The sequence below is a fragment of the Hyalella azteca genome, unplaced genomic scaffold (assembly GCF_000764305.2).
Source record: "Hyalella azteca isolate HAZT.00-mixed unplaced genomic scaffold, Hazt_2.0.2 contig5386, whole genome shotgun sequence".
Taxonomy (NCBI): Eukaryota; Metazoa; Arthropoda; class Malacostraca; order Amphipoda; family Hyalellidae; genus Hyalella; species Hyalella azteca.
The window spans coordinates 406550-550728 of record NW_025935579.1 but is presented as its reverse complement, the minus strand read 5'-3'; the positions used below and the strand labels follow the sequence as shown (position 1 = coordinate 550728).

General features: G+C 36.7%; 8 protein-coding genes and 1 long non-coding RNA gene across 12 annotated transcripts; 5 read left to right on the top strand and 4 right to left on the bottom strand.

Annotated features, from left to right (window-relative positions):
• Positions 1 to 106: 106 nt before the first annotated feature.
• LOC108668916 (cuticle protein AMP5) lies at positions 107 to 1734 on the bottom strand. The gene is made up of 3 exons (XM_018156174.2): positions 1654 to 1734; positions 965 to 1188; positions 107 to 755 (listed from the first exon to the last, which is right to left on the bottom strand). Exons 1-3 carry the CDS (start codon positions 1693 to 1695, stop codon positions 542 to 544), a joined length of 480 nt encoding a protein of 159 aa, XP_018011663.1. The 5' UTR covers positions 1696 to 1734; the 3' UTR covers positions 107 to 541.
• Positions 1735 to 22060: 20326 nt separating this feature from the next.
• Positions 22061 to 25064, top strand: LOC108668918 (pupal cuticle protein 36). Of its 2 annotated transcripts, none has more exons than XM_018156177.1 (3): positions 22061 to 22085; positions 22560 to 22798; positions 23807 to 25064. In XM_018156177.1, exons 1-3 carry the CDS (start codon positions 22077 to 22079, stop codon positions 24273 to 24275), a joined length of 717 nt encoding a protein of 238 aa, XP_018011666.1. In that variant the 5' UTR covers positions 22061 to 22076; the 3' UTR covers positions 24276 to 25064. The 2 variants fall into 2 exon arrangements, with proteins under 2 accessions (XP_018011666.1, XP_018011665.1); XM_018156176.1 differs by having other exon boundaries at positions 22063 to 22097.
• A 2468-nt stretch (positions 25065 to 27532) lies between these two features.
• LOC108668982 (cuticle protein AM1159) lies at positions 27533 to 29640 on the top strand. The gene is made up of 3 exons (XM_018156266.2): positions 27533 to 27607; positions 28344 to 28573; positions 28972 to 29640. The coding sequence occupies exons 1-3, from the start codon at positions 27599 to 27601 to the stop codon at positions 29219 to 29221; spliced, it is 489 nt and encodes a 162-aa protein (XP_018011755.1). The 5' UTR covers positions 27533 to 27598; the 3' UTR covers positions 29222 to 29640.
• A 4860-nt stretch (positions 29641 to 34500) lies between these two features.
• Positions 34501 to 36271, top strand: LOC108668983 (cuticle protein AMP1B-like). Its single transcript, XM_018156267.2, has 3 exons — positions 34501 to 34530; positions 35190 to 35413; positions 35622 to 36271. Exons 1-3 carry the CDS (start codon positions 34522 to 34524, stop codon positions 35851 to 35853), a joined length of 465 nt encoding a protein of 154 aa, XP_018011756.1. The 5' UTR covers positions 34501 to 34521; the 3' UTR covers positions 35854 to 36271.
• Positions 36272 to 40908: 4637 nt separating this feature from the next.
• Positions 40909 to 42595, bottom strand: LOC108668920 (cuticle protein AM1199). Its single transcript, XM_018156180.2, has 3 exons — positions 42435 to 42595; positions 41921 to 42237; positions 40909 to 41289 (listed from the first exon to the last, which is right to left on the bottom strand). The coding sequence occupies exons 1-3, from the start codon at positions 42441 to 42443 to the stop codon at positions 41070 to 41072; spliced, it is 546 nt and encodes a 181-aa protein (XP_018011669.1). The 5' UTR covers positions 42444 to 42595; the 3' UTR covers positions 40909 to 41069.
• Positions 42596 to 47360: 4765 nt separating this feature from the next.
• LOC125177873 lies at positions 47361 to 48928 on the bottom strand. The gene is made up of 3 exons (XR_007156695.1): positions 48900 to 48928; positions 48273 to 48374; positions 47361 to 47615 (listed from the first exon to the last, which is right to left on the bottom strand). It is a non-coding gene; the product is annotated as an uncharacterized LOC125177873 (long non-coding RNA).
• Positions 48929 to 60331: 11403 nt separating this feature from the next.
• LOC108668964 (probable chitinase 10) lies at positions 60332 to 80666 on the top strand. Of its 3 annotated transcripts, none has more exons than XM_018156241.2 (20): positions 60332 to 60459; positions 65908 to 65965; positions 68748 to 69052; positions 69718 to 69876; positions 70284 to 70521; positions 72064 to 72157; positions 72323 to 72408; positions 72682 to 72805; positions 73219 to 73359; positions 73951 to 74119; positions 74521 to 74759; positions 75241 to 75413; positions 75827 to 76071; positions 76474 to 76620; positions 77044 to 77192; positions 77941 to 78088; positions 78542 to 78727; positions 78980 to 79102; positions 79481 to 79688; positions 79963 to 80666. In XM_018156241.2, exons 1-20 carry the CDS (start codon positions 60457 to 60459, stop codon positions 80181 to 80183), a joined length of 3216 nt encoding a protein of 1071 aa, XP_018011730.1. In that variant the 5' UTR covers positions 60332 to 60456; the 3' UTR covers positions 80184 to 80666. The 3 variants fall into 3 exon arrangements, with proteins under 3 accessions (XP_018011730.1, XP_018011731.1, XP_018011729.1); XM_018156242.2 differs by having other exon boundaries at positions 68748 to 69058; positions 75836 to 76071; XM_018156240.2 differs by having other exon boundaries at positions 68748 to 69058.
• Positions 80667 to 81380: 714 nt separating this feature from the next.
• On the top strand, positions 81381 to 87304 carry LOC108668961. The gene is made up of 5 exons (XM_018156237.2): positions 81381 to 81805; positions 84033 to 84112; positions 84312 to 84515; positions 84759 to 85447; positions 85883 to 87304. The coding sequence occupies exons 1-5, from the start codon at positions 81748 to 81750 to the stop codon at positions 86196 to 86198; spliced, it is 1347 nt and encodes a 448-aa protein (XP_018011726.1). The 5' UTR covers positions 81381 to 81747; the 3' UTR covers positions 86199 to 87304.
• A 123-nt stretch (positions 87305 to 87427) lies between these two features.
• Positions 87428 to 121870, bottom strand: LOC108668899. Its single transcript, XM_018156157.2, has 4 exons — positions 121102 to 121870; positions 93933 to 94157; positions 92979 to 93180; positions 87428 to 92362 (listed from the first exon to the last, which is right to left on the bottom strand). The coding sequence occupies exons 1-4, from the start codon at positions 121868 to 121870 to the stop codon at positions 90130 to 90132; spliced, it is 3429 nt and encodes a 1142-aa protein (XP_018011646.1). The 3' UTR covers positions 87428 to 90129.
• Positions 121871 to 144179: the final 22309 nt, after the last annotated feature.

Sequence of the window (144179 nt, the reverse complement as noted above, 5' to 3'; positions counted from 1 at the left end):
TACGAGATAAATTAACCCACTGCAATAAGTGGAAGGTAGAAAAATATTTATTATCAATATAAGAATTATTTTACTATCGAAAAGTGATCGGAATAAAACGACGAAACATTATTTAATGCATTTATTCAAGTACAAATTCACGAAGAAGACATTATAATAGGAATGAAATGAAGATAAGAATGAATTAATATAAATATTGAAAGTTGCACGACACGTGCAAAATCAAAGGGCATATTTATTAGAAAGTATGTATTTTAAAGTTATTAAGTTTCGGGTTAAGAATAAGAATTAGCGTCAGAATGTCAAGAAAGTGAAATCATTTTTATTCACGCTCCTCATCTTCGATCGTTCGAGTCGATATGCTTGTTTCAATTTCATCGGTTGCGGTTCGGGTAGGCATAATGAAACTTTAAACGTCCGGCAGTAAAACGCTCCTTATTAATTATAAATCACAGAAAATAATCATTTGCGGCTTCTTAAAGACTTTTCAAAATCATCAGTCATTCTGAGCGGCAGTGATAACCTTTCGTAAAATCATTCCTCAATTATATGTGGGTCGGCTGCCACTGCCAGTTCTGAATCCCTGTTCATCGTAAAAGATTCCCGACGCTTCTTCTTGGCGAGCTTTCTCGATCTGCTCGATGGCGTGGCGAGGCAGGGGGTGAGGTTGGGGCAAGAGTGGAGACTCCACGCGGTAGCCTCCTTCGTCCGCCACGAAACTGAACTGAGCCGGAGTGCCGTCCGGGAACGTGAATCTGAACGAAAATTCGAACAATTTTATGCACCATAAAATATTTACCAATACATTTCGTTGGAGATAAGGTGGAACGCATAGCAAGAGAGCGCTTATAACGTCATCACTACACTAAATTTAAGGTGCTTTTATCTGAAAAGTAGGAATGCAAACTTCTAAAATGAATTCCGTGCGATTTAATTTCAATCAATTGGCACTAAGGAAACTTACGTCCATCCTCCCTGAGAAACAACAGCTCCATTAGGTCCCGACGGGCTGCCCTGTTCGTTGCGTCGGATGCCGTTGCCGGTTTCGAATTCGAAGTTGTAGGCGCCGTTGAGGGGGCCGCTGCTCCGCTCGCTGATTATTGGGATGATTTCGAAGGGGCCAGACAAGCGGTTGTAGTTCTGAGGCGCGCACATGGCGGCCGACACCAGCGAGAGGAGGATTACGTACTGCAAAATATTGTTAATTTAGCGTACCTTTCACCTGCCACTACCCAAGTTAATGCACATAAATTAAATTACTCTATGCACTATGCTACAGATCAGCCCCCTTCGCCACTCCTATCAGTAGAAACAGAATCAGTAGAAATTGAATACCAATTTCGATGTTTTGTGAAGTAACGGTCGCTTGCATCAGCGTGTTCCCAGGCTAAAAATGATTTTTAACAAATTTAAATGATATAACATTAATTTAATACCTAAAAGTTGACTTCAAAATAAAAAAAATCAGTTGTTAGCCCAGTACCAGAAAAATGATAACAAAAAATAATAGCAAATTTTACATAAAGTTGACATTGGTTGAAAGTATTAACTCGGGGCTACTTAGGTAATACATTAGTCTGTGCTTAAATGCTATGGTATAACTAAAATAATAAATATATAACGCATTCGCTTAGGATTACAATAGAAACTCACGGAGTTCATGCTGTCTGATGTGAAGGTCCGCGTGCACTGCATGATCCCTCTCGGCGGCAAGGCCTTTTTATCATGCCAGGGAGGAGCTGCCTGCCCAGACCCCGATTGGAAGCGCTTGCCTGCTTTCACTTGAGCCGCGACGCTGGCTTACCCCAACCGTGACCGAAGTGCCCGACTTGATTTTTATTATTTCTGATTGTCGAGGTCACGGAATTAAAACTTTTATGAATTGAGTTTCCCACGGAAAATTTTGGGTTCAAATGCAATTGGTTAGATTGTCGTTGTCACAGAATTATGAATTTTATTGTAGGTCTTTGAATTACCGAATAGTTTCGTGTAATTTATCTAAAAGCATTCGATTGTTCATTAAAAAGTTCATTCATTCGCTTTAAATCTATTTAAATATGTCTGGCATAAGAAAAGATGAGCTAGTGTCACTGTGCAACGTTTGATATTCTAGAAGCGTATATTTTCTAGAATATCGGATGTTCAAGCATTAGTAGATGTCAGAAATTCTTGAATACGTCGTGTCTGCAACGAATATAATATTTATGAGGTACTGTATTTTGAATGAGTCGAATATTCTTTTGTTAGAAAATTGAATGAATTTATTATTTAACTTCTTTATGCAGTGGATACAATATTTTTAAGTCACTGTAATATTTAATTTAATAATAAATCTTTGACTTGAAGAAGGGTAAATGTCTTCAAAATTAAAATATAACTAGACGAATATTCTGATTTCTGTCTGAGTCCGTGATCAACTTCAGGAATCTCTGAGCCATTAGAGATCAAGGTCGATGTTCTTCGCGCGTGAAAAAAGGATTTCCCTTTCTACCGTGTGGCTTAGGAAACACATTTATTATTCATAAATTTATTGAGAATTTGTTATGTGAAGCTTTTACACTAGCGTTTCGATTAATGGAATCAACACAGCTCCAATGAAATATAATAATTTGGTGCAGCTATCACGAGAATTTCTGATTTTGACTAACAAAGTTCAAGCTTTGGATATCGGAAGTACTTTTTTCTACTTGATTTACAGTTTAGATTCACGTAATGTTTAGTTGCATTCCCATTACATTATAATTTTTGTATGTCTGAACAGAGAATTATTTTAAGTAGATAATGTATAGCTAAATTCAAGCGTTAATTAGCATCGAGGACTGGATTATTATTATTCGATAAAATGAAGAGTCGCACATGAAAGAAAAATAAACCTGAAGGCGCATCAGCGCAGGAGCTAAAACTCCTTTAACTGCAATGACTCAGTAAAGATTTTCAAGGTCGAAGTAATGCCAATGACATCACGTTCCATGAATAACTTTTCGTAACTGTGACCTAACCATATGTGGGTGGTCGTTATGTCACCACCTGACACGGACTATCAGTTCCATAATTATCTATAGCTCATTAAATCAGACAAAAGCCATATCCTTTCTTGAGTCTAATTTATTTTTCTATTCTTCTGTGTCTGGCCAGACGACCTTCTTTTCTAAGGAATCGTAACGTCCATCAATGACCTGACCGACCTTCCCACGAATTCTTCTCCCACATATATAATATCCAGGGATGTTCGATGTCCCCTAGCGCATCTCGCTCGTGATGCTGGAAATTACTGTACGACGATTGCCCTTTGCATGAACGACAGAGAATGGGACATTGTGGAGCAGAGGCCGTGATCCTGTGTCAGGGCAGGTGAACAAAGCGGCGTTATAATCCAGTCTTGTAAGTGCGCTTATAGTTTCAGAAACAAATTGAGATACTGTGAATATATTTTTTAATTGTCATATGAAGAAACCGTTATGCATGGTAAAAACAATGTGAATTTGTTCAAAAAGTTCCAGTTACTAAAGTGAATTTCAATTTCGTTGAATTCCAAATGCCGATTTATATTGTCGAGAAGACAGATTGCGGTGTTGCATCAGTCGGTGACTAAAATCTTACGGAATTTTTTTAATTCTATGCATAACATATAGGAAGCCTAACTCAGTTTTACGAAGATGAAAAGCTAAAAGACTACACTACCATTTTAATAGTTATATTACAGCAATTTTTGTGGAAATAAAATTAAAGTTCAATAGATATAATTCAAAAACCAAATTTTGTTCAGTCATGAATGCGTTTCCGCAGTTGTTGCTCTCTCGGTCGCACAGTTGAGAATAAGATAGTGTGGGCTTTAATATCAAAGAAAATGAGCTGTGACGTAAGGTGTAAACGATATGCTTGTTTGAACAGACCCACGGCACTCCCATGTGCTTCAGAGGGTCATAAAAATTACATTAAAAGGTCATTCAAACTTGTCGGAGCGACCCCAGCCACGTACGCTGCAGCTCAAGTGGTAGGATTTGCCAAAGGATTTGACCAGAGCCTGAAATATATTCATTATTTGTAGCTTGAATAATCTTTACCGTTTCATCTTGAAAGCGTGGAGGCAATAACGTTTTAATAATTGCTCTTGAATTAAACAGTTTATCTTAAGATTCACTGAACAATTTAAATGATTTTGAAACAACGTTCGTTGACTTTTTGTTTCCAAGATGTTCAGACGGAGAGATTATTTATTACCTTTGAAACATAGGCGAAATATTTTGAGCCTTATATTGAACCATAAGTACCATATCATATTAAATTATTTCTTTGTATATTGCATGAAATGAGAAATCTGCCTTCGAATTAATTAGAATTGAATACATTTTGCATCATTCACGTCATACTATTCAAAAAACATTAAATCTAGGTCATGATTCGTACCCGTTTTCTTCCCCCACATCTGAGAGCGAGAGTTACCTGATCCCTGACACCAGATAATGACGTTTGCAAGGCGCATACCTGAGCTCATGACCTCCTCCCTAACTCCGTAGACCGCGCACTCGCACGGTCTCTCAACGTGTCAGCCCGTGTACAACCCGACCTGAGTGCGACACATCGAGTTGAATACAATTCCTTCATACGTTAGATGCAGAAGACCAAAAGTGCCTCACACATTATGTCGATTAGAACGCAAGTCCTTCATACGTTAGATAGAGTAGGACGCAAGTCATTCATACTTTAGACAGAGTAAATCACAACTTATGCAAACGTCAGACCGAGTAGAACACAAGCCTTTCATGCGCCAGACCGAGTAGACCGCATGGTCCAGCATGCGATGGACCGAGTAGAACGGGCATGCCGCATGGCGAGGTCATGAAATGATTGGGTACGGTAGAACCAGCGGAACACGACCGTTCTAGAAAATGCGGGCACTAGCGCATTACAGGATGCCTTAGGTGCAATCGTAGCATGCAGTCAAAGGCGTTTCCTCATAATGCATGAGTGAACAAGGTGAGTAATATGTCACCGGATCAATCTGAGTTAGTGGAGAGGTTTAAGTACTTGATATTTGGTTGAATTATAGGCTCCTTTCTGTGAATGGGATTATAGTTTATAAATCTAAACCGCATTGGGACCAATTGGGAAATTTTCAATTTACATTTCCCATGCATTGCACAAGCTATTGATGCAATGTGGCCTTAAAAATATTCTATTATGACGATCTTTTGATTTTTTATTTTCAAAAAGTGGCATCAATCAGTTATTAGCTAGAAAGTTTTTTGATTGTGAATAAAAATATTGATTTATTAAGTTTTCTTTTTCACCTCACAACTCGAAATATTATTAAACCTGATAGGAGCGCAAATGGGGCGGTTTAAAATTGAAATTACGAACTGTTATTTATGGAATAAATTTATTAAACATAATAAGAAAAGAATTATGTAGTATAAATAATTATGACGAATTATAGTTGACCTCGTTTACGGTAAACGAACTGGCTGTGAAATATATGGCCTGGCAGTTGTGCAGTAATTATAGGGATTACTGCATGAAACGTCAAAGTTGGCATCTAGCACAAAATAATAAGTCTGCGTAAATTATTGAAATTGAAGCGGAGCCTGAAAACGAATATTTTGCTAACGAAAAAATAGAGCTTAATGATAAGTTTTTATTATCAAGGAGATTTCGTCAAGCGCAATTACAACAAAATGAAACTAATTTTGGTTATGCGAACAAATTTTTTATGGTTGTTATTTGATTTCTTTTAATAGAAAAATGTTTCTGCAGAGAAGATACATTTTTCACGTTAGAGTGATTTATATTTAAAGTTTTAAATAATTTCGCAAGTATCAGTATATAAAACTGCGGTTTTGTTTGTAGATTTTTAATCGTTATTTTATGAAAGTCGCCTGGTAAAAAAGTATATGGAAGTCATGCATGTGTTACTCATGGAAACGCATGTGGTGCGATTACAAGATTTTCCTCCAAGAGTTCTTGCACTGAACAAATTCAAATATTATTACATTATGGTCTAATAAAAGGACAAACTAGAGTAAATAATATAATGTGAAGATAATGAAAAATAATTCAATTAGGTGATACAATTCAAATTGCAGTATTTCGATTTTCCCTATTATATGTGAATTATTAATAAAAAGTATTATAATTTGTAAGATGAATTATTAAATAGTGGGAACAACCGAATCATGATTTTAAAGTGCCTAGACCATCCATACTAATAGCATAAAAATGTGAAACTACGTTTCCAGTTTTGAGTAAGCTTCAGAATATTTTCTTGTCTGGTTAGCGTAAAAAAAACTTTCCCGGCAATGTTTTTGGTTGTCGAGTATGTAAGCCACTTGGGTGTGACCAGCTTTAGTCCCAAACCCTGCAGTAAACTCTAATTTTGACTGCAACCGCCCCTTTACGGATCAATGAACACGGGATTTACCTGCAAGCACCAATTTTATTTTAAAATATCCTATCAATTGATCGGTGAACGGGATGAATTAATATTTAGACGAATTTTAATGTTTATTTATATTTAGGTGAAATTTCTTACGGTAAGTGGAGTAAACATATATAATAACCCTCAGTTTAAATAATGGGACTCGAATTAAGGGGATTCAATAATAGGTTTAGTTTAATACCGCCCACCTTGTAATTGCTCCCTAAATGCACAATTACAGCTTCATGATGAGGTTTCATTGAGGTTAGTACCAATATACTATGTCAAACATATTAGTTCGAAGAGTTGGTTTTAAGCCCCAAACCTCCGTTCTTCACTTATTAATTCATTCTTCACTTCTTATTCCTTGAGTCCCGGTACGTCTTTCAACTGTATTCAGTCGGCATCGTGTCATTCAATCCATTGGATTGTTCTCTGTGGTGTCATTGCCAGGCATTGTTTAGCTATGCAAGTTTCACTCCAGGCATTGTTGTGGGTCATAAATTTTAATTCAGGCCCATTCGCAGGCACCGTTGGGTCATTCCTTTTAGTTGGTTGGGTAAGAGCATCGAGCTGTCGCCCTGAGCGGAATGGGAGCGTGAGGCTGGCGTTGCTCTAAATGGGCGCCAAAAATGCAAGGAGGAACTGATTTAACAGGGGAAATTTTCACGCACTGAACTCTGTAGATAAATCTTTTACTGGAAAGGTATCAGTTTTTGGTGAAAATTATTGGTGAGTGGTTGAGGTCGATTAACTACGTGAATTTGACCTAGAAAAGTATCCTTCCTATATGATAGCTGTCCATGGCAAGTCTCGACTGAAATTGTGTAAATATGAAGTATTATTAACAAAAAAGGAAATTTTTATTCATAAGAGCAATTTTAATATAAAGAAATATACTTAATATATTATAATTGTAATATACTTATTAAGTGATAGTGGCTGCATTTATACATGTAGAGTCTGCATGCATATATATTGAAGAAACAAGAACACATAGGCATCAAATGGCAACAAACAAGAGGAAACGAAGAACACATCCATCATCTACATTGTAAACGATGGATGTGTTCTTCGTTTCCTCAGGAATGTAAAATTAGTTGAACCCTGTAATGATTCAGAAAATATATAAGGAGTTGCATCCTCACCTCGAACATCATAGGTTAAGGGCGAGGACAGTGACGAGAGGCACCAAGGGTTCATCACCGATCTTAAGGGAGGTGAATATAAAATTTCAAGGGCCAACAAAAGAATGAGTCTGACCTCAGCCTCTAACATTGTTCCTGGGGTCATTCCTGACGCCCGTTTTTAACATTTAGCATTTTGAATCAGTTTCACTTTCACTTTAACAAGAGATTAGCGCGAGCCAAACTTGAATTTGGTGGACAATGAAAGGCTAAATTTGAGAAGAACAAAAATTTTAATAATAATTGAATTTAATTTTTTCACTCATTGATATATAAGTGCTAGAAGTTCAGTTTTTTTGTTCAAATTTAATATCCAAGTGACTTTAAATACTCGATTATTAGTCTGTTCAAGGTTAAAATGAGTCGCACAAGCGTTCAGTAATCAGGTAGAAGAAGCATTCGTCATGCGGTTGATGGTTCTTTGGGTACAGTTAGGATTGAATGGATGTCAGCCGACATCAACTTTGGCATTTGATTTTATTGATCATGAAGAGGATGGTTATACACAGGTTATTGGTTAACAGGTTATTTGGAAATTTGTATGTGCCTTTGTTGATCCTTGATTCATTCTTCAGAAAAAATGTATGCACTTGCAATAAAAATATTAATAGTGAGATTAAAAATCCAGAACAAAATAATGTTATTAGAAGAGCTCGTGTTTTAAGATCATCGTTACCTGGTCATATTGACTTTGATATTTTGCCATCAAAATACAAGAATATAAATCAGGCATCTTCTCATAAAATTAAATTTCAGTTCATAACAGTGAAATTAAATCTATCAAAAGCTTGCGAGCTATAAGACATATAAACAAGACATATAAGTTTAGCCAACAACCATCTATACAAGAACATAGTTGTGGCAGGTAAATTGATCGATAATTTCAACAACATTTTCAAACGAATAATTAATAGTTGGTAAGGCAAGTCATTTTTGCGCAAAAATTATCCCGATTATCAAGAAGCATTTTTGAGTTTGGAAATAGAGTTTGAAAGTCAGGAGTCAGGAAGCTAATAAAACATCAGTGACTTGAATCCTGATTAGAGTTTTTTGTCTAAAACTGAATTTTACAAGATTTCATTTTCGGCCGAAGCGTGCTTTATCGGTAAGTCTCCAATATACTTGAAGCAATCGAAGAGAAATTATTAACCCAGTAAAGCAAAGCGTTCCGCATGGCAAGACGAGATTAATTGAATCACCATTCGTGATGAGACCTTTTGATTTTCTGAGCCTTTTAGCTAGTTTGAAGATCATTATCTTGACGTGGCCGACCCTTACCGTCTTAGTTTGACCTCTGCGTTTCATCCTCAAGTTCAAATGTATTTCTATTTCACTCGGTGTCCATGAAACGCTTCGCTGCCTCGTAACACCATTTGCAAATTTCCGAAAAATAGCATACTTATTAATGAGGAAGGATAACAATTAACAAAAAGCGTGAGGCTAACGGTGACAGTTGCTGAAGGTGCATCCAAAGGAATGAAGAAAAATACAAAAAAAAAAACAAAAGAAAAACCAAATCTGAAAATAGTCATTGCCACGATAATAAACCACGATGTTTTTACAAGGTTTACTGAATTATGAATAAGAGAATTTAAAATTTTAGTCACTGATTTGGACCTTCAATGCTTTAAATTTAAAATTTATTTTTAAAACTGTGAAGTATTAAATTTTCAGCCATTGATTTAGAGCTTAAATGGTCTAACACCTGTGTTTGGATATTCAAAAGAAATTGCTAGGGAAGCGATCGCTGTTACCTGGTGCAAGTTACTGCAGATTTCGACCATGATCTTGCGCACATCCGAAGCTATAACTGTAGTTCTCGCGAGACCGAGGCTGTGGCTTACTCGCAGGCGTGATGACAGGATTACAATTTGTTGGCGTTGGTGGTACCCGTATTTGGTAATGAAACATCGCAACAATATTTTTAAAAATATCTTTTTGGAAACCGATTTACGCTTTAGTAACTCTTTGGAATCATTAAATCCTGAGTTTTGCATTGTTTTCATCTATAGGGAGCGGGCAGCACGGAGAAAATTGACATGCAAGGCCAAGCTGTTAAAAGCAATAGTCGAGCAACAAATGCCCTGCATGCCAGAAGTTTAATTTATTTAAAAAGGTAAATAATTTTTTCTTAATAATGCAATAGTCGACCAACTAATGCCCTGCATGTCAGAAGTTTAACATTTAAAAAGGTTAATAATTCATGCACTATATGGGGTATTTTTCTGTCCGAAGAAATAATATTGTACCTTTCAACACGGTAAAAATTTGTTAAATGTTATTTTGTTCTCATTTGTAATATACTTTGAATTTGACTGGGTAGCCCTTACATAATGAAAAAACAAACGATGAAGTTAGTTCCTGTATTCAGTAACAGCAACAAAACTGCAGGGCAAACTGGATTTGAAGAAGACTGCTTTGCGATTCAAGTTATCCTTGACATGAAGTCCATTAAAGGCTCAGAGATTAAAGTTAATATCTTAAATAGGGACCTGCTGCGCATACATGCTGCAAGAGATGATATATGGGAAATATTTTTCGCGTTCAAGTTGAAATCAACTAAAAAATACGTACACGAGCCAATTGAAAATACACGAGTCAATTAAAACGGTGATACCAAGATAAGCATTGTTAAGTGGAAACAGAGTTATTTCTCTTTTCCGTAGTAGGTTTGGTTGCACTTTGGAATTAATTTTTTCTGTGCCGAGAAAGGACAACTAAATTTAAAAAGTGTCGTGTTATCAAAAGTGTTATCAAAATTGCTTGCCTTCTTAAAGCAAGAAAGAACTGCACTTTAAAAAGTTTTCAAAATTCCGACTCAAATTGTTAATTTCTTTAAGATTAGGTAATGGAATTAGGTGTTTTTAAAAACTTTATGTCTGTATGACTTTCAGAGTTAAAAAAAGATTTGCACAATAAGTAATACCTGTATGGACATTTTCAAAAAGGTACTCAAGCCCATTTCCCCCGCAGATTATACTGCATTAAAATATCAGAGGTACAAGTACAACATAAACATCGTTGGGTTTACACATGGGCCGCCTGTCGCTGCTTGCGTGGGAGTCAAAGGGCAGCGAGACTCGTTGGGTTGAGGACAGCCAAGCCTGGCCTGGCTCGATGGCCCAGACGACGAACTTAGAAAAACTCGTACCTGGGCGGAGCGTAGAGCGTCTTCCTTGGAGATGCAATCTGCTTGTAAAACTTATTGTCTGCTTGGATAAAATTACAATTACCATTGCAAAATTGGTTATCATCCAATTGAGGTGAAGTTAGTTTCAGCTACCATGAAATTCAAATGTATCATCTAACTAGCATTGAAGATGTCGATATGTTTCAATGCAATATTTGAAGTGGCCAGAATTGTAAACGACTGGAAAATTTTCAATTTAAGACATTTGTTTCATCAAGCTAACACGTATATTTAATAAAGTTTAAATAAGTTAATAACGTTATAGTGGCGGGCGTGAAAGCATCGCATCCCAGAAGCAGAAATTAATAAGTGTAGAGAAGGGAGAGCAAATATGCTGCACTTTCGACTGTATTAAATGTTCAAGGTAATAGATAACGTCTAACTATTTTTGATACACAAGATTCACTAATTCACCCGAATAATTTTGGTTCTACCATGAATAATTTTCCTTTATCTAATTGTTATTAGATGTTGTAGAATTTTACATGTACGATTTCAGTGGACCGGTTGGATTTTTTTAGTTGGAAACACAAGCTTTAGTCTTGTACTTCACTGGACAAATTGATCCTAATTAATGATGCGCAAAAGAGATTCAATATACAAGATGCATGAATTGAATTTGGATAAATTGCTGAGAGAATTTTCTCACGTGCTTCAAAAGTACCGCGTGCCTTTAGATTGTTGTCGAATAATTGTTCTCGATTGATAATCCAATTACTAATTAGGTGCCTAATTTAACTTCAGTTCCGGGATGCCCTATGAGGTCATATATAAAAAATATATATAAAAAACTGTATGTAGATGAAAGATTTGATGAAAACTCGCGATAATCAAAGGTAACTGCTAGAAAGCTAGCTCGAAAATCTCTAGAAATGTTAAAAAAATAAACATGACTGTACGTAAATATGTACGTAATTGTAAATTTTACTATGTCAAAGATAAAAAACTAAAAGATCCGTTCGGCCTTCCACGAAAGGAAGGAAAAAGTAAAAAGTTATCTTTACGATGCTGTTTAATGCGACTTCGCTTGGTAGCCTGTCGGCTTAGGTTATCACTTATCAAGGTTACTCCGTGACCAGTCGTAGCTGAGTAACCCTTCACGGCAGATTAGCTGGTATCCCTGCGTTTCACGGCAAAGTATTTTTTGGGGTATTACTCGATTTAAATGAATTGGAGCATAGACACGATCCTGATGCGGGATACCAGATTGATTTACGTTTATATCTGCACCTTGGAGCATTAGCAAAATTATTATTGTGACACCCACACACTTAGAACCTTCTTAATAACAAAACCAAACACGCACACTAGGAACCTGACATTTTAAAATATATAATGGATTTTCTAAAAATTTTCTGATGAAACACACAATAAGGAGACTCGTATCAAGAAGGTCTAATAGCATATCACTATTCATTTTATAAGAGAAATTTGACTGTCGCAAATGAGATGCTTTATTACCTTAACCTTGTAGATGCTGTTTTATCTAATCATCAAGTCAGTATTTGAAAATAAGATGTATTGTATTGTAAATTCATCATAAAGTACGTATTTGACAACGAGAACATTGGGATTTATTGGTAAAGAATCACATGAAAACCTATTAATTGCTTAGGTCAAGGCTACACATTTCTATGAGAGAGTCTGCATGCTTTTATCTCAGTGTGTGAAGTTAGGTATTTTTTATTATTCAATAAATATTTACTTAGAAACAAGTCTAATATGCCCCCCCCCCTATACTCGGACCTTCATTCTGACGTTTAAGGTGACAACTTCAGTATAAATTAATTTCACTCATACTCACATAATTTCTTTAATTCCTTTGCGCAACCAGCACACAATATAATGATTGAATGGAATTGGAAAGAGAAGGACTACATTTTTGAGAAAGTCATTGATGGAGAACCATAGGGGCAGATATGCAGAATGAAATGTCTCAAATACCAGGAAAATGGATTCCTGACGAGAAAAAAACACTTAATTACCAATATATTTTACTTTTCATTTCTGAGAACTGACATTGAATACTGATCGACAACCGTCAAGAACTCTGAGAAACGCAAAAAATTAGATCAGTACTCAATGCAGTGAGTGACAGAGAACGCATTTTCTCGTGACGTGAAGTCACGGACAGACGGACGGACATGAGCACAATAGTGCCTTTTTTCCATAAATGAGAAAATGCACTACAAAGATTTGCGAAAATAATAACAAATTTTATCCAGACACCTGCACTATTATTATCACATGCCCAGAGACTAACGCTTAAAGATCTCAGTCAATGTCCTCGAGATTTTTGCCTAATTTCCTGTACAACTGCGTGATCCAAACAATACTAAGCTCTGTGCTTAATCTAGAGTCTGGATTAGAGGCTGCAATCGATTGACGAGAAGCTGTCGAAGTTAAGTAATACCAAGTCAAAAATTTATGAGAAAGGCTAAGTTCTTCATAATCGCTCACTTTCAATCGATTCAGGAGTCATGCAAATGAAATATCTTTTCTTTTAGTTTCAGGCATTCAACCCTGCCTGCTGTTTTCATCTCCATAAGAAAGCGTTCTGAGGAAATCTTTCCAGTCACCATGCAAGCGGGTTGATATAAAGAACCAACATTGTGCTGCCACCGACCAAAGCATAAAGTTATGAAGGAACGAAGCGGATCTCTAACCAATGGCAGAATATAATAAACGGCATATAATGAAACGCAGTATATTAATATTAAACCCAGCTAATTGTGACAAGAATAATCCAGTTCCTTTTCTTTCTATATTACATCCGGCACGAGAGATGATAGCTTTTATCCCAAAGAATACTTTCAAGTTAAATCGTTAAATTTTTTAAGGTAGTGGAATAAGTTCTTTGGCAACTTTAATAAATTCTTTGTCACCTTGACTGACTGTGGTGTGTGGGAGTGAATGACATTGGGGGCACAGGTCCGAGTGATTGCTGTCCAGGCGGTGTTTGTAGGAGTATAGTGAGGGATGGCGACCACAGCGGAGTCTGCTGAGGTGCACCATGTCTGTACGGGTTCTGTATAAAGGCTATGCCTGATGTTTGGCGGTATGCCATCTATGACATTGTTGATTGGTGGATTCGAGAGTGCGTTCCTAGTTAGATTTGTGTGGATACATATACGCTCACATCTCCTCCACACCGTCAGGTATCTTCTGCTTGAGTGCCCGGAGCTGGCAGCACCCAGGCTCCGGGCCGGTATAACATCCGTTGCACAGCTATGGTCCGAGCCGGCTCGGGTGGCGGCTTTCCTGCGCATCGCGGGTTTCCTGCTGTGACCAGGATTCAGAGAACATCAACACCAACAACAATGAGTGCATACTTATTATTAAGTAAAATAAGTACTGCGTACTTATTTTACTTTGTGCAAGCCTCGAGCCATTCGACGAATTTCCGTTGTCTCTCCTCACCATAAGACCGCAATCAAAATATCGTTATCACTTCATGGTAACACTAGAATCCTTCGAAAACATCTGTTTATTAAAGGTTATGTACTGTCTTATTTACATTGAAATAAATAACTTTGGTAATTTCCTTGTGACTTATAGCTGTCAAGTTAATTAAAGTAGAGAATCTGGAATTTTATTGTCAAGCAAAAACCAATCGCAAATGTTCGATAGTGGAAACTTATGCAAAAGGCCTGACCTGATGTCATAAAGAGACTTAAAAGCTATTGATTGTATATGATGGCAGCGGACAAGTTCGCTGACTTGGGAATCATGATTTATGGGATTGGCACAACCAGCTTATGAGATTACACAATGTTCGTAGAAGATATTCAAAGGAGCAAAATTTTATGGAGTCTGTTTAATGCGATTCAAAGACACGTTCATTTCTAAGCATGAAAGTGAGAAAGGCTGTTTCTGCTCATGTGGGGCGGTAAATGGCCATTCAGATAATTCTTTGGGTAGGGACGACTCCACTCTGAAATTTGAATAATCTCCAAATCAAGATTAACAAACACATTGACAAAAATGTGATTCCCGTTCAAGTCGAAGACGCAAGTCAGTCTGACACTTTCCCTACGCGACTTACCTTGAGTAGGTCAAGTACGACCTACTCCAGGAATTATCGAATGGACAAAAAGAGCCGAGAGACATACGAGAGTCAGGAAGTAATGACTTATTAAAAACCAACCACTTTCCAACACGCTTGTGAGAGTCATCCCAAACTCATTTCTCGATCCGCTGACTCATAATTTCCATTATAACTATCTGATCAAGAAATGTATGATATCATTTTATAATTTGACTTATTTTTAATTGCGACAATTATGATTTTTTATACCGAAATGATTGCATATAACCATGATAAGTTTTAGTCTTGTCATTCACTTCTGTAATCAACGACACTGGATTTTGTCCATACAAACTTGAATCAAAATTTTATTTAAAGCGATGAAGCGATGCAACATGAGAAGCATCCTGGTCTGCAAAGAGCAGCACGCCTCATAACACATTTAGGTGCCTCGGTATCTAATCCCTGCTAGGTTTAATGGCGACTTTCATTACCAGACCTAATATTCGAATTATATTTGCGCTCTAAACGTATCCAGAGAAAAAGGCCTGTGAGTGACACGGTGTCGAGTATAGCGAGTAGGAATGCCGGCCAAACGAAAGTTCGTTTGACGATCCATCTATGATAAATTTGGTGATATTTAATAATCGATCAATAGATGAGCAATGGAAATGAAAAAGAATGACTTTACTGTGATGTGCGATGAAAACTTCAGAGTTTTCATCGCACACTTCATCACAGTGTAAAATTTCTTTTCATTTCTGAGTAAAATTTAATAAATGAACCATAATAAATCTACAAGCCATTACTTCATGACAACAGTTTTGTTTGGAGTTTATGATGAAGCTCACCTTCCCTTGCTATAAACTGCAAATGAATATAATCCAGGGATTATTCTCAAGAAGTTTATCCATGAAACATTCTCCGTTACCATCCATGCTGCTGTCCTTGGAGCGTTTCCCTATTTTTAACATTGGAAAGCCATTCATCGCGGCAGGGCTTCCTCAAACATTTTCCTAGCGCGACCCTAATTCCCAGGTGCCGGGCAGGGCCGCTCGCCGTGAACTGTGATCGCTAAAACCAGTCCTGACGTGCGTGCTCGGCCGCACTTGCCGCCAGCTTGCGATTACCAACATCTTGGGATTTTTCAGGATTTCGTTCCCGCCAGGATCTCAAGATCCACCAGGATGTTGCGTGTGTCTAGATCATGGAATTCTGTGTGATCTCGGGCTCGCCGGGATCTGGAGATCCACCAGGATGTTGCGTGTGTCTAGATCATGGAATTCTGTGTGATCTCGGGCTCGTCATGATCTGGAGATTCACAAGGAGGTTGTGCATGTCTGGATCATGGAATTCTGTGTGATCTCGGGCTCGTCATGATCTGGAGATTCACCAGGAGGTTGTGCGTGTATGGATCATGGAATTCTGTGTGATCTCATGGTCTCCAGGATCCTGTAATTTGCTAAGGTGTCGTGCTCACCAGGATCAGGGTATTTGACTTGATCTCGTGCACCATATTATATTGTGCTGCCGATGATCTTTGATCGACCAAAAATACGTAGGATATTGTGAATATTTCCAGCCATAGGACAGAAAAGTAGCCAGGCTTTCATGGAGTTGAAATCCATGCAAGTATCCAGATTATGACGAGAAATTTATGTGTAGTAGCACGAAGCGAACAGGGAAAAATAAAAAATATTCCACTAGGTCAACCTTACACTCACCTAGTAATAATCATCGGAACTACGAGAGTATTTCTGTTGACCAATATTATATATGGGACTCAAATAAAAAGCATTATATACGAGTATTTGATGCTCATGACATTAAAGCACTTTCATCCCTTCTTAATTCACACGAATTTTTGAACCTAAATTACCTAAAATACAGTGAATATTGTGGAACGTCAATCATTTTACCCATTGGCGTCAACATTCGGCTGAAACTTTAAGCGTGAATTATTTAATTTTAGCTGATAATTGAATTAAAAATGCTATATCACTCAGTTTAAGTACGAAATGTTGTGCTTGAATTACTAGTAAATGTCATGTTGCACAACAACGAATTATTTAACACTGATCATAATTCGGTTTAGAGTAGGTCAGCGGACGTCCTCGAATTTGTATTTTCTTTCAACAGCTCAAATATCGCCCACGATACACACGAGACACAATGAAGCTATGAATAAAATAATAAGGTAGTAGTGACATAAAAGCTCACATAAATGTACCTTACATCACAATAGTATAATTTCATGGTGACTTCAACGCAGCGCCGGCAGCGATCCATGCGCTCTCTGATGCGCGACCACAAATTGGTGTGCACAAAGGCATTCCTAGTGCCGCCGACGCCACGTGATGACTGCTAAGTGCGCATGCTTCTTGATTCGGCACAGAACAAAGTCGCTCAATACTGTAGTTCTTCAAGACATTAAATTAAATTTTTTTAACATATTGATTGGGTGAAACTTTCGATAATGGTTGAAGCGAATCAACTCATACCATATAAAAAACCGTAATGTATATGCAATTACCTTTACATCTGACTGTATTTTGTTTCCCTTTGAACACGACGCAATTTCCTGAAGAACATGAGTCTGTCAACACATCTCACATGAAATTCATACAGCGTTGCTGGGTGTTGGCTACGTTGCTGATTGACAGTATAATAATACACTCGTCTCGGTCCTTAAGATATTAATCACATCGACCTCGAGGCGGGAGTTAGAGTGGCGTCACGGTTTGTTGCCCACGTAATACAATATTCAGCAGATGGGCCGGAAACTCGCACGAGGTTGGCATTACATTAATGTAATTTGGGCGAATTGAGGCTTGCTTAATCACCACGATATAAAAAACTGATATAATTAAGAAGGCTTGCGTTGTCAAGGTCAATATCACCATGAAACTGAATTCGGCTTTACCCAATTAAAGACTTCAAAATTGAAGAGGGTCATGTTTGCTCTGAACACAGAAATCATAATAAAATAAAGAGATAGAGAATGAATATGCATGCATTTGAGTGTTTTTTTGTGTGTATATGCCTGAAAATATCCTAAAACTTGAGCCAAATATTTTGTTCACATGAGTTTCACATGAGTTAGTGGTATAAGAAATATAGAAAGTTCACAATTTTTGTTCGTGCACCGAGTCAGCTTGGATTGAGTTAATTAAAACTGTATGAAACCCAATAAAATGAATCCTAACTTTTTAACTCTTAACAAGCGGATTTTTCAGAGATGTTAAGTCTTATTATTATAACTGAATGCAAAATTGTCTGCAGATCCCTATCCTCCAATTAGCGAGCATGAAACTTTGCGGCTAAACTAATGCCAGCTCCTCGTCTTCACTCAGCTGCTTCCTGTAATTCATTGGAGTGGTATTTTTAATTCCTATACTTGTTGGCTTCACACATTTTTCAGGACCAGAATTATTCACATAAACCAAATAAAAAATTTTAGGTGAATTTGGATTTATAAATTGACATTCTGTTTTCTATATTAAAAATTTGGAAACTTCAATATGAACATCTATTCTGATCTTGATCACTTGGTTGAAATAGATAAAGGATAAAGTCAAATTGGGATTCGACTATGTGTGCAAGAATGCCGAGGTAGGGAATTTATTTGCAATTTTTATCGTACTCAAATCTCACGACAATCTCATTTCTGATTAAGGTTGAGATTCGCTGACTGAATTATTTTGATCTCAATCATATATTAGATCAGATCCAGTCATTCGCGATATTCTGATCGCATCCGCATGCAAGAACACTAAAAATGATGATGGCTCATGAGAACATTTCACTAGAGAAATGCCTTTCCCATACACGACAAGTGACTAAATCGTCCTACAGGATCCTCTTTTGCGGGTGGCTCCTCCAAGTCGTAGGAATTGGCGAGACGTCTCGATCGCAAGTTCCTCACTCCTGTTATCGTTGGGAAAAATTCCTCGACAAAATCTAAAAGATTCATTATGGTCACAAAAACTGAGGAAGTGCGATTTTCTTCCTCCTTTGTCCCCAAAAGCTTTATGTACCTAAAGTTTGTCGCTTGAGTTTCCGCACGATATGCGCAAGATATTCTCTTCTTTATCTTGAGAAACATGAAATGCTTGTCGAAGGTCATAAATTACCAGGGACGATTTATTGATGCATTTTTGACCTCGTTATTACCGCGCATCAAAAGCGTCTGCGTGATGTTACAAGGAAATGTGTACGTGTTAGTTTAGTAGAGGTTATTTTATAAGAAACAAAGGAAGCAAGGCTTTGTCTTGTTGAAAGAGAGAACCAAGCGATCAATTTTATCGTTAAGAAGGATTGTACGTCAGTGAAGGGCGCGACAATAAAAGATATGAATCTGATAAAGGAAGATACACAAACAAGGAAGGGTAAATCCTTTTGGAAAAGCGTTAATTACTCACAAGAAATATTATCAGATGAAGGTCTTGTTATGCAAGGTTTCCCTACTTTCAAATTTGCTTGCGTAACAGAACAAGCATGAGAAAACGTGGCTTGTATGCTGAAAAACTTGAGAAATATTAACAGTCTATAGTCTTGTTCAGGAATATTATAATAGGAGACTTTATGGATCAAAAATTATACGTTTTGAATATACAAGATAAAGGTTACGGGAAGAAAAAAGGGGGTTTAACCATGAATATTTCAGTTAACTCCTCAAATTTTCGTGAGACTTTAAGTTCAGGAAACAAAGTCGTTTTCTCATGACTTGTATCCGCAAATGCAGCTCTGATTCACATCAGTGAAATTCCCCATTCAACGCTCAGTGAAACACAATTTTGGTCGGCGAAGTTAAAATCATTTTAATTTACCAGCAGTAAAATTTGATTGGTATAACAAGGATCCACATTTCTAGCAACAGACAAGGATATAGTCGATCGTGCATTCAATTTACGATGTTATGTTAGTGAGAATAAAGTTTATTTGATGATCACCGAAAATTCGCCTAATAAGCATTTTTTCATGAGGTAATGGAATAATGAAATAAATTTTTAACCCATATTTTGCTGAGCTCTGAAATGGAACCACAATAGAAATCAATGAAGGAAATTATGTTTCACAAACGCTGGATTAGAGTAATGTATTTTTGCAGGAATGAAAATTATCCGCAATAAATATGATAATATTTCCCCCGCAAATTTATCAAACACACTTTTTAAGATTTCTACGCATTTTAATAACGAAAAATTTTGAAACTACCATCTTTCGAAACTAACTGGATTTGTTGGAAGAGTTTGGATAGCAAAAATTAATACGAAACTTAATGAATGGCATAAACAATAAAATATAGCAAAGCATTGTATCTAAATTTATACGCTTCGATCATCATTCGATATTAAAATACATAAAATTTCTATATTTTTATCTTCAGCGTATCAGCGTCATGAGAAATCCGGGAGCAATACTTTAGAATTTTTAACTACACGCATTGCCTGTTTGCATTCCTATTTTCGCCCATAGGTTTTCATACCTGCAATGTTGTGCAACCGTCTCGTCTTCTTGCCAATTACTAGTAAAGACTTTGATCATTTGCCCACCCAACGTTCCTAGCGTGGCTAATTGCTTGGCAGGTCTTTGTTTCAGAGCACCGCAGCGCATCTCCGGGTCACGCAAGCGCCCTCAACTGTCGATCGTTTCTGGGTTCAAGAAATAACACAGTGACCGACGGATGCAATATTGGGACGAGAATATTAACTATAAATACCAAAAAAGTTACTTAAAGTATAGGAGAAGAAGAAAAATTAAAAAGTTGTGGAGCATCTTAATTAATATAGGGTACCTACGTATCGTGACCTTAATTGGAATCTTATTGCCAGTGTATGCTATTATATTATAATTAGGTTACGTTGAATGTGCGAAATTTAAATTAAATCATCATAAAGTTATCATTATTTCCATGAGGTATAAATAATATTGAAGGTAAATTTGAAAGGTTTATATCTCAATAAAATGATTTCACAAACTGTTGACAAATTTCGTAATAGCTGTTCTGAAAAACCTGATTCATATATTTACGTTGATGCAGTAACAGCCTCCATCCCACACAATGTTGATACAATAGTGAATTATGTATTTTTTGTGCCTCAATCGTGTTTCGCCGTTCGACACAATTAAAAATGGGTCTGGATTTACCTTGTTGAAAGTATGAAACCCCCTTTCCTATGCTTACATTTCCCATTTATTTCTTACAAACTCGAACATTTTTATTGGGAATATGCTTATACTCAAAGCGATGGTAGCAAAAGCTGGATGAAACATGTTTTTTTTTTTTGTACCCAGATATGTAGTTTTTTATTGTATTACCCACTATACAGCTCAAAGATAATTTTTGTTTAAAGTAACGATTGTTGAAAAGTATTGAAAGGGTAAGATTGATTGAGTGAAAAAGTAAGGTTTGACTTAAGCTAATGCCAAATTTTATATTTTGAATTAATGATTATCAGCAAATTCCATATTAGTCTAAACCGACGACTAGAAATAATTTAATATATTTTAAAAGTAATATTATTTATGAAATCTTTTTTATTTGAAGTGGCAAGTTGCAAGCATGGAAAGTTTTGAAACTCTACGCTTTAGGGAAGCCATACCAGCGAATGACAGCTGCAACAATCAATGAAAAAGATGTCCACAAAATTTATTTCAGCTATTAAAATAAAACTATTTAATTAGTATTTAGTGATAAAAAATTCATATGGGCGATTTTTGATCATTACAATTAAGCTGTTAGCGCGTTGATACTCGACATGGAAATTACTTTAGCAAAGATAAGATATTATAATAGGACACTGACATGGCTTACCTTAACTTGAGTGCAGAGAGTTAGAAAATCATGGTGTGTTAGTAGAGCAGATTCCAAAGTTTAAATGAGTTACAAATTTTCAATTTTGAAACTATTTGAAATTTGAGCAGATTCCAAAATTTGAAAGGGCCTTTCCTGTGCCTCGGCATCTCCTTGAGTAGTGATTTTTGTTATTGATGAATGCGGTACGAGTATATAAATTCACATTTATAATGAATGCATCATTTCAACAAAAACATAAAAAATCGTATGATAAATGATTATGGTGTTAGGTGAAAGTTTTAGGTTTGTGTCGAGAAGAAAAGAATAATTGGATTTGACCATAAATGTGATTGGCTGAATGTCTTTACGCATGTGAAACTGGCATTGCGTAATGGGTATATAAGGAGTTGGGTGGAGGTGCTGGTATGTAGTTCATCCCCCAACTTGCCACAGTAAACATGCAGGCGGTGAGTCACAAGGTCAGAGTGCAGATTAGACGCGAGCATGGCAACCAGAAAACGATACATGAACGATTTAATCAAAGTGTTAAGCTTCATATTAGCAGTGAAATCTATCCGAGTGAAGGAAGCGGCATTTGTTAGACTTTTGTCCGAAAATTTGAATGAAAACTGAAATAGGATATTTCAATTTAATTAAAATCTCGGGAAATCATGCGAAAAAATTTTTCTTCAAAGAATATTAAAAATGCATGTTGATGAAGACTGAGTGATTGTTAGTGCATTCATGATTTATTTCTTAAATATATAGATTTAGAAACATTTTCTGTCCGTTAGAAACAGGCTACAAAAAATGTCCATGCTGGAACGACTTCTGTATTCTGATCACGACTTACAACTTCCCATTAATCAAAATTATCGAAATGTTCTTTTTTGTAAAACTTCTCTCTTCAGTTAAATATTTCCCTTCCCAAATCTCATCAGGTTTTTCTTCTCGTGACCTTGGTCTCGGCCGTGATAAGTGTCCCCAGTAACTTCAACAATGCGAGGTTTTTCGGCAACCAGCGCAACCAGGGACCAGTTCCCATCTTGCGGGACAACCGCGATGGTCCCAGCAACGGCGTCTACAACTTCGACTTCGCATCCGCCGACGGAGTGCGGCGGTATGAGCAGGGAACTCCATCCGGTCCCAACGGAGCAGTCGTTCAGCAGGGCGGATGGAGGTGAATTTAACTTAATTGACAGGAAGTTATTTTATGAACCGAGATTATGAAATAAATGCATATTTCGAGTTAAGGGATAAATTAAATGGACAGATGATATGAATTTTGTTATACGAATATATGAATTTGACATGACATGAATTTTTTAGAATTTTCCATGCTGCAACATTAGAAGTAGTTGACAAGATGAAATTTATTGGTAGAACGTAATTCATTCATTTAGTCGAAAAAGTTTTATCGTCATCCGTTTTTTGAAAAAAAAATACATAGGAGATACCATTTTTTTTAATTTAATCTCACAATGGGGAACGAATGTTAAGTTTCATCGGTTTATATAAGTAATAATATACGTTTAAAAATTACTTTTCAAAGACAACACTTCTAAAGAATCCAGTGTTTCCAATGTTACAGATGTACAGTGAATTTCTAATTTTATTTTCGGATATCAAAAAAATTAACTTTCCAATTTTTTAATATATAATTTTTTTATTATTTATTCTGTCAATTGATTCATGCATTGCCTCCAACTTCACACAACTGTGCAAAATTTCATATTAATTGGACAGGTAAAAGTGTGTCAAATACCAATTATAAGGTTTGTAGCTGACAAAATTATTTTTTTCAGTTTTTTTTAATATTGAAAAAAAAAATTTATTCCTAAAATTATTTATTTTGTCATTTGATTCATGCATTGTCACCAGATCGGTAAGATAAGTAGAAGTGTATTGAATTTCGATTACAAGATTTGTGGCAGACAGACAAACAGACAAGAAGTGAAGTTAAAGAGAAGTGTTGTAAAAAGATATGGCGTTGTCTGTATCCAGAGTGTGAAGTCAATTTCAGCAGAATGGTTAATTAAAATATAAAGTTTTAATGATTTGAGGATTGCATCCTGATGTGAATAAGAGAATTTCAGCTTTTGTTAGAGCGGATTACTAAACATATTTATTCTTATCCTTCTTAACATGTTGCAGCATGGAAAATGTAACTTGCCCCTTCTTATCTCAGCGTGACCTACCCTGATGGCACGGTCGGAGACTTCAGGTTTGTTGCCGACGAGTTCGGGTTTCGCGTAGAGTCCCCCTTGGTGCCCACCCCTCCTCCCATGCCTCGCCACGCCATCGAGCAGATCGAGAGGGCAGCACGCGAGAGGGCGCAGGGCATCGTGCATGACGGCCAGTACGACCCTGTCAGGTACGGCGGCGGACAGTACGACCCTGTCAGGTACGGCGGCGGACAGTACGATCCAGCCAGGTACGGCGGTGGACAGTCCGGACATACACAATTCCAGCAGTTTGGTAGCCAGGCTGGACGTCGGCCGTTCAGTGGACAGCTCGGAAGCTCGCAATTCAGCGGCCAGCATACAAGGCCGACATTCGGAAGCCAGCTCGGGCGCCACCAATTCAGTGGCAAGCTCGGAGGCCAACAATTTGGTAACCAGCTCGGACGCCCGTTATTCGGTAGCCAAATTGGATGAAAAGAATTCGTACAGAAACACGATGATCAAGATCTCGGTGTGCAGATTGCGAGTCAAAAATCGGATGTCATCTTGGATTTCAACAGCTCAAGCACGGAAGAGGAGGGAGAATGCATCAGTGATTCATGTAGCATTTTTAAATAGCGTTCACTCGATTGAACACGTAACGTTTATATGACCCGTAAAGGGAAATAATTATAATTTCAAAGAATTAATAAGTTTGGATACAAATATTGATCGACTGTATTGCGTCTTATCTAGTTTCACATAAGTAGATGTTACAATTGCTGATGTTCTTAGTAACATTTCGTTATTCTGATAGCTGATACGCTTTTAATATACTTGTAGAATGAATTAACTGGAACGTTGAAATTTATTATTGTATTTGTTTCTGAAGTTCTTCGCTTGTCTGTTCACTAAACTCCGATAAAAATATATATGTGACATTATTTTGAGCAGCCTGTAATAAAGAAAAGAATATTTGTTAACCAGAACATAGAAGAACAAACTTGTCCTTACATATGATCAGTCCGCCCTTCTTATATGATACGAGTACTCGAACGAACTAAATCTAATTCCGAACGATATTGTTATTAAATAAAATTTCAATAAATTAAATCTTATGACTTAGTGTAAAATATTCCAAAGGAATAGTAGAAACGCTCTAGGTTAATTATTATGATGTGAGTATCGCATTTATCGTAATTTTCTACTAACGAATACAAATAGTGTTTTTCTAGAGCAAGCCGCTCCTGTACGGATGTCTCCCGAAGTAAAGCAATAACCAAGTTGATGATTTTCTTTAAATCCTTCAAAATTAACAAATCAATTTAGAAGTTTTTATTCCCATATATTTTTCGTCAAATGAAATGATAAAACCGCGGTTCTAAATTTAATAATTTGAAATGTATTTTAAGAAGCATTTCAGGTACTTATAAGAAGAAATTAAAAGAAAAACTCAGCAGCCCTCATCAGAATACAGAATATTTTAATGACTTGAACTACTGGGAGTAGCTGTTAAGCTCAATACAAAAACGGTAAGCAAATTGAACTTTTATTGTGGAACTTGATCGCAAAGACGACTGGTCCAAATCTTGAGGAAGCAGACACATTCACAGAAAATAAAGAAAAGTGAAAGAAAATTGAGAAAAGTCCCAAAAAATAACGCTTGGTAGAGGTTCCGACACAGGCTCATCGACGTTATACCGACGAATAAACCCGGCTCAACATAACTGTAGAAACAAGAAATAACTTGTTAATTTTACAATTGCGCATTACAGTAATAGTATTCCAATGTCGCAATAAGATTCCAGAAATTCACTCGCAGAAGCCAAATTTTACACACCATGAACAAACAGAAAGCTCGTTGAATTGTAAACTGGGTTGCTGAAAGTTACAAAAAATCGAACGATGTGTCCCACCGGATTTGCAGTTATTCTATCGAACAAAATAGAAAAAAATAGCTGTAGAATAAATGGTAATCAAAATTATAGGCACAACGAGCCTAAATGTAAGACGCACTATGTCACTATATTAACAGCCTCGTATCCACCTTAAAATCTTTAGCCACCAAGCTTATGAAATTTAATTTTAAGAGGCAAGTTAAGAGACCATGTAGAGGGAAATTATTCAAAGTGGTAGAAAGGGAGGGCAGACTCCAATAATTAACTAGCAAGTTGAGCTTAGGAAAGTACCAAGCTTTCGTAAAAGGTTAGGAACAAATATTAACGTTATTCGAGTATAAAGCCGAAGCTCAAACGTTAGGGTGATCGTGCCACAAGAAAAGGCTAACCCCCAAATTTAACACTGGAGTCGGCTCTTTCCTGATCAAAGAAAGCGCGAACATGCATTTTCAACAAAAATAAATAAAACGAAAAACAAAGAGTGATTACTCAAACTTAAATACAGGAATTAGGAAGGAATGGCTTCATACAATACACTCCTACGGAGCAAAATTAAACGGATGTTGTCATCACAAAGTCTTTCAGGCAACTTTTACTATTTACAAACCCATACCCAGCAATAGGTACGGAGAAAAAGAAATTTAGACCATAAGGAATGTGGAAATTTCTAACATAGCCATTACAAACATTAGTTCAATAATCTACGACGCCAAATTTGTAACGTTCACGGAAGCTGTTCACATATGCTAATGTTCGCATGTTTTTTTCATTTATTGGAAGCTGTTCACATAGTTTTACAATAAGGAGGGATTGAAAATTGGGAAAAATTTCATATTGGGTGAAATCAATTGATTGATTAGGAATTTTAAACTAAATTTAAAACATTGATTTAAATTTTGCAATTTTTGCTCATTTCATAGTATTTGTTGTAAATAATGAGCATTACTTAAGAAAAATCATAAACTTATCGCAAAAAAAACATGATGGAAGAACCTGCGTCCAAGGATGCCTCAGTAATCTTTCCATTCCCTTCAAGCTCGCTTGATGCCCTTACCGAACTCAAGGCCGGGCACAAATCGTACTAAAATTATATTCTAGCCAAGCACTAGCCAACGAGTTCCCAATAGACTCAGGATTAAAGTCATCTCCTTATTAATAAATGTTCCTCAGAGTGAACTTGTAATGACAGAATTTAGGTAGCATTAAATTATCAATTCAACATATTTTTATTACTGAATAATTTCTCTCAAATGAGATAACAGATGTTAGCGCAGATCTGTATTAATATTATTACTAATTTGAATCGTATAAACAATTCGTATTATTGTTAGAAAAAAATGTTATTTTAATATGAATATGAACCAGTTATTATTCATTATAGGCAAATAATTGATTTCCAAATGAACTTAAAAACTCGGTTAATTTTAACAAATTTTCAGCGTAAATTTGCACGAAGACAGTGAAAAAATACAATCCTTCAAAGCAGCTGGTAAGATTCTATAAAATTTTCTTTTTAAATTAAAGTAAAGATCCTTATTCAATTCTCCTTGCTATCAGAGAGAGATGGATAACACTAACGCAATTTATCGGTGGGTGGCTAAAAAATTCGTTGCTATCTTTGTTTTTAGTCCTTGCATAGGATGAGACCAAGGTTACGTTCCGTTATTTGCCATTCTTCTGCTCTATCCGTTATTTTTCATTCGTCTGCGTGCCTTGGGATATAAGTATCCACCTCTTTACAAGTTTCGGTTCCCAGGGACATCCATTTTCAGATGTTCGTATTTCAAGTCTGACGCCTAACTCGTGTCAGAACATCTCGCTCCTCCCACGAGGTCAAAGGTTGCATTTGGCTGCAGAGTATATAAGGCGCTGCAGGTCTTGGGATCCTCACAGTTGACCTGAGCTCTTCATCCTCGAAACATGTATTCGGTAAGTAAACAACAATCCCCAAGTTATGACTTGAGTTATGGCTGATGGGGTTGTCCGACGAAGCGAAAAGTGATGCTAAATGTCTTGCGTTGAGTTATTATGGGTAAACTTTTAGAGATTAATGAATGGAGTCTTTGTAAAGCTCTCAGTTACTCACGAAAAGTTGACAGATTTTGTAGATAAGTTGCCGTCTGGATGTTCCGATTATTTCAGAAATCAACGGCAGAGGCTTCAGTCAAGAGAGAATGTGAATTTTAAATTCTTGCAAGGGTTTATTTATTGGAACGATAAAGTTTGTTGTCGAACTATTAGCCTCTGAATAGGTTTCGAAGGAATTATAGTAGATTAAATATTTTATATGCTATCCTCATCTGTCAGTAATTATCAGTTTCCAAAATCGATGACTTGCGATGGAATATAATTCATCGCTTCACAGAAGATGATTTTTAAAGATGAGCATTTTCCAAAGAGTGAATCGACGATTTCAGACACAATTTCTGCTCCAACCCACTTCTGAAAACTTTGAATACCACATTGAGAGAAATTACAGGCACTAAATCTATGGCACTAGTATTTGGGCACTATATTAAACATAACCGAAAAGAGACATCAAACATTACACCGACTTATTTTCTCACCGGGCAAATTTGTATGGTTGATTAATATACAATGTAGGCGTAATGTTAGAAAAATCGTATACACATATGACACGTTAATATCGAGCAATATTTTGCAGTACGTAGTGCTTCTCTCGCTGGTGTCGGCCGCCGTGTGCGCGCCCCAGAGTTACAACCGCCAACGTCAGTCTGGCCCCTTCGAAATCATCCCAATAATCAGCGAGCGGAGCAGCGGCCCCCTCAACGGCGCCTACAACTTCGAGTTCCAAACCGGCAACGGCATCCGACGAAACGAACAGGGCAGCCCGTCGGGACCTAACGGAGCTGTTGTTTCTCAGGGAGGATGGGCGTAAGTTTTCAGTACTATTTACGATAGTAAGTTTTAAATTGACGTAGATTATGCGAAGAGTATTGCATGCCATTTTTTCGAATTTTCTTGTGTATTTATTTGATCAAGAATTCTCTGGGGCTGGAAAATATTTCTTTCATTTCAGGTGAAGAGAAGTATTATTTATAACAGAAGAATATATTATTCTTTCGTCATAAATATACATATTGTCTAATCTTTCTTCAGGAGCTATTTGTTGTATGCATTGTGTAGTTGATTATGGATTTTCGAAATCGAATATTTTTCCTATTTAACTCTGTAAAATTGAATCAAATTAGAGATATTAATGATATTTCAAATAACAAATTGAAATTAATTCATATTGACGAGCGATTTCAAAACAAGAAAATTCCTTCCAGCTTCACGTTCCCGGACGGCACTCCGGCTCAGTTCAGCTTCGTGGCGGACGAAGGAGGCTACCGCGTGGAGTCCCCACTGTTGCCCAAACCTCACCCCCTGCCTCGCCACGCCATCGAGCAGATCGAGAGGGCAGCGCGCGAGAGGGCGCAGGGCATCGTGCATGACGGCCAGTACGACCCCAGCAGATACGGCGGCGGACAGGTCCGGAGAGGCGGACAGACGCAGGGAGGCAGGCGTCGGTTCAATTAAAAGCTCTCATGAGGTCCAGTTTCACGGGTTGAATTCTATCGAAATACGCCAACCGTTACGAGGAAAATAGAAGCGGCTAAAAAATGTGATAACTAGAGTAAAAATTAAATATGAGTGATAATGTCAGATATTGAACTTTTGAATAATTTGAGTGCAACGTGAAACACATGTAAATAGCATTTGAAGCGACGAGCTTGACTTACTCACACGCTCAATGATCAGTACATATTCAGTCCAAATTTCGATCTAAGGAGGTTGTAATTAATCCAACTTACAAAAATCAAGTTTTAATAAATGAATGCGTCAATAATTTTTTGAAATTCAGTGCTATACAAACGATGCATGAGAAACACGTTGCCATTATTTAAAGGCTGCTTTCAGTTTATGCTGTCAACAATTTTATAAAAATAAGACGAAAACCAACGAACGATTAATACGAGATTTTTTACAACGAAATTGTATATTTTTCAGTAGATTTTTCATTGATTTGCAAAATAAATCCACAAAGGATGCGAATGGGCTTTATTTCTGACCTTTTTCTTGATTTCAGCACAAAAAAAAAACGATACTCATGCTCGGATGGAAAAAGAAATAATATCAATACCATGCAATATTTAATCTCGGAGAAAAAAGTAATGACGATGGTCGTCACAAAAAAATTTGAACAAGCTAAATTAGGACATTATTGAATTGTTATTTTTTGGACGATGTTCACCATAATAAAAACTTAGATAAGGTTCGGGTCTGTTACTTTTCTTGACCGGGAACAAGAATTTTCAAGGCAGCACCTGAATCAGGTAGAATTAATGAAAATATATATCACATTTATTTATTATCTGGAATTGGTTGTCAAAATCTGCATTTGATTATAGCTTTGATACAAATGACAAAGCATAGCATTTATCTATTGATGGACATGCAATCTCGTTATACCAGGCCTACGGATATGAATGACATGGACCATAGTCGTGCCCTAGACAAAGCGACTTTGAATGGAGAAGATAATTTTCTGAGCTTTTCTTTCGTTTTAGAATTGTGCCGACATTACCGTATAATGATAATTCTGAAGATGCTCTATTCAATGTGTTTTATGATTGTATCTAAAATACCTCAATACTGTACGCCAATAATGGCTTTGATGTTCACTTCCAAAACGCCTGGAAAAATTTGTTGAACTAAGTAAGGACCGCCAAGAATTTTTCAGCTTAATTTTTACATTAGTAATTCACTTAGAAGTACACGATCGCCAAACAATGCTAAAAAGTTAATAATATCAAGATCACTGCTGACAAAGGTTTATTATAGCGAATGCTTCTATATAGAGCATCATCTTTATAGGCGCAATCGGTCGTTAGTAAAGAATTAGACTTGCTAGAGTTTGAAGAACAACAAGCAGCCAGTAATAATAAGTAAATACTTCTATTGAATACGCTATAAATAAACTTATAAACAGATTGTCACCAAAATTTAACATAACAATAACCATAACATATGACACTTATTGAAAACTGGATAAAAACTAAAGGCAGAATGCCTTTAAGAAATGAAAAAAGGGACGATTAAAACCTCAGCATATCCTACTAAATTTAATACTGAGTCAGAATAAGTCATGGAATGTTGTCCATAAAACAAAATCGATGAAATCTATTTTGAGATTATCGGGTTACTCACTGAAATATATTACACAATTATTAAATCCACTGTTATCAATGAACTGGAGTTAAATTCATTAGCACGCCGCTCGTATTGTTAGAATGCTGAAGATCAAGAGGGCGAACGCAGATTCAAAATGACATTTAATTGACATGCTCATGAACATAAAACAGGATATGCGGTTTAGCTATATCAGATGCAGTTCAATCAAGAATTTCAGCAGCGCTTCGCAATTTTACAACCAAACATGATTATTCTCTCTATTTATATTTAGGTATACACAGAGATACACAACTGACGACCTGAGTTACTTTACTGCAAATATAACAGCTGAAATAACCTAACACGCAAGGCTCAGGCACATTAAATAACTTAATGTTATCTGAGCTATAAGATTCTAATATTTATTGATGTGATGAATAAATACCAAGCACGGAAACATAATTTCGCTTTTTATTAGCGTCCAGAGCCACAGATTCATCCCAAATTTAAATGGTTTTCTCTAATTATGTTAAACTTAAAAAAATTTAGCTTTCAGGGCATCCTAGCTATAGTGTTTATCTAATATGGAGTGATTTAAAACAAGCTCGTATGCAATGTTGATAAACAAAGTTCGTTTGGTATATCGGAATTGGGAAGGATAACTCGTGCAAAATCTTCTGCATGACCAGCACGTAAATCAACCTTTTGTGACACAAGCGGCTGCTCCAGTTTGGTGGTAAAAGAATAACTTTTCGGTGTATCATGCAGGTCGTTTGAGATCATGCGTTGCAAAAGCTTCAATGTTATTTAAAGAGTCATTGACTTACGTTATTTTAATTAAAAAAGCCACATTGATTATTAATAGAATTTGGAGTTTGAAGTTTATGTATGAAAATTCAGGACTGGAAAAATAAATGTTATAAAAATGGTTTTGATTTTGTTATGTGATCTTTATGCAGCTTTTTTGCACTGATTTCAAGAAATGATATTTTTTCCATCAGGTAAGATTTGCCGGCATAATAAGTTCGAAAAATTACGAAAACCTGTACAGTTTAGATTAGTTTTCTATTTTGACTTGAAATAAAGGCAGAACACACGTCAATATGTAGCTGAAATAAAGAGTGGTGATACATACTGTATGTGTTGCTAATTTATTATAAGACACTGAAAAATCAAATTATTTTTTATCAAAGTTTCTTTTTGTGCTCTTTCGGTTGTGATTTTTATTTTCATTTTTAAAATACATCATATAGTCTGCCAACGTATTAATATTCCATCAACCTTGGTATCTGCACTCCTTTTCGTTTAAATCTCGATGAAAATGTTCTCCTTGTTCCTCACTAAAAGCTCCTGTGTTCTCTGGAATGTAAACCACATGTAAGTGAAGGAAATTAACTATGTCACTCAACTTGCAGCTGACATTTTGTTGTTTTGTAACAATTTAGCAATCAAAGTTTTGTAGTTTGGGTCTTCTTTGTTAAAAAAAAATCTTGGCATTCTTTACTTTCACTTTCTTTTAATGAATCTTTTGAGATTTTTCTTATGTCAGTCCCAACAAAGACTTCCTCGTTCATCATTACACCGGATTGACCAGGAAACTTTTCACAAAGATACTTTATAAACACTCTACTTCTTTCTTAATATTTTATTTTACGCGTTAAATCGAATGATAAAATTATAATCCCTATTTTGTTGGGACTGAGTGAGATGGAGAATTTTTATTTGCTGAGAACTCGAGTGGAAGTGATGGAAGCTTCGGTTGCCTGTACTAATAAATTATTTAATATATATACAAGCAAACGGTCGAAACCTTCTCACGAACAACAAGCTTTTCATTAGTTTTTTTTGCCATCAATGATTGGAGATAATTTATATTTCCAAGAAAAAATATTAACAATGCATATTCAACATCATAAGCTAAATACCAAATTTGCTGTTATTAGCTGCGAGATCACTAACGTATATACCAAGCGTAACATTAAATCGATGACTTGATACCCACTCTTTTGCGTAAATAAGGCTATCCGAAAAATTGATTTCTTTTAACATATTCTGCAATCCTAGTAAGGCGTTTTTACTCTCGACGTCAGTCTGTAATGCTAGATTTAAGAAACCAAAATTATTGTGGTATTCAGTAGGACATTTGAAGTAGCATCGGAGAAAATTATGTATTTTTTTTGCCAATTATTGAATGAAATTTCTATCAATGTAAAAGGGACTAGTCTTAATAGTTGTTAACATTTTTGGTTGTTAACATTTTTAAACAATCACTTCATGGATTCAATATTATTAACTGAGGATTTGAATTCGACAGAACATTCTGGATATTTAATTTGAAACATGATTAACACGGAGTCAAACCTTGGCATGTCAATAATAATGGAGTTGATAATTCTCCCATATGAACTATCAGATGACCAATAGTCATCTACAAGCCACGAGAATTGAATCTCTGTATTAAAAAACTGTCCATTTTTCTATTCAATCAGAGTGGGTTTAAATGTTCTTTAAAGTGGAAGGATGACATCGCCGAGTTTCGTTTAACAGTATAGAAAATTTGTGGTGAGCGTCATGTCATTATGAAATTTGATGTTGTTGCATAAGAGTAAATCTGAACTTTGCGAAGGGACTCCTCTGATAGCGCCTATCGTCGAAATGTATTTACGTTGGTATCAATACTACCGCGAGGAATTAAAAAATAAATAGTCAAGGTTATGAAATTATATAATTTGTTAAAGTTTCCATTCACTATGTAGAGAATTAGTGTTTCTACCAATTATCAAATCAACGTTTGAATGGGTTTCGTGATTATTTGAAATTTTAGCGTGCCTTGTTTTTGTTACGTTAGAAAACCATCATGAAGCGGGAAAGACGACTTTTCTTCTCTCAGTTAAAATCCAAATTAGGCACAATTAATGGTTCTGTGCGCACCATAATTATTAATATACCTAATGGTTTGGCAAGTGCATATTTAGGATGATAATCTCTATAACCAAGATAACAGGGAACTTATACAAGAACTTATTATGGAGAACCTAATATAATAGAATACAAATATAATAGAGAACTCACATAGAACTTAGAACATTACATAGAACTTAGAAATGAAACATTGACGGAAATAATAACACCAAGTATGTTTCCCAGATACAGCACCGATATTATTAAAAAAATAGAAAAGTAGTTACAAAAAAACATTTACTATATTTCACGTCCTAATATTCCCCATCAGATACAGAAATGTGCTCACAATTTAAGATTAAAAGAAACTTAGATACTATTATACATAGTTGATTTCATTTTATGCATTTAAGATTTTAATTCCAAAAAAACGAGGCAAATTTGTTATTAATTAAATTTATCAACTAGTTTCTTGACAACTATAATTGCCATATTCGGGTTTATTTCCCTTTGTAATTGGATCAAGGTTAACCATTAGTTATTCTAGGTCAGTCTGCATGCCTGAATGCATGAGTCTCCCACCATTCCCATATCTCGGTTCCCAAGATCATCCATTTCCAGACGCTCGTATTTAAAGTCTGGGGCACTCGCCTGATGTTCTCACTGATCGCTCGGAGTCAAAGGTGACATTTGGCTGTCGAGTATATAAGGAGCTGCGAGTCACGGGATCCTCACAGTTGACCCGAGCTCGCCTACCTCATAACATGTCTTCGGTGAGCGAACAACAACTCCCCAAGTTATGACTTGAGGTTGTTGCAGTTACATGGCAGAGCTAAAAGAAGTAGATGTTTGACGCTGAATTATTAGGGATTAAATTTTGAGAATTTTTCATAATATAATACAGATGTTAGGTATATAATTATTTGCGTACTGAGTAGTTATCATAGAAAGTATCGGTGAAAGTTCTTATAAAATTTTGTTCTAATTTTAAGACCATCATCTGATAACGGCTGGCGTCAAAAAGCATTATTAGGTAGCGAGTTAAGGATAAACATCGTGAAACACATCAGATGTTTCGCAATTCATTGCAATGGTAGTTGAGAGGCCACCCCAGGACATAGGCATGCATTCGTGCAATTAACTCTATATAACATATAATACTCTCATTTATCTTGAGAGTATTATATGTTCTGAAAATATATATTTCATAAAGATTGGTCTGTTGAATAGCAATTAATATTTTTTTGCAAATTCACGGAATACTAGAAAGCGACGTGCGCATTGAAATTGAGGTGAAAATATCTCGAAATCTTCAAGGAAAGTCACCTTAAAATATTTCAAGCGACTATAATTAATGCATCATCCAATTTTTATATTTAGTCGTATTGTTATTCATCAATGATTCAAATGAAAAATTAACAATATTTTGCAGTACGCAATCCTCCTCTCGCTGGTGTCGGCGGCCATGTGCGCGCCTCAGAACTACAACCGCTTGTCTGGCCCCTTCGAAATCATCCCAATAATCAGCGAGCGGAGCAGCGGCCCCCTCAACGGCGCCTACAACTTCGAATTCGAAACCGGCAACGGCATCCGACGCAACGAACAGGGCAGTCCGTCGGGACCTAACGGAGCTGTTGTTTCTCAGGGAGGATGGACGTAAGTTTCCTTAGCGCCAATTGATTGAAATTAAATCGCACGGAATACATTTAGAAGTTTGCATTACTACTTTTCAGATAAAAGCACCTTAAATTTAGTGTAGTGATGACGTTATAAGCGCTCTCTTGCTATGCGTTGCACATTATCTTCAACGAAATGTATTGGTAAATATTTTGTGGTGCATATAATTGTTCGAATTTTTGTTCAGATTCACGTTCCCGGATGGCACTCCGGCTCAGTTCAGTTTCGTGGCGGACGAAGGAGGCTACCGCGTGGAGTCTCCTCTCTTGCCCAAACCTCACCCCCTGCCCCGCCACGCCATCGAGCAGATCGAGAAGGCAGCGCGCGAGAGGGCGCAGGGCATCGTGCATGACGGCCAGTACGACCCCAGCAGATACGGCGGCGGACAGTCGCAGGGCAGCAGACGTCGGTACAATTAAGCACTTAAGCTATGACGGTTCGCGATGCAATTTCGCGTTGAATAGGAAGCATTACACAATAAAAGGATCTATGGAAATTTCCTAAAAATTTGAAAATCGAGCTTTATTTTAATTCCGAATTTTTTCTGGCTGATGTATGTGGAATATTCTATGTCATAGACAGAATTCGATACATTCAAACTATATGTATCGACTTTATTAATCGCTGGATTGCGATTGAATTTAGTCCCATTAACTATCTAATTCTCTATTAGCTTGACTGACATATTGACACCAAACAGCGTCACAAATTTGAGGGGTACGAAAAGAGGCTCGTTTTTTGACGGGGTGTGTCAGTGTAAAGAAACCTGTAATGTACATGCGAAAAATACCGAACGAACAATAAAATAAGCATATATTTCGACAATGTTTTATTCAATTATGACATTTTTTTCCCCCAAAACAAATCCCTTGATATCATAAATAATCATGTTGACGCATCAAAACTTGATCACGGATTGGAACAGAGAGAACAAGAAATATTGATGAGACAAATAATTTTTATATGGAAAGAAAAGGAATGGAAGAGAAGCGTTGCTGTAATGTTTTAGAAGTTCGAATTAGAAAATATATATGTAGATGTTGAGCACGTTACATCAGGTTAGAAATTTCGTTGCATGCGAATTTCTATTCGCTTAGAAAAAGAAAGCTTTGCATAGAATTTCGATGACATTCGATTTTAAACTCTCAAACGTAATTGTCGGATTTCTAGTACTTGAAAAAAGTTTACAGTTTTGCCAATCATACTAGAAAACAACATTCATCAAATATTAATGAGAAATTCCATTACTGTACCGTCTTCAAATTTATCCTCGTATAGAAATTCAATACTCATCAACAAGCGCTGTTGAAAAAAAACATCTAAATTCTCCTCTGCAGACAAAATTGTACTGAAAAAACTGCATTGCCCCCAAACTCATACACTTCCAATATTTACTTGACTCTATGTAAAGGTGCACATGCGGGGAACGCAGTTCCTACATAGCTTAAATAAAGCATTTCGCGTTTCGTCATCTTGAGCTAGAATAGCGGAATCACCTGCTTAGTACCACACATAGTGGCTTCAAGGCCACAAATATTAGGTTATTTAATTAAGGTAATAATAAAAACGCAATCAAGTAATATATCCCTCATTTAGTTGAAAAATCTTAAATACTTTTAGTTAAAATGAAATAAAGATAAATAATGAAGAAGATGGAAAATGTAATTGTCTCTAAACTAATAATAATAATTCCATTGAAAATGTCAAATTCTTTTTAATTATCAAACTTAGGAGGAGATTTATATTTTCAGACAATTAGCAGTTTTTATTATTTTCAGGTCCTGAAATGAAGTCCATTTGACGTGTGGAATCGAAGTTCATTACTCGAGAATTTGCGGTGATGCCGTATCGAGGACACTCCTTTAAGAGTTATAGCTTTTCCCATCCTCTAGAATACAAAACTATAAAGTAACTTCAGATTTGAGACTGATTGAGCTTATCCTTTTCGTCGTATAATGTCCCAAAATGTGTCTAATGACATATGTCTGCGCATGAATGTTCGAATAATATTCAAGACAACAATAATAATAATTCAAGAATAATTCAAGACAATAATTATTGACCCTTCAACAACAAGCCTCCAGAAAAGTTGTTATTAAGCAAAATACAAATTTTTAAAAGTTTTTAATGTATTAACTCTTGGCGTTCAAAAAATATAATTATTCGAATTCATGTTTGCAATTGAGGTCTAATTTATTCATGATTTTCAACGCATTTTCTCATTTATGGAAAAAATGCACTATTGTGCTCGCCATGTCCGTCCGTCCGTCTGTCTGTCTGTCTGTCTGTCTGTCCGTCTGTCCGTCCGTCTGTCCGTGACCTCAAGTTTTCTTCGTCGACGAGAAAATGCGCTCTCTGTCACTCACTGCAGTGAGTACTGAGTTATATTTTTTAGCACTATATACGCAATTGTACTTCTTGCATTCCATAAAACCACCAACACTATCATAACTAATAAGAATGAACTTTTTTTACTATCGCTTCGTATTTACCGTTTCGATGCTTTTCCTGTAAAGAAAAACTTGCATGATTTAATTCGCGTTGCCAGAAAACTCCTAAAGACCATTTATCTTATGAAGCTCAACATAAAAGACAAGATTATCTAAATAAATTTCGTAGAAGGCAAAGCTAGGTTATAATTGAGTTAAGTAATCTCATTTAATCTGGATTGATTCTAAGGCGATTATTTCCTATGTTCTGGTAATATTTTTGAGTAATGTAAAATTATCCGGCATCAAGTACACAATGTCTCCTTTTTGAAATAGAACTTTAAAAATTGTAAATTTAATTCTGAAAATAACATGTCCGTAAATGAATGCAATTATTGAATACAGAACGAAGATATTCAACTGTGAGCAAGACCGCCAACAAACTAAGACTGAATGGAAGTAGAACAATAATTTAAAGTAGATGTTTAAAACGAGAAGATTAAAACAGCCGACTCAGCTTATAGCGTACTTCACTTCCTGGGAATGAGATGAGCCTCGTTGAAAGACAATAAGAACCTTATTTTTTTTGTCATGAAACTGTCGGTTAATGTCCTATATTAATAATAATTAATAATATTAATTAATATTAATATTATTATAATAATAATATTATTAATAATAATTATTAATAATAATAATAATTAATGTCGGTTAAAGTCCTATATTAATTCCTATTAAAATCAAAGTCGATTGCTCTCTCATATTATGGGCAGAAGGTTAACTTCAATGCTTGCAAGGCACGCTGATCAAAATTTGTAAAGGTTTTATCATAAATTGTTGTTCATACAAATTTTAACCGTTCTATGTTGAATTTTGTTTACCTATCATATAAAGAATAGAAAAGCTGAAATATGAAGGGTGCTTCAAAGAAGATCATTGCAACGACTGTATCAGTCTGAACGATTTTTTAACTAATGAGCTGACTGAAAAAGATTTTATTTATTATAAATTATAAATGAAATTTAGGAAATGGCATAATTAGTTGAAATTTGTGGTAATATTATTATGATAATATTTATTATTTATTATAATATTGATTATTATTGCTAATAATATTATTTTAACGATATTACTTCTAAAAAATCATCAATGTTGTATAGTAATGGGTATAATTTGTAGACATTCCTGGCAATAATATCGTGGATTTGTTGATGAATTTATCGCTTACCAACTTCCAATTTCTACCGATGTTTTGAACGCTACTAAAGCCTTCCTCTTGCTAGCCAAACAATTATTAATTATTTGAACCAAATAACAGTGAGGTTGGTAGCAATCAATAAAAAAATATTAATGCTTCATGCGTATCTGTAGACTAATAATTGGAGAATGGGTTTAATTTCAAGTTAAAACTTGAACCGCAAAAACGATTAAGTAGTATTTGAGCTTAGCCCAAAACTAAAACGGAAACTAACGTGACTGGATCGTGAAACTAATAGGGAATAACCCCAGAACATTCCGCCGGAATTGTAAATCTTCCAAGCCTCTGTTATCGACGTCTGCGTTGTGACATCATTGAAGTATACAAGTATACCCACGGTTTATACAAGGTTCCAAAAGGATTCATAGAATTTGAAACAAGAACCAACACCAGGGGCCACGGCTATAAACTAAAAAAACTGCGTTGTAACACATCCATGCGACAACATTTCTTCTCGCTTCGAGTCACCGACATATGGAACAGCCTCCCTGATAGCATCGTTGACGCTCCGAGTATGAACGCCTTCAAGAACAGACTAGACGAAGCTATGCAGGAGCATATGTTCAGTCTTAAAATGCCTATCACCTTACGGACCATGCAATAAGTCCAGTAGATATTTCAATTAATCGTCAGTTATGGAAAGATCAGGTTCAAAAGGCCGGATCACTTGTGGAATCAAGTCACGAAAAGTACAAGAATCGGCAACAGGCCATGGGCCTTTTTCTTCAGTGCCGGCACTTCTATTCCATTCTGTGTATAAAAATAGTTTTAGAATAACACTAGAACGTTGTGGCGGAACGTCAAAGTAATCTCATATGCATTATGAGCGTCAAGTATCCTTCGTCAAGTAATGCTCCTATCTTTCCTTGAAGGGAATTGTGTTCAGTTGGAGTGGTAAACAATGATATTATCCGGTAATTTTTTCTCGATGCAAATGCTAATTTTAAAGAGAAGATATCTTCATTCTCTTACCGCTATCACCTTACATTCGCACGCATCTCTAACTTTACGTCGAAGCGTCTTGATCTACGGAGTTTTCTTCAAAGTAGTGATTAATAAACTTATTTGAAATGGCTTCGCCGATTAGCAGTGGATGATGGCTCTCATACCGAAATTGTGAATCAACATAAAATATGCTGCATTAACACGCTATTGCTTCAGGGTATTACCCTGAAGCAATAGCGTTTGGCAGTTCATATTATTGATGCCCAATTTTGCACCTCTTACTGTATAGCAAGAGTATTATTGGTACTATATAGCAAGAATTTTATTGGTTATTTTCAAAACATGATTATTTTCCTATTGTAAAACGTCGTTTATTATTATATCGCAATTGGAAGCATTCGCGATTCATCACTAAACAAAATGTCGTATGGTGTCCTATTAGGGACATACTGAGATGTATTCCTCCGATAATTAAAAATTATTTTTTACTGCAATTTTTTATAGTGGTTTCGGAAGCAAAATAAATGGAATAAACAATTGACGCTGGCGTGTGAGACCTAATCCCACATGAATTGAACTTTTCTCATAATTTTGTGTTTCATACCATTCGACACATGAGGTGTTGGTCTATGATGTCGTGGTTTACGATCTCTGCACTCGAATTCATATACGGAGTAAAAATACCTCACATGTCGATCAATCAAACAATAAAGGACTGCTGCGCATTCCTCATATTATTGATCATTCAGATGCCACAGCATGGGTATGAGAAGATGGCTATACGCTCTTTTTGCGCATGCATTACTAGCATGAATAATTGTACGATAATAAAATACACTGTATATCAGGAATATGCATTTTAATAGAAAAATTTTAAGTACAGTTCTATCATGGAATCGTGAAGTTACGAAGAGATTATTGAGGTTCATCGGTGATCAACATATTTAATCGGATTGCCAAAAATATTTTTAATATTTCCATAAATTATGTTCATTGAACTTGATCAGTTATAGTATCGGCCTTGGCTATTAAAAGGCCGGCCGCCTGCAGCCTGTCCGCCACTGGATGGCCGTCCGCCGGACGACCTCCTGGCGAACTCGATCTGCTCGATGGCGTGGCGGGGGAGGGGGGGAGGCGTGGGGATCATCGAGGACTCGGGACGGTAGCCGTTCTCGTCCGCAACGAAGCTCAGCGACGCCGGAGTGCCGTCCGGGAAGGTAAAGCTGACGGGAAACATTTTGTTCACAATAAATTTGGTCGCACGGAGGTTCATAAAATTTGGACAAAATGATATGAACTATCAAATAATATGTTTTTTTTTGCCTAAAAAAATATCAACTTGCGCACTAGAAAATTTTGTCAAGTTTAATAAGGGATGGAAATTTTAAGATCATAACAACGTTTTGATTAAATGAATCTAGCATGGAATAAAATTTAAATAACAATTTAATAATGACTATGCAGATAAATAGGAACACATTTGTCCACAATTGCTGAAGTTAGTAGTTCTTAAGCTAAAATTATACGTAAATGATAATTTTTTAAAAATTGTAATTTGTCTCCACAATGCTTAAAATAAAAATGTTTTAACTGCGTATGTTCTGGCATAGAACAGAGTTTATTTATTTTCTATGATAATATAACGGACATTACAACCCACGCTGATTTTTCTGTTCAGTGCAATAAAAAAGAAGTGAAAGTTTCATCGATGATAGTTTTAAGGTATTGTTATCCGCTAAATGATTCTCAGAGAAGCTATGAGTAAACTGTCTTTTGATATAGTCCAAGGGATGAAAATAATTTTCAGCTTCGCCATGATCACACCGGCCACTGATCAGGCATAATCATGTTTACCTCCAAGAGCCGCTGGACTCAACAGCACCCCTGGGGCCAGTGGGCGCTCCCTGCTCCCTCCTCTCGATGCCGTTGCCCGTCCGGAACCAGAAGTCGTAGGCGCCGTTATTGGGACCGTTTCTATCATCCCTCAAAATCGGGACCACAGGGCCAGAACTTCTTCCGAAAGCACCGGCGTTAAAGTTGCTTCCGAATGCAGCAGAGCTGCTCCCGAAGGATCCAGAGTTGGAGCTGCTCCCGAACGTCCTACGCGGCGCTGAATAGCGTTGGGCAGATGCCGCTACGACCAGCAAGGCCAGGAGATATGTTTTCGGGATCTGGGGGGCGGGGGCCACGTTCAATAAATTAGAATAAAATTCAAATGAGATGAATTCGAGTCTTATTTTTTCACATTGTCTGTTTTTCTAGTCTCGCTGAACAAATTAATTATATTTCGAGCATACGACATTGTCACGAATTCAAGTATCTTTCGGTGAACGAATTTTGAAGTAGGATTCGACTAGAGGAACATTACCTTGTTCATTATTGCTTATTTTATTGGAAACGCTGTTCTGCAGTCAATATGTTGACAGCTCGGAGTAGGTTGCCAGAGTGAATTCAAAATTTGTCACCGGCTCTTATATACTGAGTCTGCGAAGGTTAACGATACATACATGCATTTCCTGCTTGAGAATGACCCATTGCAAACTCAAAAAAGCAAGTTAGAAATGACGCCCTCAGAATCCCAGGCGTGCGAAGCAATTACTTGAAATTTATAATTTTATTTTTGCAAGTTTGACGGACGTGAAGAACCCAAAAGAATATCCGCCCAAGTATAACTCACGCATGCGCAGACCTTGAAAAACTGTGTCATGTCGGTGGGAATTTCGCTGAAACCTGAGCGAGGGGTGCGGGTGTCATCTCCGTGAACATGGGGGATAATATGTGATCGTAATATGTATTCTCAACTGAAAAAAGGATACAATGAAATGAACTTATTAATATCATGGGATAAGAAGTGTGGTCTAGTTCACACAACTGGTACGCGTCGTTTTTAATTATAAATTCTCAAATGAAGTAAACACAGTGATTTACATCGGGTACATTTTTCTTGGTTGGCCTGTCAGATACTTCGTTCGAAGTTCTCATAAACAACTCGCGGTTAGTCAGTATGTTTGATATTATAAATACAAGGAAAAACTTTTTTCTTTATTTGTTCATGATTTCTAAAGATTTTTTAAAACATCGTTTGCACCATTTATTGACGTTGTACTACTTATTATACCAAAAATTGTTTATGGAATTAGAGGTAGAACTTGTACAGCCATTGCAATCAGGTGCCTTAATAACGAAATGCAGCGCAAGGATTTCTAAAAAAAATTGCAGGTTGTACGTTGGACAAAAATAATTCTGACTCGATGGCTGTCATGCCACCTTGAATTGAACGTCCATCACACGCACGGATTGACTAAAAATTTTTTTTAAGGATAGGGTTGAAGCATATTTAGAAGTCACATGAAGTCACATACCGAAATATCGTTGAGCCAGTGATTTTTTTTTTAATTTTTGAAGGTTAAAAATTGTTTTAATAATTAATAAATTGTTTTAATTTTGAAGGTTTTTATGGAAACAATTTATCTAAACAATTACGCCAGCAGAAAACTCGGAGTAGTGTCGCGACGCAGCAGTTAATTTTTATCCTATATTTCCCACTGTATTTCAGAACAGACATTTGCGTAGCTGTAGCCTACGTATGTCCAGACTTTGAGTTCGCGTTTCCCTCTCTCATGATTTGGTGAGCTGAGCAACAGGCCAAGAACTGGGAACGGGTGGAGAGAGAATGTGAAATAATTTGCATGTTAAAATTGTGAACAATAGAGGGGCGATGGAGAGAGCAGTGCATGGGTGAGGGTCAACTATAAGTGAGAAATGCAGTGTGTCAAATTTTGCGTGGTCCCATTGAGAACTTTCAATTTTGTTAGAGAAAAAATATTTATGTCATTTTATGACGTATTTTAACAAGGGTTATATTTTATGATTTTCATATATTCCTGTTTGTCTTTTTACATAGTTATAACACATGGATAATGGATTATTGCTGATGGCAAACTGAATTGTAAATGATTTACATTAATAATTCATCAGCTTAGAAGCGACAGGAGAATTTAAATAGAGATAAATACATTTTTGCATTTAATTCAAATTTCCAGAATCATTGTTGCTCGGGACATAATTTGTTAGAAATTTACAAGTGGTGAACTTCATCATAATGAAAAAAACTTTTTGCCTTCTTTGAAATCTTAATCCTTATTTAAATATTGGACGAAACTATGTATAATAATTTTTGTGAGTCTCCGATGAAATGATTTATACAGACTGAGACGAAGACTGTTTCATTTAAATAAATTCATCTTGCATGGTGTCCTCCTTCATTACATTGATAACTTTAGCAATTTGAGGCTTCAAATTATAACGTATTAGTTTAGGTAATTACCTATATATTTAGGTAATTTACGTAATATAGGTAATTCACGTATTAATTATTACCTATACTACCTTATATTAGTATTAATAGTAAGATCGCACTACATTAATGCTTCTCCATGGAAGATTAAGACAGTCTAACTTATTTCGGTCCTTCATATATAATATTAGATATTTACGCAGTTCTCTGAGTTTATTGAACTATAAAAATATCAGTTTTTAAAGAAAAAATAAACAACTAAATTAGTAACCTGACCAGGAGATATCAAAATTAATCGCTAAAAGCGCAGTGTTATTGAGACAGGAATGGTTAAGTTAACTATTAACGGAATTAATAATCACGCAGACAAGTGTATATCGCAAGGCCGCTACGGGAACGAAGCTGACTCATTGGATTGTAGGGTGAACTATAGCATGCTAAGGGTTAACCGTAGGGGTGAACTATAGCATGCTAAGGGTTAACCATTGGGGTGAACTATAGCATGCTAAGGGTTAACCGTAGGGGTGAACTATAGCATGCTAAGGGTTAACCATTGGGGTGAACTATAGCATGCTAAGGGTTAACCGTAAGGGTGAACTATAGCATGCTAAGGGCTAACCATTGGGGTGAACTATAGCATGCTAAGGGTTAACCGTAGGGGTGAACTATAGCATGCTTGCTAAGTAAGGGTTAACTGTAGTTGTGAACTATAGCATGCTAAGGGTTAACTCTTTATCGTGAAAGGTAGATACCGTAAGATACGGGAACGAGGTTGACCCATTAGAGCGTAGGGGTGAAGTATTTAATGCAGAGGGCAGCAAATCTGACAATAAAAAAGGCAGAATTTTTGGACTTTAGGAGTGAACCATTGCATGCAAAGACATTTTATCGAGCAAGCTACCAGTAGTATCTTCTGACAGCCATCATGCAAAATGCCCCTCATTAATGTCTTAGAAACTTCAAACTTGTTTTCTCCGTTACGACATTTCTGGGACAAAATCTAAGACAGGTGCTGGTCGAAATTTCACAGCGCTCAAATGCACCACCCTTTGCACCCAAAATTTTGTCAAATATAAACTGATCTTGAGCCATCTTGTAACAAAACTTTTTATTTGCAATGCGCTTTTGAGAGAGGCGAGCGATCGTTTTTGTCCTCCGTTTTGTTTTCGCGCATGGTGATAAACGTTAAGTTTGTGCTTCTTTGTCAAGCTTAACTGTGTCAAATCTTCGCTCGCGAAAGCATATTACAAGAAAAAAGTTTGTTGATGATTTTGGCAGGGCACAATGGTTATAAGGGTATTTTATAAGGACAGGGGGGCCCAGTGGTTCAGAGTACCGAGATTGGCGCAGATAGGCGCGGGTTCAATAATTGTCTGTGCGCCCGTTTATGATCAGAATAGGCGAGGAGGCCGGGCGGTCAACAGCAGAATTTGGAGCAGTGAGTTGTGAGTTCGAGACCGCAACAAGCTGTGAATGTTCTGCGATGTTAAAAATCGGCGACAAGCATATGCGGCCTAATAACACTGAAGCCGCTATATATATTATAATGTTATGGGTGCAGCATGATTGCGATATAAAATTTTGGTCTAAGCTCGTCCCAAAAATGGCAGAACGAGGAGAGCAGAAATGAAGTTCCGAAGACATTAATGACGAGAGAGCATTGTATTAAATGGGTGATCAATGATGTAGATATTTAATAACCATCATATTGTGTTATTGACATTGTTTGACGTAGCTAAAAAATTTTATTATAACGTACGGGAGGCGGATCTTCATTTATTGAATGTGTTCTCGCTTACCACTGAAATAATATATTTTCCATGTCATAAACGATTTTTCAACTGAAAACCACATTTACTATAGAATTTATATGAATGTACATCGATGACACACTACGCAATGCCATATCATTGAAAATTTTTGATTTGCTGGCGGCAATTGATGGTAAATGGGGACCTCATTGAAGTATACAAATATACTCATGGCTTATACAAGGTCCCAGAAGGATTACTAGAATTTGAAACAAGAACCAACACCAGGGGCCACGGCTATAAACTAAAAAAACAGCGTTGGAATACATCCATGCGACATTTCTTCTCGCTTCGAGTCACCGACATGTGGAACAGCCTCCCTGATAGCATCGTTGAAGCTCCGAGTATGAACATCTTCAAAAACAGACTAGACGAAGCTATGCAGGAGCATATGTTCAGTCTTAAAATGCCTAGCAAATTACGGAGCAGGCAATAAGTCCAGCAGCTATCTCAATCAATCGTCAGTTATGGAAAGATCGGGTTCCAAAGGCCGGATCCCTTGTGAATCAAGTCACGAAAAGTTCAAGAATCGGCAACAGGCCATGGGCCTATGTCTTCAACGCCGACACTTCTATTCTAAATGAATTAACTTTATTCTGTTCATACGGAACATCTGCTGGAAACTCGTCCTCAGTCATCGAAAGCATTTCGGTACGGTCCTATTGAGCTAGAAAATTATACACGCAAATTTGATTTAATTCACTTCAGCTTCTAACTTAAAAAAAAAAAAAATTAATCGAGCACTCAAAAACATGAAATAGCTTGTTAATGCTCACAATAGTTTTCTGCAATAAGGTACTCTGTCTGTAGAAAACTAGAAATATCATGGTAAACTGTAAAATTTTATCAAACGCATGTTGGACTAGATGATCTATTCAAAATTCTCTTCGGCTATTGCATAATAGAGTGAATAATAAAGGAGTTAAAAAAATAAACTGCAGGTAAAAACTAACTGAATTTAACAGATTGTTTTGTAGGGGAAATCAGAATATTTTGAAATTTCAGTTTGACAATCAGACGATACCTCGAAGTTCTCTTCGACTTAAGCCTCTCACCCTGTAGGCTGAATAAAGAGGGGTTTCTAACGGTGTTTGAGATTGTAGATAGATTGTTACAGCGGCTTTCCCTGTTTATTAATTAACAAGTTGAATATGTATTATGTAGGTTGGAGTAAAGACTGAAAATTCAGAGAGTTTATTGAGGGTTGAAGGATGATGGCTCCGACCAACACATGAGGTGTTGCCGTGTTGGAAGGTTGTTAGAACTTTGGAAGAGGCTGTGCTAAAAGGGTTGAGAATTGAGATTTAGAAGTGATAGCAACCGTTCCTCTTCCTATTAGGTTAATTGAACACGTCTTGTGGGCTGTGGGGTTGGAGTAAAGACTGTGAAGCTCAGTGATTTCATTGGAGTTTGAAGAACGTTGACGCCGACCGACCAACACCTGTATCGGTGATGGCCGTTAGGATCGACATGACATGAACACGATGGAATAAAAATATAAAAAGAATACAGAAAACACAATTAGTATTTAGTTATGACAGTTAGACTGAAATGTTTCATAATTTCACTGCATTATAGGAATTGAATTCTAGCGGAAACCTTGCATCTTACCCTTAGCTGATGTTCACCCTACGACGTCGTCTAGCAAATGACTAACAATCTAACACGCGATTGGCAAATGGTTCCACACTGGCGTTCTTAACAAAATTCACGATATTCGCTGGTACGATTTTAAAATAAAAATAATTCTTTCCTTCACTGAATTTTAATCATTCAGAAATTACACGAGTGTTACTATCCGTGCTCAAGAATTGACAATATTTGATGACCGAAGTTCAAAATATTAAGTTACATATATAGTTATAGAGGTTGATGTTTGAAGGTTTAAAATATTAACTACGATATTGACAAAAATTTATAGTGTGGGTTATGAATACGAGTCACTACAGAACAAAGACACGACATGATTAAATTGGAATAACAACAATATGAAAGAATATTGGAATACAAATGGGAATTTAGTTATTATGTTGGCAATAATAAATCATAATTATCTGAATTGAATTCCGAAACTTGACTAGGCATCTTACCCCCTTACCTCAGTGGTTCTCAAACTTTTTCAGGCTGGCGCCCCCTTTTGCTCCCTAGTGAGTTTTTAGCGCCCCCACAGACATGCGCCTCTTTCTTGAAATTTAGTACACTGCAATTTTAAAAGATAAAGGTTAAACACAAATGTGTATTTCACAAATAGAACCCCATTTAGTGAACCAATATGTTTTTCATCTGTTTTAACTGTTTCAGCACTAGAAACCTAGGGCGTCTCGGGCAAATTTACGGCCGGACTCGTGGCCACGAGCGAAACATTATCGTTAGGTCCTAATGGATTCGTGTACCAAGTTTCATCGAGTTGAGTTAATTAGTTTGAGAGATATTCCTTGATCATTGAATTTGGAAATTGGCCGCGAGACCGGCCGCGAGTCCGGCCGTTAAATTGTCCGAGACGTAAACCCAGGAGAGGTTAAAAACAGATCTGGGTGAAAAAACCATCGTTGGTAGTAATGATGTGCTGTACGTGTTGTGTACAAATCGTCAAACAAAAGTTCGAACTTCTGACTACCGCCCCCCTATCGCCACCCTTCCGCCCTCTACTTCCTTACACCCCCAAAATCTTTCCACCGCCCCTAGGGGGGCGATATCGCCCACGTTGGGAACCACGTTGCCTTACCTGTTAACGACGCTAGCCCGAAATTAAAATGAAGCTAAATCTAAAGCATGACTGGCTAATGTTGCCCGCAGGCACACTCTAAAAAGAATTCACAATTTTGAGTGACCCATTTATACCGTAAAAGTATTTTTGTCGTAACTGAATTTTATTATTCAGGAATTACGCGAGTGTTATTCGTGCTCGAAAAATTGACAAGATTTCCTGACTGAATAATTGCATAATTCTTTAATAGTGAAATTGATTAAATCCGAAATAAGTAGGCGACTTCAAGATAATTAAGTTACATATAGTTACAGAAGTTGATGATCAACAAGTTTGACGGTTTAATAAAATTAATTACGACATTCACAACGAGAGACAGTGAGAGATATAAATTCGAGTCACTACAAGACCAAGAAATGTGACTTTTATTTATTTGCTCTATAACAGTCAACGATATTACGTGAATTTTCTTAGCATTCCGTGGTTGTCTATGAATTTAGCCACATATTAATTTTTTAACAGAGGCATGTCAGCCCCGAATGTTTTTTTAGGTATTAGATTGCCAAGTTCAGCCAACCTGTAACCAAGCAAGTGAAAAAAATAAACTTAAACAAAATTTCAAACTTGGGAATTTTTGGCCCAAAATTTTAATTGAACAGAAAAATCATTCGCGTAAGTTAATAATGGCATCAAATTATGTATTAATTTTACAGTGTATTAATTTTTCTTATTTGTCTTATGTTAAAGTCATTTAGGGGAGCGTCTGCCTCAACAAATTTTTTTATTTACTAACGGATCATTTTGAAACTTGTTACACATTTGTAAAACAGAAATCTAAGGCCGTTTTGTTCGTGTGAATTTTTTTTATAAAAAAATGAAGATAACATGAAATTCATAGAAAACGGGGAAAAGGGTTCTTTTCAAATCTCCTCATTCAATTAACGTGCTACAACATCTAGATACATATCATTCGATTCGTAAAAACTATAGGTATATAGTGATTCATCAATTAATTTTCCAAAATTCGTATTTGTTTGGCTGTATGGAGGGGGGGTGTTGCTCGATTTTCGCCTCTCCCCCCTTTCCGCTAAAAATATATTCAAAACTATAACGAAATAATGAAATTAATTTGTGAATAGCTAGATCTTGAATTTACGAATAGAATGGTATATCTCTCAAAGCTGAAGCTTGAAAATCATAGGAAGATATAGATTCTTAAGATGGCGTTTTTCAGATCTTTTAATTGTTCGAAAGAGACAAATAAGTCAAATTTATTAAAAAGACTGAAGAATAGGCCAAAAAATTCTTGATATTGTAGCCCAAGCTTTCCCATTGCCAATTAGTTGCATTTAGGTACCAGTACGCGTCTTTAAACTTACTCTTGTCCAGTTTAACGTGAATAATAAGCTATCAGAACGGCCTAACGCAAAAAACATTGCATGTGCATCCGTGATATTTGCTCTCTTGAACGCTCATCGGTTGTAGCTTTCAAACGAGTGCAAACACTTTGCAATTGACGCAAATAATGATCTATAAATAACATTTTTTAAATGAAATTTTTTAAATATTGTTATAAAATGGTCATTTTATAGAAGTTCAAAACTGCCTGACGGAAAAATTATTGCAATCTTATCCATGGTGGCAGCTTTGTTGAACGCGTCTTGTTTATAGCTTTCAAACGAGTGCAAACACTTTGCAATTACCGAGAGTAATGATCTATTATACAGATTTAATTTAAATAAATCCTTTTACCTATTGTTAACAAATGTCCATTTTATGTATTTTTTAAATTGCTTTACGCAAAAACTAGAGCACGCACATACATGCGGTTTGCTGCGTTAGACTCGCCTTTTAGCAGCTACAAAATGAGCAAAAAAACTTAAAAGCCAAAATTTTCGATTTTTATTTTTTAGTAGTGGTAGTAGTAGTAGTAAAAACTTTAGTTTTTGAATATATCCAGTAGAGTGATATAATGTAGTATGTAGATAATATTGATGGCAGCAGAATTTCAGCGACAAACATTTTCTCTTGTATTTGCAAACAAGGGATTGGTAGTGTGGCTATCTCGTAAGCGTTTCTTTCTTTACGATACAACACCAGCAAGATCACTACATCTATTCTTACATAGAGGTCAAAAGTGAAGGCTGTCATTACGAAGCAATCTTAATGGATGCTTTAAGCGTTTGCCTCGTTTCTACATCAATCGCCCTTTGATTTCAGCTCCGCATTTTGCGATAAACTAGAGAACACACGCACCAACAGCGTTCTACATTCCAAGGCCATTCTGAGAATTTCTAGCACCAGTTCTACCGTGGACGCTATCGGATCTAAGAAATACGAGCAATTGTGTTAGGATTTGGGATCAAAGCAACAGTTAACGTTCATTACCAAAGTTAGTTTCCATAAATGAATATATGCGTTCAATAATATATTGGCACGAATAAACGGATTTCTTACAGGAAAATGACATAAATGCAAAGCTATAATAAGCTCGAAACGTAAACGCCTTGACCATTGCAAAGAGAGTTTGAATTATAACTGTTTCACGATCAATTCATTATTAATATATTGTATTCATTTTATCGGTCAGTATGAATGGAAAGAAAAAAGGATGATAAAGGAACATAAACTCGAGAGAGTCAAAGATTCATTAATATTCTAATTGTCATAATATGGAAGTTATTCCTGTATTGTTTCTATAAACTTTTGGTATGAAGGAATGATAGAACAAACTTCAGATTATTACACAGTTCAACTAGAAGTATAATAAATGCAAAAAATTATCTCCTATGACCAAAGTTTCTTCTGAAAGGTACACTGGCTTTGTAAGTTTAAAATGTTTATAGGATTTCGTTGCATGGACTCGATCCCTCGCCCTTAAATGGAAGTTATCAACGTACCGTTAACACAGCTCAAGCACACAGGCAAGTACGTTTATACAGTTAATCCTTTACAGGCCAACACATCTCATTACCTAATTCAACTTAAGAACATGACAACACAAAAATCAATACAGTACTATTTAAAAATTTCATTTGATGGATTTATTAAATTTATCTTAATGCATACGAAAATTTGATGGAAGGAAATACTGGCAAAATATGCGGGTGATCTTTATTTTTTTCTTAAATGGCGACTCTGTCTTTGATGTTTGATAGAACTTGAATATGTGCATTATGGTGAACTATTTCTTAATTCCGCTACCAGTGCTGAAGTCATGGCATTAAAATAATATTATCTTAATAAATGTCACGGCGGATTGGAGTCACTTGCCGGGACAAGTTAGTAAAAACTTGTAATTTGGCATTTTATGCACATTTTTTACAGAGATATAAGAGGATGACTGTTGAAGGAGTCATGTAGGAGACGCATCTTATCTGCCTTCTGACTCAGTGCAAGCATACAAGGTTGTTCGAAATATTGGTAAGTTTACTGAATAAAACCACATTCAAAAGCTCCAAACTAAACTAATTTCATAAATATTTATTCAAACGAGTTATGCATACGTAAAATTCGTAAAGAACTAAAAAAAACAATGTCAAGTGTATTAGTTATTTTCGCTACAACCGCACAATGGCCATCACTTGAACAATATTGGAGAATTTTTATGTATTTGGAATCATCCGTAGCCAGAGGCCATGTTTCATGGCTGAAGTCGCGCACTCTCTCCTGCGCTTGCTGCCAGAAGAGCCGTCTTCCATCGTAATTTCTTGGGTAGAAAATATTTTTCGGTGTAATAGATGTTTTAGCCCGATTTGATCGGCAAGTCCAGTAGCTGTATTCTATAATATGTTTATTTCTACTTTAAGGCTAGGTCCGCACCATACTACCGAGCACGTGCCAGTCACAGCTTAGTCCAATATGCTTTAATGCAATGTCTATAGAAAAATTCCCACCATAGGCATCGCAGGTGCCTTGCTGCCTTGCACGGCTGGTGTAAATGCTTCGAATTAAATGGTGTACCTTGCTGGTGTAAATGCTTCTAATTAAATTAATTAAATAACTTTGGACTGGACCGTGACTTGCATATGCCTGTCACGTGTCCGGCAGTATGGTGTGAACCTGCCCTAAGAGTGGCATCTGTTGATCGAATTTGTCATAGGTTGCTTTTGACGCGCATTTAGGCTTGGCAGAAAATATTAAATTTCACATTTGTAAACATCCGTTCTGCTCGTGAATTATTCACGGATAGTCTGAAAACAGTTAAAATTTTCAGTCCTATAGTTTCAGTGCCACAAAGCACTCTCGGTTGTAAAGATTTTGATCCGCTTGACACTCAGCCACATAACAGCGAAAAATATTTTCTTCAGTAGCAAAGTTTAGACACAACCAACCCCTATTGACCATGAGTTTCAAACGCTGTGGCCCACTTTCGGCAGCTAGAGTATGGAAACTGCAGATAATCTGCATTCCTAATCTTTAAACATTATAGACAAACATGCAGTCATGAAGTTTGAGCGTAGCAGGCTACCTTCAGCAGTAGAGTTGAAGAGTCCTACTACTTACTCTTTCGGTTGTAAAAGTTTAGCACGGCGTCCAACATTATATTGGCAAAATGAAAAGCTACGTTAAATTTCAGTCTTAAAAGTCATGTTCATCAACTGACCTTCATGTGGACTACGGGAGTTGAAGAGCCGCAGGACACTTTCATTTTGGAAGTTTGATTACAGCCCAACTTGAGTGTACAGGCAATAAGGCCGCTCTTAACGGTGGACTGCTTCGTCACCGCCCGACCTTCGCTGGCTCAGGAAGCTGGTCCCAAATGCGGTATTTGTACCACCGTCTCATTTCGGCCAGCAGACTTCACGACAAGTGTCCGAAATTTCAATCTGTTTCATATGGCTTATACATCCATAACACATCAAGTCGTTCATTTCGATGTAGGACGTAGTTGAACCATTTGCTCTTCACTGGATTTTAGCATCAACTTTGAAATTTTATATTTTCAAGTTACAAGCAGGTATGATTGGAACATAATAATCTTCAAGTCAAGTGTAGTCGCTATGATATGTTCTACTAAAGTATAATTAACAGAGAATGCTGAGGCCTTCGAATGGGCGTGGCCACTTCTGTTTCAATAGACCCGACGCTAAGGAAATGCTTGTTTGCAGCCTCCCTCTATCGTGGCTACGATATTGTTTTCAATAGAAAGTAACAACATTTGTATACACATCATAACAAATTATCATGCACAATTTTCGTTCTTATCACGATTCTAACACAGTTTTGTTCAATATTGTAAAACTGAGTACGAGTGATAATATTAAATTATGTATTGCTATGGAGAAAATGCATTCATGCATCATTTTACGTAGTTTTTGTGCAGTAGACTCATGTAGAAGGTAGTACGATTTGGTACGTTCCAAGCTCGCATTTCTAACCTCACGACTCAATGGACTCGAGCTCACGAGATCCTGCAACGCTTCCTGTGGCAGCAGCGGGGCGCTCCCTGGCCTTTACTTGCCCTTTGTTCGACTTCTTGCGCCCACTTTTTCGTGGTCCAGCAGTTGCTTTTTGCTCATTGATATTTTTTCTGGTCCATTTCCATGCGCTGCTTCATATCTGCGCCCTAATTAAATTTAGGCAATCTTACTACAGTTTGCAAGTCGATCAATTTGACCTGATTCGAGTTTTCCACTTGAATTTCATCGGAAGTTAGAAAAACTGCCACTCATATTAAATTAATATTACTTATTTACAAGAAGATCAACTGATGAACCATCTTGATTAAATACATCACTGCAATTATGAATGCATTTAGGTAAAAATTGATAAATAAATACTCTTTGCCAATTTATTAATTCTTGAGATTAGATCCTTTCAACTATGTGCTAAAGCTAAACTGACTGATAAAAACGTCCATTGACATCTCTGAATATCTAAATATATTTTTGTTGTTTGTATGCCGTGCCTCTCCCGTGCAGATCGTATTCATGAGCTTCGTTTTGCCTCCTCTAGATTTCATATTGTTTTCCTCAGTCGGAGCATGAATAATTAACCGCTAGAGCGGTTCTAGAATATCCTTAAGGTATTATATTCCTGTACTACCAAGGGCTGCGTGGGAGAGTATATATTCTGCCTTTCCATGTAAGATCCTATCTTTTAAAACATACGAGCAAGTCAAGCAGAACGCACATCCTCAGATAATCATCAAATCGAAGCGAAAAAGTAACTAAAGACGATTATAGGATTAAAGAAGGAAATCTAATAGCAACTTCCATAACATATTACGTATATAGGTTTGAAAGATCGAGTAACTCACAAGTATGTGCAAAATTTTGATGTGACAATTAGAACTAAAATAATTTAGTTTAATCCATAAAATAATTATTAGTAAAAATTTAAAGGGAAACTATTTATGAGAATCATTGCAGGGAAAGTTTTTGCAGCGAATGCGTGTCGAAGCAAAGAATCTATTGCGATGAAAGTCTCGTCGCAACGTCTTCGTGTTCATCCATTCTTGCAAAAACTGAAGCTCATACGGCAGCGAAACTGCTGAGTCAGCTTCGATTAATGGAATTTTCATCAGATACGCGGGGGAAAAGTTTCATGTCTCGTGTTTAATATTTGGTTTTGTTACCACCTGATCCCGCGATAATGTAACAGGTTGAAATCATGTGTGGTATGTTGTTGTTAAGAATGTTGCATCGTATCAGTTTAGTCTATGAAATTTTAACTCAATTTTGCATTCGGAGAAGAATCAGGTGAGCGCGTTTTGTATATTTTACTTGCATTAAATTCCGTTGCTGATGTATCGTAAATATTTTCCTATCTCTTCTAATTTCACTGAATCGAAAAGCAGATAAAATATTTTTCATTGTCGATGAATCAATAATTTTGTAGACTACTTTACGTGCAAATATTCATTACAAACGTTAAATGGGCAGTTCATCTTTCATCGATTTGAATGAAAGCCTGAGTCGTCTCAATCCATCCATTATATCACAGTTAGTTTTTTTCTCGCATCTTCTTCTCACTCCACCGGCAACATTTTGCACCACTGAATTGTTAATCGTAGCTTGTTTGTATTTATGTTTCAATTCGCACTGATGTCTGCGGGCTCATTGACTTTCCTTTTCCCGCTTTGCTGCAGCAAACTCTCAAGTTATTTAAAATTCTCTTTTTGAATTTTTATTCTTCACTATGACTCCTTGCCATATATTTCGGTTATTGAAAATTCTGATGACGCGTGTGCAGTTAACGTGACGGTAAAGTACCGTTGTCAATTTATTGTGATCAGAGATGATCTCGGCCTTCCGTTTATAACAGGACTCCGACTATAACATCTGTGCCGCCGTCCGTTGTTGGCGGTCGTCATTCATCATACGGGAAATTAACGCAATTGTGAGAAATGTAAGAAGGGAACGCGCAAGCTCAGGATGAAGTCAGCCAACCAAAAACATGGGAAATTATTTACAAATTTCTAGTTGTATAAAATACAAACCATGAATCTCATTAATTTTGATTAACAAAGACTGAAATAAAACTAAATGTAAATAGTGATTTAACTGATGAAGTCATGTAATACCAAAGTTTAAACTATATGTCTCCGGAAATTAAGATGGGGACACAGATCTCCACAACGAAGGAAAGAAATTCCTGTCTGAATTTACCCGCTTAAAGCTTAATAATAATATAGTGGCCATTGCAGGTTGAAGGTTAAGAACATGTGAACTCATTTGATCTCTTGCCCACCCCTGGAAAAAGCTTTCTATATGTTGAATGTCACTAGGAAGAGAAAAGTGTCTTCCTGAATATGTGAATGCTTCAGTAAGTAAAATGTTTCTAAAATGTAAGTAAAATGTTTCTAGGGATTTAACGTTTAAAATATAATAAACAGATCAGCAACGTACTAGTAATTTTGAATAGTCATTTCATCGGTACCGACGAGGGAAGGTTCGAAGGGTTCGTTCACTCTACGAACTTAATAATTTATTGACAATAGGCAATTGCCACTCATTCAACCATATTCATTATCATCATCGCGTACAGCACCAAATTTTACCAAATTTTGCCATCAAGATTAACAACAAATTTTAAACTCTGATCATCACCACTTCTTACACATTCAAAGAAATTTACTCGTACCTTCCTATATCTTCTTTTACAAAAACTTCAGTATCGTTTCCACGCATAACAGCCATCACCACCACTCCCCACTACCATCATCACGATCGCCACTCCTCACCAGCATCCAGACGACCACCACTGATCGTCACTACCACCATCACAAGGTTAACCGTTCACCAGGGTCCAGTTGAGAGCCACTGGGAGGGTTTCAACTTGACGTGCATATCAACTGCGCCGAAATTCCTTCTTAAAGATGCCTATAATTTTAGAACCATGTTAATTTTTAAAGCAACGATTTGAAATTGTATGATAACAAATGGTTATTACCTTCAAACTGCAATTTACATTTTACATATAAGTTTAAAGTTCTATTGCAAATAATAAAATTGAATCAAATTTACATTAATTATACGCTTCCCAGCTTAAATTAAAAAAATAAATATCTATTCTATTACTTCAAGCTCTATGTCATCACCGAAAAAAAAAATTTTCTTGTACAATTTTACGTTTTTTACTATTGCAAATAATAAAATTGAATCAAATTTACATTCATTATACGCTTTCGAGCTTAAATTAAAATAAAAATAAAATCTATTCTATTACTTCAATCTCTATGTCATCACCGAAAAATTTTTTTTCCTTGTACAATTTTCCGTTGCCGGCGCAGTGTCTGCCGTGATCTATAACAGACAGCGCCGCACGGAAGTCCACGTGCTGATAGCCTCCACTTTTTGTCGCCTGGGGCAGGATTTTCTGGATTGAATGAAATGGCTTGCTGGAATTTCGCTTGATATATTTTAGGACGCTGCTTTCATACTTCCTTAGCGTGGCAAGAATAAATTTGGAAAATAAGACAATTTTAACAAATTGGGAAATTCGTAGCATATAATTTTCTGACCTGATGATCGGACTAATTTTGTTCATCAAAGCTGTTAACAAATTTATCATTTTCCTTTATCATCTGCGAATTGCGCGCGGGAATTGACGAACATGCAGGTTTTGATGCAAATATTGGAATTGAGTAATAAGTGAGCAGGTTCATATCAAGAGAAAGATCATTGCTTGCATCGGCGATGAGAATATAGAATAAATTTAAGCTAATTGAATACAATTAAGCCAAAGACAATGCAAATTGATTTTGATATGCAGTTTTGTCACGTAGCGATTAATTAATGCAAGTAAAGTGCATACCAAAGCAGCACAAAGCTAACTGCTTCATATTGGCACAAGTATTTTTCTGGTATAATGTAAAATGATAATGATAGATGGTAAGATAAATACAGTTAGGTAATATAACGATGACAAATGTTTGAGCATAATCATTCGGAAAATCATGCATGGTAATAATGAATTGATCCATATATATACTCATAATTCGAAATTTATAAAGCAACATGATAACGTTTACACGCCACAAAATAGAATAATTATTTTCACCCAGACATTTTAGCTATAGTTGATTTCACTCGTAGTTCTAAAAGTGCCGTTCGTCACTTATTAAGCGGGCATAACAGATATTAAACGTTTGAAGTTAGCCTGAAAAACGGGTAGACCTCCCAGGACCTAGCGAATGGATGACCACGTACTGGTCACATTGTCTGCAATGAACGCTTGCGAAACTTATTCAACAATTTCACGGTGAGTAGCAATGAAATAGTTAATAACACCCAACCGCTAGCAGCTTCTCGTACCTTAGATGATAGAAAACTGAATTTTGAGGACGTAATTTTTTCGGGTTTTCTCTATCAAATTTATTTTAGTTCTCGCTCAGTTTTTTGCTCGGCAGGATTTGTTTGTTTAATTTCCAATGAATTGGAATCTATTGTGAATTTGTCTTTAATATGCGCATTATTGCCTAAATATTTTATTTATACATCATATTATCCTAATTAACATATCAGATTGTTGTAAGTAATAAAGTGCAAGCTGTTAGCGTATTACCCGTTTCTCATGATGTGAAGACCTATGCAAATCACTTTTTATGTAATAAAAATAATGCATTTGGTTTACGTTTATGCCAAAACAGTAATACTGATTTTCAAATTTCAGAAGACAAAAAATACGAATCTAAAAGTAATCTTTTCATGATAGCTCAAAGGAAGTGAACGAAATACCGTAACTGATGTGTGGTAACATGACTACCTTTGCATCACTGCAATTATCTAGAGAAACTGGAGCGCCAGGACTGGGGTATGGAGGGCACTTGGAAATGTCGTAAAAACTAGCGACGTAAAATGGTTACACAACTTAACGGACATCAATGCTTGAAATGCAAGGTCAATATTAATGAAATGTCTTCTTACTTCCTGATTAATATTGACAAATTCAGAGGTACTCGAGAGTGTTACGTATGGAAAGTATAGCGAAGTCATCACAGTATAAAATATTTACAGTAATAATGTGCAATAGTGAAAAGAGTTAAAAGGCCGCAATGCTAATTGATTTTTAGGAATAATTGGTCATGAGAACATGATTTTTAAGAGTTGGTTGCGTTGTGTTTATATTTTATATTCAAGGATATTAATTCACTCATAGATGCCTGTTATATCCATTTCGCAATAGTTAGTAGGGAACTGAAGGGGAAACATTGTTCACTAATAATAGAAATTACCCGCCACAATTTGTACGAAGCTGTTTCATGCTGGAAACTTCAACGCACAACGTAAGTAGTTATCCTATAGCAATGGATGAATATATCTGAAAATTTGAATAGAAGTAGTATATATGAGGAATTTTTACTTTTCGAATTTCGTATATTATACGAAAAAATGAAGGATTTTCATCACGAGAGATAAAGATGAAGCCTTATAAAGAAAGATATATAGATAAAGTGACTTGCTTTAATAAGTTTCGTGTGTAGACGCACTGTACTATTTCTAAAACTTTCAACACTTTCTGCAAAAATAATTTTCGCATCTCCTAGGTGCGGTTACGATTGCAGAAATCCGCACCAAAAGTGCCGTCAAAGCTATAGTTAATTACTCCTGATAATTTTTTTATATAACGCTTTTAAAAAATTAGTTGCATGCATGTAAACTTCTAATAAAAAATTCCGATAATTACAGAACTTGAATGCTGTAAGTTACACACACATAATTCTAGAGAACACCGAGCGGTGTTACCCTCGTACGCTGCGCGCGCAGCGGCAACGTGCTCGGTGTCTGGCTTGCGCTGGCGATGTCGAAAGCTGCGCAGAGTGCGTTGAGCAAGCGGCCGTAGCACGTCTCTGGTGCACGTGGTCTCGTGACTGTGTTTTAATAGCAGTGACGTGCGTGATATTTCTGAGCTGTGTATTGTCCCCTCAGTAACTGGTGTCTCTGATGTGATGCCAGCTTTGGCTACCTATATTTTATAAGTTTTATTTGGTGATGTTTTAAAATTTTGACATTTTTTCGCAGGCACTTTCACTATATTTCGGAAGAAGTTAGCTTTAGTTTGCACGGTAGCAGTGGAAAGACTTTAAAAAGTGTTTCTTTAGATAGGTCGTCTTTAAGCACCCACAGTCATGGTGAGTAGAAATTTTAACTATTAACATTTCTCAGTAATCTTCGTTTCAGCTTAAGTTAGGTTAGGTCGAGATTTTTTCAGTGTCTAAAACCATCTCTACGATAAAGGGTTCGAGACCATTGCAAGTTACTTATCGTTTGTAAGTTTGTTATGAGTGCTATGTCGCGTATGAGACACGCACACAATAACTATAAAATTTTTATATCGACTGAATATGAAATGATGTCGCGCGACACGTAGAAGGTCGTGACAAAATGGCTTGCCGAGCAAGGCGTTTTGTGGTGAGAAAGTGGACTCCGCTACACTATGTGCGGTCTGTGCGTGTGACTAGGCATTTCCTCGCAAAGCGATTTTCATGCTAATGTTGACGTGCGAATGCACAAATTGCATTTCATGAGCGCATTGGTAGCCTTTTCTGATCGATCATTGAACGTTTTCTGAGGAATCCTGTTGCATTGAGGCAGCTTTGATGATTGACATGTTACTACAGCAGGTATTTAGTCAGTTTCGGATATAGGACATTCATCGCAGTAGTAAAGGTGCATGCATCTTATGATTTAGTCGACGAAGGAAGCATGAGGCCGTGGTGACAGGTACTCAAGGTTTACCATATGTATGACGTAAATAATTGATCGTCTTATTACTGCCACATCATGCGCCGTGTCTATATTACCATTCAAGGCTTATGGAGGTGTGGGCGTAATGTATGGTCAAGTGAAGTTGAACATAACTTTGCTAGGAATTGCTTTACTATCTGAACTGTAGTCACTGCAGAGGACGGTTACTTACATGTTATTCTGCTACATGCGCCTTTGCTCGCGCGACTAGTTTATCTTTTGCACTGGGTCACATGAATATTGAAACCGTTCATGAAGTCAAGTTTGTCCGAGACATCCTCTTTGTAATGCGTGCAGCTCGTGCAATAGCAGATAGTAAAAACGATTTAGACTAAATTCATCGCGCGAATGTTAACGCTTGAAAATAATTCCAATTTCAACTGCACTTGAGGTGGGCAGTAAATATTGAACAACAATGTAGCCTTGTACAGTTTCTAACACCTTTCAAGGTGCATGCCTTGTCACCGCGTAAATTCCTAATCCTTAAGCAACATATTCATCGTTGCGTGTTTATGCGAAAGGTTCTTTCGAAGAATTCATGTACTCGAACCCTGAAATACACTATTCATTCCCGTAGTTTCGTGCAGGATATTTGTCTGCAAACGTAACTTTTGCTGGCAAGCGTAGTTCAATGTCAACATGTTTTTTATACTATCATTCACGGTACATCCTTGAAACTAAACTTGACAGCTTCTAACACAACTGAGAAACGAACAAATAAATTTACATGGCTTACGATTGCTAATTTGAACGGCTCGCTTGTGATGCAAGTATTGGTAGGATTAATTTTGCGTAGATTTGATCCTTGCTATCATTCGTAGAATAGTACCATAAAATATATTAGCGTAAGCAAACGTCTCGTATCAAATATCTGTACGATTTTTGTTCCCGGTTGCAAATGGTCTCGCGAGGCAATTAACCAGCAGGTAAATCCTCTCGGGCTTATTTTAAGGAAGGTTATCAAGTTGGAGGCGAGCTGTGGCTAAAGGACAACTGGTCTGATGATCTTGTACACGCCTCGATTGGTTGTCATCTCACCGGTGGCTTCAAGCTTCTTGCTTTTATATCCAGGCAAAAATAAACTTCAGTAATCTATTGTACGCACAAATGTGTTTCTAACGACGTGGTATGATTTTATCATCCTTTAATAAATGTGTACGTTTCGTATGGATTCTGCTTCTAGTTGTTGGAAAATTTGTAATGTAAAGACTTCGTGTTGAAATGTGAGAGATAAAATCACTCGAGTTGGTGTGAAAATTTTTGAGAAACTAGAAAAATGTTCGGATAGAGATAAAAATTCCCCTCATTGCTAGATTGCTCGATTCCTCCTCTTACATAATCAAGCTATCTCTTTATTAGTGCAGAACAATAACGGTGCGAAGTGCGAAGATACAAACAAATAGCTAATTAGTAGTCTTATTAGAAGAGCGGTCAATCGCATAGAGTTGCGGAATCGGGAGCAGGAGTTGCGGGTTTGAGCCTCAGCTTGCTGTAAAAATTTTGCTATGGCGCTTAGTCCGTGCTTGAGTGGCCGCGGGCGCAGTGCCTATCCCTAATTTCAAGGTATAAAGAAAAGCGTCAAAGACTCGTAGCGATATTGACTGTAGAGTATTCGGCGCAATGGTTGCGGTTACTGAATTGCGAATAATAAATAAATCACATTCGTGAAATGATGTTCGCTTCTTGAATTACTTGAGTTGTCTAGAACTCAATCTGATATTATTCTTACTAAGAGGTATAACTAGAGTTTATCCCATGCTGATCATTTATTGCTAGAGAGTAAACTTCATGACTATCCAAAGCTACACAGATTAACGAAGAATAATTTTTGTTTAGGTTGTTGAGATGTTGCAGCTATGAAAGAAGTACCGAACTAAATTTAAAATTGATTGTTGAAGTACGAGTAGTTAAAGATGGAGTCCTAAACAAACTGAACATAGTCACTGTGAATTAAATGTCTACGAGGCTCTAAGCAATTCGCCTTAAATTTGTTGATACAGAATATAACAGTTTATGCTCGTGTAAATGAAAAATTTTTTAACAATATATTCTTCTGCCAAGTATATAGATGACAGATTAGAAAACGAACTTATTCCTTAGTATCACTCTTGTTCCATTGGCCAGCCTGTTTCTTATTTGAATATTGGATTATGTGAGCTCTCCTATAAACAAATTCACAGATTTTTTGTGTGATCTGTAAAAGACTAAGAATGAAAATAGTAAATGAGAAACATAAGGTACGTAATAAGGTAACATACAGGCCCTCTGCCTCACCTGCAGCTTATAGGAAACTGACGAACATCCGTACATTGTTGAGCGAAGGTCGCGCGTCTCGTTCGGCTGTTCAAACCTTGAATGTAATCACGGAACTTCGTAGCTTGTTAACGGCAGATGAAAAATCGTTTAACATCGTTGCTATACTCTCTATTCAATAAGTATCAGACAATATGTCTGATTTACATTAAATTCTTCATAATTTATGTGGATGTACTTAAATAGGCAATACGATGAGAACGAAAAAATTGATTTTATAATTTCACTGAAGCTAAATTCTTGCACTCTGATGTATTTATGTATTCATTTGTTATAATAATTGGGAAAATTGCATGGTCACGCTGGCATGGTCGGTCAAGCAGAACTAAATGAAATTCCACGCTGGTTCATAATGAAACTTTGCGAAATCTTTTATCGCAGTGTAACGGGGTAGCTTATATTCGGCCTAATACAGTGTAGGGTTTGTCATTTAATTAATTCAAGGCAGAGACTCTCACTTTAACTTGGATTCTGGTGTGGTAGCGAAGATGATAGATTTTTAGGAATTTCATCTCATTTCGCTGGACATTCACAATGTGCTCTTTCTGCCATGCGTTTACATTGTCCAGACACGCGTGAAATAAAATGTTGCTAATGCAGAAATATTCTTACTGGAATAATTTTTCGTCGCAATATCTGTGCTTTTCATTTTAGTAAAAGTGAGCGCAGTTGTTCAAACCAGTCTAAAAGGAGGGCATGGAGGCACAGACACGGCTACCCCGAGGCACAATCCTGGGGCTCCTTCCTGGTGAGCCAAGTTTTTGTGTGGATTTTTTTTTACGAATTTATCCTCAGCCATGAAGGGTGCAATGTAGACACGAATGCCATTGCTGGCTCTTCCGTGCGCGTGACGACTGCTGACCACACTAACAGGATTTAAGTTACAGTTAAGATTTCTCTTGTTAAGTATCGTCGTTCCCAGTCAATGAGACCCGATTAGCATCTCTTAAATGGTTTGGTATTTCTTCTATGCTCCAAAATCAGCTAAACAAGTATTTGTACCCCTGATACAGCCGGAAAATCAGTTCAGATTTTCACATTAGCTCGCTACTTCTTGCTGTTTTATTGCTCTTATAAGGAATGATGGGATATGGGGAACGATATCAAGAATGCCTGGATAACGATATAGTGCCGCCATGTTACTAAACGATTTAGTTTAGTCAGGATGAACATGAGACGAGGCTTATTCTGTTAGCATCCTTCTCTTTCTCGGGCTCGTTTGTAGGTACGGCGGTTTCTCTTGCTCCGGGCTGTGCACAGACGACAAGTTTCTCCAGTCTTAGCACTGGCAGATGCTCGAACATTAACTTAAGAAAGGAACTTGAGTGCACGAACATGTACAGTTCTTGATAACGTTGGAGAACGAGAGCAGCTATGCGCGGAGAAAGCTGGACTTGTGTTGTTCAGTCACGTCAGTCCAAGCAGAGGTCAATACAATGCCCTTGTAAATGTTTGTATTCAGAATTTTATTCAGAATGCTACATCATGGAAAGTTCCTCCTATATACTAGGGCATTCATCGAGTACATCAGAGTGCAGAGACCACGCAGAACGGAAAGAAGCGAAGGAATGGAATATTCAAATAAAACTATTCATTTCTACTCCGCCCAGTGTGGTCTTTGAAATGGCTAGCTGATTTAATTGCAAAGCTTGCTGCAAGATTTCCGGTCTGTTGCTTAGAAGTGAAAGTCGCCTGAAGGGACTCTGCAACTGCGCGGCGCTAACGAGGATCGAATATCGTGACTGCTTCAAGCAAGCAGGAGACTGCGTACGCAAGCCTCGAACCAAATAAAAATTAATTTTTTTAATCTGGTTGAATGATTGTAAGGAAGGTGGGGTTCAGTGTGGAATGGAGATCTTTAATTGGATCCGTAAATTTTTTCATACATTGACTAAAATATTTAAAAGAGTGTTAAAGGTAGTAATGACACAAGTTACCTAGTGCATTGATTGATGTGGCAAAACGAGGATATAGTCTCTGTAAATACATAAAATAAGTGACGTGTCACTCTTGTCCCACTTTCCCCTACTAGACTCCGTTTTGAACGTGCTTTTTAATGTGAAAATTATTGCATTTAATTAGCGTTTGCATGCTATTATTTATGATTTTATTTCGTGTATTAATTTTAGTGAACGTGTATTAATATTAGTGAATTTTTTTATTTAATAGTTAGCGATGTATTTATTGACCAGGACTCGATCACGTCTTTGTATTAAGACATTTACTTGCTTTATTAAATTCAGCTGCTCTGATGCAGGGCGAAATTTCTGCTCAATTCTGTTACCGTCCTACTTCTGTTCCTAAATTCCGTTACCGTCCTACTTCTGTTGCTAAATTCTGTTACCGTCGTAAAATGTCCTGAAATTCGGATTATTCATGTAACTTGGATTGCTTTTAAACAGGGATTTACATGTAACATTGTAACAGACTTGGTGCTGTGTTGTCTCCTTGGAAAAATAAGAAAAGGAAATTTGAGTGTAAATTAGAAATAAATGTTTATCCGATTTCTTTTGTTTCAGAGATTACTGGTGCTGCCTCTAGCAGCTCTGTTCCTTGCGTTGCTCTCCCAAGCAGTTGGTAAGTGTTCCTTACATTAAACTCGACGTTCGTAAAGAAGTATACATTAGATCTAATGTATCAGAGTTCTAGATCTAATAATGATAATAGATAATATCTAATATCTTTGAGTTGTCTGAGGAATGAAAAATTTTCTCGGACATTTTCATTATTTAAATTTGTTGTTATTGCTTGTGACATAGTAGATCCAAATTAAACCCTTTGAAGGTACAAAAAAAATTAGTTACGGTTATTTTCATTGTATTTTTCTTTTTATAGCCTGCTATTGAGTTTTCAATCTCAAGCGCATGTGTAATCAGAGTGAATCTTGTTATAAAAAACTCTTCGTAAGACCAGACATTTCTCCTGTGGTTTTAGTTGTCTACAAAATCTTGCTGTTGGTTCTCACGAACAGGGTTTTTACTACTTGAGCAGCGTTTACAATAGGAGTCTCCTTCATTGAAACGAAAAAGTTTGCCGTGAAGCCACGTCCAAGATTGTGTAGAGTCGAGTGTAGATTCAATTGTTATTGGTTTCGTATTTTACATTATAATTGTATGCTAAATCGCAAACGGCTAATAACACCGTAAAGAATATAGTCCACGGGTTGGCGGGTTCATTATTAGAGCTGACAGTCCAGCAAGGGGTGGTCAGTTAAAGCAGTCCGTCAGACCGAAGTGTTGTTATAAGAATGAAGTGAAAGTAACGAGGTTGCTGCTGCCGCCGCACCAACGTTCAGCAACTGCGGCCGAACGCAGCCCCTCTTCTGTGGTTGCATGCCAGCGCAGGTTTGTCGTGTTTGAATGGAAGTTGTCAAACACGCCGCGTCTACTAGAAATTGACTGTACTTTCGTTATCGTAGTATGACTATAATCAGTTGATCAAATTGAAATGGCCTTATAGGTCTACTTGGAATGGTTAGTTGCAGTGAATTGGGGTTCAATTAACGAAGAAAAATCGGCAAATATAACTGGTTTAATAGGAAATGGTGAATATATGCGGCCATTTTATGCTGCTGGGTTAGCGCCAGTTCAATGTGCTGCATGGACATGAAAAATAACTAGCGTGTTAAACGATTCAGATTCTTTATGTTCGAAATTTGGAAAGAATATAATTAGTACGTTTTGAATTGAGAATTTTGTTTAGATGAATTTTTTTAATAACGTGCTTCATTCTACGAAAGAATTTTTACTAATTCAGGTTTTTCATTCCGGATGTGCGATTACAAAGTGCTAATTAAAAAATAAGGACGCACGGAAGCTACTGGAAGGCGGCAAGTAATTTTAAAACTGTAAACTGCTTTTACCGCTTCATTCAGAGAAAGCAATGCATATAAAATCCCCGCAACGACGCTTGATCGTTCCGGCAAGTATTCTTTCCTTCATGCATGGAAGATTAAGGAGCACTGACTGCACTTTGCTGTTAAGAAATGTGACGTCAATAAATTAATTTACGCTCGTTGATCGAAACGTCACCTCCAATAAGTAAAGTCTCACAAGTAAACTTTGGGGAAAATGTTGGCATAATTAAAAGATTTCACTGCAATATAATGTTCTGTTTATTTGCAACGCCGGCGCTTCAACAAATAACGGCATCTTACTAAAATTTTAAACTTAAAGTTTACCCTTAGCTTTGCAGCAGAACCCTTCAACTTTAAAGCATTATGAATATATTAATTACCAAAGTCAAATTAATGATCAGTATGATTATATTCATTAGAACTGGAGTCCTATAGGTACTGAGTAGCATGGTTCGCGTTTGACTGTGATGAAGCGAGTAAACTTCTTGCTCTATTGCCCTTGACTCTGACTGACGCTTGCATTTACACACCTTGGCAAGCTGCCAAGCCTATATCTTTGAATCTCGCGTTCATTGTTGGTCATTGATATTGGTGGCGCACATGACCCCTCACTTGAACACTTGCTTGACCGCATGACCGTGATTGTACGACTTCGTAGACCGTCTGGTGGGCAACACACGGAATAAGATTCTTCTCGCGACCGCATTCGGCGGAATCTTTTAAGATAAATGTTTTTTTCGAGCATCCAGCGTTTGTCTTTAAGGTTGATGCCGCCCGTGGCGTATTTACATACATGACAAACCTCTTAACCGGGATTCTGCAACTTAATTGACTGGATAAGAGGCCAGTGGACGTTTCTTATCCCAGCGGCGAGCATAAAACAATTGCGTGTCTTGCGTGTTCGAACAACTTATTTCCAGTAAATGGAGATATGACCGTGGATGTTGAAGGCCTTACAACTCCACCACTGATGGGGACTTATATTTTTTCAATTTATCCTTTAAGCAGGGAATTGTTCGAAAATTTGTTGTGAAAAAGCAGTAGCTAAAATGTCTGTTAAATTCTTTATTATGTTGATAGGATTCTGAAAAACTGGAGCATCGAGACCGTTAAATTGTTTGCGTATTAACTCTGTGGATTAATTTTTTGAAGTTTGTTTCAACTTTAGTCTTACATCAATCTGTTCATTAATGATGTTTTTTGTTCATGATTGTCTTCTTCAAAATCAACTAAGAGGAAAAATTTCAACTTTTCTCTAATTTGGTGGCGCAGAAGATTCGGTTCAGCATTTGCGCAATAAAAAGGATAAGCCTCAACTGGGTTGTACAAATTAACAGATTGATTCAGCATTGACTCGTGAATTTCAATCGAATAGTAAAGTGACATCTGAATAGGCTTGATCTGTACGATCAAATTTTATTCTGTTTGATTACTGTATATTAAAGATTAAAAGTTGCACTGATGGCTGGCGCTTCTATAAAATTTTTCCTATTCGCGATCCAGGTAATCCACAAGAAGAAACTACAACAAATAGATCACTACGACGATCTCGGTTCAAATTGAAGACTAGACCAAATGCGTTTAACTTGGCACAACCAAGACTACGACTCCAGCCGGCAGCTGCGACGATGGGTGCCAGGGATGATGAAGCAGCTGCTGTAGATGCTGTTGACGAAACTCCTGCTCGTCCTGTGGCGGCACGACAGCGACTTACCCGAAGAAGAGGCCAAGCTACTGAAGGAGCTGCAACTACTGAAGGAAGTGCAGCTTCTGAAGGAACTGCAGCTTCTGTTAGATCCGGGACCAAAGTGAGGGTATGGGCTGAGATTATAAAATTATTTATCAGCAATCGGGACAAAGAATTTTGAGCATTTGATGGTTGTTTATAGTTTATATTTTGGTGCATAGGGTGTATTAGTAACATGAGTATCTCTATGAAAATTAATGGCCAATCGGTATGTATGGGTGGAGGCTGAGCCTGGCGGCGACTTGCCAAAAGCGATTTCGTGTTTGTGGTTCTCACAAACTCAGAAACTGACTAGCTGCTAAATCTTTGGCGTAGATATTAAGAGCACTGCGCGTAGCAAGATTTGTCAGATTTATGAAGAGGTCATGAGAATAATGGAGCCTCGTATACTCGCTATTACTCGGAAAATCTTGGTTAGTTGCTCCTACAACAACCGAAGTCTGTTCATTAATGAGGCAAGGCCAAAGCATCGAGTCAAGTGGGGCTCTATTTAAATGAAAAAATTCATTCATATAATACGCCATACTCTCGATTCTAGAGACCAGATTCGATACTAGCATTGTAATTATTGTTAGTGTTGTAGATAAAATAAGTTTTATTTTATTATTTGGAGACTCCCATCAGTATGGTATATGGATGGTTGGTCAATTTTCAACTTGGATGGTAGAGATTGAAATTATATTAAATGTTACCCGATAATTCCTTGAATGCTATCATTTTACTCAGGTACAGCGAAGAAGAGGCGACGCAAAGCCTGCAAGTTCTACTGTTCCTCAGCGTCGCAGAATTACCCCTGCAGCCACAAGCAGAATTTCCTTGTCCCGAAGTACAGGCAACGAAATTGATAACGATGTTGGGCCGGAGCAGAAGCCCACCGACTACAAGGTGAGAGAAGCTCTTTCATTACACTCTGTAGTACTAATATTGTCTGAGTAATGTGCACGGCATGACTTTGAAATAAATGCTTTCATTTGATGTTTTCGCGTATTCTAGCACTCATATTTGTTGAAATTTTTTGTTTTTAATCATTGATACCTGCTATGGATTAGAGTTGATAAAGTATAAGGTTTTGTACATTATGTATAGTAATGAGTATTATTATGTTTAATATATTCTTCATTACAAATTACCAGTGTCAGTATTATAGATTAGTAGTATCTCTCTGTGCGACCATATAACGAAACGTATTAACCATTTATGGTGGTAATATATCCTCCGTCGGCGTCACATTCTGTTCAATATACCCAACTACCTCCAGTCTGCGACAAACTCACTTTCGATTTCTCCTCTAGGTTGTCTGCTATCACACCAACTGGGCCCAATACAGGACCAAAATTGGCAAGTTTACCCCCGAGCACATCGACCCACACCTGTGTACCCACATCATCTTCTCGTTCGGCTGGATGAAGAAAGGAAAGATCGCTTCAAGCGATGCTAATGATCTGTCCTTAGACGGCAAAATAGGCCAATATGAGCAGATTACTTCGCTCAAGAACATCAACAAGAATCTGAAAGTTCTGCTTGCTGTTGGTGGGTTTATAGCAGATAAATGATTAATTATTGGATATGAAGTATTGTTTGGCTGGAATCTTGAATTATTTTAATTATTTTATAGTTAACTGCCAATTAATAACATTCATATAATTTTTTTGACTCCTGATACAGATGGGGAAAATAAGTTTCAAACAAATTAGAGACTATATATAAAGGGGAGAAAATTATTATAGAAATGCAATGAATATTTTGTGAAGTAAAATCTTCCATTCATATATTAATGTTTTGTAGACAAAGTTGACTGCTTGAAAAAACACGCTGGAAGAATGAATGTGGCCAGTAGAGAAGGAAGCCAATTATTCTAATATCAATGGACAGACGTATTTGTTCTTACTTGAATTAATTACCTATTGAATTATTTTAGCTATAACCTTGACCAACAATGAATATGGAACGAGAATGAGTAATAAGAGATAATTTCAGTAGCAATTTCGTTATGAACAACTCGCCAAATGAACGCTGAAATGTTCAACCTCGTAGAAGTGAACGGAACCTGTTAGGTGTGACACATAATTTCTCAAACAAGCCGTGGAAATGAATGGTTGGGTCAGCCAGGGCTGCGATGATGCGCTTGCGCAAGTACTAGCAGCTCCGCCCGGCCGTCGGAAGCTCCGAGCGCTGTTTGGAGGTCGTTTACCAGACCCCTGCCTCGCTGTCGTCAGGTCATCGCACTTCTTACCTTCGTTGACCACTTGCAGTTTCCTTAGTTTGCGCCACACAAACTCTTGCACGCGATACAGATTTGAGTTACTGTTTGAAATGAGGTTAGCTGCTAGTGTTCAAATGTAAATAGGAACGTTCATACAATGGAATTTATGAACTGTATAAACTGCCTGCGGAAAAATACAATAAAAAATACTTACCTATGGTAGAGACAGTCGACTTTTTTCATGATACTAATATGATTTGCATGAAATTCCGAGTATTGATACTCGAATTCAAAGGCCCAACTAAATAACGCAAAATTTTTACTACTTGCTCGATGTTGAACTGCTAGAATCTGTAGGCGAGACAAGCTCGCAGTAAATTGCTTTATAGATTATATATTGCGTAGCTCCGCGAAAAATTTCACTACGTTTCGGTTCATGAACCGTTCGATTTTCCATGGTAATTGACTGGTAGCGCCTTCATTGTCATTGGCGCTAAGGAAACTCCGCCATACGGCGTAGTTGAGTAGGACAGAGAGAACACGACCGTGTGATATTGACCTCAATGCGAGAAACCGTCCGGTTTCTCTCTGCAAGCGACATTGCCAGAAATCTTTTCTCCTGCCGCAATCTTATTGAGTGTGCATTTCTATCGCACTTTCCTGGGCATGGAAACTCAGTAAGATCGCACGCGCGCCATGTTCACAGCTTAGTCGATGGCTTGTTCTGTGATTCAATGATTTCTTTAAACGAGAAGACGCTTCTGTGCGATAATGTGTGTGAATGAATATAATGATTCAAAATTTGTTCTTGAAGAAATTTTCACGTATTAACTGTACACATGTTCATATATTTGCACATTTTTTTAAAGGTGGCTGGTCTTTCGGCACGAAGAAGTTTAAGGATATGTCGTCGAATCGTTACAATCGGCAGACTTTCATACAGAGCACCATTCCCTTCCTGAGGTTTGCGAATATTTTTGTAAATATATTTAATGAAATGCGACGAGATCAAGAAATTTCTCAATGTATAGTAAATATGTTATTAATAGTCAAATACATTAATGGGTGTATCATCACACTTGTTTTCTAATGTATTATTTCGATTCTAACAATTTTTTATTGCAACAGAAAACATAAATTTGACGGACTAGACCTGGATTGGGAATATCCTAAAGGGTCCACTGACAAGGCCAATTTCGTCCATCTTCTTGAAGGTCAGTCCGAGCTTCTTTCTATACACGTGGATAAGATGTTATCCTGTGTGACTGAGTAATGTTTTAAATCAGTTGAGAGTGAATTTCACGAGAATATCTTTACAATTGTTTCAGTAGAAATCCTTTCTCGTAATATTAAGAGGATCACTCATGCCCTGCGTTTAAGTTAATTTTTTTTGTTCTCTACAGTTAGTCGATCTCAAAATTTATTGACCAGGTTCCTTTTTCTTTTATGATGTTACGTATTCAACTTAAAGTTGTTCTGTCACGTAGAACTGATGGAGGCTTTCATCGGAGAGGCGGAGGCCACGGGCCAGACGCGTCTGCTGCTCACGGCTGCCGTGCCCGTTGGCCCCGACAACATCAGGGGCGGCTACGACGTCCCGAAAGTTGCGAAGTGAGCAAATTTTCTCATTACAATTAAGGCGAACTAAGGCCAACAGATGTATTTTCAATTAGTGCACATTTTTCTGGAATCGATATAAGATTCGACGAAAGAGAATTGATATGTGATCTTGGATCACGCAATTTAAAATTTCGATTGGTAAATACCACAAAATTCGAAAATGATTATTTGCGTGAAGGATTCGAGTGAACTGGCAGATGATCACCGCCGAAGAATAAAAGTATCGAAGACGATTGTATTGTTGCTGCAAATTTCCACGGAAATTTGTATTGTAGTTGAAAGTTATTTGAAATTTTTGACATTTGTGCAGTAGACACGACCTACAATTTTTGTTAACTCTACTTTCAGGAGAACTGTTCACTTTTCTAGTGCTCAGAAATTAAATCGGTGTTTTTCATTCGCAGATTTTTAGATTTTCTCAACGTTATGGCGTACGATTTCCACGGGAAGTGGGAGAACACCGTGGGACACAACGCGCCCATGTACGCCCCCTCCTCAGACAGCGAATACCGCAAGCAACTCTCCGTCTCCAATGCCGCTAGAATGTTAGTGGGGAACCCGCTAGAAATTGCCAAATGTTTTCTCTTGTAAATGTCAGTGGTGTATTTTGTCGAAATTAGTAAATTTTTGTCTTTTTTCTGTTACTTTAATATGAATTTCACAAATGCAATATTTAGGTTTGGTTATATCTCATGAATTATATAAATACGCATAATTTATTTTCCAGCTTACAAAATTATAGAAAAATTTAATTTCTTGATGCTTAATTAAAAGGTAAGTATTATGCAAACATGGACCTGACTAAAGTTTTTTTCTGAATTTTGGAACTATATGTAAATCAATTTTCATTGATAGTGTTCCCTAACGAAAAAACTATACTATTTGAATACATGTGCGTTCACTGAAAAACGACTGATGCTGAAAAATTTAATTGCTTTGTTCATCTAAATACTCTATTTTTATCGAAATTATGAATAGTGCCAAAATGTAAATTTTACTATAGTCCAAACACGCTCAAAATGAAAAAAATAAATAAAACGTGATGTTTATTGAGTAGATTGTTTCGATATATTTAACACGTACATATTTAAATAGGAATACATGGTCTATATATTTAAAAGCAATGTTTACGACAGCTGGACGAACTTAGGAGCCCCTAAAGAGAAGCTTGTGATCGGCATGCCTACGTACGGGCGCTCCTTCACCCTGGCCAACCCTGCGCGCTACATCGTCAACAGTCCCTCGACCGGCGGCGGCGAGGCCGGCAAGTACACCGGAGAGGAAGGCTTCATGTCTTACTACGAGGTAGTAAAATTAATTCATTCATAACGTGGTAGTTGGATTTTCATTCATAATGTTATTTGAAATTTTATTTTAATTATATTTACTTTCAAGTAGTTCTATTTTGTTTTGATGTATTTTTTATATTTAATAACGAATTTAGTCTACAATGTTCGCCAAAAATTTACTTTGATAGTATTTTGTTTCGTACAGTTCATTAGGGTTTATGTATTTTTTGAGTTTGTAGGAAAAATAATTAATATCATTGGATACATTTATTATTAATTAACCTCTTATTTATCTGTAACTTGTACATTTTGTGATATCAAAATTTAGCTGTCTGGTGCTGATTTTAGATTTGACCGTTGATGGGAAATTTAATCACTCGCTGTATTTTTTTTTTAAATCTGTGCCTGAAATTGTAGGTGTGTGAACATCTGCGGTCTGGAGGAGTGTACATCTGGGACGAAGAAATGCAAGTTCCGTACATGGTTAAAGGCAGCTTATGGGTAGGTTTTGACGACGAGAGGGCAATGAGGAACAAGATGAAGTTCATCATCGACAACGGCTACGGTGGAGCAATGGTGTGGACTCTGGATATGGATGACTTCACTGGAGAAGTCTGTGGTGGCAAAACTAAATTCCCACTCATCAGCATCATGGCGTAAGTTTGGGAGGATTTGACTTTTGTCGACTTGGTTGATATTAGCTTTAATGTTCTTGCCCCTCGCATTTTAGGTCGAAAGAATTCGAGCTCTCTAGATTTATACAAAATAAATCGATTACGTTGAATTCGGTTTCTTATTGTTTTTTAATTTCAGGTTAATTTTATTATTTCAGTTAATTATTTTTCTTCATATTGTTAATTAATAGTTCCACAGTTGTTCCGGGATTTTTTTGGCGTTTTACCAGACAGCCTTCATTGTAAAACTAGCATTTGAGAGCGGCGTAGGTAGGTCAATGAGATGAATAGGTAGATCTTATACTACGTGAAGTAAGTGCGGCTCCCGTTTTTCATTCGACTGTAATAAGATAAAGTACGAAAACGCTCGTCGTCTAATCGGTTCGAACATGATATTTCACGCCATGATCTTTCATGACTGTTTTCATGCCGTGATATAGGCCTTAAAATTGGTTTCTTCTAGGGAAATGCTGCTTGGACGCAGCCGTAAAGGCACAGACGTCGACTGGACTAAAGTCGCCAAGACTGTTGTGCCTGTGGTGCCTACCCTCCCTGAACCCACCGTGTCGCGGATCTCACCTCAAGAAATAGCTCAGCTCATACCCAGAATCGATACTGTGGACGATAGTCTCAACCGTGAGTTTGCGTCACGAAATTGTGTTCCTTCTCATGTATAGCGTATGATTTCTTCTCTTTCCTAAAATAATTAGTTTGTTGAGTTGAAAACAAATTTTTGCACCGTCCGATGAGCAAATATTTCTGGTAATTTTTTCATCTTCGTTGGTTTAAATATTGTTAACATTCGAATTGATTCTTCTAAAATCGTGAAAGCTACTTATTTTTAAACCGTAAAACACATCGGGTATAAAGAAATGATAACTAGAGAACTTGATTATGATATCTGTGAAACTTCCAGTTTGATTTTAAAATCTGCTGCAAGCACGTTCGCTCTAGTGTCTAGTCAGATGAGAGCACATGAAAAAGCCCTTGCAACTACTATCTAAACAAAAGACAGTATAATTGAAAACATTTTTATATAAGAAGCCTAGTGTTTGCAGAAGACACCCCAAAAGTGGTGTGCTACTACACCTCGTGGTCCGTGAAGAGGCCGGGGGCCGGAAGGTTTGAACCAGAGAACCTGGATCCGTTCCTATGCACGCACATCATTTATGCCTTCGCCACCATGAAGGATTACAAGATGGCAGCCGCGGACCGCGCTGATCTGGGAGATAGCAGGAAAATGGGAATGTATCAGAGGATCACGGCTCTTAAGGAAAAGAATCCAAAGCTCAAGGCAAGTGAATTTGTATAAACTTTTAAATTGCCGAATTTATTCTACTTGATAATTTTTCAAACTTTTTTTGCATGATTAAACTACGGACCCTATAATAATGTAGTAAAGAAATTTGATTTCGGAACCATATGTTTTTAGTCCCAAAAAAACGCGTTCATTTTTAATCTTTTTATACTTTAAAGTCACTGATGCAATTCTCAGATATCTTATGACCTTATGAGTTTTGGACTTCTCAGACTACGGTCAAGCTGATGCTTGACCGTGATTATATCCCGTTCTGTATTGACCATGATAGTCGGCTATTGTGTGTAAGAATATAATTCTGGTAATAAACAATTCTTAACGTGTTTACGCGAGTGTTGATATTGAGTCTAGAGATGAACATTGTTGGACTTCCTGCAGATTTTGCTGGCTCTTGGCGGCTGGACATTTGGCTCTAAGCCCTTCAGGGAGCTTGTCTCCAACACTTACCATATGAACGGCTTTGTTTACGACTCCATCGACTTCCTGCGTAAACATAACTTCGATGGCCTCGACGTTGATTGGGAGGTACTGAATAAATTTTTACTATCGTGTCCCCTAGTGTCTGAAATAACATAACGTGTTAGTAACAATTCACTGCAGAGTGCATGGTCGTATTCTGGAAATCGCTATTGTCGCAATTCGGTACACATTTTTTGAAATAATCTATTAGTCTTGAGTCGTCAAACCCTAGGTTTCTTCATTATCGAGTGTACAGCGGTTGGTTGGAATGGCTGACCATAGATGAAGTTGTAATGGGTAAACAATATTCTGTGTTTTAGAGTGCTCATGAGAATTAACCAAATATTCAAAAGCAAAGTAAATAATAGAAGTAACTAGATTGAAAATAATTATATTCTAATTGACATTTGTGGTATTTAAATTCTTTGTTACATTTTTTGTACAAGGAAAATGACTATATCGAAATTACCCTGAACTATTGTCTCCCAGTACCCGAGCGGTGCGGACGACAAGGCGAACTTCGTGCGGTTCATCATGGAGCTGCGCACGGCGTACGAGGGCGAGGCGGAGAGCACATCAAACCCCCGGCTGCTGCTCACCGCTGCCGTCCCTGCCTCCTTCGAAGCTCTCGCTGCTGGGTAAGTCCCGTCAAACTCGTATGATTAACGCTCGATACCATCAATATTGTTGGTCCTCAGCGAGACCAACTCACCAAACTGCACGCTAAGAAGCTCTCGCTGCTGGGTAAGTCCAGTTGAACTCGTATGATTAACGCTCGATACCATCAATATTGTTGGTCCTCAGTAAGACTTGGTCGCTAATCTGCAAGCTAAGAATCTTTCGCTAGCTGAATTAGTCGCGCTAAACTTGATTAGTTGACACAGGATTTCTTCAATATTGGTGGTCATTGCGGGACCAACTCACTTACCTGCTATAAATATTTCGCTACTAAGACAGTGTCAGCCGGTGCTTAGCGCTCTAGCCGTCCTAGTCTAACTGTTCTCAAAAAAAAAAAAAAAAAAAAATCGCTCAGCGTCAGTATCCAGAAATCTTCCGTGCATGAATCTGATGCAAACAATTTAAATGCTATATCAACTTGAATTTAAATTTGTGATTTTATCAATGATCAGACTGATAATTTTCTTCCATAAAATTATTTTACCTATGTTGATTTGACCAAAAGATCACGAATAACCTGTGACTCGAAAATAATCTGTGGCTCTGTGCGGTAGCAGCATATTCCTAAACCATTATACATACTCGTAGCATTCAATTATTTGCGCGTATCTATACCATGTAGAATGTATATACTATTCTATATTACTTTGTTGAACATATGGATATCATATGAACATGTTATCCCAAAATATTTCTCGTGCATTTCAGATACGACGTGCCTGAGCTCAGTAAATATCTGGATTACTTCAATGTAATGACGTACGATTTCCACGGCCATTGGAACGAAGAAGTCGGCCACAACTCGCCTCTACAGCCTCTGCTCACTGCCAACTCCTATGAAAAGAAACTCACAGTCGTAAGAATTTACCACAAGTAGCCAGTCGCAGCAATATTCATACACGCTGGATAACTTATAGGGTCGCTTGTGAAAACCTTGAGCAAATTTTATTGAAATCGGCTTTGTATCTGCATGATTGATGATTATCTTCGAAAATTTGAATTATTTATTTTTTTTCTGGAGGTACTATATTCTTAAGGACTGTGAGGGTGAACCGGATAATTTCATGCGAATCTAAATCCTGCGTGTCTGATGCCGGATCCCTTATGAATTGGGTAACGAAAAGTACAGGAATCGGTAACAGGCCATGGGCTTATTTCTCCAGTGCCGACACTTCTATTCTTCTATTCTATTGCCTCCTCGTTAATGTTGGTGTAACGCGAGGCGGGAAGAGTCTTGCCTAACATTTCCGCTGGTAATTTGATGCATCTTGTTTAGGTAATGATCATATGTCAACAATTATTCCACCAGGAATATAGTCTGCGGGAGTGGATGAAGCAAGGAGCGCCGTCCCAAAAACTGCTCATGGGTATCCCAGTGTACGGGCGCTCGTTTACTCTAGCGGACCCCGAACAATTCGACATCGGCGCCGCGGCAGTGAAGGGAGGCAAGGAAGGCCGATACACCGCTGAAGAAGGATTCTTGTCTTACTACGAGGCAAGTAAACCCAGCCAAACAGCGATGTGGGTAATGATGCGGATCAGTGCAAATTAGTGTGGGATAGTGCTAATTGATGCAGAAACCACCCTACGCTTCAATTGAAATAATTTTCCTGTCTAGATATCGCATAGTGCATGCCGAGAATATTACTGCAACAACTTAGTAACTTTGATATGCTTAACTTATGTTATAGTTTGCACCTATACGTACATTTTCTGTAGAATTTCATTTACCAAATGTTTGTGGCAGGTTTGCGACTTCCTGTACGAAGATAACACGACGCTGGTCTGGGACAATGAACAGCAAGTGCCCTTCGCTTATAATGGCGATCAGTGGGTCGGCTTCGATGACGAGCGATCTATAGACATCAAGGTATATTTTTATACATTATATATAAAGACTGTAATTTTTAATGCTTCAATTTTTAAATGCTATTTAAGTAGTCGAATAATGGAGACGACATCACTTGTAGGCGCAAATGCACCAGGTCCGTATTCGCCCGCAGAAAATTATTCATTTTGAATTTACATACCAGAAGATGTTCACTGGAATAATCTAACCTTCTTTAATGATTAGAAACGAATCGAGAAATTATAGATTGATATATGGTAGGTATCTAACAGACGATTTTTTATTCGTTGTAAGCGATCAGTCAAGTGCACATGAATGCTATTCAATTACTACTAGGCAAATGTACTGAAATGCTTAATTTTTAATAAGTATTAAGTTACCGTGACAATTTCTCTGAAGATGAGTTGGGTGAAGAGCAACAAGCTGGGCGGTGTTATGGTGTGGAGCATGGACATGGATGACTTCAGGGGTAACTGTGGAGCAGGTACAAAGTATCCCATCCTCAATACCATTCAAGATGGACTTCAGAACTACTCAGTCGCTCTGACCTACGAGGGACCGTATGAACACCGTCGTAATGTCGACGGCACAATAGCTAAGAAAGACCGTGAGTGTGATATTGTCTGTAGATAAAATTCGTGGCGTCTTGGTTAATAGAACATCCATTTTCACACAACGGCTTAAACGAATTTCGAAGTAATAGCACGAGTTTGCTTCCTCATTTTTTTTTTCAGACAATGTTGCTATAAAAGTTCCTAAGTATTTATCATGGTATTTAATATCGGCAGAATAAGTTTTGAGAGTTTTCAAATACCTACAAGCTTTACCTTTGTCTGTGCCAAGACAGGATTTAAACAATCGCCCCTTCTTATCTTTTCCAGCGACCGTTGTGAACTGCGACGAAGGAGACGGTATAATTAGTTACCACGAAGACAAGGCAGATTGCACCAAATACTACATGTGCGAAGGGGACCGCAAGCACCACATGCCGTGCCCCGTGGACCTCGTATACAACCCTGCAGGGACTGTATGCGATTGGCCCGCGAATGTTCCTGGTTGTGAAAACGCACGGGTTCCTGGCGCAGGCAGGAGGAGAAAATAGATATTTTTATTGTGAAACGTAGGATAGTTATTGTGATTTGTTCAAATGAAACATAAATCTTGCGAACCATATTGTTCCCATCAGAAGAGACTTGCTTCGTTCTGTTGAACCGTTTTTGCGCTCGAATAACTTTCATTTAATTTTGTCTACAGCTAAGTTCTATTGAAATTAAAGTATCATTCACGTTGATCAACTACAATTTCGATAAAACGGCCCAAGTAAGAAATAACCTGAAACCCAAGGAAACTTACGCTGGTGAATTTTCAGCAACCTTCTTTCGTGTCAATCGTATAATCTTGTAAATAAAAACCGTACCACATGAAAGCATGACGATAATATTTACTTCATGGATACGTTAAATAAAATTGTTAGTTATGCGTTGATTGCTTTTAACTGTAGAGTAATTCTAGTATTTTTCGAGTTCTGATTAGTGTATTATATATTTTATATTCAAATTTCCTGTATAAAAATGTATAAAGATAATATTTCTTATGATTATCCTCAAATTCCATGAGGCTAAACAATCAGAAATGTCGATTACAACGAATTATACGTGTGCCTACCACCTTAAAGAATGATGAATGTTCAGTAGTTACTCGAATTCAACAACTGCCCGTTGGTTCTACTCAAATTCAAGTTCAACTCTGAAACTGACTGTTTATGGGCCTGTTTAAATATCTAGGTAGGCGACATGACAAAGGCATTACAGAAATCTGTGACAGGCCAAACCTGGCTTATTTTTTAAAAGCCGACACTAATACATATGTACACTACGCTATATTTGCCTTCCAATGCGAAATGGCTACCAGTCAAATTGCATGAATCGGAATATCGATCTGATTTAATCTTCCATTTGTTATAAAGCTTGCATATTATAAAGGAAACTTAGATCACGTGAGACCTTCACAAGGACGGTTTTACTAATTTCATTGAGCCTTCGATCATAGACTCGGAGCTTTGAGTCGTACCATAACCTCATGGTTGAACTAGTAGATATACAGTTCAACCATGCCTTAGCCTAATGTTACGAAAAGTTCTCATTAGCGTGCTACAATCTACTACGTGTAGTAAAAAATAAGGGCATCGACTGACCGAGTTAAATCGCATCATGGCTCACGTTCTGTCGACATCGGTCCCCAAATGCTGAATTCTATCTGCAGTAATTTGTTTAAAATTTGGCACCTCAAGCCATTTCCGCAGTATAGATTTGGGCTGAATACTGGCTCTTGCCCAGAAAATCTAAAATTAAGACTAGAGTCTGTGTTGCCAAGCCGTTATTAACACAAGCCGTTGCCAAGTCGTTGGTCACTTAGTCTTAGTGGCTTTTATTTTCGCTGTCGCTGCGTCGTTTTAACGTCTTCACGAGTTCACTCCTCAGTATTGTCAAGGCCAACGCGGTGTTGGCATATCATATGTTCCTTTTGAGTGATGACTTATGTGGATGCGGGCTGTTGAATGAGCAATGAGCATCATAATATCAGCTTGAAACATTTAATTGCTGGTGACCGTAACGAGCGTAATCATTATAATAAAGCCCCGAAAGTTGTCATAATTTCTTCGAAATATGTCTTTGTATCAGACAGCCCTTCGTTCTGCAGCCGACAAAATGTTGGTTTCGCAGCGTAAGTACAGCTGTACAAACTGAAAAAAAACTGTTTCACTCTTCACGATGACTGTAGCAGTGACTCTGAGTCTCTGACTCACCGTGATAGACTGTATAAGTTATAACTACTAACTAGTATACCTACTCGGAACACGACACACGGTACACTGTTTACTGTTAGTTTGACTGTCTGTGCGTGTGCAGACTGCAGTAGGCTATGTACGCTTCAATTTCTATTCAAATTTATTTTGTTCAGTAGATTTTTGTGAGAAAAATATAGGTTTGGATTTGCATTTTGGATAGTGCCTTAGTCAAGTTAGTGTAGGCTTAGGCTCTTAGCCTATTAGGAGTTGGGAGTAGGCTGTACAGCCTGTACTTTGAGTGTACTACGGTACAGTCGGTACTTACTAGGTAGGTAGTAGGCCAAGGTGTAGGTGGCCAAGCCAAGGTGGTGCTGTCAGCTGTGGTGGAGGTGGGCAAGATTATATACCTAATTATTAAAATGTTTTGGCATTAGTGATTTATTATTCTTCATAGCCTAAATTTGGAATTCTGTGGCTTGATAAGTTGATGGTGCACATTTTGTCTTTTGTTGATAATTGAATTGGAGAAAAGTTGTATTGCTGGAAACCTGTGGGTCAGCCGGCCAGGCATGGAATTATATATATTTGGTGAGCCGCGCCTCTATTTTTCAAGCCGTGGTTTATGGTTTTGCCAGTTGCCAGCAGCCCAGCAGGCAGCAGTGATTCTATTTTTTTGAGCCATGAATTCTATATATATCACTTTTATCAGCCATGAAAAACCATTTACAAGCTGCAAACTTATTTACAAAGTCCCATGCACGATGCACCGTCACCAATGCACGTGTTACCCCTAATCTCTAATTTTGTTCTAAAAACAGTCATCAAGCAGCAACAGTGCTGCAACAGTAACATTTGTAGGTATTCACTTAAGTGACAACTGAACACATGATAATGCAGTCTGACTGCTAAGACCATAAGACATGACCGCAACTATGCAATCTTCAAGGAAATGTTTTCTGGTTGACTTGTTGTTATTACGTTCTGCAGGATAGTTTGATGGGAGAGTTTGTTGAAGTATTGCGGATTGTGGAAGTAGAAAATTTTACGAAACGGCATTGTCAACATGTTTACAAAGTACAAACTGAATTGTTTTCAGTCAAGCACAAATTTGAGTCTTATAAGACTATAAGTTGACCAGTAAAGAATCATGGATACCCCAGCATTATCATACATAAGATAGGTATAGATTTAAATCTTGAGTAAATGAGGAAATTAAAAATGAACTGATTCTAAAAAATACCTATCTGGTTTGTCACCATGTAACTCAGCCTGGTAGCCTGGTACTGGCCTCTGCCAGACTGCCTTTGGTGGGTGTGTAAAATATTTAATTATCAAGGCCATCAATGCAAACAAGAGTTTTTTGTTGACTATCCTTCCCAACTGGAAGAAACTAGTTGAAAATTATGCAGAAGAACTAGACAATTTCATCCACTCTTTTTGAAACTTCTTTGGTGTAAAATAGAACTATGGTACATTTTTGCCTACAATTTTGAAGGATCACCCATGGGCATGGGAAGGTGTTTTTTTTTCCCAGAAATTTTGTAAAGATTCTGCCCAATATTCCAGAATCCAGACTGGTCATACTTATTGACTCTGAGTCCCATATATATGCAAGTGCAATTCACAGTCACAGTTACATCAATAGGTATTATGGATGGAATTTTTGGCATTATCATAAGATATGGTATTGAATGATATCTTGAAATAGATGAAAAAATTGAAAATCAATGGGCAGCTAAAAAATCCCTCATTTGTCCCAAGGATGTCATTCTGCATAGTGACAAAGCTGAGACTTATTTAGACTCTTTTGAGTAGATCAGTGAAGGAAGTATCATGGTTACCAGCTGTTTATATCATACATAGATAATAAATTCAATTTTGTTCTAGATTAGGAAATTAATGTAAACTGGTTTCTCAGAAATATCTGGTTTGCCACCTGAAATTTTATGCTTGGATGAATTAATAATGAAATCTCTCACAACTCCTGAATGTTTTTAAGCAATTGATAAATTCTACTTCATGAAGCTTTGATTGGTGACCTTCATTGTTGAAAACTGTAACATTTACAGTTGAGAACTTGATTTCCATGCTACTAAGATGAGTGTATTTGATTTATTTATCATTTGCATTATTACTGAAATTATCCACTATCCTTTTATGCAGATGCTTGCAAGCTGTGCCATACATCTGCCAGCAAGCTGAGAATACCTGCAAATATGGCAGAAGAGGCAGAATCACAAAAGGTGAGGTGACTTGAGTTTGTGTTATGATTTTTAAATAGGTTAAAAATAGTGCAGTATAAAGTTAACTGAACTTGAGTCATGTCTTGTATCATCACACTAGGAATGATATTTTATACTTTATATTAACTGCTGAATATTCCTGAAATTTATATATATCCTAATGAATTTGTGTAACAATGTTTTGCTGAAAAATTTTCAGGTGAAATTCAGTCCCCATCGGCAACGTGACATGAACAGTGCTCACATTGCTGCCAAATTGAGCAAAGCTGGAGCTGGGTCTGTGTTTGGCAAGGGTCTTGATGTCTCCTCTTCAATAAATGGAAATTCTTTCAATGTTGGCACTTGCCCCAAAGACCTCCATGCTTCGGTTTATGATAAAAGCAATGCTTGTTCGCTCTCATCTGTGAGTGTTATAAAAGGTTGTTGACATATTTATTTCTAGTCAATGTGTTTTTAACAGTGGCCAATTCATTACTAGTTGATTTTATAATTACTATTTAGCTTAGAAAGTTAATGGTACCTTCTCTTGCAGTATTATTTCAAGAGAATATTATCCCTGTTTCACAAAATAAATAAAAATGTTCAAATTCTGTCTCTTTATTTGGATTGCTATTTTAATTTAGAATTCTGTTGTGTTTAATGACAGGTCATGCAAACCAATGTGCCACAACCATTCAAATCTGACGGCAAAGGAGAGCGATCTGGTCATTTGACAATGCCAGGTGGCCAGTGGGCCCAGAATGACAAGTACATTTCATCTGACCTGCACGAATACCACTACTCAAAGAACTCTGGCTCAAGCAAGGCAAAATCTCAGAACAATACCAATGCTGCCTCAACTTCCAGCGATGAGACCGTGCGAGGTGGGAGCTTGGGTGAAAGCTTCACATTTTTTGCTCTGCACAAGAATGCTAGTTTTCCTAACATAGCTCTGTATCCTGATATCACTAACCTTAAAGCCTGTGGTACTTCATTACTTAACCCCGGAACAAAAGCAGGACGTTTATATATAGATTTGGTGTGCTCATCTGTAGGTAATTTCAACGCTCAGTTCAGCTCACAGCAACATTTTTGTCCCAGTGGCGTTGTTAAATTTCTATCTTCTTCATCGTCGTCTGTCATTCAGCAAAGTAAATTTTCATCATCATCAACAACCTGGAATAATGTTGGAGGAGCTCATGATCCCAAAGAAAAGAATCCTAATACGAGCAACGAAGTATTGACTTCAGGGCAAAAAATAAAGCGAGCCGTGAAAGAATACGGAGCTGCGGTCATCGTCTTCCATGTCACCATTTCACTTGCTTCACTGGGATTTTTTTATCTCCTAGTGTCAAGGTAAGATAGTTTTCTGCACCCTCGCCAAGTTGCATGCCTGTTCTGGTTATAATTACGCGTGAAATGTCCTGGCTTTTCTGCTCACTTTGGTTTAATTTTGCTGCGGCAACGGTCATCGTGGCGCTTATCTTCTCCTTTACAGGGATCCATGCCTGTAATTTTCCCGCTTTTAAAATCGTTAATTGCTTTATTTTGAACATTTTTCATGGTATTTCCGTACGATAGAACATCAAGTAACGTCAAATAAGAGCTTTTCTGTGGTATATATTGTGTGAATAACTGTTATATGAATATTTCTAGCAGTTCAAATGAGTCGTTACTTCGGCCCCTTGCGGAAGTCGCCCAATTCATTACACGGTTCCTGGTTATATGGTAATAATTCCATAATATTTTATTGTTTACTTATATTCTCGGCATTGCGTGTTCTGTTGACAGTGGAGTAGACATGGAGGGCCTCATCCAGCGCCTGGGCATCGACTTATCAGACGCGGCTGATGCCTCTAGCGCCATGACATCGCCTGCTGATGACGTCAGTGTTGAGGGCGATGACGTCATCGCTGGTGCTGACGCCAGCAACAACACCCACACGGGCGGCAAGCTGAGCACGGCTGGCAATGTTGCTGCCGGGGTTAGCACTTTTGTAGTAGCTTATGCTATCCACAAGGTGTTCGCTCCTGCACGTGTTGGAATCACACTCTCGGTTGTGCCTTTTGCTGTAAGATATTATCGACGAACATGGCAGAGGCGATAAATAACTACCATTATTTTGCCATTAACTAGGACTATTATAAAGTGAAAGTGCCGTCGTTTTTGCACTTTTATTTTAGAACCTATCGGCCCTTCAATAGGTTAATTTGCATCTTTCATAAGACAAAGTTTTCTAATTAATTGCAAAAGAGATGAAGATAATCAATTATTGTTCTCGCATTTACATGGGTTTGTGTTAGGTAATTGAACCAAGGTATCATATTCTAGTATTCATTATTTTACTTAAAGCGTAGCTCTTTATCATAACTGAATGTGAATCTTTGTAACGTATTTGATGGTTCTGAAATATTCGTCTGTACAAAATGTGTTCGGGATAAGTATTTATAAGAGCATTTTTACGATCATTAACTAATCGTGCGTTCGTTGTTATTGAAATACGGTACCGTACTTATCTGAATTTGTTCGAGATGTAAATTTTTTGAACATTTATATTCTTTCCTGTGCATTTAATTAATTATAACATTAATACTCTAGTTTAATTACTAGATTCACAACTGTTGAAACTAGCATATTATGAAGCCATATTACATTGCTTTCTCACTTAAATATCGGAAAATCTAATATTTAATTGTGCTCAGTTTATGCAGCGATGGCCTACACTGCGGCTAGTGTTTTTGTGTAGATATAAATAACTTATACTGAACTCTGTACCGCTGAAAAAAGCAATGGAAATAAGTCAGACTTTGAGACTTGCAGGATGCAGTGGACAGATAAACGTTCAAGCGCTGAAGAGTTTTGCCGATGTTGTGGGATTGCAAAGGTTTTTTCTTTGTATTGATCATTAGGGCATTTAAACTCTAATGCATAGCTTTATCGCCTGTGTTCTATATTGTAAGCTTGAGCTAATTTCAATGATACAGTTTTATAGAACATTTAACTTCGTTTTGAAAATATATGATATAGAATTAGTTATATAGAAACTTTACAAAGTGTTGAAAATTTACGTATTTTGAATTGTTATAATTTTTGTTGCTGTAAAACAACGTGTTATAAAGCACCAAGCCTAAATATTCGATAATATCTAAGAAGTATGTTATTTTTATTAGAGTGAAAATGCATTTGTTACGCCTTCTATACATGAATCGAGTTTATAGTGTTTTTATTTGTTCCTTTCCACCTTCCTAAAATGACCGAGGTTTTTCGCTGATGTCTAGATTTTCTATGTAGAAAACGTACGTGTGATCACGTATATTTTGGTTATAAAACCACTGTAACTCATCAGTTTTACTTAGAAAGAAAAACTACTACGATTATAAAACTGCATACAAAAATACTCGCTCTAATACTTTACAAAGACAACTTTTAGCAAGCAAATAAAATCAACTAACTTGATGTTACATAACAACTGCCTAACACATGCCAGGGAAGCGTTTCAGAACCGGCAGCCAAAGCAAGCGCAGCTTGGGCAAGGTCTTATATTTGATTTCAACTCGTTGCGGATACATAATCAATTGTTATATAAAAATAAGTGATAATATATAACGGAAACTTGTGCGTTTTGGTTAATTGATGTTTGCTGTCGTGTCGAAGTACAGAAATTAGCATGTTTTATCTCATTATGGTAAAGAAATTTCATGTCGCGAAATTCCTCCTTGTTACGGCCCTCCCGTGGCATCCTTGTTACGGCCCTCCCGTGGCATCCTTGTTACGGCCCTCCCGTGGCATCCTTGTTACGGCCCTCCCGTGGCATCCATGTTACGGCCCTCCCGTGGCATCCTTGTTAGGGCCCTCCCGTGGCATCCTTGTAACGGCCCTCCCGTGGCATCCTTGTAACGGCCCTCCCGTGGCATCCATGTTACGATCCTCCCGTGGCACCCTTGTTACGGCCCTCCCGTGTCAGGCAGACGAGGGTGAGCAGAATAAGTCTGTTGCATATTCTGTCAAATATTCTGCTCACGGGTCGCTCACGTGGGCCGGCTGTCTGCCAGGAATGAAGTTGACTCTCGGCCAAACGTGTAGCGCACGGCGCGTGTTCTATCAGGTGTTATTGACCTCAACACTGTACGGTGACGATGTGAAAGCAACTTGTGTAATCTTCTTTTCTCGTTTGGCAAGTGAAATCAAATTAAAAAAAACACAGGTTCCGCCTCATGGATATTGAAGTGTTCATACAATGCACAGGAATATTGGCATGTTGCATGCACAAGTACCGCATGAATTTGGCCGATCAAGTAGCGACAATGTCACCGTATGACTACCGTATGAATTAGGCTGAAGAAGTGGCGGCAAGTTCACCGTACGACTTCCGTATCTATTTAGCCTTGTAGCGTTTGGTTGGTGGCAATTTGGTATAAACGCATGAAGGCGACTTAATTATTCTGGGCATTTCGCTATGGTTATAGAAACATGATAAGCTGAACAATTGGTTAATGAGTGTATATATTAAATAATGTTCTATTTTATCCTAACTGCCAAGAGCACTTAAAATAAAACATCTTTTAAATTAGAGATGAACATTCGTATTTTAACACTGAAATGTTTTCCTCATCTAGCGACATTACGCGCCAGATGCGTCAACAGACAAAGCTGTTAATCATAACCAGAAACTAGAATCTTATGCTTTTAATGGATTTCATGACGTTTTTACACAAAGCATTATTGGCAAGCTACCGATAAATTTTATTCCACATTGCTCTAAAATTCTAAATAACACCATAAAATTTTACTTTTAACAATCCCCCATACGCCAATAAATGCGTTTCTAGCAATCCCCCTCCCCAAAAAAGCAAAAATATTGCGTCTGTTTTTCACGAGTGATCGAATTAACACTACAACTGCGAGACAGACGTAATTATCTTTGTGAAGTGTGCGAAGCCTAAAAAATTTGCCGAATATGTATTCCAACCTACAGTTAATAAATTTAGATATATATCAATTTGAAAAATGTTAACTTGTGCTCATATGAAACGTAAGCTTATCGACATACAGAGAAGAATAGCTGGACTCAAATCGGAGTTGAACCGTTACGAATAATTGACAGAAAAATGAACTTGATAAAATTCAGGTACATGATTCTAAATATTGGTTATTTCCTGTGATTATCAACTTTAAAGCTCCTAGGCGCAGTATTTTATTTATTAAATCGTTCAAAGAGGCCTAACTCTCACGCTAAATGCATTTTATTTGTGCAAGGACGTCGCCAACATGATTATTGTGTAAGTTAACAATATAAATTCCCGTCGATAGGGATTTCTTATTAAGAGCGGGGGCCTATTGAGATTGAAAGATTAGACCTCGAGTCCTTTAAAAATATTTTCGCGGAAAAATTCAGTACCTAATGGGATCAATGTACTTTATATTTAATAAATAAAAAATCAGTAAACAAATTTCCTGTCACTTAAGGTTTAATTACAGAAATAGGTAGTGACGACCAGGTTCAACTGCTTTCCTGATGTTAACGCGTGAAAAAAGGTTGGTCAAATTGTTGGTTTGGATTTTTTCCGCAGTGCTCTAATATTTTTGCCGAGCTAAAGTCACTACAATATAAAATTTTCTATTTTTAGGTATAAAAGTTTATTTTGCAACAGAAACACAATAAATTCGAACGTTTAGTTGTAGTTAAAAGATTTAGTAACTATTCTACACTCTCACAGCTATCGTTCTCATGCAAGTGTTTGGCCGCGTTAGGCGCGACAGCTTAAAATACGAGTACTTAGCGTTAAGTATTTGGGCCACCAATGACGAGTCAACTTTAAAAGAGACGTCGTCATCCAAATATTTGGGCATTATACAGTATAAAATATCTATTTACTAAATATTCTATATCATTTGCCTTTAAAATATACTGTTTACAAGCCAGCACAAGCAACACAATATCTCTCTAGCCTATTGATTGTTCACTTACATTAAATGTGAATGAGCGTTACTTAAAGGATCGGCTGTAAGCGGAAAATTGAGGCGTACGTTTAACATAGTCAGGAAGAGAAATATGAATCATTTTTGCTGGATAAAGGAAGCAACACTTCAGGACTCATGAGCTGTTGTGCTTGCTTCTTCTTCCGCTTCTTCAATTTTCCTTGCCTTATGACATGAGTGGCTGTTATGCCAAGAACCGTGACCGCAATTACACTTACGGCCGTCCCGCTGCCCAATAGAACCAAGGTGTGTAGCCATGCTACGCTTGACTGATGGCATGAAACTTCGTCGGCTCCGGATGGACACTGGGCAATTCCATCGCAAAATAAGCTAGCGTTGATGCATGCCGAAATTTCGGGACATTCGGACGGACAAGAACCTGAGCCAGTCATTCTATGACCTCCACCGATGGCTACTGATTCAAGAGCCGGAGGTTGAGGGTCTCTAGTTATTTCTAGCCACAAAAGGGAATATGTTCCTGGTTCTCTTCCTATATATCGGAAGAATATTTGTTGTAGTTCATGCCAAGGTCCTCTCTCGTGCCAGCCGGCTGAGAAAACTGAAATTCTGTTTTCTTCCGTGTTGGAGCTCGGACATATAGACTTCATTGGGTGTCCTTCGTAAAAAATTATAATTCGGTTGTTGGTGGTGCAAGATGAACTTGATGGATGACTGCCAGGAACACTCAGGTGGATGTAATAATTTGTGCTGCCATTTATGCTCCACGGAAGCGAATCGCAGAGATTAGAAGAAGAAGAATTACCGAGTGACAGAACACCCCAGTTACCTGTGACGATGCGATTGTCTTGACAAACATTTGCTGTTTCATATTCGTACTCGGCTTCAAAGGCAAAATCTGTGTGATCTTGACTGTATGACATATTCTTAATAGTAAATATTAGTGTGAGAGCTTTGGCATGAGACGTGAAGTACACTGGAACGGTTTTGTTATCACAGAGGCAACCGACTTCAATGAGCAAATTTTCCCTAGCTTCTTCGACTACTCTCAAAGTCGCTGAATTGGGATAAGATTTGAGACAACGGTAAGAGTCATAATGATAATCATAAGGTGACTTACAAAGTGTGTTTTTGAAATGTAACTGAGAAATCTTTATGTTTAAAATTTCGTTTTCTCGTATACTAAATGTGTGTGAGCAGTTTAATGTAGGAGTACCCCCTCTGCCGAACATGAAAACGCTTTTGGGAGAAGAAATGGTTCCTTTCTTCGAGGATGCTGACGAATAACTTTCCGTGCACGAACTTCTGCCGTTCATCTTATCTAAGTCATCCACGGTAATGAATTCGTAATGCAGGATGTACTCCAATGGAAAGAGACTTGTCCCGTCTGTGAATCGCTGTGTGACACTTACGTTCGATGTCGATGACAGAAAACTTTCCTTTTCAGAACATGGCAGAGATATGCGGTTTTTGTGTTTTGATCTAATGCAAACGGGTGGATTTATTTCATCACAAAATCTCCCCATCGCAACTTTATTTTCTGTTGCATAATTTTCCATTCCATTGGAAAATTCTTTAATAATTAACCCGTTTTTACAATCTTGATTGTTGAAGCTCGCGTCAAATTTTCTTTGCCGATAGTATTTACTGAAGTACAGCCAAATAATTTCATTCTTCTTACCAGTGAACTGGTACACACAAGATGAATTACTAGGCATAGCGTAAGACGGATTTTTTATCACTCCTTGTTGCTCATTAAAACTGGTGATGTGCACCGAACAGTCAGATCCTGAGTCTTCACTCTTGTAGAGTTCCCGCGCCAGAAGCTCGAAACCCACAACCATATTAGGGGGATGATTCATGCGTCCAGATGCAGAGGAATGAAAAACTACGAGCATTTCTGGACCACTTGAGGTGATATTGGGAAGAGACGTAGAGCCGCAAAATTTTACTAAAAGAGGGGTTTTCATTTCCCCTCCATCATAGATGCTTATGTGATCTCCAGGACAGTCCCTTTGCATCAACACCTCTGGAGAAATTCTGCTGACTATGGAGTTGTCACCAACGTGGATGAGTCGATTGTTTGGTTGATTTAAAGATATTACAGGCTTATACTGCGCCGAGGGAGCCGGTAGTGCTTTGACTAGATAATAACACGTAAGATTTCTCATGTAAAATCCTGGGAAATTTGGGGACTGAAGAACACACGCTTTGGTTCGACACCCTCGGAAAACTTTGCTGCACTCAGTGTTGGATACTGACTCGCCCCGAAATTTTGGTTCGTCTGTCGTGCCAAAGCGAACCACTGCAGCAGATCGGGACAGGAACCGATACCTAAAAGAGTTTCCGATGCGAATAAAGTTATTATTAAATATTACAATAAATTTATATAGTTATATATAATAAATTAATTTAAGCCTTGTATTTCAAGCAACGGAGGTAAATAAACTATGTTTTTTAGTTAATTTATAAATGGATGCATGGTAACGCATTTTGTTGTCATTACTTCAGTCTGGTGCTCGATTATAAAATTCATTGATTCACCTGAAATTTCCCACAAGCTGGTCTAATTGATATTAAGTGTTACTTTTAAATAAATGATTCTAATCGTCTCAATATTTTACAGAGGAAAGTAGCTAGGAAATTATGCAAAACAAAGTATACAAAAAATAATGAATGGTGTTTGAGAATATAGTTATGATTCGACACAATGGTGTTGATGGAGAGCTTTAATATTTAGATATTTCAAGGTTTTTTTACTTCTCATTTAACTAGTGAAGTAAGATTGAACGTCTCAAGATCTCACCGCCATGATCAATAGCTCAAAATCGTGCCTAAATTGAGTACATATACAATGCCAACCTAATTTTAGTATTGGTCTGTAATTCTGAGATAGTGAATTGATTATACTGTATTTTATTAAATAAAACATTGTGTATATTATACTCGCCTTATGTGCACGGTGGGAGTCTGATCCTTACGCGCGGTAATTATCTTCACAGTCACCGAACTTCCCTCGCTGTAGAAAATATTTGTGCCCTCCCCCTCCCCGCACCAGCGCCCCCCCGCCGCCCCCCGCTTGCCGCCCCCTCGGCCTGACGCTTCCTCGATGCTCACGTAGCTTCCCTCACACAGCACCTGCTGTGACCGCCCTGCCGAGTAAAACGATATTAAAATATTTTGTTTGCTTATTGTTCTTTTGGAAATAACTTATTAATTTCATTATCTACGAAAAGTGCAATTTATTTGTCTGCATATTGTTTCTTGAGTAATTATCCATTTATTGGTTTATTTAAAAAAATACAATTTCATGTCGCAATTATCACAATTTTGTGACAATTTCTTTGTCACAAAAATGTAATTTGTTTATTTTTAGTTTGTAAATTTAATTAATTCATGGATATTTAAAATTTATTCATCAGCTCATTGTTGTTTTGTTCGTAAACAGTTTTTCTTCAAAAGAATCTAGAGCAACTCTCAACTGGAAATTTTAAAGTGACGAACTAAAAACTGCATCAAATAAGTCCATCAAAATCGTACTTGGTAATGAGTTTTGCAGTTCAATAACTAAATCATTGTTTACAATTTTTTGGGAGTGGTTTTAAATAATGTTCTACAATTCAATAATTAGTTTACTTGATGCTTACATTCATTAATTTACTCATATCGTTTTGTAAACAAATTTCATTCCTTTCATAATCTAACCACAAGTTGAATGTGCACAAAATCAAAATGGATCAACAAGAAATTTATTATCAATAATTTATTAAACAGTAACAGTTACAAAGAATAAGTTAATCAAACGGTAATTCATGATTAATAATTTATCAAAAACTAACAGTAACAGTAACAAACATTTATTTAATCAGACAGTAATTCATGACCATACTGGATTTATTCTGACCCGTCCTGGTGACACTGGCGGTGTACTTGCCCACGCTGAACTTCTCGAACGTTAACTGCACGATGTCGCCGTGAGGGCCTCCTGTCGCTGAGAAGGACAGGTAGCAGGGAGGAGCAGCTTCTGGTGACGTCACGGCCGTCGCGGGCGGGGCCCTCGCGCTCGGCTGGGACGGGACGGTCACCAAGTAACTCCTGCCCGTCAGCCCGTGGTACGTTCTGTTGCACGCTGTCGTACAGGCACATTTATCAGTAATTATATTTTACTTATTGATTGCTTGAATAATTTATTAATCATATTGACGGTCGCTATCGTTACCAGTTATTTAGATACCGGTAACATTGACGAGGGTTGATGTATACACAAAGTAAGACTTGAATAAATGGACATTAAACATTGCAGCCTGTACTAGTCTCAATTTGTGGTGCGTTTGCGTAGAAGTAAATTTATTTATTCTATGCCCATTGAGGGTAACTCTCGTCACCAGGCCGCCCACTGAGGGTAACTCTGATTACCAGGCTACTAGACACGAATATCATTGTTAGTAACCTCTTTTGAAACCCACTCCCTTTTGTAACTTAGTATTATTGTTTTCGTCAAATGAGTTTTGGAATATGGGACCTTACGTTGTAACTTACACGTTATTGATAATAATTATTGATAATAATTTGCGATAAATATTGATAATAATTATTGATAATAATTTGCGTGAAGAAAGCACTAGTTTGAAGAAAATATCCGGAACTCACTTGTTAATATTTCAACTGTAAATTTCATCAATTAGAGTACAATTGAATTCACCTATAAACTACATAAATTTAATTTATTCGATCATTATCAGTCCTTTACAAAAATTACATTCAAAGCAAAATTTGGTTCTTGCAAACTTCTCTTTGTTATCGAGCCAGTAATCGCACTGCCTTAATTAACATAATACAAATTTACTTTTATTAATGTCATTAGTTTGTATGAATCGCAAATTCACTATAAATTTAAAAGGAAAGAAAATTACACAAAAATTTATCATATTTCATTGTAACGTTTTATTTTTATTTTCGACCATACTAATTACTGACTGTATCAGCATCCCAGAAATTTCAAATTGAATTTTCAATGGTAAAGTTATGCTACATGTGTAAATTTTTCATATAGCTCTCTATTGAATATATTTAATCGAGTTCCTTGGTGTTATGACTATTTATTTGCATTTGATTTGAAGATTTGAATGGGGAAACAACATTGCATTTGAGAAGCAGAATTTTAAGAAAATGGGTAAAGGTGAGGCATTTCAAACTTACGGAACATTGTATATATAACACACACAGAATTTTTGAGCGAAAACATCAAGATAGTTAAAAAATAGTGGAATAATGTAATGTATGCAAAGATAACTGAGAATAACTCCTTATTTTTCTAAAAGAAATAATTCTGCGCTGGGCGCTTGATTATTAAAGTCCCAGATCTTATTTTGTAAGTGAAAGATCGTCTAATTTCAACTACACTCCGCCACTATTCTTTTCGAGGCCTGGGAAGAGGACACTTGAAAATCTGCTAGACGTTTGTGAAAACTAATGGATTCTCAAGTGTCTGAAGTGGAGTTAGAAAAAAGTTCTTAGACGTTCTCAGGAGCGGCAAACCTCAGCTGTCAGGACCATCTCAGAACTTTATGGCTGCTTCAGAGTGCGATTTTCTGCAGCATTTGCCCACTGTTGAAATATTTTTGCCCTACATTTCTGCTGGCTGTCATCTACAATGATTTGCTGGATATTCTGTTAAGTCTTAGTATAACATGAGGAATAGAATTTCCAGTGAAGGCGTGAAGGGCATGAGAGGGAATTTTTCAGCGACTTTGTTTCGCGATTTATTTCATTTTGTAGGAAACTTAAAATAAATAAGAGATTCTGGAATAATGAAAGAGACGAAACAAATTCTTCCGTTGCAGGATTTTGGTATTCATCAAAAATGATCATAGATAATAATATATAAACAACTTTCAAAATTGATACCAAAAATACAGTGGGGGGAAATAAATATTCGTACACTTGAAAAATCGTATTTTAATGTATGTAAGTACACAAACTTAACAGGAAAAGTGATTTAAATTATGTATAGAGACGCATAGTATTCAAAAATACTATCAAAAGAAGTTAAATCTCAATGCAACAAAAAACAATGCAACATGTTCACTTTTCGGGTGAAAAAAGTATTCGTACAAAACAATAAATCCGCATTATTTTAATTTAATACATGGTTGAATACCCTTTATTCAGCTCACCAGACACCAGTCTATTTCTATACGTCTCGACCAATGATTTGCAGATGCTGACTGGTATTTTATACCATTCTTCTTGGCACACCACCTTAAGATTCTCAATGTTTGTTGGGGACCTTTTCTTAATTTGAATCTTCAAATACCGCCACAAATTTTCAATCGGATTTAAGTCCGGCGACTGGCTTGGCCATTCCATAACGTGTACATTTCTATCAGCGAACCATTTCTTTGTGGATCTTGCAGTATGCTTAGGATCGTTATCCTGCTGGAAAATCCAATCACCAGGTAGCTCTAATTTCTCAACAGAAGTCGTCAAATTATTTTCCAGGATGCTCTGGTAGTTTGCAGCATTCATCCTACCATATATAAGTGATATGTTACCAACACCTTTTGCGGAGAAACAGCCCCAGATCATGATGTTGCCACCACCAAACTTTACACACCAAACTCACTCACTCACTCACTCACTTACACCAAACTCACCGTCTTTCCTCCACACATGGTGACGATTATTTCGACCGAAAAGCTCAATTTTTGTTTCGTCCGTCCAAAGAACCTTTTCCCAAAAAGCATAGTCTTTGTCCTTATGTTCCTTGACGAATTTCAGCCTGGCATCTCGATGTCGTTTCATTAGGAGTGGGGTCTTTCTTGGGGTGCGTGATTTTAATTCGTTTCTGTGAAGTTCATTGCTTATCGTTCGTTCGGTTACTTGAATTCCTGAGGCACTCAGGTGACTTTGCAACTCTCCTCGAGTAATCTGTGGATTTTCTTGGATTTTTCGTCCCAATAATCTAGCAGATCGTGCAGAAATCTTCCTAGGAGCACCTGATCGTCTTTGGTTTTCAACGCTGTCACGGGTCTTGAAGCGTCCAATGAACGAAGCAACTGTACTAAAAGGAACATTCAAGTGGCTAGCAATCTTCCTATAACTTTCTCCTTCCTTCCAACGCGATAGAATTAGTTGTTTGTGTGGCGGTATTTGAAGATTCAAATTAAGAAAAGGTCCCCAACAAACATTGAGAATCTTAAGGTGGTGTGCCAAGAAGAATGGTATAAAATACCAGTCAGCATCTGCAAATCATTGGTCGAGACGTCAGCATCTGCAAATCATTGGCATTCAACCAAGTATTAAATTAAAATAATGCGGATTTATTGTTTTGTACGAATACTTTTTTCACCCGAAAAGTGAACATGTTGCATTGTTTTTTGTTGCATTGAGATTTAATTTCTGTTGAGAGTATTTTTGAATACTATGCGTCTCTATACATAATTTAAATCACTTTTCCTGTTAAGTTTGTGTACTTACATACATTAAAATACGATTTTTCAAGTGTACGAATATTTATTTCCCCCCACTGTATATGATTTTCCCGAATGGCATGAGTGAACAATATTGAAGAGAGAGGGCATTCAAATGCAAACAGACGTTCGAAAATAATCAGGCCACGGGAACAATTGAATTTTAACGTACCCATGCGTTGAAATTTAACGTACCCAAGCATTGCTGTAGAATAGTGTAGATGAACACCAAGACTTTCCAAACTGCACGCAAATTCAGCGTACTCTCACCCCAGCAGTGACAATTATCGGCAAGTGACGCTCGGTAATTAGATTTCCCCCCCATTATCGGCTTCGATAATTGACAGCCATTTGACTAAGTTTCCCGCAGGAAAAAAAAAAAACACGGCAGCTGAAAGCTGCTGACAGAATATCCAATGAGAGACGAAGACAAATGTTAAAACAGTGGCCGTAGAGACAGAAATGATTATTTACTTATTATTTGGCGGGTGAGGACGATCATCCGAATATAGGATGGTATTATAAGATTTCGATAATTTACTGAATGACTTTTGCACATAAAATATCAGAGGTGATTATTCAAAGATTAGCTTCCTAATAGCGAGAACAACACCAGCAGATGCAAATGAAGAATTGCGTCCTAGAATCTTTCAAGTTAAAAAAATAAACTAAATAAAATTTGATGGTAAAACGTCCACTGAGTTACGTAATTGTTTCCTCTATTTTTAATCTTCAAATAATGAACCACGAGTTGAAATATTTTCCGGCTAAGCGAGTTCTCATTTCGCACAAAATGATGACATTGCCCAAAAATTCGCAACATGGTGCAACTCTTGCAGAAATTATGCCATTCTTGAAGTTCTTTCAGACATTTTTGGGGTCCCGAAGGGAATGTCGGACTTACAAACGTTTTAGTTAGAATAATTCCCGGTAGAAGTTTAGGCCGCGAAAGTCAAGACTGGGAAAGTCAACGACATTTTTAAAGGTTTTGCGGAAATGAAGTCAGGTCCTGGCAAAAGTTTAGTGCGAGTTACAAGTCATTTAACTCAAACAACTCAATACCTGAACAAGGACCAGAGGGATAAAAACGCCCGCGAAACAAAAAACAAAATAAATGTTATTTCGACGCTTGAAAAATAGTTAAGCGTCTGCTTATCAATCAGGAAATTGGAATAGTCTTTTAGAAACAAAAGTAAGGAATTTAAGTGGGTTTTGATGCTGACAGAATAAGAGAAGCGTTCCGGGAAAGAAAATTAAAATCAAACAGTGCTAAATTGAAGAAGCTAATGAATAACTGAATAAGTGTAATAACTGTTTACACGATTCCATAACATAGCAACCTGAATTAAAAATAAATAAAGCCATCCGTTTTATTACCCCCATTTAACTCATTTATAATAATCTTGTAATCAGAAACGAGAAGCAAACAAGTTCCAATTCAATACAGAGGGTAAATCAATTATATGATTTATGCCTGGTGAACGGCACAGATGCAACTATAGTCTTTAATTACTTTAAGGAAAGAATAAGGGCACGCGAAGTATTATATTTTACCAATCCTTAACTGTACGATCATGGATGTACTATCGTTGGCCGCTGCCTAACCGTCACTGATTCGGCGAGAATTTTCAAGCGGACATTTGGGCTGAAGGACCTCCTTGATTAGCATAGATATTAATTCGATCATAGGTCTCCCTAATGGCGGATTTCTTTACCATTTTAATGAGATTGCATTTTTCTATATTTGTCTATTCCATTATCGATGATTTATGGCAGAAAGCAGAGAAGGGACAATATCGGTCAAATTTTCTTAATTAAAAAAATGGGAGATTTCATAGTTATTTTTCTTCCATAGAAGAAAGGTTAACTTTTTATTGTCGTATATGAATATATTAATTTCCCGATGAAATAACTGAATGTTTTGACCTCCAATTATTTCCTAGGGAAGGATAATAAATGTGTTCCTAGCCAACCAGCTTGGGTTATCAGATAATTTTCAACTGAATTTCAAATGCATTATAAACAAAATTGAAAACAATTCATTTAAAAAATACGATCATTTCCGTCGGCCCAAATTCTGTCAAAAATTTATAAATAGTCAAATGGAATAATCATTCAAATTGAATGCAAATTCAGTTACTCAAACTATTGTACTTAGAATGATAACAATGAGTAATCTGCCAAAAATTAACAGATCTATATATACATATCCGTTGATTATTTGAATAATAATTTCTTCAATGACATTTATTTAGCGACCATTATTTCATCATCAACTCAAGAATGCTTGTATAAATAGAAACGAAGCCACGTAATCTTCAACAGCTGCGCAAATATCACCTCATTAATTTGAGCAATTTTAACAACTCTATGAAATTGACTAAATTATTTTGGGCTTATCAATCTGTAGCAAAATTGAGCACCTATCATTAATTTCACGCCTACTTTATTCACTAAGATCTTCGGGAAGAGATTAATTGACAAAACACATTAACTTGACTACTATGCAAGCAAAATGCTTGGTAAAGTAAGATGCCTAATTGCTAATGCTTATTTATTTTTGCTGATAGATATTTTAATTATAATAATAATAGATATTTAATATGTATAATTGCTAATAGATATTTCTTTTCGGTTGCTGCCTTTCAAACTTATTTCCTTATTACGTGTGATCGCACGAGCGATCTTAAATTTTTTTAATCGCGCAAAGCCATAACCTGTCAAATGTACTTGAAATATTTCACAACAATATCCGTTAAACGACACGCGTTTAGGTTAGAATAGCTTTTATTGTTGTAACATAAGGCAATCCTCTTTCGTGCAGTTGCAATCCTTCATAAACCTCCAGCTTGACCAAGCTATAGAGAGTTCAACTCTTAAGCAGCTTATCCACCACAACCGTTCCATTTTGTTACTCCAAGCCAATAGAGCTGGAAATGCCCATAGCAGCAGCGTGTGCTGGGCAAACAGCCGCTAAGCTGTCCCAGTGATACAGGATTACATCTCATCAACCATCCACCGCCAGGAATAAGGAATTAAGAAGAAATAATTTGTATTTCACTGTTTTTGTGAAATTTGCGATGCAATAATATCATATCTATACCATTTTTCAAATTTCATTGCATCTTTAAAAGGGGGAACATGTCCCTCAGGGGGAACTTTCGTCATGAAAAGTTTACAATATGTATATGTTTTACTCATAACGAACATCAGGCACACAGATAAAATATTAGATGGTGTATTTTATAATGAACGGGATTGTTATAAAGTGAGGACAAATAAACAATAAGGTTCGAAAAAATATAATGTATTCGCCGACTAGAAAATACTACTGTTTTTTTTTTATTTCTACTACTAGGAAGTTCAGTTTGAAAGGTCTAATCTCCATGGTAGGTAGAGAAGCGGTTAGAAGATACTGTTATACAAAGATTGACAAAGCATTTTTTCTGCGCAAATGTTGTTCAACTGGCAAATTTGTCAGTTTTGCTTTTGTTTATTTTTCTAAGAGAGGAAAGACTCTAATTTGATGAAAATGGACAATGTCGGCTTCCGTAACTTCGGCTTCTTCGTTGCAGGTGTTTCGTCGATGCCTAAAGTCGGAACTATTTCGTAGAGCCAATGAATTAAGTGCTTAGTCATTCACATTCGTTCTCATCCTTTATCGTGTCTATTTATTTCTAGCTTGCTAATAAACTTATGTGTAACGTGCCCTCGAAGTTCGTTTGAACCAGACGCCACGATAACTGCTTCGTAGAAGAATAAGAGAGACTGAGTTCATCTCAAAACTTACGCTTACAGAGATTCGAGTTTGACTCACGTACCCGTATGAATTTCAGCGTTGCTCTTCACTGCCTTCAAATTGACCAAGTTTGGCTCATCTGCATCGTCTTCCTGAGCGAGAGCACAGCTATATTGGTTAAAAATTGAGTGCCTGATGCTGTTATGAGGCCAAACTTTGCGGCTCAGTTCCTGGCTTGGTTTCGTGATGGTCTAGTAAGGCACAAGTCGACGTTGACGAGGCTTGGAATTATAGTCAAGACCTCCGGGATCTACAATTATGCCTGGGAAGTTGTGCTGGATAATCTACACCGACACGAAAACTTCTAAAAGCAATTTATTAGAAAAATTTGGAAGATAATTCATGGAACTTTTGAAAATAACTGAATAATGTCAAAAATTTCCGCAGATATAAAACGATCATTGTACAATGATCAAAATCGAATTTTGATTTTGATCATTGTCGAACTGATTTGATAAATTGTCAAATACATTATCAAAATTGTCTAAATTTTGATAACGTCAAATAGATATATATACAATTTTACGTATTTAAATCTATTTTGTTTGTGTGAAAATGTGGTTTTCATTTGTTCGTAGTGATTTGTTGTAATGCTAGCTTTATTTTTATTTCATAAAGCTTCCGTGACGTCACAAGAGGCTAATCCACACCTACAAGCGAGCTTTTTAGTCGGCTAAGACCAAGTGAAGCCGACGGCTTGTGAGTAAACTTGTGGCTTCCCTCACTGAAAATTGAAATAAAATTTTTCCTTTCGAACAGAAATAATTATCGTCATTCGAATTTTCACAGAATTCTGCCATATTGGTTGAATGTTCACTTATTGAAATCTTTAATAAGCAATGTGACTAAAAGGGACCTAGAAGTTATTATTAACAGTAGGGTTTTTTATTTGTTTTATTTATTTATTCAATTTGTTTATTTATTTATTTATTCTATTATGTCGAGACCGAAAACGGTCAGCGATCAATGCCACTGAGATAAAAACCTAACCCGCTTCACGAGACAGCGATTCTTGCGGTAACGTAACGTGGAAATAGAACTTTGTGGTCTGCTTTTATTGGTGTTTTGCAGCGATAAGGCGCATAATTGGCGATTTGTTGCGATGGAAAGCGTCAGCTTCCCTCGGGGTTGCCAATATCGGGGCCATCATTAGCGCTCGTTTATGCCTGCGCCGTTGCTGCCCAAAAAACCGCCGTTTGTATTCCTAGCCTTTCGATGCTGGGCTTTTTTGGGCGCCGATGAATAGATGCCTGCGTGATGATGAGTTCAGGCAACGTGATTTAGGAGCGTTCGGATTAATGGAATTTATTCTCGCCTCTGTAAAGAACTGATCAGGTATTGCAGACTTATAATATCACATATTTCAGTATAATATAATATATTGATTTTAGAGTTTATTCACGTTCCTTTTACAGAATAGCTTGTTATATTTGCATCATAAAGTAGATTTTAGTTTTAGTCATAATTATTTCCATGAACCCCAAGGGGTAATGACAAACCACTTTTTTGGGGTCATGGCCGGAGTGTCCAGATGTGTGATAGTCATAAATCTTGCCAATTTTGAGTTAAAGTCTAAGTCTAGTGTTCAATTTGCCTATAAGTGCTTATGTGGCGAAAAATGCTGCAAGGGGACGTAGTGTTCACGTCCGAGGTGACTTAAAACCAAAAAATCCAAATACCTAACTGTAATAAAACACTATTGCACTGCGTCTCCTAACAACGCACATATAAAGTAAGTTTTAATACTCTTCAATAACTCAACTGTTGTGAATTGTGAAAGTTTCATGCTACAATATGTCATCAGAATAAAGATTCTTGATAACGAGAGCTTTAAGCCCTTCAAGTTTAGCGAACACTAGACCAGACCAGACCAGAATCAGCAAAGATTTTTGCTAGAACACCAGACCAGATCAGCAAAGATTGCCACATTTCAAAATTAAAGATCCCAGCGCAAATTGAAGATGTGATGCCGAAACTCGTATTTTATTTCAGCTATAAATCTAGAAATGGGGTCTTTAGGCATCATTCACGTTATTACTGTGGAATACAGTAATGCTGCGAAGTGATGATTCGATGCAGAGCAAGACAAAACACGCTACGTTTTGTCTTACATTTTCTTATTTCGCAATCAACTGCTTAATGAGACCACATATTTTAGAGGCTGAAGTAGCATGATCACAGCTGCCAACTTCTCTAGCTGAAGGAAAAAAATGTTCTTTTTGTATCTTTTGTAAGTTGAGTGTTGCATAGATGCAAGGGCATTCATCTTTTCATAAAAAAGGCATGCATCTCTGTGTAAAGTAGATTATCACTTCAGTCAGGGTTTGATTTTTTTTTGCAATTTAAAATTGATTCTCTTTTTGTAAAAAAAACTCTGGCCTCAGGAAATTCTCTTTTTAATGCTCGAATACAGTTTATTGCCTCTAAAAACAGTTAATTCTCTTATTAAAAAAATTGTCAATTCACCCGTGAGTTAAGAATAGATTCTAACCCTAAACTGGACGAATTTTTGAGTTCTTAACCAGTTTATTGCTGCCATCATGTACTGACCATGGTCCCTTCCCTTTACAAAGCTGGAGCCATAATGGGCCTTTGCATGGTAATTTTTTATCACAGATTGGAAACTGATATTGTTTTAGTGGCTAACCCTCGCGCCAAGAACGGTTTAGTTTGTAATAATAAGTCAAAACTATGCATAACACCACAAGCAAGATTCACCCTGCCGAACATAATTATTTTGACCGTTATACGAGGACTTTGAGGTAACAGTGTCATCGCTGCACTGATTTTTAGTGTACAAACTTATTAACAATCAGGACTTGAATGATCGCATATATTTAACGTATAATAATTATATTTCAAAATTTATTGGGGAGTAATTTCATCTATGAGCTCGAGCGCACTTGTCAACTGCTATCAATGGATGCAGGTTTGTATATAATGTACTGTTATTGTTAACTGTTTATAGTCATTTGAGAACATTCACGAATGACGAATCTTGGGTGAAGCTCAAAATTTAGGTATGTTTTCCTTGCCATCCGGGAATATAAAAGAAAAAAGCTGAAAGCTGAAGTCTTTAAACGATTGCTTTCTTGGTATTAAATTAGTTTTAAAAGGTATAAGAGTTCGTAAACTGTGACCAACCTGATTCAGGTATTAATAAAATGTATCGACGCTCCACCTCTTTGCCTCATTCTTCAGAAAGGCTGAAGGAAGCTTACGAATTCATAAGCTGGCTTCTGAAGTCTCAATGCTTGAAAACGCGTAAAAATAAATTGGATTCTATGTTGGATTTTCCACAGGAAGAAAATATCCAACCCTTCGTTCGGAAATAAAATATGATCCACATGCACTGCTTAAGAGGCACTTTTCGAGAGGGTATTCGAAGTATTTTGGAACCGTTTTCTTGCCGTGCGCGGCCTAAAATACCGTGACGCAAAAAGGTAAAGTCTGGCAGTAAACTTCGACTTCGGCAGCCTTGTCGGCCAGCACTCCAGTCCGCTGATCATAAATGGCCTTTGACGTAAAACTATTCGGTCCGTGCAGCAGAGTAAAGTTGTGACTTTTGTTGCGGAATCAGAAAAACATGATTTTTTAGTCTGAATTATAAATCTAGGACTTGACATCATTAGAAACCTAGAACTGAGCTTACAATAAGGTTCAGCAGCGGACTGTGTACTTAAATATATTCTGATGAAAATTTATCTAAAACTAAAGTAAAATAAGTTATTTATATGAGCACTTTGTGCAGTTTGCTGTCATGCCAAAATTTATATAATTTAAATTGGGAAAACAGGATAGAAAAACATTGAATCTACTGTGAGGAAAAAAGGGTAGTAATTTATATTGACAATTACCATTTTTGTCAGTCTCCAAAGCATTTTTAAGACCAATTATTTATTATAATTTCAGCTTCGTTAACTTAAAATTGACCAAAAAGAAGATCATCGAATTAATTAAAAAGGTACTTATTCACATAAACTTGAATTAAATCTAGACGAGGCATGTTCGAGGACATCAATAATTCTGGTCTTTGGGATGCATGCGAAGCTCGGACGTTAATTCTCGCGTTGAAGTTTGTCAAGCGCTCGCTATTCGTTAGCGAGGCTTTTGATTGCAGAAGAAAACTCGATTTTTTTTAACAGTCATCCATGCGAGAGCGGGAACTTAATTATTGGCTTCAAATAGCGCTTCTTGGTTTGATGAACTGGTTTTAGTGTTGCTTTGTGTTTAGCTTGTGTAAATATCAATTACCTATCAGCAATCATAAAAACTTGTGCTCATTGATTGCTTTTATCGATCTTGGCTCGATTCCCTCGAGGTATGTTTTCAGAGGCAGGGAGCACGAATTTTTTTCGAAGCTCCTATAGGCACCTCCGTTGTCCGACGCTCTTCGATTGCAGTCCTGAATGGTACGAAATAATTCTTTAAATAAAGGCAGCCAGAAAAACAAACTATTTTGTGCTGCAGTATTTTTTTCAAAGATTCCAAGTGTCAGGCCAGCATACACCATGGACGACGAGATTCAGCGTTTTCGGAGAGCGTCTTCAGCGATCAGGTCAAAACATTATTCGTTTTGAAAAAAAATATAAATGAAAATTTTAGGAAAGTTAGTCGATAGTAAAATGTTATAGTTTCAGTACACAAATATTACATTATTAATTGAGTAATTTCCAACTATGACTCACGAATATATAATTGGTATTATATATTAGTAAAAAATTTAATGTGAAACTGAATATTTTGTGTAGCTTTCAACTGATAGCTTGAATATTTTCCTTCTCGAAAAGCGTTATTGTTATTTTAACTTCATTATATTTCTATGTTGGAGAAATAAACTCCCTTCAAATAAAAACATAAGGGAAAATGACGATCATAAGTTTGGTCCTAACTCGCACATAATACCTTTGTCTTACATCCCTAGTTCTGTAAAGCATTATACTTGGAATTATTAAAGGAAATTTTCCTTTTAGACTCAAAATGGAGATCCAATTCAGGTCCTCTTGTTTGTTGTCGTTATTTCAATTAGGGTCAAATACATTTCTAGAATTTTCTCATGCGTTCTCTAATTAAAAGGGAACATAACAAAGGCGAATTCGGACTTCTCCTAACAATGGCCAGAAATGGAGTTCAATATTAATCTTGTGAAGCCTTTTTACTTTCAGTCGTTGATCACGAAACAAGATTAATGAGTTTATTCTGCTTCGCGATTTAGTTCAGAAATTTTGGGTGTGTTGTGCCATGATAGAAGCTAACACAAATCTGAGTAGCAGCTTCTATTGTGGAATAACTTCGATTGTTTTAAAGAAGCAACTGATTGTAATGTTTATTGAGATAATTCACGAACTTTTCTTGTTGTATTAAAAATGAAAACTTCTGGTTATTCGAATCGCCTAAATTTAATTTAAAAAAATTGGGGGCAGTTAAAATCTTGTCAAATTGAAAAAAACATCTAACATACCTGCTAATTTGCCTAAAGCAAGTCAATAATATATTTTACTCCTAAGATGAAATTTCATTAATTAACCTTTTTATGAAAATTGTATCTAGATAGCAACTTTATTGTCATAGATCAGAAGAAATTAAGAAGCGCCAGCATGGCGCACCGACTTAAGGTTTGGAGCAAGCAGCGTACGTCTTTTCTTGCAGCTGCATGGGTTCTTTGCGGATGTCGAAAGATTAATATATGCATTATTTATTGGGGTGATATGAGAAACGAACAAAATATTGAATTTTTAATAATATTGGATGGAATTGAAGTTACATGACAGAAAGGGTCATGCAAAACACCGAGGGACAACGCCGGTAGCATTAAACACAGTCAAGAATAAGTCAGTAAATTAAAATAAGAACATAAGGGCCGTGGACTTAGCCACAAGGTTTATCCTATTGATCAAGTAATTTATACAGATGTCTAGGTGGATCAATGTTCGGATATGAAGCTAACAGATGTTTAAATAGATGTGCTCAGTCATGGAACGTGCATATGTTCAGATAGTATTCTTAAATGTGTTTTAATAAAAAAGTAGAGAAAATTATGTTTAATTGTAGCTACGCTAATGTCGACGCTAATTTCATCACTCAATGCGCCTTTTAACTTGATAATGAATGATAGAAACATTCGAAACGTCGTTAACAAAATAAAAATGTCCATCGGTAACCTGATTTTCGATTTGCCAGTTCAAACTAAAAATATTGTTCGATATATTGAAAAAACTAATAAGAAAATTGCGAATAAAACAAATTCTCTGGTCTTCAATGAAACCTGCTTGAAAGAAGAAATTCTGCCAACCTATACTAATTGTAGCTACCTGCACTTTTTCAGCACTAAGCGCCTTGAGATGAGAATAATTCAAGTAACTTACACGAAAAATTTCCATCTTGAAGCTCATGCTTATTTATAACATAAATTTTCATTTTACTTAAATTTCAAGTTAATTTGATTAAATACGTGCAGAACTTCATCATTGTCGGCCACGAATTATTATGACGATGTCGAAGGCGCAGTCCATTGATTGCGACAAAATTGTTTTCATGTCGTCCAATATTGAACGAATTTTGCATGTACTGCAATATTGTTAAATTGTTTGTTAACGTAAGTAAGTAGAATAAGTTGGTAACCAAAGATGAGCCTGACTTTGAAATTCTTCTCGTGTAAATATTAACGAAGTTGATTACGGAAGTATGAATTGAAACTTCAATCTTTTTTCAATTTTTGCGGAAAAATTGCTATTAAAAGCAAAAGCCAAAGCGTGAACAAGATTTACAAACAAACAAAGCGTGAACAACTGAAATTTAATGTAAGCTATCGTTTAAGCAATTAAAATATTTCAGCGCTAAAAGGACTAATGGAAACGGAAAGAAAATCCCTAGGCTTTTCTTTGAATAATTTCACTATCATTGAGAATAATATTTGTGCATATTTTTATACGTATTCATAGCGCAATTCGCAGACAATTATTTTAGTTTCAAAGATGTAACATATTTTTAACATCACTCATTTGATTAAGATGTCATAATACAATTGAAAAAATTAAAGCTATTATTATTGTTACTGTTTGTTTTTATATATCGTATGAGTAATCCTTTCTGTTCTTTACATATTATCACAATATTTCTTATCACTCGCAATAATTCTGAGACGACCGTCCCGATATAATTCTAAAGTATACCTTCAGTTAAGACAATTGTCCAATAATAACCGCTCGTAAACGCCTTTCATTTCTCGCTGGCTAAACGTGGCATCATCAAAGGTGAAACTTGAAGGTGTTATTCTCGTGGTCATGCCGAGCGGTCAGGTCAAAGACGCTATTTATATTGGTTGGGTTCTTTTATATTGTTACCTGTCCCTGCCCTAATCGCAATAAAGTTCATCTGGCCTTGCCCCCGACCATGTTTCTGTGTCTTTAGAATTGTTATTTCTGGCGTGCCGTGTGTAAAACCATAATCTCTTCATGTGTCTATAGGCACCAAAACAGAAAATTATGGTACAGTTTTTATAAAGTTATATCAGTCATTCTGTGCGCTTCATTCGTTAATTTGACGGCATTTCGCGATTCATCATAAAAAATGTCCCAGATTTTTAAGGTTCACCGGTCAACAGGAAAGTATAACCTCGATATTTAATAAGGCATGAGTAATTTTGTGGTTCATTATTGGATCTTATCAGTCGTTTATTTTTGTACGAATCAGTAAAAAAAATATCATCTGCAATAGTCAATATAAGAATGTGCAATAATTGGAATAATCCGCAGCAATAATAGAAATAATCATGTTTGCTAGTCAAAATAAAAATTTGCAGTGAGCAAACTGATCACCAGTTATAGTATAGTAGTATAGTATAGTATCTTCGGCATTGAAGAATAGGCCTGGATAGGCCTGTCGCCGATTCCTGTACTTTTCTTGACTAGACTGGCCTTTTGATCAAATCTTTTCAACGGACGGTAGATTTAAAATCGCTTCTAGATATAGATAACTATAGATAGTCAGATAACTAGATAGTCAAAACAATCATGTGCAATAATCAAAGGCATCATTTCCCGTATCAAAATATTCGTGATCAACAACCAAAATTATCACACGCATTAGTGACAATGATTATGAGTGATGATAAAATAATTTCATGCACTTATAAAATTATCATGCGCTATAATCTAAGTAATTGTGTGTGATGCAACGAATTGACTTGATATTTTTACATCGAAAGAATGGTGGAAATACATTAAAATGGGGGAAACTATTTCACATGTGTCACGAGCAAATAAAACTTAAAAACATATCTAAGTTTTATTTAAGCTAAAAGGGTCTTCGTAAAGAAAAATTCGAAAAATTATCAGAATTTAACAGAAAAAGAAAATATAAACTTTTAAGAGTTTGCACTTGTTTCTTAGTAAAAGTTTACAGATGCAATTGCATCATCTAAATACAAACACTGTTTATTTGCTTAACTTCTGAAATTAAATTTTGTGCTCGAACGTAAATTTCAATTCTCTTTGAATTTTTTTAATAAAGTCCAATGTTTACGCCATTGCTTCTTTTTTTTTTTTTGGTTTAACTCGAGTGAAAGAGAGACGTTTTCCGAGGTCTGTGTTTACCTGACAGTCATTCTAACAGTCAACCTCTTTTAAGCTTTAAGTGAACATCTTTTGCAGATTCAAGTCAGTCTATTTTGAAGCTTTAAGTCAGCATCTTTTGTAGTTTTAAGTCAGCCTCTTCTGTAGTTTTAAGTCAGCCTCTTTTGAAGCTTCATGCCAGCCTCTTTTTACAACACTTCTCTTTAACTTCACTTCTTCTTTGCAGAGCTGGGCAGCGCTACTTTGAAATGTAGCGGCCGCTACCGCTACATGCGCTAAATGTAGCGGGCGCTAACCGCTACCGCTAAAATTGCTTAAATGTGGCACCGATACCGCTACCGCTATAATTGCATGTAGAGCCGCTATCACTACCGCTACTGAAAATGTAGCGGCCGCTACTAGCAACCGCTACATGTAGCGCGCTACTGCCCACCTCTGGTAACAACTAACATGTTGACACTAGTAACAGGCTGAGTTTGACAACATTATACCGAAATCTTTCGTACAGTTTTATTCTGTAATTTATATTATGTATGTATCATACTGGTTTTTAAATAATATTTAATACTATTAAGTAAAATCTAAAGGTTTATCTATAAATGTAGCGGTAGCACTGTAGCGGCAAAACCTCGTATAGCTACTTGAATATGTAGCGAGAGCTACCGCTACCGCTACAATTCCTTAAATGTAGCGCCGCTACCGCTACCGCTACTGAAAATGTAGCGGCTGCTAGTTTCGGCTGCTACACGTAGCGCGCTGCTGCCCACCTCTGCTTGTTTGTTTGTCTGCTACAAATCTTATAATCGAAATTTAACACACTTCTACGTATCCTATCGATCTGAAATTTTGCACACTTGCGTGTAGTTGGAGACAATGCAAGAATCAAATGACAAAATAAATGCTTTTATAAATTAATTTTTTTTTCAATATTAAAAAATTTAAAAATCATTTTGTCAGCTACAAATCTTATATATGACACACTTTTACCACTCCAATTGATCCGAAATTTTGCACACTTGTGTGAAGTCGGAGGCAATGCATGAATAAATTGACAGAATAAATAATTTTTAAATAAATTTTATACGAAAAAAATTGAAAAATTAATTTTTTTAATATTCGAAAATAAAATGAGAAATTCATTGTACATCTGTAACATTGGAGACACTCGATTCTTTAGAAGTGTTGTCTTTAAAAAGTAATTTTTAAACGTATATTTTAGATTCAAGCCAGTCTATTTTGAAGCTGTAAGTCAGCCTCTTTGAAAGCCTCAAGTCAGCCTCTTATCGAGTTTCAAGTTACCCTTTTTACAACACTTCTCTTTAACTTCACTTCTTGTCTGTTTGTTTGTTTGTTTGTCTGTCTGCTACAAATCTTGTAATCGAAATTTAATACACTTCTACTTATCCTATCGATCTGAAATTTTTCACACTTGTGTAAAGTTGGAGACAATGCATGAATCAAATATCAAAATAAAGGATTTTAAAAATTATTTTTTTTTTCAATATTAAACAAATTGAAAAAATAATTTTGTCAACTACAAATCTTATAGCTGACATTTGACACACTTTTACCTGTCTAATTGATCTGAAATTTTGCACAATTGTGTGAAGTCAGAGGCAATGCATTAATCAATTAATAGAATAAATAATTTTGAAAAAAGTATATATTAAAAAAATTTATATATTAGAAAAATTGAAAATTTAATTTTTTTAATATTCGAAAATTAAATGAGAAATTCATTATACATCTGTAAGATTGGGGACACTGGATTCTTTGGAAGTGTTGTCTTTGAAAAGTAAGTTTTAAACGTATATTATTTAAGTCTAAATTCAAGTTTTAGATTTGACGACGATGAATTTCTTTGATATAGTTATATATGTACTTGAAAAATAAGTGCTCAGCAATCACACGGTAGAGTACTTGTTAGATGTCATTGGTGATGCTGAAGCAATCAAGTGGAATTTTCGATTGACAGAAAACTCACATCTCTGATGTTTTTCAATCCAAATCTCATATACTGCCGTTGAATATCATGATGTCTCACGAAATAAATAACAACTGCTTTCATAGTTATGAAGCAGTTTGGAGGCTGGTTTTGAGTGTGACTAATTAAGGGAACAAATAATGGTGGACATTGGCCTTGTTCTTGGCTCTCGAGTTGAATAATTTGTTTGTTTGTCTTGGTTGAAAGGCTTGTTATATAAATTCACTCGCTGGAACTATTAAGCCTGGGGTAAAGATATTTAATGGTTTACTTTGCTGAAATTATGTGTTCATTTTTTGCTTATAAATGTTTGGGATGAACAGCAGTGGGATATCCAAGGCAGGCTTCTCTTTTTATTCGTGCATAGAAGTGAGTAAAGAAAAAATCCAATTAAAGCATTCTGCGGATAATTTATTGTCTTGGAAATTTTTCGTTATCGCGTTGTGCCTTGATTTTCGAATCTAATTTACATTGCAAAGCCCCATCGTACGCAGAGTATCAAATTATAAAACACGTTTTGTTTAAACTGAAGAAGAACGTATTGCTCTTCTATAATTTTTTATAGATTTAGTGTATATCTTCCGTTAAAGTACTTTTTCTCATTTATCGGGCATTGCACAAACGTCTCCTGCACAACCGTATTGCTCTTTGGTCTCCGTTCTCGACATGGCAGCAAGCAGGGACGGAAGCAGTAGGAGCAGCAAGCAGGGACGGAAGCAGCAGGGGCAGCAACCAGGGACGGGAGCAGCAGGGGCAGCAACCAGGGACGGAAGCAGTCGGAGCAGCAACCAGGGACGGAAGCAGTCGGAGCAGCAACCAGGGACGGAAGAAGTAGGAGCAGCAACCAGTGACGGAAGCAGTCGGAGCAGCAACCAGGGACGGAAGCAGTCGGAGTAGCAACCAGGGACGGAAGCAGTCGGAGCAGCAACCAGGGACGGAAGCAGCAGGAGCAGCAACCAGGGACGGAAGCAGTACAGGCAGCACGGGGCTTGTAAGGCTGTCGAGGCACCATTTGTCTTGGGATTACCCCGTCCGTGAGGCTCTGATTGCTAGATCAGTCATCCTTAAGTTGGTGTGTTTGCCCTGTAGTCGCGAGACCGCTCTTCTCGGTGCTGGCAGACGCGGCCCTCGGATGACCGTCTCGAACAAGTGAATGCAGCCTTAAAGATGTATGAAATTAATGATAAGGACTTCATCGTTGATTATTTTCGATGGGAGAGCCTCAATTCTGCGACGAAATGGCAAGATTATTTGTGAATTTCGTCTCAGAATAGTTTTTATATTATTGACATTGGGGGGATGGATGGAAATGTTTCTTTAAATGTTATTTTGTGGGCAGCCAAGAATAAAAATAAGACAAAATTCTCTCACTATCATCTTTTGAAGCACGCTGATGATGGAGGGCTGCTCTAATTACATTGTTATGATTGTGATGAAAGTTCTCAGTGAACTGACGTTCAAAAGCGGAATGGTTGACGCTACATGATCGCGCACTCCGTAAAACAAGCTAGCGAAGTTGGATATAATGTTAGTCGAAGTCCAGATTTATGAAATTGAACGATTTTCGATGGCGTTAATCGTGGTATAACTTATGATCGATATTTTGATGAATGGTACCGAAAATATTGTGATACTATATACATATAATTTTGGAGCATTAAAATGTATATTATCTTCCTTATTTATTCTAAAAGTTTCCATTCGTATAGATAATAACTCGCAACCGTAGTTACAGATATGTTGTGAAATTTCTGTTGTAGCGCCCACATGATACATAGTATTCCGTACCATAGTTTCTACTAGCAAGTTACGTACTTAGCTCTAGAATTAATGACTGTTATTAGAATTGAATCGGCTCTTATACGTTCAATACGTAGTACTACTGTTATTCTTGTAAGCATTCTATAAATAGTTTCTTTATCTGTATGATCTTCACATATCAATACATTCTCATTGCCTTACCGTTTTTCCTGTTTTTATAGTAGTGTTATTTTGTTCCAGGATGTTGAATAAAGAAAGCTCTTGATGAGTCACCACCTAGCCTTTCGCTTAAGACGTAATATTTTCCCTAGATACCACGCTAGGAACTGAACGAACCTAGACTCATTGACTTTCAAGCGGGGAATCATTGTCACCAATTAGGCAGTGAATAATTTTGACATTCATCCAGTAGACAATAATGTATTATTATACTTGGAAGATCATAATCTTTCAACTGATCGTAAGTTGAGCAACCAAACTCTGAATAATATTGAATTAGGCAATATTGATTGATTGGTGATGGGAACTCTACTTAAGCACAATAATGCTATGATGTGAGAATCGCACTGGTCTGAATGATAAAAAAGTTTCTCTATTTTCGCGTGATATTTTAGTAGAATGAATTACATTCTGTAAAAATCTAAAGATTCTATAAAAAACTATAATTAATAATTAGTGATACTGAATCGACTCATGAATCCAGAATGTGATTCCAAGTTTCTCAGACTGAACAGTTTTTTCGTATGAGTCAAAATTCAAACCGTCAAAGTTCGAAACGGAACCTGATGAAGCCACTCCTGCTAATTAACAAGGGAATTATTGGTACAAAATATTTACTAATTTTCTTGTGACTCCACCCGCGGAAAACCTTGACTAATTGCCAGTCATCCCCAATTATGTTACGACTAATTTTTACGAGTATATCTCAGATGAGTCCACAGTTACGAACTTGCCTTTAGAAGCTGGAATGAAATTTATGTGAAACGCGCTAATTAAATATTTAAAACAAGAAACAAGCGAAACTATTGGCAATTGTTTGAAAGGTGTGATAATACTGGCATAGAGTGAAATTTTACAGACGTTAGTGCTAATTAACCAATGCAGAAAAAATATGTGTATTAGGGATGCATTTTTTAACGGACGTATTTCTGAACGTGCTGAGGCATTTTTTAACACTCGCTGGATGTTCGAGGCCTGGATTTGACGTCGGCTTACGACCACTTTGACCAAGTCTGTCTCCTAAGATGACACATAAACATGCTGACTCTTACTGCTCTGTATAGACTGCGCAACGTGGCTGCTGTAACTAACAATTCAAAATTTCTATTTTATTCGCTGAAGTAGGCTAGTAATTCATGGAAATAAATATGGATTTATACAAATATCTGCTGCTGTGAATCCTCATTGTCACTTGCGTTGGTTAACGCAGCATCCAAGCCTGAAACGTCCTGCAAGATAATCCAATTGAAATATAAGTTAGAAAATGAATTAATGAAAGATGGGTACATTTTCATATTATAACGCGCCTTCAACTAAACTTGCTGACAAGGCTACCAGGCTTCTAGTAATTTGCTTTGTTTTTATCATCTAGCGTGTCAAAAACTGACTCAAAAACTGCAGCAAAGCCAAATCAACGTGATTATAAATGGGACCATCACGAGTAAATTTTTGGTGAATTATATGGGAATTCAAAAAGTTTCAATGACATAGATTTATTATTTAGAAAAATAAATTATTTAATTTTTCAACAATGTAATAAACATCGAAAATATCGATTGGTTCCACATAATTTTCTGCAATCCGGTTGTTGTGAAACGCATGTCCACTACGGCGATTACGAGGGGATGTAAGTTACAATAATGAGGAACCTCGGCGTTGACGTAATTCTGGGTATAACATTCTCCGCAAACATTTCTCTTTCGTAATGAAATTTTGCGATCTTACATCACCCTTTAATATGAACAGCTTTACCACTGCTGATGCCGAGGCTCAGTATGTTGTGCTGATCTTGGCATCTTGATGAAACCAAAACAGTTGCAGACAAATCAAGATCTTATTCGGCATGCCAGCGTTCCGTTATGCAACTGAAATAGAAGCTGTCAGGAGCCGGCGAAATTGAAGAGAGTTGCTCTCCCTGGAGAGCGTAACTGCTAGTATTTGAGAAATTTACCAAAAGAAGAGAATGGTTATTGATTATTCCAGACCTATCAATACGTTATTCAAAAACTAATTGTTCTGCTTTCTAAGATCTCATGCAACCTTGACAAGAAATATTGGCCAATACTCCAGCCAGCATAACAGATTTTCCTTGCCTTGAAGAATAGAAAGCCCTTTGCAGTTTTTGAAGTTAATGAACGATTGTTCCAGCTCTGTCAAGCGTCCATTGTTTCCACTAACGGAATTGCGTGTTTTCAGGGAACAATGGATATTATTTCGAAAGAAAACCTGAAGGACGCATTTGCATATGTCGACAACATAATAATACGTTGCTTTCATCAAAAACTTCATGATCAAAATACAGTATAGAAGCTTCACAAGGGCGCATCTTGCTTTCAACGATGTTAAAATCTTTATCTTTGTGTCATGCAATAATCACTATTGAAACAACATTAGGAAAGAATGAATTCATCCGTATCCCGGCAAGCTAAGCTCGCTCAATTAAGGAGCTTGAGCATCCATGGCGCTCTATTTAACATACCTTACCTCTCGTACTATTTGCTGTATGTAGATAATTAAATACTCTGATCTGATACGTCTATTAGTTTATGCTAAGGATATCCCTCTGCGTTATCATGCCACGAAAGCGTTCTATTGAATCGCGAAGGCCATTTAACGTTATAATTCAAATAATATCCTATAATATTGGAAGATATACTTCATCGTTACTAACAATTCAGTAGTAGAAACTGAAGCACCAGTGCTACAGTCTCCATCGCTAAATTAATAATAGCGTCAGTGTTCCGGTGTGCTACAGATAATCTATAATTTCGAGGGAACCTGCATGATTGGCTATCATATTTACAGTATATGTTTAATTAATTCACTAATGAGGGCCTCATAATGAATATTGATAATAAACAAGTCAATGAAGCAAGTCCCGATGTAACAGTTTAATGTCGGTATGTTGAAGATATATGAGTGTCACATTAATGTCTCCATCCACAGAAGAAATACCAAGAAAATGTATTTATAATAAATTAAGCATAAGTTTTCACAAATTTTATTCCTTTCGTAATTTCATTCTTCACTTATTAAATTAGGTATGTTTATTGCTACTTTTTTCATTTAATTCGTTGTCGAATGTTTGCTAAATTTATTGTTACATGTTTCCTTGAGCGATTCGTTTTACTAGATGATGACTAACATTTGAGATCATTAAGTGGACGGATTGCGCGGGTGTTAATCACCAAATGTCTTCTCTCGACTCAGGTAATACTCTCGCCTCATAATAAATTGAATTGCACAAACAAACTACAAAGTTTTATAATAAATAAGCTGTAAAGGCTCCTCGAAACCTTGGTCAGCGCCAATGTCGTTACAGTTGGTGAATTGATGAAAGCACGATTGCGGGAAAAATGGTTAGGCTGGCTCAAAGAGCCCAAACGTAAAATTGATTTTGCATGTATATCAATTCAATTTAATTTAATTTCTGCTAATTTTGGATTTAAAACTGCTACAAATACTTTTGCCCCAAAGTCAAAGCATCCAAAAATTTTTCGAACAATTCTTTTGAAATTTCAGATTTTCAGTCGCTGATTCACCTAAATGAGACTTTAAATGGTATGCTGTCATTAATTATGAGAATTTGGTTGATTAATTATTTGATCACTAAGCTTTTATTAATAAAATTAATAGGCCCACGTGCAGGGGAATAGCTTGTAATTGAACACGACCATTCATCCCACCTAATTTAAGCGTGGCATTGAAGTTAATCATCCAATTTGACGGGAGCTAATTAGCGAACATATGAGGGGACTTGATGTGCTCTAAGTTTCACCTGCTGCGTGGGTGACGTGCAGCTGCCGCTAGTAAGATTTTATATCAAATCAATTTATTGCCCTGAATAAATCACCCAATTATCGGATATCGTCAATGGCGCTTAAATATTTATCCGGTAGTAATGATTGGGCAGACTTTCATGGCTATTAAAATTGTACATTTTATTCATGCTGGCGTAGGAGTTGCAATAGCAATCATAGCGCAAGTTGGAGCAAACGAAAATCGAATGAAAAATGAAAAAATCTAATCTAAGAGAGAAAATCTAATCTAAGGTAAATTTCATAAACTCTCGAATTTTTGATGCGTAAATTCGGAATAAGTTGCAAATGGTGAAAATGGTACAAAAATTAGCGGCAAGAACAAGTATATCTCGAATAGGGATTTAATCAATAAAAATAAGAAAATAAGGCACGTTAACTGATTTTTCTGGTCTTCAATAAGACACATTAAGTCTCAATCTAAAAATTCGCTCGTAATTGGGAATCTACATTTAAGTCTTCGTCCAAATTGTCAATACACTCGTTTACAAAATGACAATATTGTCCATGAATTCTGTCAATGCAAGTTAGTGATTTTTATAGAAAGTTTATGCACAGTTCGGAACTTTTCCGGACCACGTCGAGCGAGAGGAAGATACGGCATCGGCATGAATTAGCTTAAGTGGTCTTGAAATTGCTTCAAAATTACATTATGACGTTCTTTCGTCAACGACATCTTTTAAGAAATTACTAGCCGCATTTTGAGATTCAAGTACAGCGTTGAAGAGCAATGCTCTCGCTATGAGTTTATCCCGAGACGGTTTAACTATTGTCCACAGGCTTATGCCGAGATTTGAATACAAAATAATTTTCATAAAACATTAAACGAAACAAATAAATGCTGATTTTAACAATTCGAGCCTCATATGACAATTTATTATCAATCACAGATTCAATTTTCCCGAACTCAGTAATATAATTCAACATTTGAACCCAGCATTATCACATTGACTGATTATACGCCCTTTGCCAAGCCGGTCCTGTAGCGTTGGCTAAAGCGCATTATTGTTGTGTAATATTGGCCGTGGAGCCGCCCCCTGTAGAGCAGCGCTAGTCATGCATATGCACGACGTCAATTGCAAGACGCAGCGCAATCGGCTGGAGATTGCTGCCACCGGAGATTGGCTCTTCTGAAAATGCTATAATGAAATTTAATTTAAGCATTTTCTTCGTAAAAAAATAAGCAAAATAGCATTCATGGTTCAGATTTCAATCAAAATTAAATTAAATTCACGAATAAAGAAATCAAAATATATGACATATGTTAACGTATTTTTTTCAATGATATCCGATGGTACCATCTTCTGCATAGTTGTTTTTTCAAGGTCTGACCTCGAGACAAAAAATTTCAACCTTGAGAAAACGCTTTTGTATTGACAGGCGAGGGAACAGATGCGCAGCGTCGCGAGCTGTAAACATCCTTGGAACGAAGCAGTATTGACACTTCAGAGATAAAGCCGCTTTTTCGCAAGCTTATCTGCAACTTTGAAATGCAAACTGTCTTTTCAGAGTAGACTGTTTGTATGGCGAATTTATTATTCAGCTGAGACTGTATTATAAAAGGGTTTCTTGTATTTTATGTTAACTTTTGATCTTGGAAAACAACGTTTGAAAGTTGAATGAAGCTGCTCGTACGTAGATATAAATGAAAATCAAAACCTGAGATTGATTTTATATTTCCATGAACTAATCGAGTAACTAAGGTATTGTTTAAATATTCCAATTGTGAGTAATGAGTAGGCTATGTCAACGAATACCGTGAATCTCACGGTATCCATTCGAATGCATTTATTTACGCTTTTATTTACTTTAATGTATCTGAACATTTTACTTTAAATACCCACAAATGTTCGTCGAAGATAGGAGAGTAACAATTCAGAGATAATTCCTCATTTCCGGTCATGATTTTTTTTGTGTACATGGCAGGGATGACTCAAATATAACAGTTTTATTCCACTTAATAATTTTCCTGCCAGTTTTGAATTTAACCTGTTAATTACAAATGTAAAAAAACGATCACCGCGTAGCTAAACATCAGCAGATGAAGGCTTAAGATTGAGGCAGCATTGTTATCCCCATTTCATTTATTATAAATTACTATACGTATTGTGCTCAGGAAACTGTATAAATTCCGGCAGGAGGAGCCCTGTTTACTGAGAGAACGTGAGATGCTTCAGGAAGCTTTAGATCTTGCGGGAGTTAAGGTCAGCGCCCTGGAGTTATAAGGCGCCTCGAAATACTGCCGATAAAGCAGGTTAGAGCTTATAAAGAACTTACTGAGACGCTCGCCTGGCCGTGAACATCAAAACACTTGTGGAGAAACTAGACTAGCAATCCCGACCATCCTGTATTGCTCGAGTAGGCCAGCACATCATGAAATAATCCAGGCTTCTCTCTTCATCACAATGCAAAAATAAATATATATAGATGAAATAAATAAAATAAAAATGCTAAAAATACGAGGAATGTTCACGAGTCACTACAAAATGAATAATATTCTAAATAGAGCTGGAAAATAATTTAACTGAAAGTAGATAATTTGGCGGTTAATAGCTGTAAAAATATATAAGGAAGCGAGAAGTGATTTATAGCTCAAAAATATAGAAAATCTGTTCAAAATATTGCTGCAGCGATTACACCTCCAAACCATTGCTAAAAGTAATGATTGAACAATTTATCAAAAAATGATTGAGGTTTTAGTTAGAAATAATTACTGTTACATTGTCATTAATCTCCTTAATTGGAGATTGATTAGTCTCCCTTAACCCTCGAATTTACAGTATTTTCGAATTGAGGTTTTTTCTTCTCCCTGCTGGCCTTCTACTCATAATGCAGCGTGTCCAAGAGAGTGAAGAAATTTCTTAAGGAAAGTAATGTATGAAGAGTTTCACTACCAAGCTGTTAATAACTTCTTTGTTAACGTTCATTGTGATATTCTCCTGTTTGTAATCAAATTGCGTTTATAAGTCGGGCACCGAAACTGAAGGCGAAATATTGAAATTATTTTTAGCGACCGACGGATTGGTCGCAAAAATTAAGATTACTTTAAAACACGAGCGATGTTTCAAAAATACCAAAAAAATCCTTATTTTCTCAGAAAATTTGATGATCAGTCAACATTTTTTTGACGCAAGGAATTTTCACTGTAAAGGAAAATTATAACCTTACCTTTTCCAAACATCCTTCAATAAATCAAATTGTATAAAAGTTCATATAATGTTGAGTAAGCTCATGTTCACTCTTAATGCTCTTTACAATGTTCACTGTTTACATTTTTAAATGATATATACCCATTTATACAATACTAACGCAACAAAATCTCTCCATGGTCGCTTTCCTTAAACACAATGAAGTTTCTCACCGTAATAATTAAGCGCAATATAAAACTAACAGGCTAAAGTTATTACAGGCACATATAACAAATACGATATTACAGGCAGCTCTTACCTGTACAACCAGGAGGCTCGTCAGTGTAGTCAGCACAATGCACGACGCCGTCACAGTAATTGTCAGATCCTATACAAGTGCCGTCAGCACAGGAGTGTTGCCATAGTTTACAAAGCGAAGCACTCGTAATGCGAGAATCTTGCGAGACAGAAGCGTCAGTTATAGCGTCGAATTCTTTTTCATTGTTTTTCTCAGCTTCCGCATCTTCCTTAGACATGGAATAAGTGTAACCGTAGGCAGTGCGATCCAAGTTATCGCTTATTGTAGTTCTATGTTCAATGGACCGTGAGTGAACATCAAACGGAATATCAGAGTTCCTTCCGAAGCTTTGTACTCCCTTGGTGACTTTTCCAAGCTCAATGTTCTCAGATTTCCCAATACGACTCTCAGCCACTATTCGATCGGCTTCTGAGGCAGCCCTGGCATCTTCCCCAACTGTAAATTTTTCTCCGTTTGATTTACTTTCGGAAATGTATTGATTCCCTCCATTCCAGAAAAGATTGCCCGAAGGTTCCGCCACCGACTGAGAAATCATGGAGGTGGAAGACAGCGATTTGCTTTTTGCTCCGTTGACTTCCTTTCTATAAAGGTTCGGTCTCCTCTGACTTGGACGCGATGGACTGATTTCAGCTGATAAATTACTTAAAATAGTGTACAAGTTATTGTACGTGTTTTTATTAACATCAAAATCGAACGTCATAAAATCCATTCCTGGTTTGAGGTCGTACTTAGATTGAGATTTATCCGATTTACCAGAAATGGAAGACATCTCGTCGAAATCTTCAGGTTCTTCGAGAGCAGAAAACACCTTTTGAAATTCATTGCGTTTAAGATCAGAATTTGAGCCCTGCTTTTGATTGGATTCGTGGTTGTTAAATCTTAAGAAGGATGGATTATGATAGACAACTTCTTTGCTTCTTTTCCGCTTTACTCTTATAGGCTTGATTAAATTAGGTTCTCTCACATCATAAGTTGAAGATATTATTTGCGTGGCAAGTTGCTCATCAGAGTTTTGTCTGCTGTTCTCTGGTGGAACGGGAATGCTTCTCTTAATGTCTGATAGGCGTGAGGAGACAGTCGTTTGTTTGGCAAACACTCCAGCTAAATTCCCCAAGGATATCTCATCCGTCGGAATCGATGGAGATGCATTCTCGTTGATCCCAATCTTTCCACATTTCTTCTGTCCCTGTTCTACTTTTTGTGCCTGGAAATTCCCGTTTACTTGGAGAGGATTGCCAGGCTTGTGCGTAGTTGCAGATGCGGAAACACAAAAACATAGGACACACAATATCGAGGCTCGCCATATTCGATGCGCAGCAATCTTTGTTTTTTGTCGAGCCATAACGTCAATTTTGGCTCGGCGCCGCACGACGATGTCATCGACGCAATCCGTCATCGTAAATATCCGTCAAAAATATTTACGCTGAAAGCCAAGCCGGGTAGAATGATCTACCGGGGTCGCCAAGTCCTTCGAGCTGAACCGTCTTAATTTCTCTGAAACATTTCTCAGGGGGAATGGGAGTCTTGTGTCAGAAAGCCATATTGTGCCTTAGTTGAGTCGATCTCCAAAAGCAGGATTGGTATCTGGAACTTACTAGCCTGTTTCATTTCCATTTGCTTCCATCGCTCTTGTTATTTTTTGGTACTTGCTTCTAGGGCCACTTATCATCCGAAGACGTTCCTTCTGGGGAAAACCAATTATTTCCTGGCATTTATTCGATGCAAATCTCGCAGGAGCAACGGAACTTGCGCTTCAGCGCTGAGTTACACTCGCTTGCATTCCTGGGTTAGATCCTCATCTTAAACAGGAACGCTAGGGTCAGGCACGGCCTACCGTCGGCCGGCCGCCGTATTCCCGCCCATTATGCCCCGATAATTTTAAATAGGGTTAGGAAGTTCAATTTATTCCGTGTCTTCTCTGGGCTTGATTCCTGAGGATCTGGCTTGAGCGTCCTGGAAGGGGACTTCGTGACCCGGAATACAAATGAATGATTTCCTCACTTCCAGCAGAAGAAAGCAATTTCCGCATTCGTCACCAACGCTGTTCTAAAAATTTCTTAATGTGAAGAATCAACTTTCAGATCACTTTTTTGTGTTCACTATCACTTCATTGTTTTTATGTTTAAGATGTTAATTTAAACCAATATTCACTTAATCAATGGAAAATAATGTTCAATTTCACTGCATCGGTGAAGATGTTTAAATAATTTGTGCCTGTAGATGTACTTCTGCAGGACATAAAAATTTTGATTAAAGCTCATCTTGCGTAGTTGAAAACCGTGATTAAAATGATAGAAAATGGTGCTGCATATTGCACAGAAAATAAATTTTCTTTCTGCACGTAATTTCTTAGATTGAATTTTTTGTCGAATTCGATAATAATTCTTAATTAATACAAAAACTACTTCCATAAAGTTTACTTATCCCATGAGGTCTTGTGAGCAATCATGGGCGATTATTTTCCCCTCTAATCAAGGGTACTCCGTTGGCATTGGCTTAAAAATTTCTGCGCTTGCGTAGCTTTGTCGATCTTTGCGTTAAGCCTGGGGCTTATAAAGGCTTGATTACAATGCCGGTGCTTCAAAGTGAATGTTACTTGATCAAAGGTACGGGAAAGGTATTTCTCTTGAGGTGGGGTTGCGCTGATGCTATGAATTGAATGAATAGTCTTATATTGTATCAGCTTGCATTTATTATTGAGAATTAATCTTTTTGGAAGCTGGAATTTTCCATAGTATTACACACTTGTATTCGATATATGAGGTGCTCAAAAGCCAGATTAAGATTGGCTGTTTTCTTCTACTTAGATCAAATAAATTATTTTATTGTATATAAAATTAACTCTGAATTAGACAGGATGTAAATTCTGCAATTTATGTGTGAAAAGAACAGCATCAACGTCTTATATCTGTGAGCAAGATCGATTGTATATGAAAAGCACACCGATATTGATCGCAAGTGACGGGATTTCTAAAAAAACTGAAGTGAGTTCATTAAAACTCCGTGATTATTAACGTAAAACTTTTGATAAACGTTCATTAATGTCCTCAATGTCCAGCCCTATCGTTTTATCTCGTAGGAATATCCCAAGACACTTCAGCCAAATGCAATCCCAGAGATTGCCACAATGGGAAATACGTTTCGTTGTGAAATTCTCATTTACGCTTAGCGCATTTCCATTTACAATAAGAAATTTTTATAATGTGTAATCGGAATTATATTTATTTTGCTCCATGCAATTGGATATTTTTTCAAATTCTAAATTGACACAGGCGTCTTGCATTTTTCAAATTACGATTTGCATTTTTCAGCCATTTACTCTCATTGCCAGAAATTTCACAGCTCTCTATTTAATTTTTTTGTACTATGATTTTATTTAAAGTTTTCGATGAAGATTTTTCGTATGAAATTGACGATTGGTATTTAGTATTTACGAACAGGTAATTTCTTGTTCTCGCACGACAATCAAAATTTGTTAACTGTCTTCATCAGTTATTAATCTTCTCATAGTTATTAACAGACTCACAATAACATTAACTGACGTTATTAACTATCAATAAACACTCTCATGTGTTGTCAGAATGGTACTAAGGCTAGAAACAAACATTTTCCTGAAGGTAGAAAATAATTCAATAATAATTTATAAATAATATGCACCAGTGACACTTCCCACGAACAAACTAAGCTGTTTCATAAATTCAGAAATTATATAAGCAAATGTTATTGATTAGATTTACTAGTTTGGAGCCCAAAGAGTTAAAAAATCTTAGAAATTATTGGTGGATTATTGGTGGCCACCGAATGGCTGACTCATGATCATTGCAGAATATCTTATAGGATATACACTTCGCACGTTCTTCAGGAGTGATGATATATAGCATGGCTTGGGCTGCTAATAATTAACGGGAATTAGAACGAGGGGATATAGCGGCATTACAACAGACACTGAACAATGATATATTCATCTGAGATAATTATTCAGACTAATTAGAGCGATGGCATAATTCATTACAGTCTTATCAAGAATGATATTACTTTACAGTCAAGAACATTATTCTGCATGGGAACATATGGTTGTATTGAAAGAATTTTTAATATGTTAGTCATGCAAATTTTGAAAATCTTATCAATTGTCGAATATTTCATTGTTTATAAGTGATGAATTCACGACATGAGGTAATCGTTCAACAAGTACGTGCAAAAACAAATTATATAAAATAAAAGTATCGGTTTATGTTGGATTCGTCAGCCTAATTTTATCATCAAAAAGACAAGTTTTCATCCTTTACTACTGCCAATCTAAATTAAATTACTAAAAAATCGTAATATATTCAGGATTACGAATTTAATTTCTCGAAATTGTCATAACTCTAGCATTGGCTCACTGAAAATCGTGGTTTATGTTGTTATAATAAAAAAGCGATTTAATTAATAATTCTAGCCGAGCTAAGGCTGCCAAGTGACGACATGCGAATGAGAATTAAATATGAAGCGATCGCGCATGGATTTATCCCATGGCATTCCCCTCGTTTTCCGCTGTGAAATAAAAATATGAGGAATCATTTGATTTTTTTTTGAACTACTAGCACTAGCATAAATAGAAAATACTCTCAAAATATTTTGTTTTTTATTGATTAACAGAAGTACTATAAAATAATTATCTCTATTATTATTATTATAATTTCTTATTAATATTATTATTAGAAATTATTATTATCTCAATTAATGGCGACGCAAGTTACCGTTGAGACCGTTGAGAAATATAACTAAAATGTATAATACAAATATATAAATGTCACATAAACAAATAAACAAAAGGTTTTGGAAGAAAGGCGTATTGCTACCAGCCGACAATAGTTTATTTACTAACTGTTCACGAATGAAGCTCAAAGCCTTTGCTCTTGACCATAAGAAATAAAAACATCACTTTGAAATGTTTGGTATTATATCTTCACTTTATCTTTATTCTTCCCTTCCCTTTATCTTTATTGTATGTTGTCTCTAACTCTCCTCAGTACACTTTCTTCATGATATTTCATTCTAAAAATTTTCATTGTTTTGCCGTAGCGCCACAGGCTGCACGGTCACCATAGCCGTCGAAGACCTCGAACTATAATGAATATTTTCGAGATTTTCGAGTAGCAGAAGAGAGGGGACGATCCCTTTGAAGCGCCTGAGCGTCCTTGTGACGCGGTTAATCACTTTTCAGAGGAAATGCCTTGTTTTCTGTCTAACTTTCGACAAGAAATATTCGGTTAAATCGCAAAAGATAGTCACACATTTCCTCGATTTTGTTTTAAACTTCATGCGTAAAGTGCAAATAGGCCGCATGGTCCAAAACATTACATGTAAAGACTTCTGATATTTCAATTCTGGTAAAGTGGTAAAGTTTTAAATTGTTTATCACGCATCTCTGAAATGTACGAGCCTTTTTGACCCTTAGCATAGTTTTTAGGTATCCAACATCTTGGTGTTATTTTCTTAATCTTCAGTTATTCGTAGCCTGCGACAAAACCACCCACAATATTTCGTAAACCCATTTTCTTTTCGGACATATTTGCTCATCATAATGAAATAATTGGTCAATTTATCCATATAATTTTGTTGTTACAGATAAATGTTCTACCTAATAAAACGAGCAATATTGTCAAAATCGTTGAATTTTTGAAACTCTTATGTTGAAATCCTTCGACAGCTCATTAAGACGTCAAACATTTTAATATCAAATGTGAACAACAGTCAATGGCGAGGCGGCTAGTAGCGCATGCGCTGTACATGAATTTGAGTTTAAACTAAGGACAACTGAGTATAAATTCTGTTATAAATATTTCGTTAATTTTCTGCAAAGAGCAGAAATAATTCCGCCAGTTTTCTTTGCTGAATTTCTAATCATTTATGAAGGCTTAACGAAAAACTCATGGAGCAATCTTGGTCTTTGATTTGGATAGATGCTGTTAAAGCATTCAATCCGAGTTTGAAATATTGCATCAAATTCCCAGCCTTCACTGCATCCATTATAAATTAAAAAAATTCGTGTAAAGTGTACGATTAAATCTTTTTTCCTTATACCGCAAACATTTCCTGCATTCTACGAACTGGATTTTACGTCCTAGACGACTGTAACACAGCTAGCACAGTGTGTGCGGGCTGAAAAGTGACAGTCTTCCCGCGCCGTAAAAATAAATTTCGGCAGCAAAGATTTGCGTGTGATGTCAACAGGGCATTGTCATCGCTGAGTTCATTTCACGCCGTCGTGAATTTTCTTGACGCGCGCCAGGCGGCGTCATGCAGCCTGGTAGCTTCCCTGAATTATGTGCGATTTTTTGGAACTTTGCTGCTTTTGGACCAAGACTTGACGCAGGCAAGCGTCGAAAAATTCTCATTTTAAATTCAATATTGGGACGCAGGAAATTGGTGTGGTAGAAAACCAGTGTTGCAGTAGTGCTCTAGAAAATATTACAATATTGCAGATTTCGTAAATTTAAGCTCGATTTGAATGATTAACAAACTGCCAAAATTGTGAGTCGCTTATTTGGAACCTACTGGAAGTTCGATAGCATCTACAATTCTGACATAATTTGACTAAAACAATAAAATATGAATAACATGATTTATGTAGGTAATATCACTCAAGGCTAATATGGGTTCGTGTTTTTTCAATAGGTCTTGCTGGAGCTTTAGAACTTTGTTGACAAATTCGAGTGGCTTTAAACCAATTTACTGAACGAGCTCGACAATTTCACACATCACTGTTTCAGTGACAATACTGTATATTCCATCAAATCTTTTGATTGCCAAAATTCCCCATGTGTATTTCAAACGATGCTCAAACGCATCGAATTGCAGATTTGAGTTGATTTAGGATACCAAATCGCATGGAATCTCTACCAAATCTCAGAACTCTGAACGGGACTTTAATTTTTAGGTCTTTAATTTTTTGTTGATGCAAGCAAGTGATCAGCTTAACTCGTCTCTGACGTGAGTTACGGCCAGAGAACAGATCTCGATCCATCGAAGAGATTGCCTGCAGCTCTCGCTTCATCTCCGCTGTAGACCTAAGGATTCCTGGCACAGGATATCGATTGTTCCCTTCCCCATTTAGCTGAATTGACGTCATCGATTGGGAGATTGCAATCAAGAAATGCTAGACTAATATTTTCTTATTCTTAATTATTGCCGTATGAATACACTATTCATAAATATTAAATTTTAATGGTAAAAATATCAGTTCTTAGCTATAGTCGTGTGAATGCAGCTCTCTAAATGATGGGTTTTGGGACGTAAGGCGGCAATATAAATTAAAATGTTGAATAACTTTTTCAAGCGTTGACGCATTTGTAGGCAATATAAATTAAAATGTTGAATAACTTTTTCAAGCGTTGACGCATTTGTATTCTTAATGGACAGACATGGATTTAGACATCGTAGGATTCCTTCCACTTTTAATGTAAAATGCCATATACTGTTTCAAAGGACTTGATTTGTCTCTAATACTGGAAAATAGAGGACGCATTAGTCTTCAGGAGAGTCCCCGCGGATAATGAGCAGAAGTAAGCTTTCGCTTCCATTCAAAATATATAGATAAAAAATTAGAAATAAAAAATGTTTAAATTCAAGCAGATAGTATTCTGATTTATATATCCTTTATTATAGTATTTATTTGACATTTTAATTAACATATTTCCATCACAATTCATGATTTTTTCAACCAGAAGCGACAAATCAATCAAGTTTTAAATAACCGTGCATAACATTCCTCTCAAAAAGAAATGCGAGAAATGACTGCGTTCGACTTGCACTACAGGTTAATTTTTTTTAGATCTTCCAGTCCACCGATTTATTAATTTAAATATGACAGGCGCTTGGCGAAAGTATTGTGATGTTCAGTCAGTGCCTGGCTGCAATTGGACCCAATTCTCGTTGAATTTAGGCCAATATAAAACAGGGAAATACCGGACCATTGTAACGAACGGCAAATTGCATTATCGAGTCTGGAGCGTCGAACGTCGATCTGGTGCAGTGACGCCTATAAAGTAACGATATTTTTCAGTCCCTCCTTTCATGATAGACGCGAACGATCGAGTTTATTGCAGGGCAATGTAAAGAGGACATTTGAATGACGCATAAACTGACCTTTGCTGATTTTATTGAGTAATTAAAGGAATTCATTATCAACGTCAATAAATTATATCTAACTAAAAATGTTTCTACGAATCGTTGTTATAAATATAAGAATGAAATTATAAAAAGGAAGTTGGCATAGTCTACGAATGTACGAAGGTAAATAAAGAAAGAAAGAATTAACAATATCATGGCAGATAAATGAAATCTGTGGAAGTGCCAGCAGTATTTGAGGCTAACGAGTGTGAGCGGTAGTTTCTTTATACGGGCCTCTTCAGTCACCACTACTTCACGACTCCTAAAGAACGCTAGCAGTTACGAGCAACGCTTTCATCTGACCATTCAATTAGAGATCTGCATGTAAGCTGTAACACGACTTCTGCTCAAGCTCATTCAATTAGCGCGCCAATTAAGCAACGCCGCATACATCATCATCTGCTCGGAGGCTATTTCCATTTGCGGCACCGATGATCAATTATTCTTGAGTGAGAAATTCTTTTCCTTAATCAGAGAAATCGAGCGCGACACGCCGTCAGGGTAATGTCTACCGCAAGCGCACCACCTCTAACGAGTCTGGGGTAATTCTGCTGAGTATTTCGGGAAAGTTTTTCTTTACCACGGCATTTTGGGAAAAAATGTTTCGTGCGTGTTGTAGCAAGGGAGGCCTTGAGCAAAAAGAAGCCGAGATCTAAAGGAGGGAGATTTTTTATTCCGCTCCGCTACCTCTGAAGATTCGAGACTTTTCGGTTCGTAAGCGTTGTTGAGTTTATCGATTTCCTGGTAAGTTTCGCTACCTCTTTTTGAAACATTTTTCGTTCCCGCAAAGCTCTTGACGCAAGCCAAAGAATGAAAAGGAGAGATTCATTCCTGTCATTTTTACCCGCTGATTTTTCTCCGAGGGAATATGTTGGGAGAGGAAGGGAAAGCAAATATGTTAAAATCTAGGCGAAAAAATAATTTATTATTCGATAATATGCGTACAATTATTTTTGATGACGAATATTGACGCTACTAAGATTTTTCTATTTATTTGACTTTTATTTAGTCCAATCCTGTGAATGATAAATTTGAACAACCCATGGATCCATATAACACTTATACAATAATCGAATTTCTCACTGAACATTTGTAAGTCGTCGAAGCAAAAAATTTACACAGCGATAAATCAACAAAAAAGTAAATGTAAATACAAAATTAAAATATTTTTATAGCCGTAAAATTCTACGCAACTCATTTTCGATATTCCGATAACTTAATTTGATTCATCGGAGTTACCTACTTCCTTTTGAACAAATTTCTCTGTCAATTAATTATTTTTCTGGAAAATGTTCGATTTGTGAGAAAGAATTTGTTTTCAGTGCAACAATAATATAAGTGCAAATTCAATGCAAATTCGAATAATTTTACAGCCAAGCCCTCAGTAATCATATGACTTTAAACAGCATCCACTCGATAAAGTCCTTTTCGGACACCAAAACTTTTTTAAATATTCGTCCAAGTTTTCTCAAATAACGAATATTTATATCGGTTCATCGCCGCCTCAATGTTTAAATAACATTTATTTTAATGCAAACTTCCAAAATAATTTTCAATAAAATGACAAAATCTTTTTGTTATAATTCGTAGAGACTCTGAACGTAAAATGAAGGTAAAACAATGAAAAATCAAAATTAGTTTGGAGCTACATTATCCGAAACGCCGCTGCGGAAGCCAAGTCGGAAACCCGAGTCTAAGTTTCTCGATAAAATTTAGAGTTACGCAATAAGGAAGGAACAAACCTAGACTCTGAGACGCGACGCCGACTCAGAGCAGCAATTCTGAATGCAAATTGATCAGTACCATTTACTGTCACTGTCAGAGCCGCTGATATTCTACAAAACTCGTTGGTGCGTTCGCAAACACATGGTATAGCAGAAGAAATGTGCAACCTTGCATCACTACAGGCTTTAGCGGAGCGGCAAAGAATATTAGGATATTTTCTAGTCCCGATGTGGTGCTTCAGATTTCCTGAGTTTTATTTCACTTTAGTAGCGGTGAGTGTTGCTTGCAATCCTGGGAGTTTAAAAGATGAGGATTGAGCAAAATTTAACAAATGTAACGTAGAAGAATGCGTACCCTACTCGCAGTCGTGCAGATTTTGTTAAAATTGGCCAGAACAGAGTCAGACAAAGTTTATAGGTTCATAAAACCAAAATGTATTTTAGATTGGGAGTGTAGCTTTGCGCTGTCAGTGAATTTTTTTGTGTTCACTGGTAACTATCGATCCCTGTAAGTATTATTGGCTAGACAAAAACTTGCATCATTAGATTCAGCACTGATTTCTATAAATATTGTACTCAAAACTTATACGATTTCAACTCATATGGCAATTACACCTAGCTCAGAGTAAAGTGGCCTGCAAATGCCAGCCAAGTTATTCCATGTAGGTTTTAACGCAGCGAAATTGCTTTCAAACTTCCCGACCATATAATGCATTTCTAATTTGAAGGGAGCATCAATACCTGCTTAGAATTCATAGAGATTTCAACCGATAGATGCCAAATTAATTCAATTGGCTCGAGGAACAGCTTTAAAACAACAATAAATTTCGAAAATCTTTTCATTTCTTCAACGTCTTCCTACCGGTGAAGTTACTCAATTGAGCTACAGACCAGAGCGGAATTTTCAATGGGTTTCGCTGGCGGTTTGGTCGAAGTTTTCTTTTCGTTGCGCCAAGGCTGGGCGAAACTGAGTCACAAGTTGCAAGAAATGTTGCCTCGATGGCAAAGGAGCAACACTGACGCGATAAATTCGAGCGATGAAATGTACGGTCTCCAGCTCATGCAATGGCGAATGCCAGGCTCGACCCAAAAGGCCTCCGCAATCACTGTTCAGATTGACTGGCACATCGAAGGCAGTGGTAAAACTTTTCACCGTTACGATACATCGGGTGAAACTATTTGAACGAAATGAAACTCTCAAACCCGATAAGAAATGTTTTCATGTTTACCGTAATGGTTAACAAAAATGAACAGAAAAACACTACGACCAATCGACCATGCATCATCGGTTCCAAGGAAAGATTCGTATTTGTCTAGATCAATATTGCTCAACAAAACTTGACTCCCAGAGGTATATTTTATGAATCATTGAGGGAGAAGAAAATTATTTCTCACTGCCTCGACATTAATCAACCTTCAAATTGTCGATACCACGAAATAGAATCGACACGGCACCAATCAATCACATTTAACTATGTTGGCATTTCCAATTTCTTCCTAATTGTTGAGCGCTTCAGCAGTGAAACTTGCGGAAAAAGAGGCGGTCTATTCAAACCTGCAAAGTTTAAACGAGTTGCAGTCACTTGGCGAGCTATATTTCTAAGTTATGGAGACACAAAGCATTGCTCCAGCATGACCACTTCGCAGTGTAACGCGGCCTCCATGCTCAGCACAGCTTCTGAATAAATTCGAACCATTAATTATATGACAAAATTGTTAGAGCTATTTTGAAAGAATTTTTGTCGTTTGCAACTTTATTTTTATGTCGGCAGGCGTTGTAATATTCAGATTTATTTCACCGATTTATTGATCATTTTAAGTAAAGTAGTTTTAAGTAAGCTAAATTTTAACATTGAACTATAGTACATATAGCTTCAAATTTTTGGTGCCTAATATAGACAAAAACTTTGATGTTGCCAAAAAAAAGCATTTTCTCTAATAAATTTATCGCTATTTACTCACTGAGATGATTAGAGGTGAAGTAACCACACAACTCGTTTGCCAGAAATTGCGGTTTTACTAAAATATTTCGCAATTCAAATTTCGCAACATATCATAATATTTTCGTGCAAGTATTCGTTCGTAGTTTTTAAGTATTCTTATTATTCTAATTTCTAATTTTTTTATTGTGTCATTTGACATGAATAAGTTCCATGTAAATTTAATTCTACTTTTTGCATATACATTAACCAAATAAATAAAATCTGCATTCGGCTCTAAAATAATGGGACCAGAATTTGTGAGCGTGGCCTATATTTTTGCCAACATCATGTGGACAAATGACAGGCTAGTGTCAGCTCAAGCTCTGCAGTTTCATTGTAGTTTCATCTCATTTACATTTCTCTTTAGAAATTCGTCGGATTTTTAGAATGTAAGCCTTGAGCGAAATAAGGCAAGATCCCTATCTTGGGAACTCTTCTGACCTTAGATGTTTGCTTCGCATTGATCGAAATAAGAAGTTCTTATTGCCTAAGTAAGAAAGATCTTCCTCACAGGAAGGATGAGTCATGCTCAGTTAAAGCTCTAACAGTTTACAACCTAAATATGAACCATAAAATTTATTTATTATTTTTATAGAAAATATTTAGGTCTTTATTAGGTCTTTATTTTATTATTTTTATAGAAAAAATAAATAGAAAATTATATTTTCCATTTATGTTTTATTCCCGAGATTCGACTGAGGAATTCAAATATTAGTAGAGAGAGTTGAGTTATATATTCGTAATCAAAAACAATCGTTCACAAAGTATCGAATAATATTCGTATCAATTTGCAAAGATGACCAGTAACAGCATCTGAAAATATAATTTATTTTAATTTTATGGCTAACTACCTAAAAATGGCTGATTTTATCATCAGAAGAGTCAACATATATTGTCAAGCACAGAACAGGATTTAACTTTTGGTTTTAAAATACCGCCAAATAATCTCTATGGCAAGTCTTTATCACAAATCTTTAGGTAGTTTAGTTAAGGGCCATCCTGTGGTAGCAGTACATAGTCTAAATTATTATACCATAGGATCGTGTGCCGTCTGACAGAAGCGATGCGTTTGGTTGCCTGAGAGACTCAGAGAGCAAATTTATTAAGACAGATGACGGTCTCTAGCGCTTCCTGGGCGCCTGAGTGGCTAACTCTTTCGAAATAAAACTGGTAATTTGGCCCTCCAAATTATTATCTAATTTTTTACTGATTTAAGACAGAATATTCCTAGCGTTCAGCTTAAGAAAACTGTTTTCCTCACCACACAAAAGCGTCTTTGAACTATTTATCTTTCATATCACTTCCTTTGAAGATACGAATATCAAAAAACGCTGGTTTAAATCTAAGAAGCACCGGTTTGTTTAGGAAAAGATTTATATTTACGTTTTTGGTGTTTGACGCGGCAGCGATTGTTCCTCAAATGAACGCCACCACAACACATTATCCCGACGCATGTCTTTGGAAATCCCTCTATGAGACGTTCCTCGATGATGAATCCAGGAAAAAAGTCGCACGCGAGAATCAGGGGTTGGGTAAATCTTGAGCCTTGCCTGCCTGGAAATAATCGCTGAAAAGAAAGCGGCGGAGTGCCTCTTTCTTTGAACAGTTGTGTTGCAGGGCTGGGGTCATTACAGACTGATTTCTTGCCGCTGCTCACGCTGAGTACGTTTTTTTATCTAAACAGAAGAATTATGCAAATGAGGTGCTAGATCTTCTTCATCTAAGAAAGTGAAACAAGAAGAAACTTTTTTAAGGTAATGCAAACTTCTCTTTTTCTGTATTTTTTGCGAAAATAACATTAAACTTACATTGAGAAGGTTTCTTCGTTGAGATGAAACAATCTAAAATGTGTCTCTGGCGCCGATAATTGAATTTACGAACATTATTGAAGCCGCTTTATTGTGGAAGCTACTTCTTCTATCAAAACTATCGTCATCGCAAAATTCTTACCAGTCACAAAAATACAATGACTTCATTATTTTTGTCATTCACTTGGCCAGGTAATAAGGCAAAGGTGGTCATGAGGCTGGTTATGCCGGCCAGAGACTCATGGTAGTGCTGCCGCTAATGGGCTGCAAGTTGGAGATTAGCATCAAAGTCCTCGCCGTAATGGGCTCGTAGAGAGACGGTAATCTTAGAGCCCATGTTTTTAGGCCGAGTTTACAACGTGCATGGATTGTTCATAATCCCTCCATGAACTTCTCTGCAATGTTCCAGTTTTTCCGTAATAGGCCTTCTTGGTGGACTTTTTTTTGGCATGAGTGTCATCGACAGACTTGCGTGAATCTTATTCGTGCTTGGAGATCAAACGTGAATGATTTTCCATAAAAGATAAACTTGCCTAATAAAATTGGGCCTATGAGTATATTTTGTTAAGGATTTTCATCAAGCCTATGAGCATATTTGGTAAAGGATTTTCATCAACTCGTTGACATGAATACAATTTTTATGAATCATAAGAGAGGCTGTAGTGACAAGAATTTAAGGAGGAATTTAAATTAGAACAAGATAGTTTATTGCGGATGCCATGACCAAGAATTGAGTATGCGTGAAAAAATTTTGTGAGCAACAAATGCGATATTTTAGGTCAGTGATCACGTTTTTTGATGGCATGACTAACAGATGACACTGCTTGTCTCCTAAAATATGTATCAATAACAAAACACCACTTTACCGAGGAACTGAAGCATTCGCAAATTCGTTATCCATATTATACAGAAAAAGAGATACACGCAATATTCCCACGAAGTTTCTTCTCTCCGCGTTATTTTCTTCCACTTACTGAAAAAATACGGCGCACTAAAACGAAGTTTCGCTTAATTTTATATTCATAGAAATTTCTGTGAGCAGAGAACGAAGCGATAGCGTCGAGACGAACGAGACAAACTCGATGTTTTATAGGAGGCGCTTTTTGTCGAGTCGAGAAGCTCGGCACCGAACTTATTGTTTATGTGGCTTTCTGGGTACTCGCCCTGTGAAGACTGGCGCCAGGCAGGCTAAATTTTGTGGCAGGCTTCCAAGTGCGGTCATGAAAGCATAGCTTTTGTTAAGACAAATCGAGGGAAGCATTTCCCGTGCAACGCAGAACAGCGGCGCCGCGCAGACACCGACCGCAGTCTGCAGGCAAAATGCTGAAGCTTAAATGTGATGTAAGAGGAGCAGATGAAATTAAAGTGTTAATTTTAATTAATGCTGACTTAGTAGTAAACTTATTCAGGCGCTTCTTATGTTTTATCGCTCAAATTATGGCGACATTGAATGAATAAAATTTTGCATTACGGAAAATTGTATGAACCAGTGAACCTTGAATGGAGAGATCAAATGAATCAAGAGGCTTCACTGATTTGTTGGCTAATTACACTTGCTAACCATGAAAATTTATGTCAATAATTTGTAAATTATAATATTTGACAATGATGTTATTATATTAAATTGATGTTTTTCGCAAAGCTGAAATCAAAACGTCAAAGAAATTCTCACATCACATAAAGTTTCGCGAGCAGCACATTTACTCCGTTCAACATTTATCTAAAGTCAGTTAAATAGAAAAATACAGTCCCAAGAATTGTAAGATATTACAATTTACATGTAATTTTAGTTATAAATTATTTTTAGTTTTCTTCTAACTGAAAATGCCGAAAATTTTGAGCCTGAATACATTTGAGCCTTAAAAATATAATTGAGGTGAACGGTACTAAGCTATGATCATCTTCTGTGTGCAACAAACATCCGATTAAACGTTATATGAAGTCAAATACCCATTGGGTGTGGTTAGTTTATTAGTTTCTACACCAACGCTCTAACATGATAATGCAATAGTCACCTGATATTTTACGCTTGTGAATTCCTCTCCGGCTCACCAAAACTTGTACGAAGAGCTCAGATTTATTTTCATTACTCATCACCTAGCACGCTTCATCCAATTATCAACTGCGCGAAAACAACAGGAAAACAATAAATGTTCGACAGGCCATTATTCGCAGTCGGAGCGCGACTGCCTGCATTTGACTGAAATTGAATTCGATGACAACAGGAATTATCAAATGATGCTACCTCTTATAAAGAAAAACAAAATTTCTCAACCTATCATTAAGATATTATTGTTTAAAACTTTGTCTACCAAATTATTAGCGATCGTTAAAGGTATTCATGTGTAAATATCTGACAAAGAGAGTTACAGTTAAAAAAATGTACTTGTAGTGCCGAAAAATGAGATTAAATTTCCTTATTTGGATATCACACTTGCGGCGATCAGTTCTCAAGTTAACTCTTAACCTTTTTATACCTCAAATTCATGCAATTAGTGTTATTGCTACGAGGATTAATTTAAGATTTAAAACTTATGGGCTTAATTGCAAGGGCTTACAGAGCGGAATATTCCTTGCGAGCCGAGCACGATTTTCTGCTTCGTTAGGAAGCCGAAATTCTTCCTTACCAGTAAACTAAATTGATGGCGATGCCCCTTAGAATTAATGAAGCTGCATCTCCTTGCACGAAGCTCGGGTGAGCAAAGCACACACGATCTATATTAAGATGCTCATTCAACTTGAATAATGTATTCGCAACTTTAATTAATGATGAGGAATAATTTTTTCTTGATTTTTGGGGAACTGACATCAAATGATGAAATTGGTACAATAAAAAACGCTGCAATTGAAAACTCATTTTCTAGAAATGTTTTCATTGCATAGAAGCAGCACAGAGTTAATTATATTCACGATATTTTTTGCTTATCAACATTGTTAGATTGTTCAGTTTTTAATAAAATCTTATTTATTTATGTTTAAATTTTGTATAATTCAACTTGAATATTTTACAACGTACATCATTCCTAAATGTTAATCAACATGCATCCGAAAACATAAAACGTTTGTTATGTTGCATTGCCATCTTATTCACGTGTGTTCCTAGTATGATCTTCTAGTTCAGACATAAACTGCCTGAACACGTTTATACTTGTTCACATCTTGTTCACATTTTGTTCTATTTCAAAATTGAATAAACATTGAAATATTTGGAATTATTTTCATTTCAAATTTTAATTGAATTTACTAGTAGATCCGCAAATAATAACATTATATTTATCGATAGAAATTATGGAAGACAAAATTTTTTTTATTATGGGATACCATTGTTGGGATTTTTTTCATCCGGTTTTTATAAGATTTTATTACGTTGAGAAAATGATAAATTGCAGTAAGATTGCGCAATCTACATTGCCTTATATAGATTTAATGCATCCAGAATCAACTTAAAAATAATTGGGCACATTCAGTTTAGCATCTAAATACGAGATAACAACATCCCACCTTCAATGGGGCAATGCTCGCCAAGTTCCGGCTTAAGCCTTTCAAAACGTTCTAATTTGAAGCGCATTAAGCGACTTTATACTTTATAGCTTCTATACATGAAACATTTTTTGCCATAGATTCCATTTCGCAAGACATCAATCGGAGAAATTATTAAAATATTTCGCGAAGGGCACGAAAAATTAACGGTTACTAATTTGCGAAACCGATTGAACTCTACGGAGCGGCAACGCCCTCACCCACTGACTAGTTCACTTCGAATGACTCGCTCACGCGGCAGCCTCTCTCGCTTTCTTCCAGAGTCGTCTGCAAAATTCGAATTTCCGTAACAATCTATGACGTATTAGACCGACTATATTTTGAAAACCTAGAACAACGTTAATATCGAAGGCAATTACTGACTAATTATAAATTTCGTGTAGATTCTACATTAAGATTGTATTAAAAAGAGTTCAGGAAAAGTTTGGGCATGGAAGTTCATGAATGGTTTTCCCTTGTCTCCCTCTGTAGCGAGATTGCTGGCGTCATGGCGACGCTGCCCCTCCGCTCCCCTCTCACTTCTTACACTTCCCCTCATCCTCATTTCTCACTCATGTTCCCCTCTTCTCTTTGGTCCTCAATAGATTCCCCAGCCACCGTCCCCCCTCACTTCCTCGCTTCCTCTGCGGGACAACTTTGCCTCAAATTTATTCGCATTTAGATTGTATAACGCAGAAGTCAAGCTAAGCAAAAGTAAAGAACATACCAAAGCTCCAGAATTAAGGAAATAATGTTTGAATATAGTAAATTATTTAAATAGAGATTTAGACAAAAATAATTTTGAAACCAATAAAATTTTGCTGCTTAATGCAGTGAAAATTATTTACTGGATTTATTCCTGTTTAGATCGGTATACATGTGGACGAAGAGTGATGTATGCCATTTATATCGTGTGTCTCATAGAATCAAAATAAAATTAACTAAGAAATTGCACTGAGTTAATAGCTTCAGTTTAAAATATGTGCACATAATGTACAGAAAATGCAAAATAATAAAATAATTTTTCACAGAATTAAACTTAATATTCATAATTTAGAAAACCCAATGAAAAAAGTTTAGAAAACCCAGAGAAGAAAGTTTTATTGAACGCTCGAGTTAATGCATGAACGTATAATGTAAGGAAGGGAATTATTTCGACGCTGCTTCCTAAAATTTACGGTTTTTCTAAATTTTCCAATAACGTTTTTATACCATTTACGTAATTCACTATTCTTAATATAGTACCTGTAGAAATATTTTATAGTCCATTTCATTATTATTGTAAAAATTTTCCAAATAACTTAAACTTTGATAGGGAAATAAATGCTTAGATGATATCATGGTCATAACTTGCGCGTCCGCAACACAGAGATTCATACTGCAAGATGGGCCCTCGTTTCAGGTGGCTTGTCTTGCCCAGCATTTATCACGCGCCTCCTTAGGCCTGCAGACATATTTCATCGGCCGGTCGGGAGCAAGTTGGTAGAGGCCGTACGCAGAGCCATCTCAGTGCCAGGGATTTATAACCTCGCTTCACATCTGGCAATGCGTTGTCTCTTCTAAAGCGCTGTCAGTTTGACCTGACGTGAGATCTCTTTTCATGCGTTCCAAAAAACGTTTGTGTGCACTATGCTCATGGCAGGGTTCACATGAACGAGAATGACTTTTATTTTCTTCATCTAATAACCCTACAGTAGTCGCGTTCAAAAACTGACAAGATTAATTGATCACCTTTTCTGCCGCTTTTATTACGGCCGAATTTCATAGGCGTGGATTACTGTGATCACGCAACTACAGTAGGGTTAAGAATATGCTTAATTTTCTTTGAAGAACTTTATAAAATAGTATTATACATATACATCTATACACTTTAGTTTTCGATTGAAGAATTGTTGATTTATACGCCTACGATTAATGATTAATTATTTACACTAAAATTTCAATATTCAATGCTCCTTGTAACTTGAACATGAATGTTTGTCATTAAAACGTCGTTAATAAACGAAAACTGCTTCCTTATATATGTCTTTTGATCTACCTACGTAATCTGAAGAATTGTCGACTCTCTTACAATTTAAATCAACGAATTCTCTGTTCACTAATCGCACGCGTATAAATCTATACATTTCTGTATAATATATATTCGAGTTTCAGCCATAAACTGGACAGGATAGGTAACATTACCGGACAAAATTGCGTCCGGTTATGTACTCTGGAACTAGTTTATACTTAAAAACCGGACCTAAAAATAAATAAACTACCAAAGCGGTTATTCTAAAAACGCCAACATTGTTAAGTAGTTAGTGTTAGAGTCAGTTAGGGTTAGGCGTGTATAAAATACTTCTTTAGGTTGCTAAACTGAGGGGTTAGGGTTACTATGTACGACATATGTCTTAACCTTTCTACAAGGGTTAAGTCCAGCCGTCAAGCTCTTTTTGCCTTTTTTATTAAAATTTTACAAAGGTCATTGGGTACAAAATAATCATAGTCCGGATAAGTGGAACTTATAACAGTATGCAGATGCATTTTTTATATGTAAATGCCTATATGGTTTTTATTTATTTTTCTCTGTACAGTTTATTATATAAACTGTCAGGAAATAGATTTAAAATCGAAATATAGATTAATTTCAATCAGAAAATTATTGTTTTCTGGAGTGACCAAATAAAATTAAAGTGAGGCATTAGGTTGCATTATTATTTGTCTAATATAGACAAAAGCTTTGAATTTTCTGGTTATATTTATTCTCAAAATTTATACTCATTGCCACGTGATGGATAAAATGGAATTCTATATTCAGTTTTTTGACCAAACGAACTTATGAATTAAATGCTCTGCTATAAATAAACTCGTGGCTCGTTCAGACTCCGCTGTGGGCAATGAACAAATTTGTGTCAATTCCCCGGAGAAAAATTCCTTTTCAAGGTTGCCGATGGCAGTAAATATTTTGCCGAAGCAATGCAATTGCCGACATAATCTTCGCTTTCTGCGGGAGGAAAATTTCCCAATTTCCTAAGGATGTAGATTCAATTTTTCTGTGAGCGCTTCCTTAAACGCCCGTTGAAGGATCACGCAAAACAATTTTGTTGGTCGATGCTGGCATCAGAATATTCATCTCAAACAAAATTGGTCGAAAATTGCGGTAGAAAAATACGGGCGGCCAAATTTTTTCGAGTTGATTTAAGTTCAATTTAGGGGCCGTTCTTGGATTTATAATCTCACGGAAACCAACCTTATTATTGGTTTTATATTAACGGACCTGCAGATATATAATTGATCTCGTAATATATAGTAAGCAATGCTATTATGGAACACATATAGACTGAGGCTGAAATCTGGTAAAAATACAGAGTATTTTTGAAAGAATCATAGACGTCTTAAAAATTGTTACCTGCTTCATTATAATTTAGATATTTTACCGTCTGAAAATTTTTGACTTGTAAGCTTCGAAAATTTCACGTATAGATATCGAGGGGTTTAAAATTGTGCAATTGAAACATTTTGTTGGTAAAATTGAAGTCATAATTGACACACGATGAAAAAATGGCGGTCGGGGAATGAATGCCTGTCAACGATACTTGTAGTGTTTTGTAATAAAATTGAAATTCGCAGTTTGCATGTTGATTTATTTTTCCTGCTTGCTAAATATTAGTTGCAGAAAATTTGATTGTGTGTTTTTGGATAATTAACTTTGCAGTTAAGGTATGCAAGCTGCATATAGCAGATCAAGCATAAGTAGGAGTGATTGAAGCAGTCGTTGCAGGCCTCATTCATTGTCAACGAGGTTTTTATTTTTTGCAGGGAATTATTTTGCAATCTAATATTTTCGGGGCTATAGATCCTACAATGATTTTACTTTTAGTTAGTAGGTATATTCTTACAAACTCGACGAGTCACCCCTAATGAAATGAAAATTTTTACCGTTTACAATTGCAAATTGAAAATTAAGTGGATACATTGATGAATTTATTGGACAATATTTGTTTCAGGGATGCTCGAAGTGGCGTCCCGTTGATACACAGGATGCAGGAAGCAGGTCGATGCTTCTTGGACGCCATCCAAGCTCTGCCACGAAGGCACCAAAGCTCAATCGAGCAAACTAAGCACATTTTATCTCCAATATTATGATCGTTTCAAATACTATAGTTGAAAATCAATTTATTTCAACTGAAATTAGGAGATATGCCGAAGTTAGCAAGTGTTTGGGCAAGTGATGTGTAAGTGTTAACAATTTCAAAAAGATACTAAAATACCAGGTTCAAAACCCGTAGACTAATTCCATTCAAGCAGGCTAGTTTTCTATAATCGTCAGAACCATAGAAAACATGCCGAAATTCTGGCAGGACTGAGCTAGAACAACACATACATTAGCAGATGACGAGACAACATCCCACTGGTATAACATAGAGAGAAGAAAATCGAGCAACATGTAACTTTCTAACTAATAATACTTTTGTTGAATATATCTTGTATATTAGTTTAATTCTGTCGTAATTTGGCCTTATTTGGTTTAAGTTGATTGCATAAAGGGTCTGCGAGAACGTTTGTCTTCTTATTGATAACAAATTTTTATCATATGAAAAAGAAAGTTTGCATGTGAATTTCGGACGAAGGCATAACAGACTTCAAATATTTAAATTATTGTTCGTTGTAGTTGCAGGAATGCGGGCGTTGACCAACCCTCGTCAAGGCATGTCATTGTAATCAGGTACACACATTCAATGTCAAGAGCAATACCACAAAATTGCTACTCCTCAGTCTTATCAAATCTATCTCTTGAAAGAATTTTCATTACTGTTATCCATTTACAACTAACATTGAAACTTGACGACTATTAAGTCATTTTTAGTGATGGATTTAATCATGCAGACGCAAACAGGCGAAGTCGTTGGCTAAGCACATCCTATATGTTACGCATATATATAGGCATTGCAACATGCAGAGAAAATTTTAACTTCAAAATCTACATTAGGAATATTAATGAAAGTTATTTTTATTTAGCATCGGAGACAGAATGTGTATCCGATGTGGTTTTTTGTTCGACTGAAATTTCAGACCTAGAGGCTAAATGAGGGGAAAATATACCTAAAGCGACGATGGAAAGTTTATCTTGGATCATCAAAGTGCGAATTTACTGAAGAGGATCGTAATTTTTAATTTGTCTCATCCTTCAATAAGTTACTGGAGACGTAGTCTGAAATTGGAAACTGCTAATATTTAGAGTATAGCTAGACTTGCGTATGAAAACACCAGTTGACGTTGAATCCTGCATGTAGGCTAAGCTCATACAGGGTGAGTTACGGCATTTTCCTGTTTTGTATTTAGCGCCAAGCAGCCAGTAGTTGCAGGAAAAGGGCGGGGAGTATTTTCAAGGCAATGTCATGAAGTTTTGTGTCCCGCCTAGTCAGTTGCCACAATGCACAGAACAATTGAGCAGCGAGCATTTTCTGTCGAGGCGTACTTTTTCAATGGCAGTTCCATTATCGCTACTCAACGAGCATTCCATATCTGGTTTCGTATTCGTCCTCCAGGTCGGGTTTCAGATCGGAAATCGATTGTGACGTGGGTGAACACATTTATGGCAAGTGGAAGCGTGAATACGTGATCTTCTGCTTCAGTTGTTTAGAATGACTGTCTAAGGACCCTACCTCATTTGAAGATATATGCCAAGTCATCGTCAACATACCCGTCAATATGATTCAGCGAGTTGAACGAAACTGCGAAAATCGACCAAGTGAATGCATTGACATTGGAAGCCGTATTGTGTCCGATATCATCTTTAAAACTAAATGATATGAAAAATTTCAGATAATGTGTTTTCAATAAAATTTATACAGCAATATTTTTACTAGTTATTTATTGAGCTTTCTTATGAGGAATTTTCCGTG

Bases quoted from the DNA above. Each gene is read 5' to 3' on its own strand.
- LOC108668916 (XM_018156174.2), bottom strand. From the start codon at position 1,695: ATGCAGTGCACGCGGACCTTCACATCAGACAGCATGAACTCC. The intron at 1,189-1,653 runs GTGAGTTTCTAT...AATATTTTGCAG, and splicing joins CATCAGACAGCATGAACTCC to TACGTAATCCTCCTCTCGCT. The intron at 756-964 runs GTAAGTTTCCTT...ATTTTCGTTCAG, and splicing joins GTTTCTCAGGGAGGATGGAC to ATTCACGTTCCCGGACGGCA.
- LOC108668918 (XM_018156176.1), top strand. From the start codon at position 22,077: ATGCAGGCGGTGAGTCACAAG. The intron at 22,098-22,559 runs GTCAGAGTGCAG...AAATCTCATCAG, and splicing joins TGCAGGCGGTGAGTCACAAG to GTTTTTCTTCTCGTGACCTT. The intron at 22,799-23,806 runs GTGAATTTAACT...TTCTTATCTCAG, and splicing joins GTTCAGCAGGGCGGATGGAG to CGTGACCTACCCTGATGGCA.
- LOC108668982 (XM_018156266.2), top strand. The intron at 28,574-28,971 runs GTAAGTTTTCAG...AATTCCTTCCAG, and splicing joins GTTTCTCAGGGAGGATGGGC to CTTCACGTTCCCGGACGGCA.
- LOC108668983 (XM_018156267.2), top strand. The intron at 35,414-35,621 runs GTAAGTTTCCTT...ATTTTTGTTCAG, and splicing joins GTTTCTCAGGGAGGATGGAC to ATTCACGTTCCCGGATGGCA.
- LOC108668920 (XM_018156180.2), bottom strand. The intron at 41,290-41,920 runs GTAAACATGATT...GTTTCCCGTCAG, and splicing joins GAGTCCAGCGGCTCTTGGAG to CTTTACCTTCCCGGACGGCA.
- LOC108668964 (XM_018156240.2), top strand. The intron at 73,360-73,950 runs GTTAGTGGGGAA...TGTTTACGACAG, and splicing joins GTCTCCAATGCCGCTAGAAT to CTGGACGAACTTAGGAGCCC. The intron at 78,089-78,541 runs GTAAGAATTTAC...TTATTCCACCAG, and splicing joins ATGAAAAGAAACTCACAGTC to GAATATAGTCTGCGGGAGTG.
- LOC108668961 (XM_018156237.2), top strand. From the start codon at position 81,748: ATGTCTTTGTATCAGACAGCCCTTCGTTCTGCAGCCGACAAAATGTTG. The intron at 84,113-84,311 runs GTGAGGTGACTT...AAAAATTTTCAG, and splicing joins AAGAGGCAGAATCACAAAAG to GTGAAATTCAGTCCCCATCG. The intron at 84,516-84,758 runs GTGAGTGTTATA...GTTTAATGACAG, and splicing joins ATGCTTGTTCGCTCTCATCT to GTCATGCAAACCAATGTGCC.
- LOC108668899 (XM_018156157.2), bottom strand. From the start codon at position 121,870: ATGTCTTCCATTTCTGGTAAATCGGATAAATCTCAATCTAAGTACGAC. The intron at 94,158-121,101 runs GTAAGAGCTGCC...CCTGTACGACAG, and splicing joins CGAGCCTCCTGGTTGTACAG to CGTGCAACAGAACGTACCAC. The intron at 93,181-93,932 runs GTCAGAATAAAT...TTTACTCGGCAG, and splicing joins CGCCAGTGTCACCAGGACGG to GGCGGTCACAGCAGGTGCTG.